The sequence below is a fragment of the Amblyomma americanum genome, chromosome 4 (assembly GCF_052857255.1).
Source record: "Amblyomma americanum isolate KBUSLIRL-KWMA chromosome 4, ASM5285725v1, whole genome shotgun sequence".
Taxonomy (NCBI): Eukaryota; Metazoa; Arthropoda; class Arachnida; order Ixodida; family Ixodidae; genus Amblyomma; species Amblyomma americanum.
Genome location: NC_135500.1, coordinates 41,440,449 through 41,584,627, shown reverse-complemented (window position 1 = coordinate 41,584,627; position 144,179 = coordinate 41,440,449). Strand labels below are relative to the sequence as shown.

General features: G+C 46.3%; 2 protein-coding genes, 1 long non-coding RNA gene and 1 pseudogene across 4 annotated transcripts; 2 read left to right on the top strand and 2 right to left on the bottom strand.

Annotated features, from left to right (window-relative positions):
- The first annotated feature begins 49,759 nt into the window (after positions 1-49,759).
- LOC144130090 (uncharacterized) lies at positions 49,760-64,447 on the top strand. 2 transcript variants are annotated; one of them, XR_013313959.1, is made up of 5 exons: positions 49,760-50,038; positions 54,276-54,365; positions 55,992-56,153; positions 56,293-56,593; positions 64,286-64,447. It is a non-coding gene; the product is annotated as an uncharacterized LOC144130090 (long non-coding RNA). The 2 variants fall into 2 exon arrangements; XR_013313958.1 differs by having other exon boundaries at positions 55,992-56,593.
- LOC144127644 (uncharacterized) lies at positions 56,943-57,541 on the top strand (annotated as a pseudogene).
- A 3,673-nt stretch (positions 64,448-68,120) lies between the features above and the next one.
- Positions 68,121-125,112, bottom strand: LOC144130089 (uncharacterized). Its single transcript, XM_077664112.1, has 6 exons — positions 124,935-125,112; positions 122,463-122,756; positions 121,522-121,622; positions 108,244-108,463; positions 96,712-96,951; positions 68,121-68,302 (listed from the first exon to the last, which is right to left on the bottom strand). The coding sequence occupies exons 1-6, from the start codon at positions 125,038-125,040 to the stop codon at positions 68,193-68,195; spliced, it is 1,071 nt and encodes a 356-aa protein (XP_077520238.1). The 5' UTR covers positions 125,041-125,112; the 3' UTR covers positions 68,121-68,192.
- Positions 125,113-130,282: 5,170 nt separating this feature from the next.
- On the bottom strand, positions 130,283-137,186 carry LOC144129470 (uncharacterized). The gene is made up of 5 exons (XM_077663645.1): positions 137,144-137,186; positions 136,282-136,440; positions 135,767-136,093; positions 133,830-134,131; positions 130,283-130,330 (listed from the first exon to the last, which is right to left on the bottom strand). Exons 1-5 carry the CDS (start codon positions 137,184-137,186, stop codon positions 130,283-130,285), a joined length of 879 nt encoding a protein of 292 aa, XP_077519771.1.
- Positions 137,187-144,179: the final 6,993 nt, after the last annotated feature.

The following is a 144,179-nucleotide window of genomic DNA, read 5'->3' as shown; positions in this document are numbered from 1 at the left end:
CTCTGAATAGGCTCTCAATAAAGCTGCGCTTTGCTGTATATGTGAAACTATGCCGCTTCACAAACATCCTTGAGTAAGAATGTTTTTTTTTTTAATGCGTTTTGTCGAGCGTTTCCTATCTGTGGCAAAAATTTGAATTGCCGCGTCTTCACGCCTTTCTCTCTCTTTTCCTACCATTTTGCAGAGTGAAATGTCGGGGCTCCTTCGCCGGCTCCACCCACTCTGCCTCTCCGCCGGATGCCGACACGTGTGGAAACTCGCCAGGAGGATGGAGCTTTCTAACGAGAGTTCCTTGTGGACCTCTGAGGAGTGCGGCCTCTCCTCCCGCGTAGTATTCGCGCCTCCTGACGTTACCGTCGCGCTCAAGCCCTCGTTGCGCCCGACCCATCATTCTTCCTGTACTGCGGACAAGCTCGAGGACCCCCGCGTGCGTCGCGCACCAACCGGCACCCTTCCGCCTATACTAGGGCTTCCCACCGTCCGTCGGCCGCTTAGGCGGCAGCGTTCCTACTTCGAGTAGGCCTCTCTACCCGTTGGCCTCTTCGGCAGCCGTATAGTCTACGCTCACCGGGACAGCCTCTCAGCGCAGTCGTTGTCAGCTGCAGCGTCGACGGCCCATTTTTCCTGCAAACCCGAGAGCGGCCTTCCTGCTGCCCTCCGTCAACCCCACGCACAATGGTGTGCGTGGGGCCTTCGCGCGGCTTTCCGTGGTGGTTTCCAGTAACCTCGTAATGCTGCTCCCCTGCTGCAGCTTCCAGCGGTCCTCCCAGGCTCGTATCCTGCGCTCTTGCTGCCGACCGCCGGAACTGGTGGCGCCAGCTGCCTGACACCTCTGCTGTGCTGGCAGCACCCTACGCGCCGTCGGAGACGGCGGTTTTCAGCGTCCGCCGCCGCGCTGCTACTCCGTAGCACTTTTCTGCGGTCTTCACCTGCTGCCACGTTGGCCAGCAAATGTGGAGGCCGCCTGCTGACAGCCCCAGCTGCCATGCTCTCCTTGCTGCGCCTCTGTCTAGCCTTGGGGATGGTCGGAGGCCATGATGACTGCCTCCAGCCAGCGCCACCACCAGCGCGCTGCCATTCATCTCCCCTCCCTGGTGCCGATGCTGCTGCTGTTGCGAAAGTGCTGCCTGGGGATTGCGAACAACCAGCTGCCCCATGATTCCCGGAATACGAGAAGCTCAGCGACGACGGCGACAGAATCCCTCCTCCATCCCCATACACTTCCCCAATACCTTGTCCCTGCACGCCAAGAGTGATCCCGCGAATTAGGCAACATACGCCACGTCCAGTATCCCCTCCCTAGAATATCCCTAAGTACCGAACACACCACTTCCTAACCCGCCAGTGCGGCCGCGGACAGCGAACCAGCTATACCCGTCCCAGCTGCTGAGGTACGTATTTGCACGATATGACAACGTGTGCCAGGCTTCGCGCGTACGCCCGACAGCGTAGGTTGCCGTGAGGTGCGGCAGCGCAAATTTTTAAAAGTGCATTGTGAATTATCCACTCGCTTTTGAGGTATCATACGTGGCAGGAAAGCACGGTTGCCTGTCGTTTACTTAGTGAAAACATAATATAGCAAACTACAAACATCCTTTTCTAGAGTCCTTTAACGCTACACCTAGTGTTTCCTTTCCGTAGACAACAGGGCATATTTATGGTCGAAGCTCTTGCCTGCTCTTCTTCAGAGAACTATTCTTCGTCTTAACCGTATTAGGCATGCACTGTTAAATCATTTAGCCCAGCTTGCGATTATTACTCAAGAAAAAGGCAATTTGAGGTTGGCCTCAATTTATAGTTCATAGCGTTGTAGTGATTAAGGGGAAATTTTCACTGAAGAGAGAGTTCTTATAAGCTGGAGGAGGACAGCAAAGAGAATTCAAAAAATCGTCGCCATCAGCGTTCTGAAATACGCTCAGTTTCCAAATTAAATTGCCCTCCACATCGACACGCAAATTTTTCCTTTATTCTCGGGAGGCATAGCGCTCGAACCTTCTCCCACTTCGTGGAGGAACGCTCCGGCTCTTTGGCGTTCTGTCCATGCTTGTGGGTAAATTAAAATTTGGTTGCTGGAGAACGGAAATGGCGCAGTGTCTGTCTCACATCTCGGCGCACACCTGAACCTCACCGTATGGAAAGGGATAAAAGAGGGAATAATTTTACGACTTACCGTTCAGCTCTGCCTGTCTGACTCATTGATCATGATTTGCAATTCATCTCCTCAGTGACACAGCAAGGCGATGTCATCAGCGAATCAGCCGCCGCTGTGGCTGAGTGGTTACGGCGCTCGGCTGCTGGCCCGAAAGACGCGAGTTCGATCCCGACCGCGGCGGTCGAATTTCGATGGAGGCAAAATTCTAGAGGCCTGTGTACTGTGCGATGTCAGTGCACGTTAAAGAACCCCAGGTGGTAGAAATTTCCGGAGCCCTTCACTAAGGCGTCTCTCATAGCCTGAGTCTCTTTGGGACGTTAAACCCCCCTTAACCAAACCAATCATCAGCGAATCGCATATTATTTTCGTACTCTCCATTAACTCTTATCTCTAACTGTTTCCAATTCAAGCCTCGAAATACCTCATGTAAACAGGCGGTGAACAGCATTGGCGAGATCGTGTCTCCCTGCCTGACACCCTTCCTTAATGGAATTTTGTTGCTTCCTCTATGGAAAACTATGGTAGCTATGCGGTTGCTAAAGACATCTTGTATTTTCACATCACGCTCTTCTACACACTGATTTCGCAATGCCTGCTTGACTGCCAGGGTTTCCACTGAGTCAAACGCTTTCTCGTAAACAATAAAGTCTATATATAGGGATATATATGGGTGTTGCATGATTGATTGTGTCAATATTATCTATTGTGGAATATCATTTGCGAAAGAATTCCTGATCACTTGGTTGATCAGTCTAAAATTGCCCTGACGCTATTAGCGATTACCTAAGTAAATACATTGTAGGAAACGGACAGTAAGCTGATTGGTCTGTTATTTTTCTAGTCCTTGGCGTCTCCTTTCTTATGGATTAAGATAATGCTTGCGTTCTTCCAAGCTTCTGGCACGGTCGACGTCATAAGGCATTGCGTAGGGAGGTTGGCTAACTTTTCTAGCAGAATTTGCCCTCCGACCTTCAACAGATCTGCTGTTACTTGATCCTCACCAGCTGCTTTTTCTTTTTGCATTGCTTCTAACGCTTTCTTCACATCATCTTTTGTTGCTAATGGGATGACGCATTACTGTTCGCTGCAGAGTTTGTGAGGGAACGAACGCGGGTTAATGACATCCTAGTCAAGATCAAGAGGAAGAAATGGGCTTGGGCAGGGCATATAATCTGAAGGGAAGATAACCGCTGATCATTAAAGGTGACGGAGTAGATCCCAACAGAAGGCAAGCGTAGCAGGGGCGGAAGAAAGTTGGGTGGGCGGTTGAGATTAAGCAGTTTGCGGGCATACATCGGGTGCAGCTGGTAAAGGACAGGGTTAATTAGAGGAACATGGGAGAGGTCTTTGAAATGAAGTGAGCGCCGTCAGGTTGATTATGGTGATGACTGGATGCCTCGGTGGCGAAAAAGCCCTGCTGACTCCGGTTGAAGCCAAAGGATGGCAGGTTGCCCGGAACCCGTTCAAATGGTTGTACCTGCCCGCCATGGCAGGTGGGTAAGTGGAAACAAGGTTTCCCGGCAGCTGCAATCAAGTGTCAGGCAAGCTAAATCAATGTGGAAAGAATGAAATGATGCCACACAATTTGGCTGCTAAAAGGAAACATGTTACACGGTAGCTATAGCTCAGTGGGGCACAGTGTGCCAACGATGGCGCGATTTTGCTAGCTTACTTTCGTCCCATTAATCTTAACGCAGCAAATCATTTATTGTTCGTTTTTTCTTGTGTTCCCTGTTGGTTAACCCACAAGCACAGCTGGGAGTTAAAAGTCGGCCCATCTCCCGGAACGTTAGGCTTGCTTCCCTGCATGCCAGCTTATACTAAGTAATTTTTGTTAGTGTCGTGTTAGGAAAGTCATTTCTTTAACCGAACCGATTAGGAATAGCGTATCTTTGCTTCCGAATTGAGTTCTCATCGAGTATTTATGCTAATAATAAATACTTGGTCGAATATTTGCAGAAAACGAGCAGTTGTGCGGATCACTGTGGTGCCAGAGGCTGTGCTTTGGCACGGTGCTATGAATAATGGAGTTAATGATGTTACTGTTAAAATAGGCGCCACCAATCTCCACCGAGGGGTATAAACACGATGCCGTTATATTTACTTGTGACCGTTAAGCCATACCATAAGGAAAATTACCTTCTGCTTTTGACGACGAGAGAGGACATCAACCCGCTAATTGAATTTCCTTTAATAGTCAATTTAACGCTGGATACTCCGAGCAAACCTGCCTCAAAACACATCAATAGCTTTTTTTTTTTTCAGATGAACCCGTCTTTAGAATGGCATTCCATCTGATGTCGCCACCATCATCAGCCTTAATGGCTTCAAAACTGCCTTCGACGACCACCAGTGGTCATAAACACCCATGACACTCTTGTGTCAGCCCACCAGTGAGGTAATGTCCTTTGTGACCGTTTTCGGAAAACAAAACTAGAGCCACTCCTTAGTTCCTGAAGCAAGCTATTGCCGCCTGTGAGCCGTGGCCTCCTAAATCGGGCAAAAGAAAAGTTTCTGAACTGGCCTGAGCATTGCCGCGTAGTCCAGTGTTAGGGGTCGTGAATAAACTTGAGGAAATTATTCGAAAAGTGAAGAACATATTCTAATCATTTCGAATAATTTTGAACATTCAGTAACTGATTGCTTCTCAAAATCAAAAGAAGGATATTCGATTCTTTGGGAGAATTTCTTGAATATTCGCCTATGCCTTACATTCACGCTTCGCTCAGATGCCTCGCCTCTGCAGACAGACGGCAGCGAATGCTAAAAGGAAAACTGTTACTTTCTCTTTTCTTTTTCGGGATCTGATTTTGGATTACGGCAGAGTTCATGCGTGCAAAATCAAAATGAGTAATTAAAATGCATGGAAAACAGCGGCAATTACAGCGAACACGTATTTGAAATGTTTTCTCACAACGAGCATCTCTCGATTGCAAAGAAGCAGGCTGCGTACAATACTTCTTTGACTGGGCGACCATTCGGCAGGTGCAACCAGCAGGATAACCGGTTCCGCGAAATCCACAGCTGCGAAATTCGATAATAGTTATTACGCAGTCCAATTTCTTAAAAATAATTATCCACCAGCAATGCCTCAGTTTTCGACTTAGGAGCGTTCAAGTGTTTACATTGGTGCGCTCAGCAAACGTGAAGACCAAATCCAAGCATCCGTGGATGTCTGGAAACATATCTTGGATGGATGGATGGATGGATGGATGGATGGATGGATGGATGGATGGATGGATGGATGGATGGATGGATGGATGGATGGATGGATGGATGGATGGATGGATGGATGGATGGATGGATGGACGGACGGACGGACGGACGGACGGACGGATGGATGGTAGGACGGACGGACGGACGGACGGACGGACGGACGGATGGATGGATGGATGGATGGATCGGTGGATCGATGGAGGGATGGATGGATGTATCGTCCCCTTTGAAACGGGGTGACGGCTGTTGCGCCATGCTCAATTATTTTTGTTTAACCTTGTTGTAAGTTGTTATTAAAACTCGCCTTTTTTCCTAACCTTATGTTTTCCAACCTTAACATTTCTAACCTTATGTCACCTCGCTGCTTATGAGCCAATAATCTTCCAATCGCTTTTTGCTTAATTTACACCACAGATTTATTTACATGACCATCGTTGTATCTATTTATTTTATTTTATTTATTTACAGAATACTGCAGGCCCTTCTGGGCCCTAGCAGGAGGGGCAATACAGTGCAACATGAATATACAAAAAAAAAACACTGAAGGAAAATTTGAAACACAAAGCAAAATAAGTTTGATGGCGTCAATCTTCTATTTTTTCAATGGAATCTATGTCACATAGTGCTGTTAAAGGTAAAGTATTCCATTCAGTTACGGTGCGAGGGAAGAAGGAGTATTTAAATAGGTTAGTCCTGGCGGTGAATGGAGTTAGTGAATCAGAGTGGCGATGTCTTGTTGGTCGTGGAGCGGAAAATGGCTTGACGTAGGGATCCGGGCACATTGACAACTTGTTATGTTTGAGAAGGAAAAGAAATTTTATTCTGAGAATTTTACGTCGTACCTGCAATGTTTGAATTCGGTGTGCTCGCATTATGGCAGTAGGTGAATCTGTTGAACGGTATTTTGAAAAGATGAATCGAATGGCCTTGCGCTGGATCATTTCAAGCGCTTGAATGTTAGTTTTAGTAAATGGGTCCCAGACAATGCAAGCGTATTCTAACTTGGGTCTGATTAATGATGAATAGGCTAAAAATTTCAAGTCTGCAGGAGCATGCTTCAATTTGTGCTTGAGGACACAAAGCTTACGAAAACCTGATGCACATACGTTACCTATATGTTTGTTCCAGCTTAGATTATTAGTTATCGTCACGCCAAGATATTTATATTCAGTTACCTCCGAAAGTGGAAATGATGGAAGAGCGTAAGGGTATAAAAGGCTGTTTTTTTTTGGTTAATCTCATAAATACGGTTTTCTGAGCGTTAAGTTTCATGTCCCACTGGTTGCACCAATCCAGAATATTCTTTAGGTTTAAATTGAGTAATAGTTGGTTTTCACGACAAGTAATTACATTAAACAAAACACAGTCATCTGCAAATAGCCGGATTTGAACGGGATGAGTAACTACTTTTACAATGTCATTCACATATATTAAAAATAACAGGGGACCGAGGACACTTCCTTGGGGAACACCAGAAGAGACAGGCAGGCTGTTTGAATAATGGACGTCAATACTAACAAACTGCTGTCGGTTGGATAAGTAAGCTGAAACCCAGTTAACTATAAAGTTAGGAAGACCAACTTGTTTAAGCTTGTCAATTAATTTAGAATGGGAGACGAGGTCAAATGCTTTACTAAAATCCATAAAAATAATATCAGCCTGGCTGGATTTATCAAGAATTAAAAGACTAGCGCATATAACAGAGACACAGACAAAGAAGTAGACAGGACGAGCGCTAAACATCAACTGAGTTGTTTACTGAACATAAAGGAACATATAAGCAATTCGGTGGTGCGTGCGCACACTGGGTTAACAATACATAGACAATCTAATCAAGGTGTGGCAAACTGTTCTTTAGGTACATTTTTTCTTTTTTGGTCAAGGTAAGTGAACTAGTGCTTACACAGTTATCACCTTCTCTGTCAATGTGATAGGCCTCACAAATCTCGCGACCTAACTTTGTGCCTCCCCTACCAAGCACACACGTGGCACCAAACGCCGGCACGCACCCGCACCGCTTACAATGATTGGCCAAATGACCGCCCCCCGCCAATGAATCTACCAGCGTGCTGTGCTCTCGTAGCCGCTCGTTCAGGCACCGTCCAGACTGCCCCACGTAGCATCTACCGCAGGAGAGGGGTATGCGGTATACGATGCCAGTAGTGCAAGGCACAAACTTGCAAACGTGTTTTGTGGTGCAGACCGGTTTCCTTTCTTCATTGACCGCTTTGCACATGCGCACCAGCTTTTCGGGGGCAGTGAACATCACGTCCACACCGCACCTCTCTCCAACTTTCTTCAGCCGGTGCGATAACTGGTGCACGTACGGAATAGCGGTACGCCTCAGCCTCCTGCAGCTAGTTTCCGCTGCCACGCCAGGGCGGCCACCTGCCCTGATTTCTTTCAGGAGGCACTGCGCTACAGCCGTCACGGTATCCATAGGAAAACCGGCGTTCTGCAACCGGGGCACTTGCGTCTGCAAACTGATTTCAATTTTATGCTGGCAAGACTTCTCGAGAGCACCACGCAGGCAATTTTTTGCAATGCCCCGTTTTACCAATTTCGAATGAGCCGAATTGTACGCTAAAATTTCCTTTTTTGTGCGTGGCTGGTACGACCAGCAGATGTGCCCCGTGCCAAAGAACAAACAAATCTCGAGGAATTGGAGACACCCGTTGATCGGAACTTCATGCGTGAATCTCAACTTGACAGAACATTCACCGAAAATATCTAAAACACTTTTTACAACCTGTGGTTTGTCACTCTCGTTCTCAACATTCACAAACACAATAAAATCATCCACATATCTAAAACACCTCACTACACCTTTTTCCCTTTTCATGCGCGCTGCAACGCGTTTGTCAAATTGACCTAAAAAAATTTCGCTAAGTATTGGAGCTATGCATGAGCCTATGCAAATACCGTCTTTTTGCACCAACAACTTGTCGTTAAAACAAATAAAGGTGGATGAGAGGTAACACTTAACTAACGCTACAAAGTCATTTACAGAAACCCCGCTGCTATTTTGGAACTTAACAGCCCCCCAGCTTTCAATTCGCTCTTTTACTGCGTCTAGTAACTCTATTTGGGGAATGGAATAAAAGAGCTCCTCAATATCTACTGAAAAGGCGAAATTAGCTCCTGAAGCACCACCTTGCTCACCCAAAAATTCAATTACATCCTTAGAGTTGCTCACACGAAAAGGGTCTTCTACATCTAGCTGGCTAAGGTGCTTTTGAAGGTATTTTGATACCAGTCCTTGCCAGGCTTCATTCTCGGATACAATCGCTCTGAGTGGCATGCCTTCTTTGTGGGTTTTGGCGGAAAAGAATACGTTCAGACCCAGCGTCTTCGCTGTTTTTACAGACTGATACAGTCCTGTCAAATTGAGCCGTTCACACATTTTTAATGCCTCTGCTTTTACTTTTCTGCCAGATATTTTCAGGGGAATAAAATTCTTGTCAATAGCTTGCTTAGCCTTTTCAAGATACATCGTTTTGGGCAACACGACGAATCCACCCTCTTTATCAGCGGTCAGCAAAGAAAGGTTATTATTCTTGAGGTAATGGATTGTATTGCTCACCGCTAGCGTTACCCCACGCGAACACGGCTTTCTACTCGACAAGCAGTCAACACCTTCGGAAATACATCTAGCCTTGTCTTCCACGTCTGCACATTGCCCTACTTTCCTAACCATGGTAATGAGTCCGAGAGGTGTTTCGTTAACCTCATTGCAAAATTTAGGCCCGCAGCTCAAAACCTTTTGAACTTTATCTGGGAGACCACATTCTGCTAAACACAACACTTTTTTCTTAGGGACATCTTTCCACTACTTATGCGGCTTCACCATTTGGGAGATTTTTTAGCCCTGCCGCTACCACTACCAAATTGCGCTCTCCAACATTCTTAGAAATTTCGCCTTTTGTCTCTTTCAGTACGGCGTCCATTGTCCCGCCCGGGAACGCCCCAAGTGCTACCCGCTTATCACCCTTTAAACGCTTCATTATAGTTCTTTTGAACCCCCTCAAGTTTGAGTCAACAGCAATAAGCACCAGGGTATTCTCTCCCTCCCTCCAAACTTGAGGAATTTGCTGCCTCTTATCAGGGACTATGACCTCATTCCTTGCTGTGTTAGTTTGTTCCCCTTCTCTGCATCGCCTCCAGACTTCCTAGCTACCACGAGGGCGTAGCTGTTCCTGTCTGAACCTGCCTGACTTACTTTCCTATTGCTGTCCATGTCAGTGAAGGCCTCACACACGTGGCTGGCGCTAGAATATCTGGCAATGCGGCTTCGCATGGCGGTGTCAGCCATTTTTGCGCCCAACAACTGACTAAGCTGGTCTTAAAGTTTGCGCTTCTCCGCCCTCTCTACCTGTAGCTCTGTTTCTAGTGCATCCACAGGTAACGCTAGGTTGGTGTTCGCTTGGTCAGCCCTGTCCAGGAGTGCGCTTAATACGCAGCATTTGCATATAAAATCCACGCCTTCTGCCTGCTCTACAGACTCGAACCACATTTCCTTCAAATTTAACGACGCCTCACACTCCATGCATTTAGCCTTAGGTTGCTTGACCATCTTGGCAGCACTCGATTATTGCTGCAACAAAATGCAAGAATGTCTACAGGCAAAAAAAAACACTTGCAAACACGGGCTCAAATAAAATTCTTCCTAACGCAAAGCCGATCACCAAGAAAAGGAATAACTACCTGTCTAAACTAGTTAACTCACAAATGAGTGCAGCAAATCTCTAGCTACCGGCCAGAAAATACCTGGCCGTTAGATCACTGACCTGCTCTCTAGCGAGAACTTTATCTAAGTAAATCTAAAAACTAGCTTAACTAAAAACTGGCCTAAATCTAAACTCTTGAAATATTAAAGGAAAGAACATATCTGTTTGACCTAGTCACGGCGCTCTCTCAGTCGTCAGTCAGTCCAGTCCTGGTCACCAGCCGCAATGGATGGATGGATGGATGGATGGATGGATGGATGGATGGATGGATGGATGGATGGATGGATGGATGGATGGATGGATGGATGGATGGATGGATGGATGGATGGATGGATGGATGGATGGATGGATGGATGGATGGATGGATGGATGGATGGATGGATGGATGGATGGATGGATGGATGGATGGATGGATGGATAAGGTTAAAGCCTTTAAATCGGGCGGTGGCTTAATCCACCTGGCCATGACTTGTGAAACTTTGCTCTTGTCTTGATTTTAGCCATGAATCAGATAACCTTCGCTTGGTTACTTCTAGCCGTTTAAAATCTACTTTTCCTTCACTGCTCTTAAACCCCAACACTTTGAATAAATCAGTCAAGCTGCATTCTACTGCAGAGTGAAGTCCTTTACAGAAAAATATCAAGTGTTCAGCCGTTTCCTCCTCCTCTCCGCACGCAATGCACAAAGTGTCTATCTCGTGGTACCTGACTCTATATGTCTGATTCCGCAATACTCCCGTCCTGGGCTCAAACAACAAATACCTTCGCCTACAATTTTCTTAGATATTTTCATTGGCAATTTCCTGCATAAATTTCAGTATGTTCCCAGTGCTGATTTCGTCAGCATCCCTGTTTTCCTCAGAGCTCTCTCTGTTTCTTTAGCCTTTTTCTTAACCGATCATTGCCTATTGGACCCCTACTGCCGTCCAGATATTTCCTTGTCAGTTTTCTAGTACGCTTTCTCTATTTGGTGTCAAAATTTCTTATGTACAGGTATCTGAAAACTTTAAATCTAAGACCCAAGCAGCGCCATCCACCTCATCTGTTTTGTATTTATATGCAATTTACAGCCACCTTCGCTATATCCGATATATTTCCTTATTACATCAGTTAATACATTTACAAACGTATGCATGACAAAACAATGAATTGTTTGACACTATCCGGAACCCCCTGCTACAAACGGTTCGGCCTTAATAGCCGTCTGAAGGTCGTCAGAATGCACGGTTACATTGTGTACCATACAAGGTAAACAATGCCCGCCTTGGTGTACAATGGCACTCTGCAGACCGCAACAAAGAATCTCTCTAGGATTTAAAATAAAAACCCGTATAAGTTTTAAAAATCACGCTGTTTAACAAAAATATTATGAAGCTGCCAATATCGTCGGATGTATGCATGAAAACTGCTTTGAGAGTGCTTAGTTCCTTTTTTGAAGTCTACGGGAAGTAAGCTCAGATATGTTCCTCTGGGTGCCTTTTGATTATTATATTTTATTTCATTGAAAGCAAGAATGTCGATTGGACATGCCAGTTTCACCAGTTGTGGACAGTGCCTTTATTCCTATTGAGAACATGAGCTGCGAAGGAGAAGTGATCGATGGGAGACGGTTTGCTCAAACTGTGTGCATCGGCTTCGCAACGTTTCTTCCCGGCCGGTTCGTTCAAGGACATCAGCCTCGCTACAATTTTTTAATAAAAAAAAAACTGGTTACACACATCGCCGTACAAATCCTTATTTTTTGAAGTTCTGTTTTCCGACGTCCACCATTATAAGCACGCCGTAAACCCTGCTTTCATACCTCAAAAAAAATTTGATAATATCTGGTGGGTTCCCTCCTTACCTCGTCTAATTAAGAGTAGAGGACATGATTTTTATCTCAATACAATGTGAAAAAACAACAATTTGCAACCCGCTTCATTTGATTATTCGTCTTGGAATCAAACTCCACAGCAGAGAGAGTAGTATCTTGATGCCGGTTGAGACCAGCAGGTGGTGAGAGATAATTCGGCACTGTGTAGTAGAGTATGTGTGATCCCACGTACAAGATTATCTTTCAAAAGTACACCAAAGAAACTGCGAACACGTTAGCACATAGTAAATTCTTTTCCGACTTAGAATTTTTAATATGGTTTTTCTGAACTCTGATGCATACACCTGCAATGTGTCATTATGTTGATGCTGCAGTTTAGTCTTGAACGTACATTTAATTTATTTAACTATATTTAATCTTACACTTTACATTCGTTGGCTATTATCCAGGAGCGGGTAACATGCCATGTTTAGTTATGGTAAAAGGCGGTTTTTGTTGCTTTTTTTACTTCTATTTATGCTTATTCTTCATGTGATTCAGTCGGATTAATCATTCAGACTAGTGGCTTGGGCGTCCACCTCGGTGGCGGAAGGTGGTTGGTTAGAAACCCACCGCCGGCTACCCACAGGTAAAAATGGTTACAAGCGTCGCCCGGCTCGGCGCCCGACTTTCTCAGGGGTGTATGATTGGAAGAGGCTCCGCAAAGCCCGCAAACCCCGCTACAACATTTTCGCGGAGCTGCTTAAGGCTGCCATTACCGCTCAGCATCAAAGACTACTCGGATATAAAACCGGGGGGAGAGGGGTATTTTAAAGATATTGCGCTACCAGTCCAAGCAGGAGCATGTGCGCTCAAGAGACATACAGCGACAAATCAGCGACAAGATTAAAACACCTCCGCAGCCCAGAGAAATGCACCCTGCCTTTCACGAAGTGAGACGTAGAGAGGGCAGAGGCATTACAAGATGGTATACAGGTCGACAGGACGTCCTATAAACGGACGCTGCAGTATACGAGAGCAAAGCGGCACACGCGGCGATGGCGGTTAGGGAAGAAAGGAACCCCGGTGGCATGCTGCACAGTCCCTGGCGTCGAGACGGTAGAAGCTGAGGAAGTTGCCATAGCCTTGGCCGTCAGCCAAGGAGGTGTCAAGGTGGTCATCAGCGACTCAAAAAAACGCAGGAAGACGTTGTACGATCTCCTGTCGCCTCAGTTCTCTTTATTTACCCAATTTTCTCTAATTTACCTAGTTTTATTTGAATATTCGAGGACGTCAGCATCTTCAAGGTGGTACTGTCTTTATGGGAAGAGTACGGCTGCTCCGGCACCGGCAAGCCTAAAGGGACCACGCCACTCAAAGGAGGCTGGCTCGGAAGAGGCGGCCATGGCTTCCCAGGCTGTGGAGCGACCAGAACATGGACACGACCACACGTCCAGCGAGACTTCATCGCTTAGTGGGGATGAGTCAACGATCGTGGATGGTGACGAGTCAGTGGCCGATATGGCTGACGTTGCCAACGAGGGCTTCAAGTTGGTGAGTCATCGCAAGCAACGAACTGTAGGGATCCCGGTAGTGGTTGATCCCACAGAAAAGGGGGTTGATTAAAGAGAGAAGAATCCCATCTTACTTTTCGCGGCCATTAAATCACTGCTGGTATCAGCTCCGATTCGAAGTCGGTTCACCATGCACGGGGCTCTTCAGCTGGATGTCTCAATGGAAGAGCAGGTTGACAAGCTCCTGCAGAGCTCTAAGATTTTTGGCATCACAGTTAACGTGCGGTTGCCCCATTCTTACATGAAGAACACCTGTGTTATTAAGGATGTACCAAAGTGGTACTCAGAACGCGACCTACTTGATCATCTGAAATCACAAGGTGTACTGCACGTGAAACGACTTGTGCGTCGTGTGCAGTCTCCAGGAAAAGAATGGGCTGCGAAACCCACCAACTCTATCGTGTTGAGAATCGCTCCCAACTCAGAGCGCCCCGAAAAAATTGATCTGGGATTCGCAAAACACGCAGTTGCAGATTTCACGGAAGCTCCTCCACGTCCTCCACTGAAGGTACTCCACGTTTAGATGCCAACTGTTTGGGCACGTGGCCAAAGTTTGCACAAAGGATCAATGCTGCGAGCGGTGCGGAGGCGACCACGACTTTAAAACCTGCAAGGCAGATTTGGCTTGCGCCAATTGCGGTGGTGATCATCCAGCGAGTTTCGGAGGCTGCCTCTTCCGTGTGAGCGCTCTGTACTGTCGGATATCCTTTATTGCTGGTCCAAAAACCCCACCGACTGAGACGCCTGTCCCAGGATTAGACGAGTTCCCAGTGTTGGAGTCTGATGTTGTTGCGTTGCCCAACAATGTCCCTAAGAGACCTGAGCCCAGCAAAACGCCAAAGACCAGTACGCGCGAGTCGGCTGTTCGATCTCCAGCAAAAAGTGTCCATGTTCCTGAGCGGCCGGATCACAGCTAGACTCCACAGCAAGGGGGACCCTCATATGCACAAGTGACAAAAAAAAACCTGCTACTGCGGCCAAGAGTGTGTCCCCGTCGGCATCTTTTGTCGATGTCGTAACTGAGTGCGTTGCGCAAAATAAGGACCTGAAAAATCAAGGTATGTCTCACCTTCTTCCTGTTTTGTTTGGGGCCCTGCGTTCACATGCTGCAGCGATGGCGCCTGGTAACCTGAAGAACTTCCTACAGCTGGTGCTTTCTTTTGAGTCCCTAATTGCAACCTTGGCAGCAAACTTCCTCGCGATCTAAAATGGATGGTGTTAAACCTCGTGGATCTCATATGCACCGAAAAGGGCCGTTTATATTGCAGTGGAACTGCGCTGGGATTTTAAGTCGGTTAGCTGAACTAAAACTATTCTTGAAAGAGACTTGTGTTCCAGTATTGGCCCTGTCAGAAGCTGGCCTGCCAAGCGGGAGACGTTTGACTGGATATGTCAACGATAAAAACTGCAGCATAAAGTCATTTCCTGCAGGAAGTGCTGCGCTTTACATAAGAAGGGGAATTCCACATGTTTCTCTAAGCGTTGCCGATGTTTGCACGGATGACATTGAGTTAGCGGCTGTCAGTGTACAGCTCGGCTCTCGAACCCTTTCTATTGCATCCGTGTACGTGTCTCCGCGGAAGAAGGTAGCATTGGATTTGTTTCTACAGCAGCTCTGCGACCGCTGCCCAGCTCCTAGAATCATCTGCGGTGATTTCAACGCCCACCATGCCATCTGGGGTGACAGGAACACGAATTCTTGTGGACGCAAACTCGTAGAGGTTATTGACAGTTTGGACCTGTGTGTTGCCAATGACGGAAGCCCCCTTTCTTCCGGCCTCCAGCCTCAACGACAGCTATAGACCTGACACTGCATTCATCTGACGTCCGCGTGAGTTGGTCAACAGCGCCTGACCGCATGGGAAGTGATCACTATCCGATTTTTTATTTCCTGCCGACTTTCTTATGCACGGTCCTAAAATTAGCAATGTGATCAACTGGGACAGGTACAGAGAGCACCTAGAAGGTGCTTCTGGTGATGTTGTTGACAAAATGATTTCTAGTAAGCCAGCAGCAACTACGGCGGTCAAGTTACTTGATCATTATCCGGCCCCGGATTTAAAACTCAGGAACCTTTGCGCAGCGAAAAGAAGGGCGGAACGCAAACTCGTGCGGAAGAACGACAGGCAACTGAAGATGACCTTCAATAGGCTGAATTCTGCTATTAGATGGCACACGAACAAGCTGTACAGATCGCAATGGGCCTCATTCTGCGCTAGTTTGACTGTGTTCTCACCGATGACGAGAATATGGCGAGTTATTGGCAGCCTTGCTGGAGAATCTCGGCCTTCGAAGCCTTTTGAAGCTCTTGCAATCCGCAAGGAAAAACCTATCGCGTGCTTGGCAGAGGAATTTGCAGACGCACTCGTACGCGCTGATTCTGGAGCAGATATATATACACCACCTGCTTCCTCCAGGTCTACCTTGGACGTCCCGTTCACGCTTCGTGAGCTCCAGACTGCGCTCAGTGGCCTGTGGCGCCGGTGTGCACCAGGTCCCGACGGCATCACCAATCAAATAATGAATAATCTGCCCTTGCAACTCAGAAAGGATCTCCTCAACTTCATCAATCGAGTTTGGGAGACTGGCGATGTTCCTCTGTCATGGAAGGTGGCACATGTAGTTCCAGTACTGAAGCCTGGCAAAGACATGACAGACCATACCTCGTATCGCCCTGTGTGATTGACCTCCTGTGTAGCTAAGTTGATGGAGAAGCTGGTAAATGAACGCTTATCGTGGTGGTTTGAGGACAGCAAGGCACTGCCAACATATATGACAGGATTCCGCTGAGGCCTTAGTGCCCAAGATAGCATCTTAGACTTGGTCAGTCACATTGAACACCAGAGAGCTTACAGCCTTTCCACCTTAGCCATTTTTCTTGACGTTGCGAAAGCTTACGACAGCGTGCTTCAGAGCTCAATTCTAAACAGTTTGCAAGACATGGGCATACAGGGCCGTATGTTAAGATTCATTTACAAGTTTATAAGTTATCGCCCGGTTTGTGTACGGTTAGGGAGTACGTTAAGCACCGAAAGGGTTCTATCACGAGGTGTGCCTCAAGGAAGTGTTCTTTCCCCCACGCTCTTTAACGTCGTAATGGCTCGCCTTCCCGATTCGTTGAAAAAGAGTTGCAGGCAAGTGCGTATGTCACTTTATGCTGACGACATCTGTATTTGGATTACTTGCTACCAACACAAGCGATTAGCCCTGATAGCTCGACAGGCTCTACTTTCGGCACAAGCTTACCTTCAAGGTGTGGGGTTGTTTCTGCCAGTGGAAAAATCCGGGTTTGTTGTGTTTCCAGGTGTATGAAGACGTGAAGCGCGGTTGATGATAGATCTCGGTCACTCTTGCAGTCAATTTAAGCACACGCGTTTCTTGGGCGTCATTATTGACTCCCTTCTACAGTGGAGAAAAGCTGTAGACGCGATTGTTTCATCTATATCTTCTCGTCTCAATTTATCCGTAGAATTGCACGTGAGCAATGGGGAAACCAGCCTTCTTCAATGGTCAAACTTCATGAAGCGCTGGTGGTCAGTCGCAAAATGTATCAATTACCTTCAATTTCCCCCTCGGCATCACCACTTGAACGTCTCGAAGTTGTCCACAGAAAGGGCCTAAGAAGAGCCATTGGAATTCCCCAGGCGGCTGCGAATAAGGCAGTACTTCTTGAGTCCCTATCGAAAACTCTTAGCCTTATCGCTTCTCAGAGGCTACTAATGCATCTTGACCGCCTAGGAGAGACGGTAGCTGGGCGATCCCTTCTCCAGCGGCTCTGCAAGAAATATGAGTCGAAGGCTTACTCGGCACTCAATACTCTTAGTTCTTCAGGCATTAATGTCCGGAGGCAAAGGAAACAGTTGAAACCCCCCTGGTCTTTTCCGACCCTCGACTATAAGGTCACAATTCCCCACGTGAGTGCAAAGCGCAGCTCTCCTTTGGCAGCAACGCGTTCGCTTGTACTTGAACACTTGGAAATAGAGTATGCCTGCCATCTTCAAATTTTCACGGATGGTTCTGTGGACAAGGTCAAACAAGCTAGCGCAGCTGCTTTTTACATTCCTTCTTTGGACTGTAAGTGGTCCGTACGCTTTACTGCTGTCGTATCCTCCACAACGGCTGAAAGTATTGCTATTGAGGCGGTTTACGGAAGTTAGGGTCTTGTCCGCCTCAACGTGTTGTCATCCTAACTGATTCAAAATCTGCCATTGAGAGGTTAGAGCGCGGATTCCCCACTGACGCCCTGTCTATAAGCTCTCTGCGCTTGGTGCAGAATCTGCACAGCCGAGGCTTTACTATACATCTCCAATGAGTGCCCTCTCCCATATGAGTAAACGGTAAGGATGTGGCAGACAATCTCGCCTATAAAGCTCTCTCAAGGATTCCAAAAAAAAGTAGCTCAAGATGGAAAAATTCTCTGCAGAAAAACGGTGCTCGATCACTTCGGTACCCTGTGGAGTGCGTCCCACAAGCCATGTGTGACCAAGGGACTGAGAAGATCTCAGGCGACTCTTCTACATCGAATTCGCACGGCCTCTGCTCGCACTCCTGCATGGATGCATAAGACCAGCAAGCATCGTCTCCGCTCTGCTCTTTATCTGGTGTGCGGGGATATCGAACATTATATTATGTACTGCCCAGAGTACCACGTGGAAAGGCGTGTGATGTTCAACATGAACTAGTGGGCGAGTAGGTTAGACATAGTTCTTGTAAACCAGCGCAACGGCTCGAAGCCAAACAGAAACCGTATTTAACCACTGCATGGTGCCCCTGAATAAATCTATTCTGTTGTTTGTTCAGCGCTTTGTTCTGTCCCTCTGTTTGGCTTTGAGCCGTTGCGCTGGTTTACAAGAACTATGTGATGTTCGCTTCCTTCAAGAAGACAGGAACCCGTCACAGCATAGTTCAGGACATTGTCTACCCGAGTGGAAACCAGACATGCAGAAGCGAGGCAGCACGCCTTCTTTTAACATTTCTGCAGGACACGGATCTTGTTTCTAAATGGTTACAGCAGGAACGGACTATGGCCTACTGTGATGGAATGTGTGCGTACATGGTGTCTTCCGGAGTGGACTACGTTATACTGTGAGTGAATGTGTGTATGGATTGTGGCACTACAATGGCCGATGTTCTACTGTGACTGAATATGTGCATAGATGGTGGCTTGTGGAGTGGACTGTGATGTGGACTGTGTGGATAGAATATGTGCATAGATGGTGACTACGGGAGAGAATGTGCTATTATAAGAGACTGCGCATAGCGGTGTAGATGCGAGAGGCTTCAGGACATTGTTAATATAGAAGGGACGCTACGGTGGAGCAGTTGTAGGCAGATAAAGCAAGGCTAACCCCACCTGTAGCATTCAACACCTCAACTCAACTCAACTCAAAAAACGCAGTAACAAATTATGCATCGGGGACGGTATGTTTAACAGGTACTGAGGACAGAGAGAACTAGTTCTGCTCGTTTGGGCACAAGCTCACCAATGACTTAGAGGAAACGAGGAGGCTCATTCGGTCTCCCGAGGTCTCACTTACCGGCCGACCCCTGGAACCTCTTAAGTCACCGAAACTATAAACAGGAGAGAGGATGTGCACGTATACCAGGAAATCACACTATACTAGAGACTAATTCGGCAACTTTGTCCTCCAGTGGACAGAACGCTCAATAAGGAAGAGAAGGTTATGCGGAGAAAATCACAGACGGCAGTTCCCAACCCAGTACTCTACAGCTAGTGGCATCCTGAAGTCTCCAGGTCCAAATGCAAACTTTGCGCCGTGGAAGCAACTTTGATCCACACTGTGTGGACATGTCCGACTAAGTACGATACCTCGCGCACTCTAGAATCCAGGGATGCTTTGCTCTGCAGCCCGGACCCTCACGTCCAGCAGGACATCATCGGTCAAGCCCTCTCAGCTGCTGTGTCCCAAGCGATTGCAGCCGACTGTTAGCGACGACGGGGAGATGGACTTCTCTCCTAGCGTTCATTGACTGGTGTTTCAATAAAGTTGTTTCGCTCTTTTCAGTATGATGACATATCTCGTATATGTTAAAGCAAGTTGATATGTGCTGCTCTGCTTCCTGGCTTTAAGAGGGAGTTGAGTCGAAGCGGCTAATCAAACTGCACCCTACGCCGTTTTTTGCTTTTTCCCCCAGCACATGTTGTTGTCGATTGTCTGTAAATGTGTGGCGAAAAAAACTGAGTTAAATTGAAATCTCACATTAAAATATTCGCCGTTGCAGTGAACATGACCAGCTTTCGACTCTAAACAGTTAGCTCTGTAGGGAAAATTTCTTAACAATAAAAAACTCTCCGTTTTTGTCAGTTAACACGAATTTAATCTTGCTTTGGCTTTTATTGCTGATGTCGAGCGCGTTTGCCCTCATTTTTCCTAGGCACAAATTTTCCCTTAGTTTGCGACGCGCTTGCTTTCTGCGGCCAATATATCGCGGCAAAGCGATTCCTTGCAGCGGCAAGTGGAATGACGACTGTCAGTAAAGAGAGCACGGAACACGGGAAAACACTGGCGATGCGGTCAAAGGATCGGGTGCGTGAAGGTTGCACCGATCCCACTGCTAGCAACCAAATGAAACAGCAAGAAGAACCAGAAGGAAATGTTGCATGGAACTCCATTGTTCAGGCGCGCCTCCCCGCGGGTGGCATTACTTTGCAAGCGCTCCTTATCTCTGTGCCCCGCTAACTCTTTGCAGCTGCCATTAATTCTCAACTGTTGCAAGGGGTTCTTTAGACGATTAATAATTTCGGAAGAGTAGATGCACTGATTTTTTTTCTGCTTGTTGTGTTTAATTTCTTAAGTGGCAAGTTTCTGCATTAATCAAGGTCCTGATTAGTTGCTCTGCCTCTAAATTGTGTTTTAGAAAAGGCCCTCTGCAGCTTATTTCCTGCTTTATTTGAGATAATGCGTTATAGTTTTCAAGTGTGCAAAAAGCCGAACTGCAGCGCATTTTTCTGTGAACTTAAGTTTACTCTGGGTTATGGGTGTTCATTGGATGATTTGAAAAAAAAAATTGCTGAGTTGAAATGTCGCGCTTCCTTACATTTTAGGCGCTGCGATGTTTTGTTCATTGAAGCCTTGCACTGAGAAGCATGTTATCTGCCGAAAATGCATGTTCAAAACATTGCCGATAGCTCTAAACGTTAATAGCAGAGAAGGTGATTATGTCGTTCATTTTTTTCTCTACATACCGCCTATGCCACTTTCAGTAGCTTTTTCTCTTATGATCCAAAAGAGTTAGGTACGCAACGAGTTTTCAAGAGGTAGTTTACTTGATTTCCTGGAATTGTAAGCTTGTAAAGACCTATGAGTTAAGGAAATTTGCAAATGCAAGTTAAATTCGCGAAGCTAGGCTTGCATTTGTGAGGAACATTGCCTTCATTTGTAAAACCTCTTAATGCGGCATTTATTGGGAGTTGAGGCAATGTGATGTCCAGTTTGAATCGCTGTAAGATACACCGCCTAGGCAACCAATTCCGAGTGTGTTCTTAAGTGATTAACTGCATACTATGAAGAGGCGATGAACTCGCATAAAAAAAGCCACCGCCTTGGCAGAGACAACTAAATTGCACTTGGGAACGACAATTAAATGTCTTAGGGAAATAAATTAAGAATGCCGAAGAAAGCACAGTATTATATTTGCTCGATGAATTTTGTACCCATCTCCCGGTCTTCCTAAGCTATCGTAGTCTTCGCAACGAATGCTGCTTCATTGGTACGTGTACCATCTGTTTGTCCATTAAACAATTTTCCAGTAACGTATATTTTGGACTGGACGCTTTGGGGTAGCAACATAAACTCAATTGTAGAACTACGGTACAGGCGTCTCTCAAAAACAATACACTGCGCAGTTTAGCGAACCTGTGAACAAGTATAGTTTCGGAACATAAAAAGAATTAACTGAATCTCGAATACACTTTTTTGAAGTAATGTTCTTCCGTTTGGGTACTTTAAGGTCCGATTTAGACCTTAAATATTTAAACCAAGAATCATTAATACACGCTAAATACAGGCCTTTTCTCAAATATAAATAAATGAAGCAGATATGCTGTGTTTAGCCCACTCTGAGTTCTAGAGTGCGGCGAATCTCTCAGGAGGTGTGACTTCGAATCACACCGCTGCTACCCGTTTAAATGGGTGGCTTTGGGAGCATTCCAAGGAGGAAAGCAGATCAAAAGAGCTCATATTTACATCATGTACAAGAGGATCGAGATTGGAGGCATAGCCGCGTCGACAAGAAGGTCTACTCAAGATAGTTCCTAAAAGCCTACATCACGAGAGCGCATGAATCCACCAATCTCTGCGTCAGGCGAAGGCCTTTTCAAGCGATGGCTCTCCCTAGTGTCCCTAGGTCGAAGTTGGCATGCGGATTACGGGCGATGAGGACGGCGTGTTCGTGAAGCGCCATCGGCCCATTATCCATACACAGAGATGGTCTGAACAGTGGTCCGGTGACCACTGCTCTGGTGACCACTGACCACTGGGAACACCAGAGTGGCCGGGGAAAATCGTGCCGCGCCTAGGGAACGACTCAGCTCGCCAATATTACGCAATAGCAGTAAGCGCCCCTTTCTGAAGAAAAGCTGGCGTCGGCGTTGCAGTCGCATTTATTACTGAACCACCAGGATTGGTCGTAAATGTGGCTGTTACAAGAGACTTCCGAAGATGGCGCCTGCCGTACCACCGAAGCGTCGGATATTCAGTGATCGGAGGAACTGCGAGCAGCGCGCCAAGCGCACGACCCATCGGCCGCCCTCTTCCTCCTTACCCTCATATAAACACGCAGCAGATGATGGCTCACGTTACTGTGTCGGCTCTTAATCTTAGGATACTCAGCAGATCCAGAGCTGTGTCTCCTGACACTGGGGTTGGGTGTCAGACACGCTACGGCTAGGCCACGCAAGCGCTCGTGCGGCGTAGCTGAACCGAGGCTTTATATGTATACCGTGTAGTCTTTTGCATAATGACTGTGATTGTAATTCTGAAAGAGGTCACAGTGTCTGTGTCGGCGGCGGCAAGAGGAACAGCTTTCGCGTCATACCCTTAGACGGACATTAAGTGTCCCCCCCCCCCCCCTATCTTTAGTCATCCTGAGGGCTGTGGCGTTTCGCTCTCGTACTCTCTGTTGTCCATTTTTATTTATCCGCCGACTCTGTGCTAGCTGTCACCGACAATTTATTGCATTGCATTTTTAGAGGCCATCTGTGCGAAGATTTCGGCGGGAACTTCATCATAGCGAGCGACATAGCAACCAGGGGTTAGCCGTATTTCACGCAGAGTGAATCCATCGTTTTTGTGCGTGTATACCCTATTACTTCCTATCCGGCGAGGACAAAAGCTCATCACGTCCTGGGAAGGAATATGCGTGCGGTATAATATCTAGCAAGTGAAGAAAAAAGAAGCTGACTCTGAGGTTGCGATCGAATATCGAGCGTTAACACACGTAACATAGGTAGCCGGTTCGAATCCCCGCCACGAATTAGACTGTAACTTAAGCAGTAAGTTTCACCATCATCGTCATCAGCATGACTACGCCCACTGCAGGGCGAAGGCTTCTTCCATGCCTCTCCAATTAACCCCGTCCTTTGGCAGCTGCAGCCACCGTAGCCCCGCAAACTTAATTTCATCCACCCACCTAACTCTCTGCTATCTCCTGCTACATAGGTCGCCGGTTCGAATCTCTGCTGCGAGCTAGGCCCTAACTTATCTAATAAGTTTAAGCTGCACGAAACGCAGAATCATATGGCGCAATCCGGAAAATGTTTCGGCAAACGGTTGGCCTACAAATTTTAAACGAATGTCGGGACTAATTGGGCCGGCTTTATATATATATATATATATATATATATATATATATATATATATATATATATATATATATATATATATATATATATATATATATATATATATATATATATATATATCGGATTGACATGGTTTAGCTTCGAGTTCTGGTACTCGGGCATCAGACTACCGCCTGCTGTTATTTTATTCCAATATGTAACCACCTAGGTTACCATGGCAACCACTGGGTTACGATTGGCGTTATAACGCATAGCGCTGAGACCCGAAAAACGAGAAGTAAGGATTAACGCTCTAAAACTGTTTGCCCGCGTCGGAATCTGCCTGCCGGCTTCGGCTAGTTTGGTTTATGGTTCATGGGGGCTTAACGTCCCAAAGCGACTGAGGCTATGAGAGACGCCGTAGTGAAGGGCGCCGGAAATTTCGACCACCTGAGGTTCTTTAACGTGCACTGACATAGCACAGCACACGGGCCTCTACATTTTCGCCTCCATCGAAATTCGACTGCCGCGGCCGGGATCGAACCCGCCTCTTTCTGGCCAGCAGCCGAGCGCCATAACCACTCCGCCATCACGGCGGCGGCATCGGCTTGTGTCCGCCACGTAACCCAGAAAAATGTTCCAAAGCAAGTTTATCGACCAATTACCGTGCGGTGAATTGTGTTCCGTGTATTTCTCACCAGAGTAACTTCGCTGAGTGAAATGTTTGCGGCTTTAGAGTCCCCTCAGGATATTTTTCAACCAAGCGAACATCTCGCAGGAAAACGAACATTGCTGCCTTTTTTATTGTTTGCCGCGAGAACGATCCATGAGACCAAAGGCCTGCTTTATTGCGCACGACAAGATGAAGAAAGCGGCCGATGTTAAATCTGAGGCACGCTAGCCATCGCTAAACTAATCGCTGGCAAGTTCCTATTGCGCTGGAGCCACAACGAAGGCACCGACCACCCCTGTGGCGTGGGTCGCGGGGAAAGGAAGAAAGGTTCAGGCCTTGTCTATCTAGATGGCACTGCTTCGGCACCACGCCGCTGGTGCGTCACTTGCAAATAACAGTTGCTGATTCGCGTTCTCGCCATGCCATCGTGCATACACAGATGACGCTGTCAAGCGTTCGAGTAGTTCGAGTAGGCGTTCGAGTACGAGGCGCTCGAGGAGTAACATGGTTCCTTTTTATTATACAAAAATACAAAGCATCGTCATCTACACAATCATATTTCTTGCAGCCTAATGTTTTTTTTCTACATAAGCAATTTTAATAAACATCAACTTTAAAAACAGTTATTTCAGATAGAAAAAAAAGGAAACATTTTTACATTCCCAGCCTTCACCTTAGGCGAGATGTAATCACCAAGTGGTTAGGCGTATGACATCGAAAAAACGTTTTAGTGTGAAATGGAGATAGCTTTTTCGAACGTTGTTAATGTACTGGACTGTAAGAGAGATGCTGGTAAATCATTTCATTCTACTGTGGTCCTCGGAAAGTAAGAATTAGCTTACATATTAATGCGTGGGTTCGGGGTTTGGTAGGATTATTCATTGCTTACCCTCAAGTGTGTGAGATGTTTTGGGACCAAGTAATGGGAACTATTGATATTGAAGAGATTTTTTGAGAGCTGGAATAAAAATTTTAGTCGGGTCATTCGGCGACGTTCGGATAGAGGTAGCAAATTGAGAAGCCGCAGCATCTCTGTTAAGAAGTCAGTACGCGTATATTTGGACAATATAAATTAAGCTGCTCTTCTTTGCACCATTTCGATTTTTTTATTAAACAACTTTCGACAGGATCCCATATAATGCAGGCATAATCAAATGTTGGTCGCACATAAGTTATATAGGCAACTAATTTGGCAGATTGTGGGGTCAGTTTTAATCTTCGGCGCAAAAACCAAAGTTTGTTTTCAGCTGCTGAACAGATTTTTAGTACATGATTTTCCAGCTTCGATCTCTAAAAATTAGAACTGCCGAGTATTTAATTGTTTCTACTGTGGTAAGTACAGTAGATCCGAGCATATAACTATACTCAAGGGCATGCTTGGTCCTGTTCGTGACGCACAAAACTACTGTTTTCTCTTCATTGATTTTCATTTTCCAGCCTTGGCACCATTTTTCGACAGCTACGTGAGCATCATTAAGTGCTTTTTGATTATCTGTAATATTCATACCGCAGTAGACCAGGCAGTCGTCAGTGAAAAGTCTCACTGGAACATCTTTATCAATATCGGAAGCATTGTCGTTAATGTTGATACGTGCCACTCTTGAAGAAGCAGAAGCGGCTGCATTCGTAGACAAAAAAGATGGTTCCCTCTCGCTCGCACGCTTGGACCACTTAGGAGCCGCCGCAGTTTTACGTGTCTTCTCCGGAGGTTCTCTTTCCAATTGCTCGTAACAATAGAGACTAGAAATAAAACGGTGCCCAAGACGGACCGTTGAGGTACGCTCGAGGTTGCGCTTAATAATTCTGATTTACTACCATTGATTTCGACAAATTGAGATCTTCCGCTTAGATAAGCTGATATCCAGTGCACAATTTTTTGAATAATACCCATTAATAGGAATTTGTTAATGAAATAACTCTGTTGGACTATGTCTAAAGCCTTCGAAAGGTCAAGGCATATTGCATCGATTTGTTTCTGGTCGATCAGAGTCTTCGCGAAGTCATTAACGGTCTCTACTAGTTGTGTTACGGTTGCCGAAAACCATGCTGATTCCGAAAAGAAGCTTTTGTTGATTCAAGATGTGTGCGCATTGCCTTTGAGATTATCTGCTACAGAAGTTTGCAACAAACGCAATTTAAAGAGATTGGACTGTAATTTTCAACTGTCTGCCGGTTTCCATTTGTGTACAGGGACCACTTTAGCGGTAAGCCAGTCATTTGGGACCTGTTTCTTTTCGAGTGAGGTTTTGAATATAATGATCAGATGATGGGTTACCCATTCCGCATACCTGCGTAAAGAGGCGTTTGGTATGCTGTCCGGTCCGACTGACTTTTTTTCGTTCATATTTAGCACAATAGATTATTTAGCACAAGAGATTAAGTTAATTCAATATCAGGCATTGTTGATTCTTGTATTTGTGACGATACATACGATGACACAGTGCTCGTTGCTGGGGCGGTAAACACAGACTGAAAAAAATTATTATGAGCGGTCGCAACCACAGATGAATCGGTAATCAACTGATCGCCAATAATAATGCTATAAGAGTTGTTATTCCTCTGTTACAAGTGACGCCTAAATATATATGCGAAGCAGATTTCATGTAATTCGTTAAAGGCTCATCATAATAGTTTGTTTTGGGTTCTCCCAGCATTTGTCTTAAAAGGCTTCATAAATAAGAGATTAAACTACAATTTCTTGGCACTTTCCTTCTTTGTCGATTAATGCTTTGTTTTAAATGAATAATAGCATGCGAAATCCACGGATTATGTTTTGTTTCTTTTTTTCGTTTTGTTGGAATGTATGATCTAAAACAACGGAAGACTATGTCCTTTATTCTTAACCACATGACATTGACGTCACCTTCTTTTTTAAAACTGTCGAAGGAAAAGGATAGGTGGTCGATTATACTGCTATCATCCTCAGTGTCAAACACAGATGCATGAATGACTTTCTCTTTTAACCTTTGAGATCCAGGCTGTGTTGTTATTTGTACAAAATCGAGTTTGTGATCAGACACTCTCCTATACATTTACTTCATAGTTGTCGATCGGCCCGTCTAGGAACACAAAGCCCAACTATGATTTCACAGTGCCTGCTACAGGTGTATTCTCAGTCAGCACCTCTATTAAGTTGTTATTATATGCAATATACAGGAGCAATTCACTGCTTTCTGTTTCTCTCGAGTTATTTGTCAAAGTATTCCACTCAATGCCTGCTAATTTAAAATGGCCGGAAATGATCAGGTTATGTTTTCTCGGCTTCACGTGTTCTAGGTATCACTACAAATTTGATACCTAGATATTGGGAAATTGATATTGGGAAATACTGGACCACGAGCACTATATAAACCATTTAGATATGGGGCCGGCTACCTATTACATAACACCCCTTAGCAGCGCAGGCCCCTAAGGACTTAGCAGGTCGAGGGCGCACATGTTCGGGTCCATGGTGCTTGAAAATAAAAAGAAAGCCTTGGGTTGCATACTTCTTGGAAGGGGCGCGCCTCAACACTTGTGAGCTTTGCAGCATTCGTTGTCGCGTCCTCACCCCTCAAGGAGCCGTATATTTATGCCAGGTTTTCTTCCCGTTTTCGAGAGGATTCGACACATACATTCCTGCCAAGTTTTTATGATTGCTTCGTAAAACTTCGAGGCAAAAAATTCACGAGTCACCTAATAGAAAAAAAATTCAGTGCCGCTCAGTCAAGTACCCAAGATATACCGTACAATTCAATAACAAAATTTCTCAGTTTGACCAATACCGTGCGAAATGAAACCTGCAAGCGATTAAGTTAAACAAAGTTAACAAAGTTAAACAGAGTTAAACTCAGTGTGACCTCGGTTTAACGCAATGAATAGCAAGGCAATGCATTTCACCCTCGGCATACTTCGAGTTTCCTGGCGTGACTTGCATTTCTCATGAATTTTATTCGCACGCCGCAGGAGGCACTAAACTCGTCCAGTCAGGGAGAATCAGTGGCGAGGAAACAAACGTGCGCGTTCAGCGCGATTCAGGCAGGGCTGCCTGTGCGGGATGCAGTTAGCGACGGAAAAAGATGTAGAAAAAGGAGAGAAGCTGACACCCGTGCTTTTGTCGCGCAGGACTGCCGTAAAGCACCGCGACCATAACGCGCTTAAATGCCCTCCAGGTGCACCCCTGACTAGTTTACGACGGTGGACCGCGACAGAGTGTCAGTATATGTGGTTCGTCTCAGCCAACCGCACGCGTTTTCTAGCGGTGGTTCTGCTTTTTTGTAGCGTGAACTACACTGGCCGAGGTTGAGCAGTTTCACGTGGCTCCTGGAGAGCCGTGCTGCGCATGCGCGAGGAGCAGCGACGTCACACGGCGCACAGCTGGCGCGCCGGAGCCGCCGCCGCCGCGCGCGCCTTGCCGGTCTGCGAATTTCAGAGGAGTGACTTCACAGCCGCGGCAGACGTACTGGCGCCGGCGCGTGCCCAGCTGTGCGTCTCCGTGGCGCAGTAGCTAATTCTGACGCTGCGCCGGAGCTACTTGATAGCGCCTCGCATTTTGTGCGCATGGGCAAAGGTATCACTGGGGGTATACATATAGGTGGGGTTTGCCAGTGTGGTATAGCCATGGAGAAGGAGAGCTAAATTGCTGCTCAGCGGCAATTGGTTCTCAACGGCTCAGGGTAGCCCACGCTACCTATATCCTGCCATAGCCGATCTAAGCCCACGCTAATTTTTTGTTTGCTGTGCTCTGCCGTGGTTACCTCATGATATTTATGCTCCTGAGCGCTCAACGAAAATGGTACTAGCGGAGCTGGCAAAACACGCAGTCTACATGATTGTTCGTTGTTCGTACAGGTGCGGACAAAAGTAAACCGAGAATGCTGCTAGCTCCTAATAATTTTCACACTCTGCATCATTCAAATTGCTAGCTATGGTATATGCATGCTGATAGTGGTGCTAGCGGGCTGTCGTTAGGACAAACAATGTTTTTTGTTATGTTTGAAACAGAAAGTGTGTTTGCACCTAAAATAGAATATCGTGCTTCATTTTCTATGTGCGCACCTGTTAGTGGTCCTGCATCGACTGACTGTAAAGAGCAAAATATGAAATGCCCTCTTTGCGGTCTAAGCGAACCAGCTCTTTTCATTACCTGGAAGCAAAGCCGAGGTAAAAAAAAAAGCAAGGAGAACCGTAACTAGTGTTCCACAATGACCCATCCTGTCCATGACCAGGCAGTGTGCAGAGAAAACTGGTCTTTATTATTCACTCGCCGATTAAAAACTAAAGAAAAAGTTACGGGAGAAGTGGAAAGGAGTAGTAGCTGGTCGTTTTCTCTACAATGCTCGTGTTCGGCTTCAGCGACTGTTTAAGTGATCACAAAGGAATTCCTCTTGAAAGGTATATTATTGCACATACTCTCAAGCAAGAAATAATTGCACTGGAGGCCAGCGAACAATGTCTCCTGCAACACAAATTTTAATGAAATTTAGTTCTATTTTCTGCAGCAGTATTTTTCTTTTATGCAGCTAAAAAAGTGTGGAACGAATATCACAGACACCATAGACGGAACCACTAAACAGGGGCTCTGAATCGTGGGCTCATCACGAATAAAAAAGACAAAATGAGGCACGCTAATTTCTGGCTGTATACAAATTAAGAAGTAAATAGTGCGGTATTGAGAACGTCGGCATGAGTTGAATAAAAAATAATAGTGGACACTAAGTATCACGCAGTAATTTTGGCTGCTTTATGCAACTCTTGCGCTCCATAACTGTAGCAGTTACCTATCCGATGTTAAAAGAAAGTATAGTACAAAGCCGGGAAACAATCAAGCTATATTTTTATTAGTGCTGTTGTGAAAAAATAGTGCCTCTCTCAGTTCCTTAATGTCCACAGACCTGGAAAAATAAGACACGACAGAAAACGCCCTATATCTTTACACATGTCATGTGCAGAGTTCCAGACAGCGCGGTCACAGTACTGACGATGTAGCAGCGAAGGACCTAATTCTGACTGGTGTCGGCAGCTGAAGGCCTTGTCACGTTTCTAGTCTGTGCCTTTTTACCGTCAGTGCCACTTAAGTTATCTAGGGGCTACTGAGGAGGCTTCAGAATAAAACAAACTTAATACATCTATTGTGTAGAACTTGCAGGTAAAGCAGGCGAAGTATTTTTCGGCAAGCATTAAAAATGGCAACGTAATTGCCGACTAAATCCAAGGCGGCGTTAAAGCTTGTCCGCAACGTACGGCATCAGGTAGGAGGAGAATAATGATGTCAATAAGCAATTGGTTAATTGGTGGCTGTAAAGCAGGGCGACGCGTACCGTTAGAAGTGAAGAATTAAAAATTGTTTTCAAGAAATTGGCGAATTCATAGACCAGTTAATGGCGCCGATAACACCATCATAGAAATGTAAAGGAAAAAAAGCCAAGCATGGTGACTACGATCACCGCACCGTTTCAAAAGGGACAGTCCTATCTTCCATTCATCTCTCCCTATGCTGCCTGTGTATTTACAGCTAGGAAAGGCTTTCTGTGAAGGAACAAAAAACTAATGCCATCGAAGGCAGTGCCTGCGTAGCGATGTCTGGCAGCTTGAGCTGACGCACGGCTAGTTGTTGGCGAACGCAAGGGGCATTTGAAAGCAGCCCGACCGTGACGTGATCATCGAACCTCTGTCATCATCGAGCTGTGAGGAAAAGCCTGCCTTTTATTCGTTGTGTGAAAATTTTAAATGCTCTCGCGAAAAAAATTCTTTGCATGCTTAGCCCACTAGCGTATAGGTTTTTGAATCATTGAATAAAAGAATTTCCAAAGGTAATGCAGCTGCTCTTTAAGTCAAAAAAGCACTGATAATGAACGATACAACAGCAATTTTTCGGATTTTGAAACCGCTAATTTCAAATACCTCGTGCTCCAGTATGGTGAGGAACAGATAATTCTATTTGTTTAACATTTATCCAAGCATTATGTCCAGTTTGCTTCCTTTTAAAGCAGCGGGGAGGATAGAGAGGAATAAAGGCAGCTCTACACTTTCTATCCATGAGACCTTACCGTGGACATTTACTTGTGGGGCATTAGGAAAAATTTGTCCACAGATTCGGATATTCGTTAGTACCCAAAGCCGAAAAAAATCCCTATAGTGTCACCGAAAGCCGGCAGAACGGGCAGAATGGCACACCAGGACTAACAGAGCAGACACACTCAGGCAACCAACGCACGAGCCGTGGAAGACAAGGAAGACGAGCCGGTGCTTTCGCACCGCGCGGCGCCACCAGTAAATGGCTGACAGTGTGGCATTGTCCCTCGTCTTGGAAAGAGCATCGCCCCGATGCCGTGGAAACGCAGGGAGCTGGAATAGAGTCTGTGGCGCCGGACTTCACCGAATAAGTCCTAGCGGGCGTGGTAGAGCTTCATCCTGGCAACGTGTACAAATTCGGGTGCCGCGTGCCGCCTGGAGCAGCGAACAGGCTCTTGTGGGATCACTTCGTAGTTAATGTCACTAAGCTTGCGCAGTACCTCGTAGGGGACCGAAGTTGCGGTGCGGAAGCTGCTCGGAGCGACCCCACGGACGGATTGGAGTCAAAACACAAACTTTATCGCCAGAGTGGTAAAGCACCGCCCGGTGATGAAGGTTGTAGCTATGAGCATTGCTTTCTTGCTGCGTACGGGTTCGCATTGTAGCTAGCTGGCGGGCGGCGTCTGCGTGCCAAACGAAGTGTTCAGCGCCAGCGACGAAGGGACGTGCAACATCTGGCACACCAAACGAAACGGCGTGAAGCGCGTCGTCACTTGAAGAGCAGCGTGATAGGCAAACGTGACGTAAGGCAAGATCTGGTCCCAGTTTTTATGATCGGTGTCAACGTACATGGAAAGCCTGTCGGCAATCGCCTTATTTTTCAGTACATTTGTATGAGGATGCTGGGGAGTGGTTCGACGGTGACTGGTGCCGCTGAGGCGCATAACTTCCAGAGAAAGGGCTGATGTAAAAGCCGTGCCTCTATCATTTAAAACGACCGCAGTGGCACCGTGACGGAGGAAAATACTAAAGATGAAAAAGGTAGCGATTTCGGCAGCGGTGCCGCAGGAAAGGGCTTTCGTCTCACAATACCGGGTGAGGTAGTCGTTAGCAACTATAATGTACCTGTTGCACAATGATGATGTCTGAAATGGTCCCAGCAAGTCCATGCCGACCTAGTGGAAATGAACTCAAGGCGGATCAATGGGCTTCAGTAGGCCGGCCAGCTTCACAGGTGGTGTCTTCAGATGTTGGCACTCGCGGCAAGAATTAACATAGTGCTGGAGAACTGTAGCAAGCCGGGGCCAATAATACTTCTGCGGCATCCGCACCAACGTGCGAGATAAGCCGAGGTGGTCGGAAGAAAGCTCGTCGTGGCATGCGTGCAGAACTTCGTCTCGATGCACCGTTGGAACCACGAGCAGGTACGGAGTGTCCGTGGGGCTGTAGTTTTTCTTGTAGAGGATGCCGCCCCGCAAGCAGAACGATGATAGCCCGCGCGTGAAGAAGCAGGGCGGTGACGAGGTGCGGCCTTCGAGGTACTCTATGAGGGGTCGTATGTCGGCGTCATCTCGCTGTTGTTGAGCAAGGACGTGTAGCGGCGTTGATATGGCTGAAGGAGCTGACCGGACGTGATGGGAGGTGCGTACATGGCGGCAAGAGGCTGCCGGAAGCCGGGTGCGAACTGCGACCGTGCAGCGGCAAGGCCAAGTGCAGGGACAGGACGGGCCGGAGCGCAGAGCCGGTGGGAGTGGCGTTGCGTGCGTCGGAGCTGTCGTCCGGTGTCACCAGATGTGGTAGGGTGAACCACATTTATTTGATCCCCATAGCCGCGGCCGGTGAGTCGGCGGAGCGGGCTGTTGACGTTGCTGGCCAGCAAGGTTGGGGTGAAACGTTCTCCACTGCGCGAGCCAGGTCGCGCTCTAAGCTTCGTCTTCATCAGCGCCGCAAGCGATACCAGCGCCGCTACAGACGGACGTGGTTAAAGCGCCAAGAAAAGCGGGATCGCCTTCCGTGTCAGCATTGGTGTACGGGAGAGGATCACGGGACAAGCAGTCTGCGTAGCTGTGTTTGTTGCCAGACTTGTACACGATGGTAACATTGAATTCTTGCAACAGGAGGCTCCAACGCGCTAGCCTCCTCGACGGGCGTTTAAGATCTGCGAGCCAACAGAGCGAGTGGTAATCGCTCACGACTCGAAATGGGCGACCATACAAGTATGGGCGAAATTTCGTTACCGCCCAAACGAAAGCAAGGCACTCATTTCCTTTGGTAGAATAACTAGCTTCAGATGGCGGCATGCAGTGTGCGGCTTGCATAAGCAATCACGCGCTCAACACCATCTGGCCGCTGAGTGAGTACGGCACCCAGACTGACGTTGCTGGCATCGGTGTGTACTTTCGTGTCCGCCTCCTCGTCAAGTGGCCGAGAATGGGCGTAGTTTGGAGGCAGCTTCTCAGGTCGTCGATGGCCTCCTGCTGTTACTGCGCCCAGATGAAAGGTTGCTTATCTTTTGTCAAGCGAGCTAGATGCTTGGCTAGGCGGGAAACGTCTCACTCAATACGTCTGTAATAGTCGCAGAGACCCCCAAAAGGGCGCATAACACGCTTATCACTTGGGGTGCGAAACGCAGCGACGGCAGGCGTCTTTGTCGGGGTCAGGGTTAACACCTTCAGCACTCACGACATGGCCCAGAAAATTCAGCCGTTGGAACACAAAGTGGCATTTTTCTGGTTTGAGCGAGAGGCCGGCCAATTGTATGGCCTCGAGTAATGCACTAAAACGCTTGAGATTCTCGTCGTAGGTGGCAGAAAAAATGGCAACGTCGTCAAGGTAGGCCAAGGGAGGACTGCCACTTGAGTCCAACGAGGGCAGTGTGCATCATTTTTTGAAAGGTGGCAGGAGCGGAACACAAGCCTAAGGGGAGCACCTTGAACTCATACAACCCGTCGGGAGTAACGAACGCCGTCTTCTCGCGGTCCCGGTGACATGCCTGTCTGGCGCACTGTCGTAGGCTATGGTGCACGGAGCAGAGAGTGTCACCATGAGTTTGCGAAGATCGATGATAGCACCATTTTCGCAAAGAAAATCGAGGACGAGGATCAGTTCCTTGGAGCACTGAATCAGCACAGTGAAGCAAGCAGTGAATACGATACCGCGAATCTATCCTACCGGTGCAGACGACGGGCGGCATCACCACATTACCGCCAGCGGTCAGAATTTGTGTTCCGTGCCAGGGTGTCAGCACTTTTCTCAAGAGGGTAGCAAGACAATGAATCATGACAGAAAAATCTGGGCTGGTATCTGCCGGCACGGCAGTCACATGGTGGTTGTCAGCGAGGACTGGTATTTGAGCGGAAACAAGCTCGATTTCTGGAACGCGCGTCATGGAAGGTTCCGGGGTGGAGAGCCGAGGTGTTCTTTGAAATGGGGCGTCAAGCAGAGGCTGTTCTGGACGTCGGAACGTGGTCGGAGCTGGAGTTAGATGATTGGGTTTAAGGGTCAGGTCGGCGAGCGAAGGATCTCGTTCCAATTTAGGAGCGATGGTGGCCAGAGGTCGCCGTCTTCAGTTTTCCCGGCATGGACTAGAGGACTGCCAGATGGACGGCTGGCTACATGGGGAAGAGAACCGACGGGGCGACGACGACCAGGACGGGCGCTGTGGCGAATGCTTAGGGGGACGCTGACCGTCAGGTACTGCTCGATGTCACGGGGTCGTACACCATGCCGTAACCGAGGTGCGTCTGGTGCAAACACTCCCAGGCCCATCCGACGATACGGGCGGTGGCGCAGTATGTGGCCAGCTCCACCGCAGTGGAAACACAACGGCAAGTTGTTCGATGTGCGGCACGCGTGTACTTTGTTGAGGGGTGGTCGTGCGTTAGAGAGAACAGGCGAAGTCGAAAAGCGTTGATGCGGTGCAGGAGGAGCAGGACAGTAAAACGTCGGTGGTGCTGGCGCAGTGGTGCGTAACGCAGTGGTGCGTAACGTTCACAGTACGCCATGACATAGGGCTCAGGTGGCGGCTGGGGACAGGCCATTGACTTCACCGCTTGACGGACATCGTAACGAATGACATCCGATATTGCTGCGACACCGGGGTGTTCCTCAATAGGGCGAAGCTTCTCTAGCACTTCGACAAGCTCACAGAGGGCCTTTCTCTCGGTGCCGAGCAACGGAATTTTGGCATCCATAGCAGTTATATTCGCCGGACGGCCTTAATGCGTGAACCTCTGCTACAAGGCGTGCTGCAGGCTTGTCGCCTGCCGATCAAAATCAACCACTGTTCTCCAGGAGGGTCGCGCACAAGTCTTACGAAAAGCTGCTCTTTGACTCCTTGCAGAAGGTGACGTACGTTCTTCGCTTCAGACATGGAAGGATCAGCGCGGTTGAAAAGCTGCGTCATGTCTTCTACGAATATGGCAACGCTCTCATTTGGCCACTGCGCTCGGAACTGTAGGACTTCAGCTCGCTCATTCCGTTCGTTGCTGCCGCAGGTGTCGAGCAACTGTCGCCGGAAATCTCCCCAGGTGGGGATGGCGGACTCGTGGATTTCAAACCAGGCCTTGGCGGCGTCTTCTAGGGCATTGCGTAGCTTGCGGTCCTCGTCTCATAGATTCAACGCAGTGGCCCGGTCGTTAACCATTTCTCAACGTCCTCGAACTTGTCGCCATGAAACGACGCGGGAGTGCGAGGCGCATGGAGAAGCAGTGGTGGGGAACTGATGGCATTTTGGATGGTCTGGTTTGCCGCAGTGGACGTCACTGCGCGGGGCGGTGCGTTCAGGGTCGAAACTAGGGATCCAAACCTCGTAAGAGGCGGTTTGCCTTGTGGACAGGTGTCACAAAATTCGGCGCGTGTTCGAAAAAAATCGGCGCTGCGCCTAAGTAATCGCGCCCGCGCGCGGTAAAGTAAAACAAAAAAACAGCGGGGAAGCACCACCAGAGCGTACGGTGCTTTTCACTCAGCTCGCCGGCGGGGCGCCAAAGTAAACATAGACACGCGCGGCGTCGATTCTTCTCGAATGTTGGAGAAGTTTTGTCTTGTCGACGGAAAGGGGGTTACATTCCGCACGCCAAAGGGATACCCTCCCCCCTTCGCTCCGGCGCCGATGACTCAGCGTGCCGCGAATGGCCTAGTTTGTTCTAGAAGGTGGTTTCCGCGCTCGACCGATGGGGTCCCGCGCCCGGCGCAAGGAGGAGTTTGTGCGGTTGAAGCTGCGTGTATGTGCGCGCCTGCCCTGGCGCGAAGAACAAACAGACGCGGACCGCGCCTGTAAATGAGGGGCTGCAACCGCTGTCCGCGAGCCCGAACGGCCGTTTAAGCTTGCGAGAAGCGCGCCCGTTTGACTCCCGGGAGAACACCACTCGCCCAGCCTGGACCAGCGTGACAACGTGCGCCAGTCTGCGGATCGGCCCCGTCGTGCTCCTCAAGTCGTCGGACTGCCGCAGTGCCCGGTGAACAATTTGTGTTTTGTTTATTTGTCTCTCCCTGCGTTAGTGCACTTTAGGTGCAAAAATTTTGTTGAATTGTTTTCTCTCTCGAGTGTTTCCTTGCACGTGTAGCATGGTATTGGTGAATCACTTTGTATATGCTCGTACGAGTGATAGTGAAATCCTTTGTATCGTCTCTTAGCTGTATAAACTTTGTTTTGTTTTGTGAACCTTTGGCTCCGACCCCATTATCTGGCTTGCGACCGGCGAAAGCTGGGCACTGTTGCATTTGGGTTGCAAGCCCCAAGGGTAGCGTTGGCCTGGCGGCCTGGGGCAAAGCTGGAAACATCCGAAGGTCCCGGCAAAGGATGAGTCGACTGGCAACAGAACAACTTGTTTATTCTGGCATCGCAAAAGAGCAGCCGGTCAGGGCGACCACGTTACTCGAAGGAAGGAATCGAAGTCTCCCTCGGCGTCCGGGGCAGCGGCGTTTTATACGCTCGGAGTCGAGGGCAAGAGGGAACGGCTTGGGAAGAGTCATCCGATACGGCGACGCTTGAACATGTCCAGACGTGACGGGCGCGTCCGCCAGGCCGGCGCCGGTCAGACCTCCTCGCCTCCCAGTTGGGGAGCTCCTCTCCCCGGCTGCCGCGCTTTGACAAGCGTGGGCAAAACATGCACACACACACACACACACGCACGCACGACGACACGTGGCACTGAAACCTGCCTGGACGCGCTTGGCGGGAGGCGTTGAGGCAGCGATGAACGAAGCCGCGGCGTCCGTTGCATCCGCGCCGGCTATACCGCGCGTCGAAGGCGAGACGTAACAGACCGCCCCGCCGGGAGAAGGAGATCCCGATGGTCAGGGGACTGCATCCGCTGTCCAGAGGGATGTCGCTCGATGATGCACGTAATCGAAACCGATCGTCCCTCGACGTTGCTTGAGCGCAGCGCACAGAGAAGGCCTCGTTCTCGGGTTCAGGATCACATAGGACACTGCAAAGTCACTTCGGGAGAGTTGCCATTTTTGTGCTCGTTCCCAGCAAGCGTTAGAACTACGCCGAAACGCAACCGCTCAGTCAGCAAGCACGAGACAACCCTCACTAAGCTCTGCCAGGCTCTTTCCCCTTTTATACTACTGCCTAGTTCCATACAGTAGTCAAGCAGCACTCAGAACGCGTCCACAAATTGGAAAATTGCACAAGAAAGCACATAATCACTTTGAAACACTAAACAAAAGCAATATGTTAAAAATCCTGCCTCAGGAAGAAAACACCAGTAACCAACAACTTTGAGGCGGATTCCTACGTTAGGGGCTTCGACTTAAGCCATCGGCGTTACCGTTGAGACTCCCCTTTTTGTAACGCACCTCAAAGGAATATTGTTGCAAAGCGAGGCTCCAGCGCAGGAGGCGGCCATTTTTGGGAGATATGGTCTGCAGCCATTGGAGAGGGCAGTGATCCGTCTCAATGATAAACCTCGAGCCGGCTAGGTAGCATGACAATTTCTGAACGGCCCACACGAGACACGCACACTCTTTCTCGGAGGCGCTGTACGCCTGCTCACGACAGGTCAGCTTACGACTAGCATACAGGACGGGGTGTTCCACTTCTCCATTGTCCCTTTGGCACAGTACAACGCCCATGCCTCGCTCACTAGCATCGCACTGAACAACGAACCCTTTTGTATAGTCTGGCGATCGTAGCACAGGCTGGCTTGTTAGGGCGCTCTTTAGGGCGCTAAAAGCTCTTTCCTTTGTCTCGCTCCAGACGACTGTTTGGGGCTCTGTTTTTCTTAGAGCATCCGTCAGGGGAGCCGCGATATCGGAGTACCTGGGGATGTACCTCTGATAGTAGCCGGCGACACCTAAGAACGACCGAATATCGGTCTTCGTGCGCGGTTGCGGGAAGTCTCGCACCGCGGCCACCTTTATTTCAGAGGGGCGGCGACGACCCTGTCCAATCACGTGACCGAGGTAGACAACCTCGGCCTGTGCTAATTGGCACTTGGGAGCCTTGACTGTCAAGCCCGCTTCGCGCAGGCGGGTTAGCACTGCCCGCAAGTGTGCCATATGCTCAGACCAGGATGCGGAGAATATCGCTACGTCGTCTAAATACGGTAAAGCGAATTCTTCCTGTCCCCGCAACACTTTGTCCATGAGGCTTGAAAAGCAGTATGGCGCGTTCTTCAAACCAAAACTCAAAACTTTAGGACGGAATGTTCCCATTGGTGAAATGAACGCCGCATACCTACTAGCCTCTTCTGTAAGTGGAACCTGCCAATAACACCTGACAAGATCTAGGGTGGAAATAAACTGAGCGCTACTAACTTTCTCAAGGCGCTCCTCGATGTTAGGGATCGGATAAATTTGATCCTTAGTAATGGAATTAAGCCTGCGGTAGTCGACGCAAGGACGAGGTTCCTTGCCCGGTACCTCAACTAAAATCAAAGGGGAGGTATAATCACTCTCACCCGCCTCAATAACACCGAGCTGTAGCATTTTCTTTACCTCAGCCTCCATAATATCGCGCTGGCGGGGTGACACCCGGTACGCCTTGGATCGTACTGGCTCTGGGGAGGTAAGTTCTATATCATGCGTAAGGACAGAAGTCCTACCAGGCCTCTCAGAGAACTGACCTTGAAACTCTTGTAAGAGTTGGTGTAGTTCGGTTTTCTGCTCAGGCGACAGCGGTGCTTTAATGATTAAGTCACTAATGACCTGATCAGTGTCTTCCCTGTTCGTCACTGAGCCTAGTCCCGGAAGCTCGACCGGAAGCTCTTCTAACTTTCCCTTGTCGGGCATTTCCTCTCCAGTACCTGGTGCCTTCAATGCTACAGGCTCAATTTTATCCAGTTCTGACGTGCTCGGAATATCAGCTTGCTGCGCCTCCGACCCTTTCTCATTGTTCGACAACGTCGGCCCCGCAACTACCGCCTTTGCAGCGAGCTCCCGAACTCTCGGTCTGGTTAAGGCCTGAACGCTAGCCTCACCAAACAAAAGACCCTTCTCGCGCAGGAGGTGATCGGACCTGTTCGAAAATAGGTACGGGTACTGGGGGGCAGCCTAGATGACACTACGGCCTCCGTCTCAAGTGCTCCGAAAGGTCCTTCAATAAGCACTTTTGCTACGGGCAGACACACGCTATGAGCTTCCACGGCTTGCTTAATCCATGCGCACTCGCCCGTGAACATATCGGGTTCTACGTAAGATGGGTGAACTACATCCATTGTAGCTGCGGAATCACGAAGCACTCGGCACTCTTTCCCGTTCACGAGGAAGTCTCGCATGTAAGGCTCGAGAAGCTTCATGTTCTCGTCAGTGCTACATAATGACAAACACACGACTTCTCTTTTTGTTTCTGGACACTGCGCCGAAAAGTGACCCGGCTTCTGGCACGTATAACACACGCGCGCTTGCCTCCTCTCGAACCGCTTTCTGCGTTCGGCTTCGGCTGCCGCCGTCTCCTTACGTTCGGTCGGACTGCTTTCACTCGCATCCGCACTACGCGTGTCCCCCCTTGCTCTCATGGGTGTGAACTTCGGCCTCTCAGACTTGGAGCCAAATTCACCCTTTTGACCGTCCTTAGCTCCGCGAGCCCGACGCGTCACAAACTCCTCGGCTAGCTCGGCGGCTTTAGCCACTGTACTAACGTCCGGCCTATCCAAGACCCAGTACCGCACGTTCTCAGGTAACCGACTATAAAACTGTTCCAGCCCGAAACACTGCAGAATTTTCTCGTGGTCACCAAACGCTTTCTCTTCTTTGAGCCACTCCTGCATGTTTGACATAAGCCTGTAGGCAAACTCTGTATATGACTCATTTCTTCCTTTTTCATTTTCCCGAAACTTCCGACGGAACGCCTCCGCTGACAGCCTGTACTTTTTTAGCAGACTCGATTTCACTTTGTCGAAATCCTCTGCCTCCTCTCTCTTCAAGCGAGCGACTACGTCGGCCGCCTCGCCGGGTAACAAAGTGAGCAAGCGCTGTGGCCACGTTTCCCGAGAGAACCCCTGCTTCTCGCACGTTCGCTCAAAGTTAACCAGGAACAAACCAATGTCCTCTCCAAGCTTAAACGGCCGCATCAGGTCAGTCATTTTGAACGATACTCGTTCTCCTGCACCGTGTGCCTGACTTCCATTACGAGCGCGTTCCATCTCTACCTCGAGACGCTTCATTTCCAAAGCGCGCTCTTCTTTCTCTTTTTGCTCTTTACGTCCGCGCTCCTCTTTCTCTTTTTGTTCTTTACGTTCGCGCTCCTCTTTCTCTTTTTGTTCTTTACGTTCGCGCTCGTCTTTTTCTTTTTGTTCCCTCTCCTCAATGGTCTCAAGGCATTCCGACAGCTCGTCATCCTCAGCCTCCAACTCAAGAATCGCCCTTAGCAGTTCTGGTTTTCTGAGTTTGAGACATCAAGACCCAACTCTCTTGCAAGCTCCAGCAATTTCGGTTTGCGCAACGACTTCAAATCCATGGCTGCTCCGAATGCTGCTTTCTCTACTGCCTACTATTGTCTTGCCGCAAACTAACCCGGCAGCAACGACAACACAATTACCAGCTCTGTTTCTGACACTAACAAAAGCCTGGCAAAACTCAGAAGAAGAAAGTCCCGCACTCACCAAACCTCGCAGCCACGAATTCAGCGCAGTCGTTCCGCTGTAGGCAACCAGTCATCACACAGGGCTCGTTGCACTGCTCCCGGATGGTCGTTGTGCTGCTCAGCATACAGTTGACCGCATATTTTCGCTGCTGGCCTCCGTTGTCGGGATCTCACCGCTGGCAACCAGTTGTTGCATTTGGGTTGCAAGCCCCAAGGGTAGCGTTGGCCTGGCGGCCTGGGGCAAAGCTGGAAACATCCGAAGGTCCCGGCAAAGGATGAGTCGACTGGCAACAGAACAACTTGTTTATTCTGGCATCGCAAAAGAGCAGCCGGTCAGGGCGACCACGTTACTCGAAGGAAGGAATCGAAGTCTCCCTCGGCGTAGTAGTAAGTAGTAAGTGGATGAAAGGGGAAGAGGAAAGGAAAATGCACGGGCCTGTGACTGGTGTTAAAACACCACAACCACTGCCGGCGTGCAGATAGAGAGAAGGATAGGTAGAGTTTCAGAAGAAGAAGGAAGAACGCGCGCGCAGGGGCGCGCGCGCCTCCCCGGGGCAGCGGCGTTTTATCAACACCCTCGAGGGCAAGAGGGAACGGCTTGGGAAGAGTCATCCGATACGGCGACGCTTGAACATGTCCAGACGTGACGGGCGCGTCCGCCAGGCCGGCGCCGGTCAGACCTCCTCGCCTCCCAGTTGGGGAGCTCCTCTCCCCGGCTGCCGCGCTTTGACAAGCGTGGGCAAAACATGCACACACACACACACGCACGCACGACGACACGTGGCACTGAAACCTGCCTGGACGCGCTTGGCGGGAGGCGTTGCGGCAGCGATGAACGAAGCCGCGGCGTCCGTTGCATCCGCGCCGGCTATACCGCGCGTCGAAGGCGAGACGTAACAGCACCAAACGACCAACCCCCGTGTCACTTGGTAGCTGGTCTCCGGCTGAGTTTGCCATGCAGAGTCGAGGGCACCTCCTCTGTGACCTAGGCTGCTACTCCCACACGCTCTAAGGGTGTCTGGGAGCGCACGTAAAAGTGCGCGAAGTGGTGACAACAGGTGTCATGTCCACGGGGTGTAGCAATGCGTTGGAGGCTCCCGGGAGCTCTTCGTACATCGAGAAATTACCGAGAACCTGCACTAAAATGCCACGGAAAGCTGTCAGAAAGGGCAGAAGGGCACACTGGGAATAACAGAGCAGCTACACTCAGCCATCCAACGCACGAGCCGGGGAAGACAAAGACCAGCGGGTGCTGTCGCACCACACTGCGGCGCCCGTAAACTGCTAACAGTGTGGCAATACATGGTTTGCATGTGACGTCACGTCCGGCGGCGCGTGCTGCGGCGGACATGTTGGTGCAGTCTGTGCGGAGTCGGTGGAGTGCGTATCGCACGCGTTTCCTCGCTAGTGGTAACACGTGCAATTTTGTTGCCTTTTGTGTGGCATGCCGCCGCTTCTCAGTAAGCAGCCTTTAGACGCTACCTACCGCTCAGATCTTACGGGGTCGGAGCGCGTTCGGTATGCGGAAAAAGTGCGTCTCTGCGATAATATCGACCCGTTCATGCTGCGGCCGGGAACGGACACAAGCGATGTCGACATATTTCCAGAGATTTGTTACGGTGACATCGTCAATTACCTTGTTTTTTCTGCAAGCTTTCTGACCCTTGAAGAAATGAAGGCGTTTAAGTCCACCGAGGCGCATAATTATTTCACTAGCGGCTGGTTGAAGGGACTGTCGGCAAAACAGCTGCAAGGGGACAAGGTGCTTCTACTTGGAGAGGTAAGCCGCAGGGCATTGATCTTTGTAAGGATGAGAGTAAAGAAATAACGGTTATTAAATCCACAAGTGACTGAGTGTAAGCAATCACTCAGTAAAGTTTTAGAAAGAACTGTTTACAAACTGTCAGACTAGTGATTCATTTCTTCGTATGTACTGAACCTGGACGACTTCAGATTAAATCACGAGTTATTCTATTTTTATGGGCATATGAAAGGAACCGTTGCTGGTTTATCTTAGTTTGGAAACCCAACAAGTTATTGCGCAAAAAAGAAACGGTCATGCGTGGAGAGATTGTTATCGCTCGCTACAGATTTGTCGACCAACAATTTAGGTCTCGCCTGTCGCGTCGCGCACTATGGCCCGCATTAAGTGATCAAGCTCATCGCTGTTGCCGTTTTCGACGGTCCGGTAGCGCGACAAGATCGACAGTGACGTGTGCCTTCGCAGAGATGTGCCCAATGTTAATTTGGATTCGTAGCCTCCATTGTTCCCGACTCCTCAGCCTGACACTCCGCTTGAGCCGCGCGTGTCCGGGTCCGTCGTCTTGCCGCGCGAGCGTGGCGACCGGGATCACCATGTTTTGCGCTGTAGCCGAGCAAAAGCGTAGGGGCCCAGTCCGGGTCCGTCTCCTCCCACAGTTTTGATGGTCTGCCTACAAAATGCAAGAAAAATTTGTTTAAAATGAGATTTTCCGCTATGCTTGTACGTCATGCACCTAAATAAACACTGTGCATATGCAACGGACTTACCTTTTACGAAGTGGGTGCCGCAAACACGTATGCCCGTCCTTTCGGTGTTGAGATCGGCACGTTTTATACGAGCCAGCCACACCTCCCGTCGCTTCGCGCATAAAGGTTTCGTACGGTCACCTTGATGCTCGATGACCTTTGGAAGACGAAAAAAGTTTGTGTTTGTTGATTTCGCCCAACAAGTGCGGTTGGAGCATCCAACAACAGCGCAGATAACCATTGCAACGCCGTCGAAGTACACCGTACGCGCGAATTGCATCAAGTGCACCACGGCCGCTGCGACTGCACCAACATGGCGGAAAAGTATCCCAGGGTTCCCAGCTACGACGTCAGTGCAAGCCATGTATAGTAATCAAAATGTGGGAGTTGCACAGCCAAGTTTCAGCTCCATGCCAAAAGTGATTCGTTTTGCTCATCTCTCCTGCCTGAAGCTCAAAATGGTTAGAAAAACAAGGGGACCCAACGCTATCTTGAAAAAGAAGATTACGTCCGTGTGCACTAATTTCCCGTCCGTGTCCTTATTCGAGGGTTTTAAGGCTTCGGAGAACGGGCAAAGCTGAGAAAACGAAATAAGTAGCTCGACGTTCGTTTTACGTAATGTCTTCCTACTATTCCCCTCAATTGCCCATCTTAGTGCGTGCCGGCGCACCTGTTAAAAATGTGGTACCATGAACTTTACAGTTTTCAGAATACTGCATCAAGGAGAAATTTGGGTCATACCGTTTGCGTGTCATCTGGCCAGAATGCAATGCTCCGTTGGTTTCAGCTTCATTGCGGTAGAATAATTGACCTGGCCCTTGATCTTAAATAAACAGCCCTGTGAGGAGCAAGTATTCTTCAATCTGATCTGCAATGATGTCTTGTGCATACTGAAGGAAATACGCAAAACACGCTGTTTGAGCTTGAGCTTAACAGAGCTAGTTCGTGTTCAAGAGAAAACCAGTGCCACTATGACGCAAGACGGAAGTATAATTAAGGCAGGCTTTTGTGTCATTTGCAGAAAATGGCTGGGTGCCATACTTAACGGCCAGGCCAGTTAATTACGGAATACATTTAGCACGGAAAATAGCGAGAGTTCTCAGGCTCGTCAATAAGGGCGACCTGAGTTAAGTATGGCCTTGAAAAATTTCTTCCGTTCTGACAGACCTCGGGATACATTACATTTATTGTAAGTATAGAGCGCTCTTTGATCATCGATTCCTTGCAGGGGAAGTAATTGCGTGCGAAGGATTCAGTGAGACCGTGCACGATTTATTTGTTATTTGCTATTCCGGTGAAGAAAGCCGTCGCATGCCGGGGACAACGTTTGATCTCGCTCAAGGCGTCCTTGTTAGCGAAGGGCTTACCAGCGACACGTGCCCACCTTGTAAGTGCCACATGAAGAATTCAATGCAGTTCTGCAGTTCTGCGGCATTACGAGAAATGGGATACGCGCGGCGAGGAAATCGAAACTGGCTCTGAAGTATTCGGGTGTTATTGCGGCGGCTGATTGGTGCCAGGCAGGTTGTGCAAAGAACAAGAAAACATTGAGAAGAATTGCAACAGAATAAAAAAAAAGCGGTAATGAAGAAAACTTATCGTCAGAAATTTTTCACCTCTGCGAACCAGATTGTAGTAACTCACAGTTGTAAGTCCTCGCTGCGCGCATTCTTTGTTGTTTCTCCTTTGTCCGTGACCCGCTGCAGCCGTTCACCACCAACAATGTTTTCACTTTGCAATAATCAGCGTGATTCGACTCACAGGAACAGATCATTTACTTGACCGTCTTTGATGTCGTTCAGCCAATTGATGTTGTGCAGTGGACTAAAATGAAATATGTCAGATTGTTTTATCCCGGCCGAAAATCACAGACTTCTGCACGAACCAGCCACCGCGTTCTTGCTCCGCGTCGCGCGGATAAATGAGATTTTTCTGCATTTTGTTTAATTGGCAGCAGAGAGGACTATCCATAAGATCAGTGGCCTGCTTTCTTTCCCGTGTTATGAAACGAGGTGTTGATATTAATTATAACATCTGAGAAACGATAACCATCCGCGAAAGTAATCGTTTGTAAGTACTGCTCACGCTCGAGCCAGAAATGAGGCACCGCATGCCATGGCGAGGAGCAGATGCCTAGGCCTTGTCTATATCTTTGATTGAAAACTAAACATCTTGACAGATTTGCCTGTCTGGTTGGGTTTGAAGACTTATAATACTGCAATCTCCAACCAAAAAATTTGAACTTTAACCCAACGTTTCGAAGCCCACTCGGCTCCTTCATCAGGGGTGACTGAGGGCAGTAGCTAGCGTCTCATAAGTATGCAGGGGAGGGGGGTGAAAAGAACGACAGCTGTGTCGCGAAAGACGCGGGGGAGGGGGGTTTAGGCTGTTAGTCACGCTGGCGCACTGCACGGAGGGGCTGAATGAGGACTTTTTTTTTTTTCGTTGAGTTGAAGAGCGAAGTTCCTGGGCATATACTGGGGGCAGGTTTCCTTTTGTGCGGTTGATATTGTTCGTTGTGGTTTGGATACGCCAGGATTCCAGAAGGAGCCTCTTGTGGTAATTTGTTTCGGTTCCGAGGATGCGGGTTTCTTCAAAGTTGATTCTATGGTCGGAGTCCTCGGAATGTTCGCCTACTGGATTTCGCTCTCTTGCGAATTTGCGGACGTCGTTTTTATGTTGCCGAATTCTTTCTTTGAAATTTTTGGTTTCGCCGATGTAGCTTGCGTCGCAGTCGGCGCATGGAATTTGGTAGACAATGCCTTGGGCTCTTTCTCTCGGCGGCCGGTCTTTGGGAACAGGTAGGCAAAGCGCAACAGTGTTTGTGGGCTTGTGCGCAACCTGGAGACCCGATTTTTTTCAGGATTCGGGCGATGGTTTCGCTGACACCTCCGACATAAGGTAAAGTGACGTATTTTGTTGGTGGCGTTGGTCTTTGTGCGTTGATTTCTTGACGAATGTTGTGTTTTTTACGTCGAACGATTTTTTGAATAAAGTCTTTTGGGTAGCCGTTCATGATAACTTATTTCTTTGAATATCGTGCGTTGTTCTTTTTTTCTGTCCACTTCTGTGCTGCAGTGTGTCTCAACTCTTCTGAAAAGCGTCTTCACCACTGATTCTGTATGGATGGTAGGGTGGTTCGAAGAGAAGTGGACATACCGGCCTGAGTGGGTTGGTTTGCGGTATACGGAGAATTGAAGGGTATTGTCGTTTAGGGACACGAGGACGTCCAAAAACGGCAGGGAGTTTTTTTGCTCCACCTCTAGCGTGAACTGAATGTCAGGTTCTACGGAGTTTAAATGACGAAGGAAATTTTGAGTCTCAGATCTTTTGATGACGGCGAAGCAGTCGTCGACATACCTGAGGAAAATCTTTGGTTTCGGCTGGAATGAGTTGAGGGCTCGTTGTTCGATGTGTTCCATGAATAAATTGGCCATGACGACAGAGATGATACTCCCATTGGTGTTCCTTTCACTTGTCGGTAAAATTCCCCGTTTGTCGAGAAGTATGTGTTTGATAGGCACAGCTCCAGGAGGCGGCACACATCATTTACACTCAGCGGGGTTCGTGCGCTGAGTCCGTCATTCTAGTCACTTCATCGAACTGGTGTCCCAAGCCACCCTTGAGGCCGACGAATGCCTTGTCTCCTTCGACGTGGTGTCCCTTTTCACAAACATCCCCATGAAGCTTGCGGTAGCCGCTACCCGTGACGCCCTGCAAGGCGACGACGCACTCTCCCAACTTCGGCAGGCGCAACCAGCTTCCAGGCGCCCTCTGCAATAAACTGGGCGATAACTAGTTTCACAGACACAAAAAAAATCGGGAACCTTTTTTTAGGAACGATGAGCCAAAGCGTGAAGTAGTACAATTTTAAATCATTTATTTTAATGCACTTAAAAATCCTGAGCACTTTTATATATCTATTTTTATTTCGCAGCTAAATAGTTATGTCCGAAAATGACAATATTTAGCCCTTTCCCTGACGCTGCTATCTTTATTGGCCGGAGTACACTGTGAACATCGTAGGTTAATGGTGTAAAGCTCGAGCTCTTAATAGCGCAGATTTGTAGTTTTCCCGTGGTGGAACGTTAAAAGCCAGTTCCGACTGTCGCATTGCGGCGTCAGCATATTCCGGAAGTATACCTTGGACATCGTTTCATCGAATCACGTATATATCATAGAATTCAGACATCGAACCGAACTTCATTTACTGAAACGATGGCGACTACACCAAATAAATGTATTTGCTACTTTTGTCACGAAACGCAGAACGGTGGCAGATAGCCTAAGCCATGTCAGATTATTCAAGCTTACGGCCGGCTAATATGCGGAATAAACTGAAAAACTAACTGAAGTTAGACTCGAGCTAGTTAGAAAGCACTGAGAATCTAGCAAGCTTCCACGCAGTTCCCTTCCCCACGTGATCAGTGCATATAAGCGTTGCGTTATTTGCTTTAGAACCTCGTGCCCCCTATGGCACCGCAATTGAACTGCAGTTGTTCTAATTGCGATTTACCAGTGTTTCTCGTTTTCTGGTCCATGTTCCTTTTATTTATGTATGTTCTGTACATATGTGTTTCGAGGGAGGGAGGGGGTATGCATGCGTTTTGCAATAAGAATAAAATTGGAATTGACATCTGAGCTAGTTGGTTTTTCATTTTCAAAAATTATAAAGCGCACTTAGGACAACAGACAAGAGAGACCAAACCACACAAGCGCTTGTGTGGTTTGATCTCTCTTGTCTGTTGTCCTAAGTGCGCTTTATAATTTTTGAAAAAGAATAAAATTGTCGCTGAAATTTTCGTTCACTGTAATTCCTCATACGACATCGAGCCGGCGCTTTCCTAGAAGTAGTACCAAGCCACCAGCGTCGCTCAATTCTTCAAAAACGACATAAGCAGCGCACTGTTGCACAGGGGAAAAGTTTGAAGGAAAGAAAGGAAGGGGCCGGAAGAACAGTGATTAATAAATAGTGGAGGAAAGCCCATCGCAGCGGCGAAGCGCTGGGACCGAAATGGTCCGCTTTAGGCACCGAAATGAAGAGAATGATGGAGACTGCGATTCTGAGAAGAAAACGGATATACAAAGTGAGCGCTAGAAGCGCTAGGAACCAGTTATGGACAGCCCTCCTGTTCATGATTATTTTGTTGTGCTATTCAAAAAAAAAAAATCTTTTGGGTTATTTTCCTGATACATGCCATTTTCACATTTGGCTACATTTCACTCTTTTTGGCGTTTAGTGCACGGACCCATTTTACAGCCCTGTTTGAGGCCGCGTGCGCCTCAGGCTGAAAATTCTGTCGGGACTATGCCACCGCCGTGTCGCAAAAACGCGAAGTGTATATTTATTTTATGTAGTGTACTATTTACCTCCCCCCATATCTTTCTTCTGTCCCCTCACCTCTTTTATTTCATTTCTCCCACCTGCCTGCTATCCTTTCTTTCCGCTGCCCCAGCTCAGGTGGCGCCGCACGTGATGGCAGATGCCGGGGCTAGCAAAAATATTTTACCTTCCTTTTATGTTATTTTACATAAACCACTACTACTACTACTATTCTTGCCCTGTGGGTGTTGCGCAGCGTAAGTGCAACCTTTTGTTTCAGGGCAACCTCGGTACGAGTATTTGGGTTTGAACGGGGCATGCAAGCAAGCTTTTTTTTTTAACACGCACACTGATCCTTAACACCCCACCCCCAAAGAAAAAAAAACAAGACCAAAGCAGCATGAGTCTCTTCGGAACACGTAAGCGTGGTTTAGCCAGCCACGTGGTTTCAGTGAAGCTGCGTTTACCTGAAAAATACAAGTCAGCCGAAACATCTGAACAAAACAAGTTGTGCATCGTTAATACGACTCCCGTTAATCAGAACGACTCGAATTAGGGACAATTTAACAAAGCTCGCCGTCGCGGCAAAAAAAAATGTAATGACATCTGACGCGAAGGCAGCCACGGGCCCGTGTTCAGCTGCTGGCGGAATTTCCTAAATCACACACACACAAAAAAAGAGGCAAATTTGGCGCCGTTCCTTTCTGACCCTGTGCAAAGCCTTCGGGGAGGGAGCCCTGACGAGCCGACGTGGCCTTGAAAACAACCCTCCAAGCCGGCTGGTTCCGCGTTTCCTTCTCTCTTTTTTCTTTCGCCGCGTAGGCGCGGACAGCTGCGGGCTCTGCTAAAAAAAATAGCGAAGAAAATAAAACATTTTCTTTTTCTTCACGTGACCGAAGAAGCTGGATTTTGGCGGCATTGGAAGTCGAAGCCGAAGCCGAAGGCTATTTTTGCCGCCGGCATGGCCGCGGTGCGTTAGGACGTTGGCCACAATTTTCCTTCATGTCTGGCACAATTCGGCGTTTGCACGGACGTTTGTCCGCTGCCTGTAGCTGCTCCTAGTCTTATCATGTCTTATTCTACTCTTCCCTCTGTGGCGAAAGTGTTCAGTTCAGGATGCCTGCTGCGAAGATGGATTTGGGTTGCTACGATTTGGCGTATGCGACTTTGTGAGGCCACCAGCGAGGGCGGATCGAGCACGCGAGAAGAGTGGGGAGTTGCTCCCATCTTGACTTTGCATCGATGCATGTAAGTCATCAAGCAGTGCATGCACAAGCGTAGAAAGTTGGGCTTGTTGACTTGAGTTCGTCTTGAAAACAGCGTAAAGATGGACAACACGAGCGCCTCCGTCTCTCTAGTCCCGTTCAGCAAGGCGGAAATGTGGGCGAGTTCTTAAGTATTCATCATTTTTGCTCACAACGCAACCAGAACGGGACACAAGACTAAAGACAAACACAAACACGCGTTGACTATCAACTGTTTTTTTATTGAACGAAATATATACGTATATAGCGTATATATACAGGCAATGAAAGAGTTATCCCGACAAAAGTTATCTGGAAGGCACTTGGGAGGTCAGATAATTCAATTCCCTCTCGAATAATGTATATATACGCCTTTCGTTCTTTAATAAAAAAACCTGTTGATAGTCAGGGCTTGTTTGTGTTTGTCTTTGGTCTCGTGTCCCATTCTTGTTGCACTGTGGGCAAAAATGATGAATAATTCTCGTCCCGTCTTTTCCGCAGTTATCAAGACGAAGCTGGGTGACTCAACGCGAGATCTAACTGCCTAAATATAACAAATTTGAAGTTTTCTTGATTCAGTAGGCCGACAGTGAATTTCGTTTTGTGAAAGTGCTAATATTTCAGAAGAAAACAATTATAAACGACGCCATAGGAGAGGCAACATTTTCAAGCACACCTCATTTTCTCAAATTTGCCATGACGTAAGCATCTAGATGTGAAAGCCATGATACATATATTTCTCGTACTAAATGTATAGGTGAGAAGGAATATATCAGGGTTAACTTTCCCTGGCCGATTCTGTGATGTCCTCCAGAGTGCGGTCCACAATGAAGTGGGCCTTTGAAAAATTATTCATTTATAAAAATATTCAATGTTATCAAATTATTTCCGCAATTTTGAGGAAGTTCTTTGTTGGGAAAAAAAATCGAAAATGACACGTCTCAAGACAAGACTATTTTCAAGAATTTGTTTCTCCGCAAATATTAAGCACGTTTCCTTCAAATTTGTACAATTGATAAGCAATGAGGTGCTAAAAAGGTGTATCGACTTTCATTGCAATATAATATAGGGAAGTCTAAGAAATATTGCCCTAAATTTGGCATTTTTGAACATAGTGTTCTTCAATAATGTGAGTACAAAAAACCGCATCTCTAATTCTTAAAACTCTGCAAACAAGTCTCTAGAAGGAGGTGACAAAAAATTATGAAGGGACATGGTGCAATATTTTGTTTCCAACAATGTTATCCAAGCTCAAACTTGTAGTTTTTTTAGCATCAGCAGCAGCGCCTAAATAAGGGGACAGAAGCTGCAAACACGCCCTCCGCAGCTCTAAATTTTCCGCAGATCCCAGCACTGAGAACTTTTCTATCAATAGAGAGCATACCTTATTATTTTTGTGTACACGCACTGATCTGTGACGTAAGCAGATTTCGGTAGTGCCGTTATTGCAGTGTGCAGGTAACAACTGGGAGTGCGGCCCATAGGAATGCATCAAAAGAAAAGTTTTGTATGTAATTCTATTAGTGCACAGTGCACGTATGAAGCTGTGTGTGTCCCCAGGCCCTCAATTTGTCGTTTGACTCCAGGCATAATGGGGCTAATTTTCTTTTCTACTTCGCGTTTGATTTAAAAAAAAAATTTGGTTTCTTTTTTTAGCAGCTGTTAATTTATTTTGATTGGTTATGCTGGTATATCCTGGATTGGTAATAGCTATGCTGCAGTAGGCATTTCTTCAAATTGTGTACAATTTTCTTTAAGCTCTTGCTTATCACAGAGCCTCCAAAATTCCTATGGTATAAACCTTTGGTACAGAATGTGGATTTGTAAAGCACCTCTTGCAAGCACATATGGTTTTTTTTTTTTTAAATTGACTTTTAAATGATGCTGTATACTTGCACGTTCATTTCTAATAAGTAGTTGACTTTTTTTAATGAAAGACAACCTTATAGGTGCACTCTGCAGTCAGAAAATAACATTAAGAACTTTTGTTTACCTGCACTCTGCGATAGCGGTGCTACTGAATTCTGTGTATGTTAAAGATCGTTGTCAGTCCACAAAAAGTATTAGGTATGCTCTCTATTGATGGAAAAAGTCCCAGTCTTGGAATATGGGGAAAATATAGAGCAGCGCAGAGCGTTTGCTGCTTCCCCGCCATCATATAGGCGCTCTGCGTGATGTTCAAAAAACTACAACTTTGAGCTTGGATAAAATTGTTGGAAACAAAAGAGTGCAACACGTTCTTTCGTGCAATTTTTTTGCTTCCTTCTAGAGGCTTGTTTTATGAGTTTTAAGAAAAATTAGAGATGGGGTGTTTTTTTCCTTCGATTTTTGAAAATCAGTACTGTATTCAAAAATACCGGATTTAGGGCAGCACTTCTTGCACTTCCCAGTATTATGCAACAATAAAAGTCGGTATACTTTTTTAGAACATCAATAATTATTAATTGTGCAATTTTGAAAGATATGTGTTGTATATTGGTGGAGAAAAAAATGAAAATAACCTCGTGTCATTTTCGAAATTTTTCCAGTAAGCGACAACTTCCTCAATATAGCGGGAATAAGCCTGACATATTTCTTCTCACGTGTACATTTAGCACGAATAATCTATACATCATGGCTTTCATATCTAGATAATGACGGCATGGAAATTAGCAAAATTGAACTGTGCTTTAAAATGCTGCCTCTACCATGATATTGTTTATAATTTTTTCTCCTAAAATGTTAGCATTTTCAAAAACGAAATTCACTGTTGGCCAACTGAATAATGTGCGCATAATAAGTGAAATAATTGCGAAAATTAAAAACAGAAATATTTAGACAGTTTGATCTCTCTCATGAAATCACCCAGCGGTCAAAAGCGATATGATATGAGCCTAAAGCCATAAATACATGACCCTTTCAGCGCAGTGGTTAGGCATCAACTTTACTCGCTGCCGTAACCTGGAACCGAGAAAGCCTGAGTACTGCCTCATGTTTATTTGGTGTCATGTACGCTTGCAATCAGCCAGGTTTTTTGTGAAGTATCTGAAGATAAAATTTGTTCTTTGTTTTGTACGGTTAGTTTTTCTAGCGGATACAGTTTTCTTTTATTTGAACCTTATGGTTTATGCTTCATGAGGCTTGACGTTCCAAAGCGACTCAGGCTATGAGGGACACCGTAGTGAAAGGCTCAGGAAATTTCGACCGCCTCGGGTTTTTAACGTGCACTGACCCCACACGCACGCACCCCTCATCATTCTGTTCAGATATATTTTTAGAAGTCTGTAAAGCTAAATTGGGAACACTCTGCATATTAAAATTTATGCCTGATGATGCAGGCAGTTTGCCTTTCCAAATGTGCGGCATCAGGTAAATTTAGCACCTTCTGCTGCCAAACCAGTTCTAGCATCACTCCTCCCCCCGCGGCAATTATTTTTTGTGCGTGATGCCTCAGCTAGTAGTAAAAACATTCATTAGAGTAAAAGCACCTAAGTAATCGTCGAGGGTAAATCCGATTGCTTTTGCGTAATTTTTGAATCAGATGTCGGATTGTACCCTAATTTTCCACATGCAGTTCAATTTAAATGCAGTGCTCTACACATGGTACGCAAAGGAAATCATGGAAATAAAGAAAGGGCTGAAGTCTGGTTTATTAAAATTGCACTAAGCAGTGTTTAACACTGTCAAAATTTAACCTGTGCCATTTCACGAATTTCGGTGCTAGCTGGCTTACGCTTTCCGTAAAAAATGCAAGCGCCCTGTGGGATAAAATGCTGCAACCCCAGCTGAAACTTGCTCGCAGTGTTCTTGGAATCCAGGCTGTATCTTCTACTCTCTTTTAGTGTGACCCTGGATAAGAAGTACACGGTTGGAACGCAACTCCAACAGGCGAAAACAATCATTAAAGACTATTGCCTATCCGTGCTCTGTGATGCCTAGTGGGCTGAGCCGCCGCGCTGCAGTATGAAAGCAGCTGCACTTCTGGTGGCTTTCCAGAGCGTAACGGGCTGCCGAAAAGGCAGACGGGCCTTCCTGGTCAAGCCATTGTAATATATTCTAGTTCACTCTAATGATGTCATTGTAGCTGCTACCAGGCTGGCTGGGAAATAAAATGCTGTGGTTTCCTAGACAATACTTCTGTTCAGTAAATTTATATGAGCAGACCTTTTTAAATTAAATTTTGTTACATATTTATGGTGATAAAAAGATGGTATGCATTTTTCAGAGGATGACCTACATCATCGTGTTCATATTTAATGCAGGATGCCAGCAGATGGTTTTGCTGCTCGCCCTACAAGCAGTGCCGCTGTAACCACTGGTCCAGAAACTGCCCTTTCTTGCGCTTTTAAAAGGTGCGAAAGTTAAGATTTTTTCAGTGAGTACATCATTTAGAACTTTCTTACAGATTTCTGAACATATAAGATGTCGTTAACACATTCAACACTTTGCTTTTGAAATGAGCAATGTTCAGATGTTTGTATGCGAAGACTTGTGCTTGCAGATTTATTGCAGCAGATGCCTCTGTAAAATGCTCATTGGACTACACAACCCAGCAGTCCTGCTTGCCTTTGGTCAGAGTTACTGAAAAACTATTGTTACAGTTGTCGCTATGTCAGCAGAATAAGCATTAGAGCATGGTGTTGCGTTGCCAGCTTGTAGCAGCTGACGGAAAGTTCGCAGTAGCAGTACCAGTTACTTATTGCCTGTAATTTTTGCGGTACTGTAATGTACTTCCCTAATACTGTGTTCCCATGGAGGATATGAACTGATAGCAGTGTGAACGAATATTCTGCACATAGAGCCTAAAACTGTTTGTGTTCTGTCATTCAGAGTTTATGAATATTGGACTCTGCAGCTTTTTATGCCTTTGCGATTGTGAAAATGTTCACTTAAGCATTATAGAGACACTTACAATGGATTGAAGTTTATGTGTAAAAAGTCTGTGTAATTCTAAACACAATGAGACCACTCTGACCAAAAGTGAAGCTTTAGTAAGCTACCCATGACCGAACAACAAAATACTAGTGTTACCATGGCCAGCCGGTTTAGCAACTGCGCGTGTCTACGGTTAGTTTTTGGCAAGGATAGCAGAGGCTTTTCTGCACCGCCATTCACTTGAGAATGGTGGCAACCAGTCTTTGGCTGTGTACGTCAAGAGTTTTGATCGAGTATTTGGATGACGATTTTGAATCACGTATTAGCAATATTAAAATTCAATTGCCTCATTCCTAAATTGGTTCTGGCTGCCATACAAACATTAATGTGCCAAGAAAGAGCCAGAGAGAGCACCAAGAACACTAATTAGATATATATTAGCATGACTGGGCAGAAGTGACATTTATAAATCTGTCACTCCACTCAAATTGTCCCACATATCGCGCTCGACATCTCCAATTTGTTGAAGAAAATTCATTAAAGCTGGTCCCAGCGTGCGTTATCTAAGCTAAAATTATTTTGCCACAAAAAGTGTGTGGGGTGATGCCAGTTCGAACATTTCTGAAAGGAATGAAACCAGAAGCTGCTCAATAATGATCAAAAATCCAAATTTTTAGAACACAATGCACAAATTTGTTAATGACATCTGCACATATCCTGGTTTTCGATATGATTCAGATCGTGCATTTTTGGATGTATAAGTAGTTTTAAGTTTAAATAAAATCAATAAGTTTACTATTTTGACATTTAAAAAAAATAAGAACTTCCTTTCAGAATTGCCTTCTTGCCTACCTAGATTCCTATTACCAATAAAAAATGTTTCACTTGTTGAAACTGAATGCGTCGAACGGAATTAAAATACTAAATTTGCAGAAAACTGTGTTTCAGAACACAGTAAGCACTCGCTTTATTTCACCCTGAAGTGGTCCAAGTCAAAATACAAACGGTGGCGGGTTTAGTAGAACAATTTATTGGCTTTCGTTGGCAGCAGCGGCAGCAACCAGCGCACACGTCTCCTGAATTACTGCTCCACGTATTTGCAGGCTACCCGACGCCTGTCATCTGTACGCGACAAGGTGCCGAGCCCGTCCACTGAGCACGGTGCCCGACATCTGTACGGGGCGAGCTGCCGAGCCAGAGGTGCACGACGAATAACATCGATCTCGGACAGCGTTCGAGAATCCTGCATAACGCCGAGCCTCACGGTGAAAAGCACGAACAATCGTCAGCGGTATCACCGACACCGTCCGACGAATTTTCAATAAGGGGCGTTTCCTTGGCATTGGCAGCAGCGGCAGCAACCAGCGCACACGTCTCCTGAATTACTGCTCCACGTATTTGCAGGCTACCCGACACCTGTCATCTGTACGCGACAAGGTGCCGAGCCCGTCCACTGAGCACGGTGCCCGACATCTGTACGGGGCGAGCCGCCGAGCCAGAGGTGCACGACGAATAACATCGATCTCGGACAGCGTTCGAGAATCCTGCATAACGCCGAGCCTCACGGTGAAAAGCACGAACAATCGTCAGCGGTATCACCGACACCGTCCGACGAATTTTCAGCAAGGGGCGTTTCCTTGGCATTGGCAGCAGCGGCAGCAACCAGCGCACACGTCTCCTGAATTACTGCTCCACGTATTTGCAGGTTGGTCGTTTTTTCGATAGTTCTTCTTGTTCCTGCCGCTGCTGCCAAGGCTACCGTTGAGTGTCACGCAATTATCATGTTACGCTGTTGCGCATGTCGACAACCTGTTGATGACAGCTGTCAATCACTGTGCTGCTCAGAGTGTGAATTTACGTACCATGTCGGATCATGTTCAGGCGTTTCGGAAGAAACGTTCATTTCGAAACGAGCAAAGGCTTGGAAGGCCTGGAGGTGCGAAACATGTAAGGGCAGCCGTAAAGCTGAGGATGCACTGCACGGGCAGCAGTCCGATAGAGAACTAATCACTAGGCTGTTTTCAATGGAAAGTAAAATTGACTCCCTTCTGGCCATGTCCAGCAAGCTTGAGTCGCTTGAGTCATCCGTCAGCCGGCTCTCAGATAAATTTGATGAGTTTCAAACACGTCTTCTAGCCCAAGAAAAGTCGACAAAGGATGTCACAAAGCGTGTAGAGCGGCTTGAGAAAGCTGAATGGGCCTGTGAAATTGCACAGCTCAATAAGGACGTTAACAGTCTAGAATGGCGCAGTCGTCGACTGAACATCGAAATCCATGGTCTACCAGAGACGGAAAACGAGGACTTACTAAAGAAAGTGAATGAAATAGGCACAAAACTGGAACTTGATGAGGTGTGCTCGAGTGACATAACAGCCCTGCACAGGCTTCCCGCGAAGCCGGGCAAAACACGGGGCGTAATTATTCGCTTCGCAAAGCAGGAGGTTCGTGATGCCTGGCTAGCAAAAAGGCAGGCGCTACGTGATGACAACACCGGAAAGTACACGTGTGAAAATATGACTCGGTACACTCGCACTCTTCTGACAGTTGCCAAAGAATGGGCTAAGGAATCCGGCTACGCGTTCGTTTGGCACGTGAATGGAAATGTGCTTGTACGGAAACAAGCCGGTGCACGAGCAGTTGTCATCCGCGATAAGGATGACCTCGCCAATCTGAGGTGATAGCGCAGGCAATTGTATTTTCAAGCAAACGTGATGTCATTCATGTCCAATTTTGCTCACCATAGTGAGCAATTCAAGGATAAGCAGAAGTTTTCTTTATTTCATTTAAACGCCCAAAGTTTGCGAAATAAATTTGATGAGGTTACTTTGTATTTATCAGATTTAAACCACGAGTTTGACTTTATTTGCTTTAGTGAGACGTGGTTCACATCTGACGACTGTTTTCTCTTGCTGGGATTTGATTGTGTGTCAGCGTGCCGTTCATCAAAGCGCGGAGGAGGTGTTGCTCTGTATGTGCGTTGCCAACTACCGTATCAAATTCTAGCAAACTATAACATTGTGAATGAAAATTTTGAGTGCGTCATTATTCACTGTTATAATATACTACTTGCTCTTGTGTACCGACCGCCATCTGGGTGTTTAAAGCAATTCATGCAGTTTGCAGAAGAAATATTTGAACGTAGCCTCGAGCTCAACCTCGAATGTGTCTTTGTTGGGGATTTCAATATAAATGCTTCTCCAAATAATATTACTTTTTTGCATTTCCAAGAGCTCTTTGAGTCGTATGGTTTTTCAAATGTGATTAATGATCCTACTCGCGTCACGTCAAATTCTGAAACAATACTTGACCTGTGCATTACAAGCTTATGCCCCGATGAAGTTAAATCAGGTACAATTATATGCGATCTTACTGATCATTTACCCATTTACTGTCTGATACCTTCGAAGCAAAAACGCTCTTTTCTGGAGAAAGAAATATTGATTAGAGATTACTCGAAAAGAAACATGTCAAAGTTTAAAGAACTCATTATGCAACAGGACTGGGATAGCGTTACAAAGGAAAAGGATTTTAAAAACGCTTATAAGGCATTCTTGATGTTTTTTATTTCTGCGTACAATGAATCCTTCGGTTTTAAAACTCTTAAGAGACACAAGAGAGCAAGAAAGCCCTGGATCTCGCACGACCTGTATAACAGAATAAAAAACCGCAACATCCTTTTTCAAAAGTTTTTAGACACACGAAGTGAAGGCGATCTCCGCGCATTTAAGAAAGCGAGAAATAAATTGAATGCTGATATAAGAAAGCAAAGAGATCATACTATGTGAACAAGTTTTCCAATATTGCAGGAAATCCGCGTTTGGTATGGCAAGCGGTCAGAGACATCACGTGTAAATCGAACTCCCCAAAGCGGGTTTCTTATCACAGCGAATCTATGAGGGAAGAAGAGGTTGCAAACCTGTTCAACGAACATTTTATTAACGTGGGTGCTTCCGCAAATGACTGCGCTGCGATACCATGCGAGGAATTCGTCAAAGCACATTGTGAAAATACTGTATTTTTGTCCCCAACTGATGAATATGAAATACTGGACGTCATTTTGGGTTTAAAGAACCATTGCGCCTCTGGAGCTGACGATATTAAACCCGGTCCACTAAAAGCCGTGGCAGAAATAGTTAATAGTCCACTCACACATATTCTGAACCTTATTCTTTCCACCGCAGTGTTCCCAGACGCAATGAAGTTAGCTCGTGTGGCTGTTATACACAAGGGCGGTTCCACTAACGATATGAACAATTACAGACCAATCTCGGTGCTCCCTATCTTTGCGAAGGTAGCGGAAAATATTATACATAAAAGACTAGTAAGCTTTCTGAGTGTAAATAACATAATAGCAAGTGAACAATTCGGCTTTAGAAAAAATAAGTCCTCCGAAATGGCCCTTCTTGAAGTGAAAGAACATATGCTCGAAAACATTGAGAGGAAAATATTTACCCTCGGAATATTTCTGGATTTTAGAAAGGCCTTCGACTGTGTCCAACACGACGTGCTTTTAAGGAAGTTGCCATTGTATGGATTTCGCGGCAACGCATGGTCTTTAATAAAAAGCTACTTAACATCTAGAGCCCAGTTCACATGTATAAATGGCGCAAAATCCGACAGCAGACTTGTAAAACAGGGCGTACCTCAAGGGTCATTACTTGGTCCGACACTATTTTTACTATATATAAACGACATTGTAAACATAATAAATAACACTAAGTTAACTTTATATGCAGATGACACGAATGTGTTTTTCTCGGGCGCTGACGTTGTGGACGTGTTTCATCAGGCCAACGAATGGTTAACTGGACTGAACTTATGGCTTCTTTCGAACAGACTCCAATTAAACACAAGTAAAACTAAATACATACTGTTTAGACCGAGGGGAACCCATCCACCCACGAACTTGCACTTAAAATTTTATAACGTTACTATCGAACAATCGACTACAGTTAGATTTTTGGGGGTAATATTCCAGGAGAACCTTTCATGGACGCCTCACGTTGACGTACTGCGTAGGGACCTTGGGCGAGCCGTGGGAATTTTAAACAAGATAAGATACCATGTTCCGTCTGCTGTAAAAAAGCAAATCTACTATGCGCTTTTACATTCACGCTTCTGTTACTGTTTCCTAGTATGGGCTACAACAACTAATACAAATTTGGATTGTCTTTTCTCTTTGCAAAAGCGAGCAGTGAGAGCAATAGGCAATTTAGATCTTTCGGAGGACACTGCACCTCATTTTAAAGGTAATAAAATAATGCCCATTCACAAACTCCATAAACACAAACTGGCCCTGGAAATTTCGCGTCTTCACCAAACAGATATAACATTTCAAACTAAATATCATGCCCAACCTGGTCCTTATTATCTACGACAAAACTTAATACCAAGGTCCCGTTCGCGTACAACATACGGTGATCAAAAACTAAGTTATTTGATTCCGGATTTCCTCAATGCGCATCCTGAATTAGCTGAGATACTGTTTACTGCCACCAAGGTGCAACGACTGAGAAGAACACTTAGAGACATTTTCTTAAATGAAAACTAAATACCATGCTGTGCTGATAATTTCGTTCGCCTTCACTCCGGATCTTTACCTTCACTGTGATGACTGTTTTTCATAACACCACGCTACTGATCCAACTTATTGTTTCTTATGTACCTGTATTTTTGTGTTTTTCATGCCCTTTCATATCATGCAGTATTGATGTTTGTTTTGCTTTGTAATTATTGTGCTTATGTTATGTTGTTTCCGCCGCAGCCATGGAGGGCGCGGCCCCGTCAGGCATGTTCTATTGCCTTTTGTCGCGTCCCCCAAGGCATTTCTGTAACGGAATGTCTTCAATAAAGAAAGAAAGAAAGAAAGATAAAGTTTTAATTGGGGTGGTTTTTGTTCAAAGCGAGAAAAAAATGTAAAGTCGAGCTCTCGTGCTGCAACTTGCGTCATCTCTTAACGCTTCATAGAGTAACACAGCACCTGCCATGACACATTTAAGGCCACATAACCACGTCAGTTCACCCTCACTCACTGTAGTGCATGTTTAGGGCTGGAGCGAAGGCAGGTACCGCATGACATTTGGCGGGCGGTATGCGATAAGCGTGCTTGTTTTCGCTTCTGAAGTTCAAACCAACCCGCTATGGTATAGGGCAGCAGGGAGCAGAAAAACTATGGCTTTCAGTGTGCTGTCTCGCTCGAGCCACAAGGAAGGAACGACCACCTGGCACAGCTATCGTAACAGCAGTCATTTTAATGCCCGAATAAGATCACAGCAAACATGTGCCTCGGAGCGCACGAGACGATACGAAGTCCTCACCACGGCTTCTGGTAGCGCGAGACACGCTGGCGCTGGCACGGTCCGATCGAGTGGAGCTGCCTTGCTCTCGAGTGGTCAAACATACTGTGACCGCGGCACTGGCATGCAGTCGCCTCCTCCTTGAATTCTACATACTCTTTTTCTTGCATAGCAGGCAATGCTGCCAATGCTAGCACGCCTTTTTGCAAATGTCAAATCCGTGCCCAAAATGTAGTTCACCATACAAGCACAGTGACCACATGCATATTTCGTGCTGCAAATCTCAATTACCATGAGTGACTGCCTCCTGCCCTTCGTTTTACTTCTTGCCACATTTTTGTCCAGCGGCTCATCGAGACTTCAAGAAGTAAAAATTACATGTGGTGATACGATATGCATCTCATAAGGCGAATCGCATATATACCATCCGCGCCTAAAAAGTAGTCCTCACTCAGGAAAAATTATAGCCAGAGGTACTGAACCCTAAGCGCCTCACTGCTTTGAGCGTTGTTTTTAGTGATACCAGTTCATTTTATACCGCTTTGTTTTCGTTCAAACACTGAGCGAGGCTTTGAGAACAGATGATATGTGGTGGAGTAAAATGTATTTCCGGACACACTACATCGGCAGCGTTGCCTGTTATGTCTGTCATGTCTCTGACAACAGTGGCTTAGTGCGGCATGAACACAGTAAATAACAATCTCATTGGTGCACGTGCCACCTCGGCAGTGCATGGAAAACCTTTTCCCACGATTATCTGTTCGTCTACACAATGTTCTGAGTGCCGTGCTGTTTGATGAAGAGGCGCAAAGAGACGACGCAGCTCGTGGCGGACGAGCTCTACCTAAAAAAATTTATACTCGCTTTAAACAAAAATCACCTCGATTCAAACTTCAGAAATGAAACGTAGTAAACTGTTGTAATAGTTGCCATCACTAGTATTATTTTTACTTGGACGACCTCATATTGAAATGAACAAGTTTTTATGGTACCAAACACACTTTTCTGCAAATTCAGCATTTTGTTTCACTTCCACTCATTCAGATGCATGAGATGTAACATTTTTTAGTGGTAATAGACATGTAGGGAAGCAAGATGGCTATTTCTTAATTTCCAAAGAGGAGTGCATATTTTTTTAAACGTCAAAGTAGTGGAAATTTTACATTTTATTTGAATTAAAAAAATAACTATATTTCCAAAATATAAGATCTGAATCATATCAAAAGCAAGAATATTTGTAAATGTCATTAAAACATTTGTGGTGTATCTTCTAAAAATATAATTTTGATCGATCATTGAGTGGTGCCGGTTTCACACGTTTTCGAATTGTGCAACCTGTGCTCACCTCATGATTAAATTTTTTGGCATGTCGCTTAGATTGCACGCATTGCAAAAATTTTACATGAAATTTTTTGAACAAATCGGATATGGTTGAGATTAACTTTAGGATGTTTGGCTTGGAATCATTCGTCATTGACAGAGCCGAGGGATGATGCTTTGGGTGAACTGTGACTTCTTTCACACTTAGCTTTCCTAATTGTGACCAATGTTCCCACAGTGCTCCTTTCTCTTGACGTTGTTATTTGCGTTTGTATTTTATTTCTGCTCAGTCATAATAGCAGTTATAAATCTTTTCCCAAAAACCCTGCATTTCTGGTCACCCAGAACATTGGCACTGTTACTCTTAAGTCATCACTATAAAGAGACACATAGTACCTTAACTGTGACTCGGTGCGACTGACTGCAAGTGCCAGAAAGTATAATAAATATTACAAAGTTAAAAACAAATAAAAATGTGAGAGCAGTAGCTTTTTATAGCCTGCACCCATTAAGTGCACCCACCCTATCACATTTTCTAAAGCTCCCCCGGCTGCATATAGCTTAGGCCCACGTGCTTTGTACTAGCATTGGACAGATGGTAAGTGCAGGCATTATCAACCGAAAGTCATAACTCTCGTAGAGGTGGAGTTTCAAGTGTGGGCCCACCGAGCAAGAAAGTGCGGTACAAGAAATTCATCATAATGATGATTTTTTGTGTGATGTACAAATCGTAGGTAACACAATACTGCAACATCAAACTACACTAGCTACGTTGTGGCACTAAGACGGCATAAAACCCCTTGGCAGCCACTTCACTGCTGATGGGGGCTCAGACATATGCAGATGTTCTTCAGTGTGGCAAGCGCACCAAAAGAAGGCCACTGATTGCTATTTGATGCTGATTTATCATGTAATCTGGCTCGTCACTACGTCCTTTTTTTTGCAGCCTCTAGATGGTTATAACCCGAGAATAAGGCGGCAATTCCCGTTAAAGACTGTCCTCCAACCAATGGCATCGATCGATTCTCACCACGTTCTGGTTAATATGCTTAGACCTGCCAGTGTGACATCGCCATTGGGCGGGAGATGAAGCGGGATAAACCAGGGCTTAATCAGACTAACCGTGACATTAGAAGAAGCAGTCAGTGCCAGTGGTTCAGGGACCTTTTTTGGCGGCATCTGCTTTTTTTTTCTTGATTTGTTTCTTAATGCAGCGTGCTATGATGGCACTCATGTCATTTTTGCGTCTTCATGCCACACATGCTCACGCACCATATTATTTGCAATGCAGGAAGCCCCCAGTAAGCTGTCATCTAAAATGATTAAATTAAATTTATGTAGCTATTGCAAGGAGGTTATGGTATACAGAGGCATCGGAAAATGCTCTTCTCGGGGCAGTGCCATTGCTACATTATATAGCCCTATGTAAGTTTTTGGTGCACACATCTAGTAGCCTCAGAGCATGAAATGGTTTTCACCTACTTATAGCGGTCGATGCCATTTTGTTATGGAACCTTAATTTGGCACAATGTTGTGGCACATGAACCTATCTGCCTTACTTTTTCAGGATACAATGAATTGTGAGAACTAATTTTTTTTTGGGTCGGTTTATTTTTCTTGCTTTCATGCAAACACTTGAGCACAGATTGTTTCATGAATTTTATAACTAAAAAACATCAGTTCATTTAAGTTACTGTATTATAAAATCTCTCGTACTTCTATGCCTCTTTATGTGTTGTCTAAGTGTATTAAGTGCGTGTGTATTTTTATCTGCTGCCCAGGTCTCTCCTGCTGTCTGGCCCTCCAGGATAAGAAATAGGTGGACTTGTGAGCAGTTTGGCTGTAACCTTCCACAGTCTCTGACTTTGCGACTTCCTTCTGTATTCCAATGCTTTTCTCTAACCTTGTACCATAAACATGTAATAAACGAACCTTGAACCTTATTTAAAATAAAGGCCATTTGGGGTATGCTTTCTTTTCAGTTGTGAAAAATCTTGTTCTGTTATTACACTGTGTCTAAACCAAAACACGCAACTACTACACATTACACATGCCTGCTTCTTGTGTACACATTGCACCACTACTCTGCATGATTAGAACGCGAGCCATTGCATTCTGGAAAGAAATATTAACCCATAGCAGCATAGCTTTATGCTGCTGTGGAAGTTATGCTGTCTGGAATAAAACACACTCCTCAAAAAATGTATCAATACTCCTAGACAGCCTAACGATTGCACTGGTTTTGATGGCATAAAGTTACGCTGCTGTGGGAGTAAGAGTTAACCCCTTTGGACTAAAATACAGTCTTCCTGAAACGATGTAACTATAAACTTCGGCAGCATAAACTTACACTGCTTTTAAGGTGTAACTTTACACTAGAGAGAGTGTAACGTTCATACTGTTTTTCGTTGACTAAAACATTGTCTTTCCGAAAATGTGTAAATATAGTCTTAGGCACCATAAACTTGCACTGCCTTTCAGGGTGTAACTTTACATTAGGGAGAGTGTAACGTTTGCACTGTTTGTCGCGGACTAAAACATAGTCTTTCTGAAAAGGTGTAACTATAGTTTTGGCAGCATAAACTTGCGCTGCCTTTCAAGGTATAACTTTACACTAGAGAGAGTGTAATGATTACACTATTTGTCGTGGACTAATACTTTAGTCTGGAGCAAATAGTGCAATATTACCCCCCAAAAGATGTCAGCTCAGCGACAAGTTGTTTACCCCCAAAAGAATTAACATCACACTCTTCTTTAGAGTGCACCCATATAAATTAAATTCGAGAGTTCAATTCTTTTCTCCCACCCTTTTTTACATGGAATAACTTTCTGAAATACATTAAACAGTCATCTTTATTAGGCAGCAACCATGTTTGCAGTCTTATTGTTTCCCTAATTTTCAGCAGTGAGTAATCATAGAACACTTCATTGAGTCTAATATCGAGGCGTTGCTAATATATGACAACTTCTTTAATGGAAACCTGCATGGATTTCGGAAAAACCACTCATACTAAACACATTTAGCTTTCTTTTGGCATGGAAATTATTCCAATCTCACCTTAGTATCTCAACGAATGCACTGTTAATAGATTTAGAGAAAGCTTAACCCAACCACTTAGAGCCGAAAAACACGCCGATGGAGCAGTGGCAAGTGGCGCTGGCCAGCGGCACCCTGGAAGACCAGGAGGCACTAGTCGCCATCGCCAAATCGTCAGCGGAAGCAACTAGAGTATTGGACTGGGGACTCTGCGCAAAATTCGCTCCGGTCTCTTTTTTTACAAATAAATGGTTATCCTCCCTCTCGCCGTCTATTGAAACATCATCCGCTGGTTTTGAACTCGATTAGAAGCCTTTTAACTTATCGCTTGCGCCTTGTTTCCATTAATGGTTCACATCATCAAGCTCTCATGTTTTCTCAGAAATTCCCCCATGGAAAGTTTTTCATCCGTTGCTCTGTCTTCCACAGTAACATGTAGCGTGCACTTTTTCGCTGATGACTGGGTTCTCTATCTTTGTAATTCAATGCCTACGATGCTTCTGTCCCCTAAAATGACATAGACAGTATACAGCAATGATGTACTACGTGCGTAATATCTCTAATTACTACAAATACTGTGCTAATTTCTTTTCACAACCGCAAAAAATTATTCTCCCCCTATTTATGAACCTAACGATAGTATAATTATTTTCAGTAACTATTTGAAGTATTTTGGTATCAACCTTACTAGCAGTTCATAATGGCGTTACCACGTTAGCCACAGAATAAATAGATCTAATCGAAAATTGGTTACCTCCATCGAATTGGTTACCTCCTGCCCATGGCACCATCGTCCTTAAAATTGTTGACTTAAAAAACGGCTGTTCGACCTAAACGTGAGTACACCGGTGCAGTCTTTGACCCGCACCAGTCTAACTTTATTTGAAGTATCCAATCGGTTTAGAAACTTGCCACTCATTTCATTCTTATGACACTTTAGAGTGTCATAAGAATGTACTAGAGTGTCAGAGCTACTGACACTCTAGTACTAGAGTTTCATAGGTACTTATGACACTCTAGTACAATCGCCAAAAAGTTTCGACACCACCTTCCTCGCCTCATTTCTCGTCGCCGAATTCTAAGTCTGTGCCTTTATCACAGGTGTTCTTCATTGTACCCGTCACAGTCATTGTACCCGTCACGATATGTCGAACACTTCGCGCAGGCCATCCCAACATCCTCTTCCCGCGTGGTGCAGATGTCTTATTTTGTGCACACAGCGCGCGAATAGAATAACCTTCCCAGTAGCCTAGCGCTAACCTCTGATTCTTCTCATTTCAATACTGTAATTGAGAAAGCCGTTCAATCTTCATAATTACCACACAACAGTCATAGTTAAGCGCTCTTCATGAGCCTACGCTTCATGTATTGTCCCGCTTGGGGGCACCTGAGGTTTAGATAAGAAATAAATAAATTAGTAGAACTCTTTCCTCTCCTGCTTGCATCAAATTATTTTATCCTTTAGACAATGCGATGCTCATGTATTTTTCCCTATGTGTGCACTGACAGGAGGTCCCCGTTCTACTTTTTGCTCTAGCGCCTCCTTCTGCGTTATATATTTCTCTATTACAACCAAACTGTTGTCTATTACAACGCAACCTTTTGAGCAGACCTCTCATTTGCCCCTCTTTGTTTTATTGGTCTGTATAGCCCTTCCTTCGTGTGCAGAAAAAGTTGGCGTGTAGTATTTTGAAATAAGCAAACAAATAGGAACGCGATTTACAGTATCACGGGGCGCAGCTGTAGTTAGCAGCTCAGTGTATAGATTGAGGTTTATAAGGAAATGTGTAGCAACAGACTACTTCCGGCGTCATAATGCATCCCAAAAAGGCGCGTCAAGTTTCAAAGAGTGCAGTCATGCCGTGCTCGCTCAGGGGTTGAGGCGCTCGGATACTTATCTGGGATACCTGGGTTTGAACCTGGCCGCGGCGGCCGTGTTTTGATGGAAGCGAAACGCAAAACGCGCCGGTGTGCTGTGCAATGTCAGTGCACGTCAATGATCCCCAGAGGGACGAAATTATTCACTAGCCCACCTCTATGGCACATCTTTCTATTCTTGCCTCAATCCCTCCTTTATCCCTTCCTTTACGGCACAGTTCAAGCGTCCACCGAGACGTGAGACAGATAATGCGCCATTCCATTTCCTCAAAAACTAATTTTCAGTTGAGTAACTGATGTAGAATGCGGTAGAATCGCTTGATCATTGCGTAGGAGCTCACTGGACGCCTCAGAGAGCTACAGCGGCGAGAAAACTGTGCAAAGAGCAATTTGGTGGCTATGGTCAGTGTGGAATTAAATTTCATTATCATCTGTAACCCTACCCGAAAGAAATTCGGACCACATTCATACAGATGAAAACTAAAGCAGTAGCTCTGGTGTGAGGATCCCTTAATTCATTCAACACGCAGAAAATGCAATGATAAAACGTTACTATGTTTATGCTCACCTTGGTGTAAAATTCACTTGGTCTCTTTGTGTTTGTGGTTTGCACATACGCTCTGAGATAACAAAGTGGTTGGAAACCACAGTTTTCACATACATGTCAGTAGCGAGTTTTATTTGTTTAATTTGCCATCAACTTGAAGCACGAAGCACTACATCGAAGCGAACAAGACACGTCGCCACAGATAAGTTTTGCCGCCGCTGCAAAACTATATGTACTCCAGGGTGGCTTGCACAGGTAAGCTGTAATATCTTGTTCCCAAGAAATCTTTGCCCGCCGAGACGTAGAACTCGCATTTCTCAGCTACGGTAGGCAAACCTGCAAAATAAGCACACAGCTTAGAACAGAAAAATCGGTGAGCCCGCTTTTCAGTCCTCAAAATGATTGTTTAGGCCCACTTTCTGCTGAAGAAAATTACAAACATGGTGAAAGAGCAGGGACATGATTCATACGTACCCTACCCTTGTATAATCAAAGTAGATGTCGCATTTCTCGGCACACAGTTCATAAACGGAGGAGTTATTTGTGATATGAATAATGACCAAGGTCTCACGAAGACAAGCCAGTAAATTGTGACGCGTCGATCTTGCTTTAGAAAAGGACATATATTTGGTAACGTCAAGTTTTAATTGCTGGTGAATTAATTGATACATCATCTTGTGTCGCGCGAGTTTACTTCGTAATTGGAGTGTTTGTATCCCCTCAGGTTTCATTATTTCTGTTGGTGAGTCAGTTGTCTGGTATTTGTTAAATATAAATCTCAGAGCTTTTCTTTGAACTGCTTCGAGTTTGGCAATATTTTGATTAGTATGAGGGAACCAAACGACGTTACCATATTCTAAGACAGATCATACCAAAGAGTTTTACGCTAATAGTTTAGTTTGGGCAGGGGCTAGTCGCAGACTTCGTCTAATAAAAAAGCATCGTTTTAGAGCTGTTGATGTAATCATGTCCACGTGGGCGTTCCAGCGGAGGACATCAGTTATCGTAGACCGAGATAGTTATGTTCCGTGACTGTAGTGAGTGGTATGTTATTTATGCTGTATGGAAAATTTGATTTATGCTTCTACCTTGTTATTTTCATACAAGCTGATTTAGTAGAATAAGGGTCATCTGCCAGTCGGTGCACCATTTTGTTATAGATTTAAGCGCATTGTTAAGAGTTTGATGGTCATCAACTGTGTTGATTTCATTATAAATGATGCAATGATCTGCAAAAAGCCTTATGTTGGCATTAGCATTAGCGGCTAAATCATTGATGTAGATTAAAAAGAGGATGGGGGCCAAGACACTGCCCTCTGGAACACCGGATACAACTTGGACTATGTGGAAAGTTTGTTGGTTAATTTCTACAAACTGTGTTTGATCTGATAAATAATTTCTAATCCAGTTAAATATAGGCGCTTGACCTGGTGTCGTCTCAAGCTTATTAATTAGTTTGTTATGCGTAAAGCGATCAAATGCCTTCGAAAAATCAAGTGTTGTTAGGTCGGTTTGTTTTCGGCTATCTATGCTTTGCGATAAATTATGTATTAGTTCTATTAATTGAGTTACCGTGGAAAGCCCTTGGCGGAAGCCATGCTGAAATGGTGATAATATGCGTTCATCTTCGAGAAAAATTGTTATGTGCTAAAGGATTATACGCTCAAGTATTTTAGGCACTGAACAGGTGATGGAATTTGGTCTGTAGTTAGTGACATCAGTCTTGCTTCCTGACCTGTGAATAAGGATGATTTTTGCTTTTTTCCATTCCTGTAGGAGTGTGCAAGTTATTAATTATTTGTTAAAAAATAAGCATAGATACTTAGCCATCCATTCGGCATATCTTTTAAGAAAAAGATTTGGGATCATATCTGGTCCTGGGCCCTTTTTTGTATCGAGATTTAATAATAGATTTAAAACGCCGCACTCAGTAAAAGTTAGTGGTTCAATGTGTTTCGTTCCCGAATGGCTGATGGGAGGAAGAGTACCGTTGTCGTTAGTGAAAACTGAAGAAAAATAATCTTTCAAAGATCCGGCAAACTCAAGGCTTTCTTCTTCCGAGAGTGGATTATCAGTATTTTTCTTATGATTTTAGTAGCTCCAAAATTTTGTTGGGGACGTCCTTATAAAATTGTTTAGCGTATGAATAAAGTAGTGTGATTTAGCGGCCTTTAGTCGACCTTTCACGTACAGTATTGCTAAGGTGAGGTTTTTCCTTGTTTTAGTGCAAGAGTTTAATTTGAGAGCTTTTTTCAAACGATTTACTTTGCGTTTATTTAGCATGTATAAAAAATATAGGCCGAAAAATATCGTCACGTGTGATCCAAGGGTTGCATGTCTTTACTTTCTGCTTCTACAAGGCACGAATTTCAGAATGCAATGCAATAAAATGTTTTTAAAGGATTCCCATAAAGTGTCAATGTCAGTTGTGCGACATGCAAGATTATAAAAGGAGTCAAACTCGAAGTACAGGTGATCTAGAATGCTTGAATCGTCAGCCCTAATAAAGTCAAGAACATTAGTTTGCGATCGCGGGGATGACAGCGTGCCGGCAATGGGGACACTGCCAAAGACTAATTTGTGATCTGAGATTCCATCAATAATGTCTACTTTAGTTCTGCCGAGAGCAAAATGGTGGCTAAGAAATATCAGATCAAGAGTATTAGTCGACAGTCCTGTTACACGTGTCGGATGGTTTACTATATGAGTGACATTAAACTGAAGCATGATATCTAGTAAGGCATTTGAGGAAGCGGAACTATGCTGCATTATGTACCAGTTACGTGCATTACGTGCCAGTTGATAACTGGAAGATTCAAATCCCCTAGAAATATCAGTCTTGTTCCTAAAAGAAAACGTTGCATATAGCTGTGCAAAGCTAACATATACTCATGATCGCAAGAGGGGCTTCGATAAACGCAGCCTGCCACGAATGTATGTGGACTTAGTACTAGACTGGAAAAGACTGCTTCAACACCTTCAACATCAGGAAGTGGTGTAAATTGTATTTTTTTATTGATGAAAATCGCCCCTCCACCACCACGGCTCCGTCTATCCTTTCGAATAATTGCGTAATTTGGGTGTGGAATTTCTGTGTCCAGCACATCGAGGGTTTCTGTCACAGCCAGAAAATCTAGTTCCATGCCGATAAGTATGCTTTCTAAGGAGTCAAGTTTATTCATGATGCTAGGAGCATTTGTGTTTGCAAATGTTATTTCGGTTTCTGTTGGGGACGGGTTGGGCGTATTCTCATGCCTTCGTTTTGGCTGTTTTTTGAGGCGACAGAACTATATATATATATATATATATATATATATATATATATATATATATATATATATATATATATATATATATATATATATATATATATATATATGTTCTGCAGGTCGCGGATGCCGTGCCATCCGTCTCTCAGCGCAGGCAGTGGCTGGCCCGCTTACCAACGCCGCCGTCCTGCCCCGCCCGGCTCCTCATCCCTCGTGCAATTTCTCCGACGCCGCTGTAGCTCCACCCCCTTTGGCACCGCTACCTGTTCGGTCGTATCGGGCTTCCGCACCACCATCGTTTCCGCACATGGCACCGAAAGCCCTTCTCTACGATCGCAAATGGCGCACTCACGACAACAGGCGCATTTATTTTGCCTGCGGCATTGCCCGGACATGTCGCTCGCTACTGCTGCAATCAGCCCTATCCGCCTACTGAGGTCATGGCGCCATCTGCATACGGATCTTACACGGAGCACTACCGCGTGCAGCCTAGCCCGCCACTTCTCTCTGCAAGACGGTCTTCTTTATCTCCAGAATTGCATTCCAGATGGTCGAAGAGGGCTCCTTGTCATACATCACCACATACCCGTTGAAGTCTGCGCATGTTTTCATGCCGAACCCCAATACTCTCATGCTGGTCCGTTAAAAACACAAAGGCGACTCCGCCACCGGTACTATTGGCGCGGCATGTACAGCTTTCTACGGAAGTACATTCGCTCATGCCTTGACTGCCAATGCCGCAAGTCACCACCGCAGCGCCTTTCCCGAACACTGCAGCCTTTATCTTGCCCTGTCCGTCCGTTTGATCGTGTGGGCATTAACCTTTATGGGCCTCTGCAGTAACACTTCTGTTGGGCCTAGTTGGTGCATGGTGATACAGATGAATGATGTGCGCAAACTGTTCGACGAACCACATATAGCCTTTTTACTTCTGGTCACCGCTGCATTGTCGACGCCGTCGACCATCTTATGCGCTATGTCGAGACGTCAGCTCTTTTGCCGGCTACAGCCAGAGAAGTCGAGTTCTTCATTCATCGCCACCTCGTTCTTCGTCACGGTGCTCCCCGCGAGCTTCTTAGCGACCGCGGCCGCGTGCTCTTGAAAGATGTTTTCCAGGCGGTCCTACAAGAATGCCGCGTAGTTTACAGAACAAGCACGGCATGACATCTTCAGACGAACGGGCTGACCTAAATGTGTAATCGGACGCTCGGTGACATGCTTACGATGTAGTCACTCCCGACCACAATAACTGGGACCTCATACTCCCATTTGTCACGTACGCCTATAATACCACAGTCAAGTCTACTAGTGAGTTTTCGCCACTCTTCCTCCTTTACAGACGCGAACCTACCTGCCTGCTTGAAACCATTCTCCCCTACCATCTTGATGCCTCTGACTGCATGCCTGCTTCTTAAATCGCTCAGTATGCCGAAGAATTCCGCTAACTATCCCTATCCCTCACGTGCCGCGATCACTATCGACAGAAAGAACGCCGTGATTCTGATAAACCTTTTATCCGCCTTCATGCTGGCTCCCTTGCATCGCTCTGGGTTCCTTCTGGCCCTCCTGGCTTGTCGTTCAAGTTCCTCGCCAAATATAACGGGTCTGACCGTGTTGTCTCTCAGAGTTCCCACGTGAACTAAGTTATGGAACAGTTGAAACCCTCCTCTGAACACCGCCGCCGTGATTGTGAAACCGTTAACACTAGACGCCTGAACTCTTACCACGAACCCGTGATGTGCACCACGCCTTAAATCGCCAGCATGGCTCCTCTTTCGCCGGGGCAGTTGTAATGACGAAGTGCCCGCGCGGCAGCGGGACTGCTCTCGCCAATCGCGTGCTTCGGGTTGGTGGTGCTGCAACCGCTGACTGTGAACGCCGTTCTGCGCTTTGTCCATTGTTCCTTGCTGTGCTTTGTGCCCGTAAAATCAATGCAAGTTACTTTATTTCGAATAATTATTCAAGTAGAACGAGAAATAAAAATTGTTCTATAAGTTTAGATAAATTCTAACAACATCCACGCGATTTCAGTCCTGAAGAACGTTAAGGTTTTTTTCAAAGTCTTGGTCCAATTTAGCTGGGACAACCTCTATATTTGAATGAAGAAGATCCAGCACCGAGGCCAAAAAAGACGAAGCGCTTGAGACGCCCGTCGGATGCTCGTGCTGGAGTGCTGCCGCTTGTGTGCCCGCCTCTCGCCTACCTGGTTCTTAGAATACATGCGCTAGGATATTCGTCACTGGCTATTTCAACGTACCAATAAATCACCCTATATTTGGTGTTGGTTGCCGCGTCCGCCTTTACACCATCACCGCGGAGCTTAAAAGCCGCACCATCCCGTTGTCAACGACCGACACCAGCCAACAGCCTGCCTCTCCTTCGCAGCCATTAACCTGCTTCGGTACCGTCCGGCGGTAGGATACCGCTGTTTTTAGTGGCCACAGAAACCAGGATGTTGAATATTGGCTGAAATCATACGAACGGGTGAGCCGCCATAACAAGCGGGGCGAACGCGTCAAGCTCACCAATGTTATATTCTACCTGAGCGATGTCGCGAACCCGTGGTTCCGAAACCACGAGGCGGACATTTCCGCCTGGGCCGTTCTAAAGAGCACACTTGCGGAAGTTTTCGGCCGCACCCCCGTTAGGAAACTGCGCGCTGAGCAAAGCCTACGCGTCCGTGCTCTGCACACTGGCGAGACTTTCATTAGCTACATTGAAGATGTAGTTGACATCTGCAAGCGTGCTGATCCTGCTATGTCTCAGGCTGACAAGAACAAACACACCATGAGAGTTATCGACGATGACGCTTTTCAAATGTTGTTAGCGAAGAGACCCACAACCGTTGCCTCATTGTATAACATGTGCCAAAGTTACTACAAGTTGCTCAAGAAATGTCTTTGCGCTCGTCGCCCTCCGCCGCCTCTCGACTGCATCTCCGGCCTGGCCATCAACCAAGACTTCCTCGCTATCATCAGACTTCATGCGGGACGAGGTCGCCCGGCATCTCTCGCTACTATCTCGCAAACAGTCGTCACCAACCGTCCTCAGTTCTGAGATACGGCACGCCATTACGAGGAGGTCACCGATGCACTTCCTAGTATTCGGCAACCGGCTGCTTTGGCTCCCCAGGTCAGTATTCTCCCGATCCATCCCACCCCTGTTGTCGCCCACTTCAGCTAAGGTCCTCCAGTTACTGTGCCGTCTGCCCTCGCACCCGTGCCTCTCACGTATGCTGAAGCTTTCACAAGATCACCGCGGCCGCAGGCCTATGCATACTTTCCTACAGCGGTGCCTGCGCCTGTTGCTTCCCGACACCACTCCCCGCCCGCTACGTACTACCCTTGGCGCACAGCTGACAACAGACGGATTTGCTACGCCTGCGGTCTTCGAGGCCACGTCACGCTCCCCTGTCTTTCTACTCTGCATGCTCCTGTGCACCCTCTGCACATGGACCCTCTGCATATGGACCGAACCTTTTGCCCATCTTCCGGACCACGACCTTAAGGGGCCTCTCCTGATCGCGAGCCCGGTCGCCAGCCCTACGTTTCCCACCGCTCGCCTTCCCCTCGCCGCCGCTCCTTGTCCCCCATGAGGCGTCGCAACGTCCCCACAGATTCGGAAAACTAGCAGCCGCAGTTCTTGGGGCACGAACTGCGCACTCCTCGCCCTGCTTAAGTCCTCGCCTTTCTCCGCCGAATCTTCTTGATGCGTTTGTAGACGGTGTCAAGACACTTGCGCTTGTGGACACTGGGGCCACCGTTTCTGTAATTCATGAAAACTTCTGCCGCTCGCTTCACAAAGTCTCCACCCCATCTCCTGGACTCTCACTCCGTACAGCCAGCGCCGAGCCCATTCATCCTTCTGCCGCTTGCACAGCACGCGTCGTCATCGCCGATGTTTTATATGTTGTGGAATTTTTAGTCCTCCCTGCAAGCTCCCTAGACGTCATCCTTGGATGGGATTTTCTATCCCTCCACAGTACCGTCATTGACTGCATCCGTGCGCACGTAGTCTCTTTCTGCTCTGCGACGCGCCCTTCGGCAAGCCTCCGGTTAGCCGTGATGCTAACCTTGTTGTCACCGAGGACACTGACATTCTCGCTGACAGTGCCGTGCTCGTCCCTAGTTGCGCCGCCTCTGTTTCTGACGCCACCGTCCTCTTCACACATTCACCCGTCTTTGCCTCTCGCCGACACATCTCTCTTCCCTTCGCCATCATCGACATTCACCACGGTGCAGCCGCAATCCTCGTCTCTAACACCTTATTCTCTGCGTTCTCCCTGCTCCGTAGCAAGTGTCCCGGCCATTTTAGAACCACTGCCTTGACCTCCTTTTTGGACACTGATATGACCTCTCACAGTGCCGACGTCGCTGCCCTCACCCCACGTGGCGCTACTCCAGGTCATCCGCGGTCTTCGGAAATTTTCTACTGCTCCACTGACCACGCAATTCGACTCGGCTCATCGCGCGGCTCATCGGCTTTTTGCCATGCTCAACCAGTTTCGCTCTTCGTTGGACTACCAGTCCACTTCTTTTGGCCGTGTGACCACTATCGAGCACAACATCGACACCGGTACCCATGCTGCTTTCCACCAGCGCCCCTATCGTGTGTCGCCTCCCGAGCGCCGCGTCATAACTGAGCAAGTTGACGACATGCTACAACGCGGCATTGTTCAACAATCCACCAGTCCTTGCTCATCCACAGTCGTCCTCGGGAAAAAGAAGGATAGCTCGATATCATTTTGCGTGGACTATAGCAGGCTTAAAAAATTGCGCACAAACGCGTCGACCCGCTACCTGTATTGATGACGCCGATGACTGCTTCTAAGCAGCCGAGTTCTTACCTACCTTGCTGGGCCACCGTTCCGGCTATTGACAAGTCCCGATGGCTGAGTCCAAGCGTCCTAAAACGGCGTTCGTTACCCCTGACGGTCTCTATGAATTAACCGTGATGCCATTCGGCCTCAGTAACGCTCCCGCCAATATTGAACGAATGATAGAAAACATATTGCGCGGTCTCAAGTGGAATGTTTGTCTCTGCTATTTAGATAATGCGATGTTTTCGCCTCATTTTTCGACGCATCTCAAGCGCTTGACTTAATGTCAAGAAATGTCACTTCGGATCCTGGCACCTTGTTATACTCGGCCACCGCGTCTCCGAAGACTGCGTCCTGCCAGACCTTAGCAAGCTCCGTGCTGTGACAGACTTCCCTAAAACGACTTCTACAAAACAGGTGCGCAGATTTGTGGGCCTCTGGTCCTATATTTGGAACTTTGTCCCCAATTTCGTCTGTATCGTCGCACCCCTTACGAAACTCCTGAATTGTTCCGCCGACCTGTCTACGTGGGACTCGGCCCGCGATGATGATGCTGCTGCTGCACTCCGTCATCTTCTAACTTCACCACCTATCCTTCGCTACTACGACCCCAGTATCCCGACAGAGGTGCACACCGACGTGAGCGGAATTGGCCTCGGTGTTGTCCTTGCCCATCACAAGCCCGAATTTGCTGAATACATTGTTGAGTATGCCAGCCGTGCTGTCACTAAAACCGAGTCGAACTACACAGTGACATAAAAAGAGTGTCTCGCCGTAGTGTGGGGTCTAATATAATTCCGCCCATACTTATATGGCCAACAGTTCACCGTCGTTGCTCATCACCACGCCTTGTGCTGGTTGGCCTCACTCAAAGATCCCTCAGGGCGCCTTGGCCGCTGTGCCCTCCGTCTTCAGGAATTAAATATTACCGTAGATTACCGCTCGGGCCAAAAGTACTACGCCGCCGACGCCTTGTCACGCTCGCCACTGCCCTCTCCTGCGCCCTCTTCACCGATATCTAATTCTCTACTCGCAGCGCTCTCTAGCATGGACATGCCCTTGCAACAATGCCAGGATCCGTCGATTTCATCTTTGCCCGACGTGATTCGTGCACACTCTACGACCTCCTTTCCTCGTGCACACTCTATGGTCTCCTTCCCTCGGGCCCTTCGTCGCCCAGCTTCCCATTTTGCATCCCCAACGATCTTCTTTACCGCCGCTACTATCATCCGGACAGCCGAAAGTGGCTTCTCGTGATCCCTCGACATGCTCGGTCTGAGATGTGCGCACGCCACCATGCCGCCCTCAGGGCGCTGACGTTAGCTCTCTTAAAAACCTACGTGTGACTACGCCAGAGGTACTATTGCCGGTGATGTACCGCTTCGTTCACCAGGGAAGTCGACACACCGCCCCCCGACTGCCCCGTTACAGCCATTACCATGCCCGGCTCGTCCTTTCGATTGTGTGGGAATGGACCTATAGGGGCCGCTTCCCTTCACGTCCGCCGGGAACCGATGGATTGTAGTCACCATGGACCACCTCCCTCGGTATGCTGAGTCCGCTGCCCTACCTGCGGCTACTTTCTCACGACGTCGCCTTCTTCCCTCTTCATCACTTCGTCCTGCGTCACGGAGCTTCTCGAGAATTTTTCAGTGAACGCAGCCGTATTTTCTTGCCGGAAGTTGTTCCCGGGCTTCTCGATGCGTGCCACATACCCCACCACACCACTACTGCTTAACACCCCCAAGCCAACGGCCTCGCCAAACGATTCATCCGGACTCTTGGGAACATGATCGCCGTGTACTTTCGATCGGACAGCTCCATTTGGGACCAGGTTCTTCCGTTCGTAACCTAATGTATATAACACCGCATCTCAAGCAACCATCAGATTTTCCCCATTCATTCTTTTATTCGAGTGAGAGCTTTCGTGTCTGCTGCATACAATATTTCCCTACAACCTGACAGCTGGGAATACACTTCCCTTTCTGACATTACCAGACATGCTAAGAGGTGCCCCAAGTTAGCTTGCTCTAATATCGCAGAACGTCAAGGCCTCCGAAAACATGAGTCTGTTGAAGATACGCCGGCTGTTTTCTTCTCCACTGGCTCATCGGTATGGCTCTCTGTTCAGGCTGCGTACAAATTTTCGGCCAAGCATATCGGCCGTTCCCGCATCTTAGAGAGTACATCACCAGTGAACTACATAATAGAACGGTGACACCTTCTTTGGACCATCGCCGCCGTGACTGGAACGTTGTTCACACCAGCTGCTTCAAGCCCTATTACAGCCCCCTCGTCGTCTCTTCGCCTTGAGACGCCGGGATGGCTCCCTCTTTTCTGCCTGGGCAGTTGGAATGAAGATCATGATACAGCAAAAATACTAACGACGACGCAACGCTTTCGCCGCCTCTAGGATGATCGTGCTAAACAGGTGCCGCATTCGTCTCGCTTTCAACGTACCAACAAACCGCGCGCACACACACACACACACACACACACACACACACACACACACACACACACACACACACACACACACACACACACACACACACACACACACACACACACACACACACACACACACACACACACACACACACACACACACACACACACACACACACACACACACACACACACACACACACACACACACACACACACACACACACACACACACACACACACACACACACACACACACACACACACACACACACACACACACACACACACACACACACATATATATATAGCTATATATATATATATATATATATATATATATATATATATATATATATATATATATATATATATATATATATATATATATATATATAGCTGTGCGAGAGCCCTCTTAAGCTAACTATGGCATCAAGACTGCCAGAACAGAGACTCTCGTTAAGCTATTAGCAGATAAGTTAAATGAAATGGGGGTCCCGTTTGACAAACCTATGAAGGGAGCGAACAGTCACCGAAACCAAGGTGCATAGGGGAATGTTTTTTTTGTGTTGTGCTTATCAGTGGTATATTACAGTACTTAGATTAATAAATCGCTTAAAGAAAATTACTTATAAAGCAGCAGAAAAACAACCATGCCGCCGGTGGGATCCGAACCCACGACTTCCGAATATCGCGCCAGGTGCTCTTACCAACTGAGCTACGGCGACGGCTGTCCAATCTGCTGATCTCATGGGTATATATATATATATATATATATATATATATATATATATAGCAAAAGTGATTTCTTGGCAGCTGATTGATCAACATAATATAATATCACCAGAAATTGAAAAACATAACAGGACCTAATTCACAACGTTTCGGATGGAGGACCAACCTCCAGCCCGGTCCTCCATCTAAAACTTAATGAATTAAATCCTGTTATGTTATCATTTTGTGGTGATTATATATATATATATATATATATATATATATATATATATATATATATATATATACCTATCAAGGGAGGTAACAGTCACCGAAACCAAGGTGCATAGGGGAATGTTTTTTTGTGTTTTGCTTATCAGTGGGATATTATAGTACTTATAATAATAAATCGCTTAAAGAAAATTAATTATAAAGCAGCAGAAAAAACAACCATGCCGACGGTGGGATCCGAACCCAGAACCTCAGAGTATCGCGTCCGGTGCTCTTACCAACTGAGCTACGGCGACGGCTGTAAAATCTGCTGCTCTCGTGGGTATTTATGTTCATTGGGTGTAAGCGAACCTTGAGAGTGTTCACCAGCGCCAAACTCGACCATAGCGGCGGACGTAGCACGTCCTGTAATACCGCGAGTGTGACGTGGAACATCATCTAACAGCGAGGGCGGAAGCTGTGCGAGAGCCCTCTTAAGCTAACTATGGCATCAAGACTGCCAGAACAGAGACTCTCGTTAAGCTATTAGCAGATAAGTTAAATGAAATGGGGGTCCCGTTTGACAAACCTATGAAGGGAGCGAACAGTCACCGAAACCAAGGTGCATAGGGGAATGTTTTTTTTGTGTTGTGCTTATCAGTGGGATATTATAGTACTTAAATTAATAAATCGCTTAAATAAAATTAATTATAAAGCAGCAGAAAAAAACACCATGCCGCCGGTGAGATCCGAACCCACGACCTCCGAATATCGCGTCCGGTGCTCTTAAAAACTGAGCCACGGCAACGGCTGTCCAATCTGCTGCTCTCGTGGGTATTTATGTTCATTGGGTGTAAGCGAACCATCACAGTGTTCACCAGCGCCACCGGACGCGGTATTCGGAGGTCGTGGGTTCGGATCCCACCGGCGGCATGGTTGTTTTTTCTGCTGCTGTATAATTATTTTCTTTAAGCGATTTATAAATCTAAGTACTATAATATCCCACTGATAAGCACAACACAAAAAAAAAAGCATTCCTCTATGAACCTTGGTTTCGGTGACTGTTAGCTCCCTTCATAGGTTTGTCAAACGGGACCCTCATTTCATTTAACTTATCTGCTAACAGCTTAACGGGGGTCTCGGTTCTGGCAGTCTTGACGCCATAGTTAGCTTAAGAGGGCTCTCGCACAGTTTCCGCCCTCGCCGTTAGATGACGTTCCACGTCACACTCGCGGTATTACAGGACGTGCTACGTCCGCCGCTATGGTCGAGGGTGGGGCTAGTGAACACTCTCAAGGTTCGCTTACACCCAATGAACATAAATACCCAGGAGAGCAGCAGATTGGACAGCCGTTGCCGTAGCTCAGGTGGTAAGAGCACCGGACGCGATATTCGGAGGTCGTGGGTTCGTATCGCACCGGCGGCATGGTTGTTTTTTCTGCTGCTTTATAATTAATTTTCCTTAAGCGATTTATTAGTCTCAGTACTATAATATCCCACTGATAAGCACAACACAAAAAACTTTCCCCTATGCACCCTGGTTTCGGTGACTGTTAGCTTCCTTCATAGGTTTGTCAAACGGGACCCTCATTTCATTTAACTTATCTGCTAATAGCTTAACGAGGGTCTCGGTTCTGGCAGTCTTGATGCCATAGGTAGCTTAAGAGGGCTCTCGCACAGTTTCAGCCCTCGCCGTTAAATGACGTTCCACGTCACACTCGCGGTATTACAGGACGTGCTACGTCCGCCGGTATGGTCGAGGGTGGCGCTGGTGAACACTCTCAAGGTTCGCTTACACCCAATGAACATAAATACCCATGAGAGCAGCAGATTGGACAGCCTTTGCCGTAGCTGAGTTGGTAAGAGCACCGGACGCGATATTCGGAGGTCGTGGGTTCGGATCTGGTATGTTTGGGTATCGGGACCGAGGTCTTCACCGCATGACGATGAACTCTGCAGACGACGGAGTGAAGCCTTCAGGAGGGTTGGTAAACTTGAAGGTTTATGTACATATTTACAACAGAAGCAGGGAGACCAAAAGTCAGAGATGAAGTGCCTTGAAACCAGCCAAATCGCGGCTTAAATACAGTGGATATTCCCTAGGCACCTAGCTAGGGAAACCGGTGGCTAATCAAGCGTCCAATGGGCAGACACACTCTTCATTGTCTCTTCCCTAACCCCGTGACCGCTCCGCCCTCACAAACATGTGCACAGGCGATAAGGAATCCTGGCACCTTGAGGTCCTGGAATGCTGTTTCCGACGGGTTGACCAGGTGCATAAGGTCGTTGGCGTTGCAGGCGGTGATCCCCTCCGTGGGAAAGAGGCGTCCTGATGGCCCCGTGATTTCCAGAGGGGAAGATGAATCAGCCGTGTCCGCCCCCGCTTTGTCTGGCCGCGCAGGTGCAAGCGAGCGAGGAGAGTCCGGCGCCTTTGTTCGGGTCTTTCTGCCGGTCCACATGAGGGCGCAGTTCGGGAGAAATGCCGCATTCCATACTACGGACGCAGGGATGAGAGGCCTTTCGTCACAGCTCACCGTCGCCAGGAGCCGTTCCTAATCCTCTCCTCAGGACGACAGCACCTTTGGTCAAACATAGTTCGATGGCGCCTGCCGGGCTTGTCTGTTCCCGCTGTCGGGGCCTCCGATCACGACAATCCGTCCGCCGCCAAGAAGACGCCACGAAGTGGTTGCAGCTGGTCGGTGCACCACGAATGGGCGTCAGAGTCCCATTCGGCCTCGTAGTTGTCAGCCCACTTGACCTGCACAGCGGGCAAGGGTCCTCAACGGAGCATTAGCGATCAGTTCTGAGCTCAGCCCCTACCTCCGGCTAGGCAGTACGCGGCCAGCCTCAGAACATTGCCAGGTCTGTAATACAGAGCAATATGGCTGCAAATTTTGGATGACTTAACCCTCGCCAACAGCTCATGCCCGGAAGTCTGCTGAACCAAAACTAGTTCCTCTTTTTGTTTTTCCCTTTTCGCAAAAGACATGCGTCTGAAATTTGGTAAGAAACTTTTTTTTTCAGCAATGAGGTAGGTACGGAGAAGCAAGAAAAAAAAACAAAAACCAAAAATGATACGGTAGCTTTTCTCGAGCATTAGGGCATTTCACGCCAGATTATGCAGGAAAGCTACGACTGAGACCGTCGGCCTTCCCGTTTTCCCGCCCTTTTCGGTAGCGTATCTCAAAGTTGTGCTCTTGAAGCGCTATCCTCCAGCGCAAAAGTCTTCCATTCTTTGGCGACATATTTCTAAGCCAGTTTAAGGGGCAGTGATCAATTTCTATGGTGAATCTCGAACCTGCCAGGTAGCACCTCAGTCTCTGGGTGGCCCAGACGGACCAAACAAGCACATTCTTTCTCAGCGCGCTGTAAGCCTGCTCCCTTGCGGTCAATTTTCGGCTCACAAACAAAACCGGATGCTCTGCTCCAAGATCGTCGTGCTGGCTTAACACTGCTCCCATGCCCCTGTCGCTAGCATCGCACTGAAGGATGAAGGCGCGGTCATACGCGGGGGCTCTTAGCACAGGTTGCCGCATTAATGCCGCCTTTAAGGCCCTAAACGAGCTCTCCTTAGCATCGTCCCAAATCACCCGAACTGGCTCTGCCTTTCTTAGACTGTCCGTCAGCGGACTAGCGATTTCCGAGTAGCTGGGGATAGTTCTGACAATATCCGGTTGGACCTAGGAATGCTCGTATATCGGTCTTAGTCACAGGTCGGCGGTACTCCTGAATGGCTTGCACCTTTGCGTCCAGCGGCCTTCGGGCGCCCCCTCCGATAGCATGCCCTAAGAATTCTACCTCAGCTTTTCCAATCTGGCACTTCTCAGCCCTGATCGTGAGGCCGGAGTTCTGCACCCGGGTCAATACTTCCTGCAAATGACGCAAATGTTCCTACCAGCTGTGCGAGAAAACCGCTATGTCGTCGAGGTAAGGAAGCGCAAAGTCTTCCGTCCCCCTGAAAACACGATCCATTAAGCGGGGAAAAAAAGGGGGCGTTTTTTAGCCCAAAGCTCATCACGAGCGGTCGGAAGGTACCCATGGGTGAGATAAACGCCGCGTAACGGCTCGCTCTTTCTGTCAGGGGCACTTGCCAGTATCCCCGCGTTAAGTCAAGGGTTGACACATAGGTAGCCCGGCAAACCGTCTCGACTCTTTCCTCCAAATTAGAAATTGGGTACAGCTGGTCGCGTGTTATAGCATTTAGCCGGCGGTAATCAATGCAAGGTCTCGGGTCCTTGCCAGGCACCTGCACCAGCATGAGGGGAGAGGTATATTCACTGTCTGACGGAACTATAATCCCCATCTCTAGCATCCGTTCTATTTCAGAAGCTAAGATTACCTTCTGCCGCGGAGAGACTCGGTAGGGCCTAGAGCGAATCGCTTCGTCCGATGTCAGCTCAATGTCGTGTTCTATGAGATCCGTTCTCCCTGGCTGGTCCGAAAAAACAGCCTGGAACTCGCCCAGCAGTCGCTGGAGGTCCCCCCGTTTCTCTGCACTCACGCTCTCCTCCGCCCGAATCCTCTCGAGCAGGTTTCTGAAGGGTTGTGATTCGGTCTCACCCCCTGGAAACACAAATTCTGTTTCCACTTCTTCTGGTACATTTATTGCAAGGTGGACAAGGGCTTTGCGTTCCCTGTAAGGTTTCATGAGATTCGACAAAAGCATTTGTTGGGCGAGTTGGTGTTTACGATGATCCATAACTACAGCGCAAACGACAGGACAGAGATGAAGAAGGGACACCACACAGCGCTGACTCGCAACTAAAGATTTATTGGATGCCAGCAGGTATAAATACCTCCCTGGCGGCCAGAAAGAATGCAGTCCACACTTACATGCGTGACTGACATACTGGTGTGCCAGTCATGTGCCTCCAAGCAAATCACATGCGCGAGAATACAATATAATCAGTGAGCAAGCACTTGTCAATATTCGCAATCAAGGTATCGTCTTTCTTTTTCTGACAACGCGATAGATGAAGCACTGATGCATTCTTCCGGGAGCCTACCTATTAAGTGAGCTTCAATGATCTCCCTTGCTAACGAGTCACGGTTCTTTTCTAACACTGCACTTTCATGATAGTTTGGCGCGCAAACGTAGGTATCATCGTCATCTTCATTGCCTTTGCAGTGCCTGCAATGTTTCGCCACGTGGCCAGAGATAGCGACACAGGAGACATTATACTCATGCTCTTTGAGTCTTTCGTTTAAACATCGGCCGGTTTGGCCGATGTATCGCTTACCACAAGACAGTGGCAGCGAATATACCACCCCTTCCTGGCAAGGCACAAACTGTTTTGCGTGCTTTATCGGGCACTTGCGTGATTCTTTATTCTCTGAATTTACTTTCTTAATCAGGCTGGACAGTCGTTTGGGCGCCGAAAAGACGACATCAACGCCTGCATGTTTTCCGATTCTTTTTAGATTGTGCGACACTTTGTGAAGATACGGCAGCACAACAATCTTCCTTTTCTTCGTCTCTTTCGTACATTCGCTATTTCCTTTTGATTTTAACTTTTCCTCTCGTTTCCTTTCTCCGGCCTGCCATCCTAACCACATAGTTAACGTCGGATAGCTTTTCAACTACTTCGGCAGGCCCTTCCTACTGAACAACGAGTTTGTTTGCCCGTGAAGTAGCTAAAATCAACACTTTGTCACCTACAGCCAACGTACGCTGGCGCGCGTTTCGGTCATAGTACCGCTTTGCTATTTGCTGAGCGGACTTTATGTTATTCGCTACCATCTCCTGACACGAGTGAAGCCGATCAAGCAAGCTCAGCACATACTCCACCACGGTAGGATCGTCGCCGGTTCCCTCCCAGGCCTCTCAACATCCGAAGGGGGGATCTCAGCGATCGCCCGTACACCAGCTCCGCCGGACTGAAGCCCGTGGCCTCATGCGGCACCGAGCGGAGCGCGAACATCGTTGCTGGCAGGCAAGCTTCCCAGTCCTTATGATGCTCATAGCACATAGCTCTTAGCACGCGCTTCAAAACCAAATGCCACGCTTCGACGCTTTTACTCTGAGGGTGCCTGACCGAGCTATGAACTATGCGTATTCCACATTTTTCCAGGAAGGTAGTAGTCAGTGCGCTCGTGAAGACGCTTCCCTGATCGCTTTGTAACTCAGCCGGAAAGCCAACGCGGGAAAATGTCGACAACAACCCGTCAACAATGCCCACCGAGTTCACCTCCTTGAGCGGAACTGCCTCGGGGAACTTGGTCGCCGGACAGATCATAGTATGTAGCGGTAGCCCTACTGAGTCACTAGTAGAGGACCGACTACGTCCACCACCAAACGACGGAAGGGTTCGCTAATCACGGGCAATAGCTTCATCGCAGCCTTCCTCAAATCCCCTGGCTTTCCGACACGCTGGCAGGTGCCGCAGGACTTTACAAACTGCTCGACATCCCTGAAGCAGCCAGGCCAATAAAACTCCTGTAGAAGCCTAGCTTTAGTTTTCTTCACTCCAAGGTGGCAAGACCAACCCCCACCATGGCACAATTTAAAGATGTCTGCGCGGTATTTCTGCGGCACCACGAGCTGATCAAACTGGACCCCCTTTGAGTCCTTGTAATAACGATACAACACTCCGGAACGGTTACAGATCGTAATGCTTTTCGTTGCTACACTATCTTCGCTTGTCCGGCTGGATAAATCGCGAAGTGTAACGTCCGCCGTCTGCTCGGCTGCAATCATGTCTCTATCGACTTTGGCCAGATCCAAAAAGGGTTCCAAGCGTGGCTGCACGACATTTGACCCGACCCCCACTGAGTCGCCCTGCGGCTCAGAGACTGGTTCCTTGCACTCGGCGTCGCATCTGTTCCTGCCGCGAGCCTCTCCGCTCGTCTCAGAAGCATCGCCTCCTGGGTTTGCCCCTGCCTGACCCGTCGTGGGAGAGCCTTCGTTCTTCCTACGATTTACTTCAGCTGCAATCCCGCGAGCCTTCGCACGAGTTAGTGCCTGGACGGTTCGATCGCCGAAACTACGACCCTCTTCCTGGAGCATCTGCTCCGACCGATTTGATAAGAGGTACGGAAAATTTTCCGGCAGATTCCGCGATACCGCTGCCTCTGTTTCCAGAACGCCAAACGGGCCCTCTATTCTAACTCGTGCGATCGGCAAGCATGCGCTATTCTCTTCGGCCACCTGCCTAATCCATGCACATTCCCCAGTGAAATCAGCTGCGTTCACGTACGTGGGGTGGATTACGTCCATGGTGGCCGCGGAGTCCCTCAGAACCCGGCACGGTTTTCCATTAACCTGCATGTCTTCCAGGTATGGCTCTAGCAGGCGCATGTTCTCATCGCCCGCCTCCACCAAGGAGAGAATGATTTCCTGCTTCCTGCAAGCGCGGGCGAAGTGACCGGGTTTGTGACAACGGAAGCACACTGGTTTCTTTCTGGCTTCAAAAGCCTTATCCCTCTCTTTTTCGGTCGCCCCCTTTGTGGGGTTGCTTGATTCTGCTTTATGGCCCTCGTTCCGCTCCCAGTTGCGGCTTGCTGCCCCTCCTGTCTGGATCGGTGAAAAATTTTTTTCTACTTTGGGGCTTACGGGGGCACGCGCACCCTCTGCTACGCGCTTGGCATGGAACTCTTCGGCCAGCTCTGCTGCACTTTCTATGGTTTCATTTCCCGGCCTGTCCTGCACCCACACACGCATTTCTTCCCTCAAAGAGCCAAAAAAACTGCTCCAGGCAGATAACCTCTATTACTTTATCGTGAGTTCCGTAAGCCTTTTCTCCCTTTAGCCATTCCTTCAGGTCTGCCTTAAGGTTATACGCAAAATCCGGAAATGACTGGTTAGGCTGTTTTCTGGCTTCCCTGAAGCGGCGCCGAAAGGCCTCTGCGGACAGGCGATACTTTTTTAGGAGTGCTGCCTTTACTTTAGTATAGTCTGCCGCCTCTTCTTTTGCCAGACGAGCGAGTACTTGGGCCGCCTCACATGGAAGAATGGTCAGAAGTTTCTGCGGCCAAGACTCGGTCGGGAACTCGCAACTTTCACATGCCCGCTCAAAGTTCACGAGAAAGAGCCCTATGTCCTCTCCAAGTTTGTACGGTTGCAAGAGGTCCTTTATTCTTATTTTTGATGCTGCCTGGCTTGCCACTGTGTTCGGCACCTCTAGCCTAGTGCGTTCTGCCTGTGCAGCCTGAGCTATCTGTAGATCAAGCCGTTTTTTCTCGATCTCTCTTTCATGCTCTTCGCGCTTCCTCTCTTGCTCTTCGCGCTTCCTTTCGTGCTCCCTTTCCTGCTCTTCGCGCTTCCTTTCGTGCTCCCTTTCCTGCTCTTCGCGCTTTCGTGCTCTTCGCGCTTCCTTTTTACTTCATCCTCTCGCTTCTTTTGTTCACTTTCCTTCTCCAACTCCTCCTTAATTAGCTCCCAACATTCTGCTATCTCCTCCTCGTCCGCACCGAAATCCTCATTTGCCCTAATCAATTCAGGTTTTTTACGGATCGACCCACAATCAATGCCCAATTCCCCGCATACGAGAACTAGGTCTGGTTTGCGCAGCTTCTTCCAGTCCATGACTATTTAAGCAACGGCAAGTCTATACTCACGTGGTCAGAGGAGCCCCGGCTACCTCTTATACCAACCTTCGATTACCTAGGCTAACAATTTTCCAAAGTTGTAAAACCTGGCAATGCTCCAAGAGAAAGATCGCGCACTTACCATACCAGAGTCAGGACCAGGCGCAGACCATCCCACCGCTGCCAACCAGTTGGTATGCTTGGGTATCGGGACCGAGGTCTTCACCGCATGACGATGAACTCTGCAGACGACGGAGGGAAGACTTCAGGAGGGTTGGTAAACTTGAAGGTTTATTTACATATTTACAACAGAAGCAGGGAGACCAAAAGTCAGAGATGAAGTGGCGTGAAAACAGCCAAATCGCGGCTTAAATACAGTGGATATTCCCTAGGCACCTAGCTAGGGAAACCGGTGGCTGATCAAGCGTCCAATGGGCAGACACACTCTTCATAGTCTCTTCCCTAACCCCGTGACCGCTCCGCCCTCACAAACACGTGCACAGGCGATAAGGAATCCTGGCGCCTTGAGGTCCTGGAATGCTGTTTCCGACGGGTTGACCAGGTGCATAAGGTCGTTGGCTTTGCAGGCGGGGATCCGCTCCGTGGGAAAGAGGCGTCCTAAAGGCCCCGTGAATTCCAGAGTGTAAGATGAATCAGCCGTGTCCGCCCTCGCTTTGTATGGCCGTGCAGGTGCAAGCGAGCGAGGAGGGTCCGGCGCCTTTGTTCAGGTCTTTCTGCCGGTCCACGTGAGGGCGCAGTTCGGGAGAAATGCCGCATTCCATACTCCGGACGAAGGGATGAGAGGCCTTTCGTCACAGCTCACCGTCGCCAGGAGCCGTTCCTAATCCTCTTCTCAGGACGACAGCACCTTTGGTCAAGCATAGTTCGATGGCGTCTGCCGGGCTTGTCTGTTCCCGCTGTCGGGGCCTCCGATCACAACAGATCCCACCGGCGGCATGGTTGTTTTTTCTGCTGCTTTATAATTATTTTTTAAGCGATTTATTAGTATAAGTACTATAATATCCCACTGATAAGCACAACACAAAAAAACATTCCCCTATGCACCTTGGTTTCGGTGACTGTTAGCTCCCTTCATAGGTTTGTCAAACGGGACCCTCATTTCATTTCACTTATCTGCTGATAGCTTAACGAGGGTCTCGGTTCTGGCAGTCTTGATGCCATAGGTAGCTTAAGAGGGCTCTCGCACAGTTTCCGCCTTCGCCGTTAGATGACGTTTCACGTCACAGTCGCGGTATTACAGGCCGTGCTACGTCCGCCGCTATGGTCGAGGGTGGCGCTGGTGAACACTCTCAAGGTTCGCTTGCACGCAATGAGCATAAATACCCACGAGAGCAGCAGATTGGACAGCTGTCGCCGTAGCTCAGTTGGTAAGAGCACCGGACGCGATATTCGGAGGTCGTGGGTTCGGATTCCACCGGCGGCGTGGTTGTTTCTTCTGCTGCTTTACAATTAATTTTGTTTAAGCGATTTATTAATCTAAGTACTATAATATCCCACTGATAAGCACAACACACCAAAAAAAAAAACATTCCCCTACGCACCTTGGTTTCGGTGACGGTTAGCTCCCTTCACAGGTTTGTCAAACGGGACCCTCATTTCATTTAACTTATCTGCTAATAGCTTAACGAGGGTCTCGGTTCTGGCAGTCTTGATGCCATATGTAGCTTAAGAGGGCTCTAGCACAGTTTCCGCCCTCGCCGTCAGGTGACATTCCACGTCACACTCGAGGTATTACAGGACGTGTTACGTCCGTCGCTATGGTCGAGGGTGGCGCTGGTGAACACTCTCAAGGTTCGCTTACACCATATGAACATAAATACGCACTAGAGCAGCAGATTGGACAGCCGTCGACGTAGCTCAGTTGGTAAGAGCACCGGACGCGATATTCGGAGGTCGTGGGTTCGGATCCCACCGGCGGCAGGGTTGTTTTTTCTGCTGCTATAATTAATTTTCTTTAAGCGATTTATTAATCTAAGTACTATAATATCCTACTGATAAGCACAACACAAAAATAAACATTCCCCTATGCACCTTGGTTTCGGTGACTGTTAGCTCCCTTCATAGGTTTGTCAAACGGGACCCCCATTTCACTGAACTTATGTGCTAATAGCTTAACGAAGGTCTCGGTTCTGGCAGTATTGAAGTCATAGGTACCGTAAGAGGGCTCTCGCACAGTTTCCGCCCTCGCCGTTAGATGACGTTTCACGTCACACTCGCGGTATTACAGGACGTGCTACGTCCGCCGCTATGATCGAGGGTGGCGCTGGTGAACACTCTCAAGGTTCGCTTACACCCAATGAACATAAATACCCACGAGAGCAGCAGATTGGACAGCCGTCGCCGTAGCTCAGTTGGTAAGAGCACCGGACGCGATATTCGGAGGTCGTGGGTTCGGATCCCACCGGCGGCATGGTTATTTTTCTGCTGCTTTATAATTATTTTCTTTAAGCGATGTATTATTCTAAGTACTCTAATATCCCACTGATAAGCACAAAACAAAAAAAAACATTCACTATGCACCTTGGTTTCGGTGACTGTTAGCTCCGTTCATAGGTTTGTCAAACGGGACCCCCATTTCATTTAACTTATCTGCTAATATATATATATATATATATATATATATATATATATATATATATATATATATATATATATATATATATATATATATATATATATATATATATATATATATATACATCGAAGTGTACGGTTCATTTAAGGAAACATTTTTATTTTACTTGACGTTTCGATTGGAGAACCATATCTCTTTCAAGAGTGACCGTACAGTGCACGGGCGCGTGTTCTTATAGCATGGGACTTGACACACAGAAGGCTTAAAAGGAAAGAAATAAAGAAAAGTAAAGAAAAGAAAAAGGAGGATGGGGCGGCCGGGAGAACGGAACACAACAGACACCGGTGGCATATTAGGGAAGCAAAGGTGCGCGTCGCGTACCAGTGAACTCACTGCACACACACACACACACACACACACACACACACACACACACACACACACACACACACACACACACACACACACACACACACACACACACACACACACACACACACACACACACACACACGCACACGCACACGCACACGCACACGCACACGCACACACACACACACACACACACACGAGGCGAAGAGGGAGGCCGGGCTGGGTGCGCACGCGGCTACTGCGACAAGAAAAAGAAAAAAAGAAAAAAGAAGTAGAGAAGCAAAAGCGGAGAAAAAGCGAACAGCAAAGAAGAAGCGCGGTGGGGCTTAACAAAAGAAGGGATACGTCCGCCAATTGTGGGTTTCGGTATGCCTCTGGCCGCGTATGTGCAGCCTCGTGCGACTCCTAAAGATGGCCTGGACGAGGCGGAACAGGTGGAGACCGCCCAGAGTGGCTCCACATGGTGACACGCGAGCCGCTAAGACCAGGTGAGCTTCCCATAGGAGGACCAGATGGAAAGGCTTGTTGACAGGAATGCAAAAAAGCAAGAGATATAGCACAGAGAAATTTCAAAAAATAAAAAAATATAATGACAAAAAAAGAAGAAAGAGAAGGGGACATGTGGCCCTCGCGGGACCAAAGAATGAGTTGAACGGCAGATGGAAACCAGCCGAAACTGACATGCAACAGGGGTATGACCTCAGACGACTCAGTCAGTGGTAGTACTTCGTCTATTAGGGTTGAAATTTTCTTTGGTTTCTGCCATCAAAAGAGACGATAGGGTGCCATGGTTTTCGTTGATGCACTGTGTAAAATTTGAAAATAAAGTATGATTCGCGTTGTTCGCGCTCCCGAGTGTTTTTAAAGCTACTCTGCAATATCGTTACCTTAAGTTTATCAAACTCGTGGCCTTTTTCACGGAGGTGTCTCCGATGTCACCTTCCCTCATGGCGCTTTCCTAGCTACCCTGGACGTGGTGTCACTTTACACTAACATCCCCCATGACGACGGAATACAGGCCATGGTCGGAGCCTATAAAGAACACAGAATGCTAGACTGTCCCAGTCCAAGTGCCATCGAGACGCTTGAAAATTTGGTCCTTAAACTTAACACTTTCGAATTCAATAACTCATATTATGATCAAACGAGTGGTACGGCTATGGGCACAAAAATGGCACCAAATTACGCCAACATATTTATGAACAAAATTGAATCTGAATTCCTTTCCTCATATCCAACCAAACCGGCTTTTTACAAACGTTTTCTTGATGACATATTCATAATTTGGGCAGAAACAGAGGAAAAACTAATTCAGTTTATCACCTCATTCAGCAACATACATCCAAATATCTCTTTCACACTCACGTACTCAACTAATAGCATTAACTTCTTTGATGCGCTTGTTCGTGTTGACAGGGGTGCATTAATCAATAGCGTTTATAAAAAATCCACAGACAGACAACAGTATCTTCATTTCAACAGTTGCCACCCACGCCATTGCAAAAACTTCAATTCCGTACTCACAGGCTGTCCGATTCAAACGCATTTGCTCTCGATCAGAAGATTTTCAAAAAAATGCTAAACACATGGGCGAAATTCTAAAGAAACAGCGCTACCCGTCTTCAATAATCAACGATGCCATTAAAAGGGCGGAAGTTACTGACCGTGATCACATCCCTGCGGAATCCCCGCCAACACCGCATCTCTCTAATCTAGTACTGACATTCACAGAAAACCTACCGAATATTAACAAAATCCTTCAAAAACACTTCAATATCATAGAACAAAGTGAGCGGCTCTAAAAAATTTTTTCATTGGTCCCCCAGGTAACATACAGAAGGTCAAAAAATTTACAAAACCACCTTGTGCACTCAACGGTTAATAAACTGAGGCCGGTGGGTTGCACACCTTGCGGAAAGAGCAGATGCCAAGTTTGCAAACACATGCAAACCACAGCACTGACTTAAAGTACCCATTCAGATTTCAAACATGTTATCCGAGAAGACTTAAACTGTGATTCCAGTAATGTTGTTTACATGCTCGAGTGTGGCGAATGTCAGATGCAATACATTGGTCAAACCGACAATTCCTTCCGATTAAGATTTAATAACCACCGCTCACATACTTAATCTCTCCCTGGCCTCCCACTCTCGAGACACCTCCGTGAAAAAGGCCACGAGTTTGATAAACTTAAGGTAATGATATTGCAGAGTAGCTTTAAAAACACTCGGGAGCGCGAACAACGCGAATCATACTTTATTTTCAAATTTTACACAGTGCATCAACGAAAACCATGGCACCCTATCGTCTCTTTTGATGGCAGAAACCAAAGAAAATTTCAACCCTAATAGACGAAGTACTACCACTGACTGAGTCGTCTGAGGTCATACCCCTGTTGCATGTCAGTTTCGGCTTGTTTCCATCTGCCGTTCAACTCATTCTTTGGTCCCGCGAGGGCCATATGTCCCCTTCTCTTTCTTCTTTTTTGTCATTATATTTTTATTTTTTGATCTTTCTCTCTCCAACATCTCTTGTTTTTTTGCATTCCTGTCAACAAGCCTTTCCATCTGGTCCTCCTATGGGAAGCTCACCTGGTCTTAGCGGCTCGCGTGTCACCATGTGGAGCAACTTTGGGCGGTCTCAACCGGTTCCGCCTCGTCCGGGCCATCTTTCAGAGTCGCACGAGGCCGCACATACGCGGCCAGAGGCATACCGAAACGCACAATTGGCGGACGCACCCCTTCTTTTGTTAAGCCCCACCACGTTTCTTTTTTGCTGTTCGCTTTTTCTCTGCTTTTGCTTATCTCTCTCTCTCTTTTTCTTTTTTTCTTTTTTCTTGTCGCAGTAGCCGCGTGCGCACCCAAAGGTGGCTTTGGCGCACCCAGCCCGGCCTCCCTCTTTCGCCTCGTGTGTGCGTGAGTGTGTGTGTGTGCAGTGAGTTCACGGGTACGCGGCGCGCCACCTTTGCTTCCCTAATATGCCATCGGTGTCTGTTGTGTTCCGTTCTCCCGGCCGCCCGCTCCCCCTTTTTCTTTTGTTTACTTTTCTTTATTTTTTTTCTTTTTAAGCCTTCTGGGTGTCAAGTCCCATGCTATAAGAACACGCGCCCGTGCACTGTACGGTCACTCTTGAAAGAGATATGGTTCTCCAATCGAAACGTCGAGTAAAATAAAAATGTTTCCTTAAATGAAGCGTACACTTCGATGTATATTATTTTAAGCAGTCAAGTACCTCATGTTTTCGCAACTATATATATATATATATATATATATATATATATATATATATATATATATATATATATATATATATATATATATATATATATATATATATATATATATATATATATATATATATATATATATATATAGAGAGAGAGAGAGAGAGAGAGAGAGGGATAGATATATTTAATTATATACATACAATTAACCTGGTTTTTTTTCTCACTCACACTGCCCTCTTCCTGTTTCTTAAGGGTACTCCTATCATTTTTCATTCCATAGCTGGCTGTGTTGCCCTTATCTTAGGATTAACCCTTTTCGTTAGCCTCTACGTTTCAGCCCCATAAGTGAACACTGGTGAGATACAGCTTTTGTATACCTTTCTTTTGAGGAATATTGGTATACTGCCATTACTAATCTGAGGAAATGTGCCAAACGCGCTCCAGCCCATTCTTTTTCTTCTACTTATTTCTCTCCCACGAACCTAATCTGCGGTAATTACGTCCCTTAGGAAGACGTATTCTCTTGCCAATTCCACTACCTCCCTACCAATTGTAAACTACCGTTACCTTCCCAGATTGGTGAATATTACTTTTGTTTCCCTGTATAGAAATTTTTAGACGCACCGTTCTCCTCTGCCTCTCTGACTTACTGACCAAGCTTTGCAGTTGATCTCCTGAGTGACTTAGCAATGCAATGCATTCAGCAATTCATAGAATGCTACGGTACTCTCCGTTAACTCTTATCCCCGACTGTTCTTCATCCAGGATTATGAATACCGGCTGTAAACAGGCGGTGAGTAGCACTGGCAAGATCGTGTCTCCCTACCTAACACCCTTCTTTATTGCAATTTTGTTGCTGATTTTATGGAGCACTATGGTAGCGGTGGAATTGTTAATGTTATCTTCATGTTAATTTTTTTGAAGAAAGTGTGAGGGATCACTAAATTGGTTTACTCCCGGTTGTATTGATGCATGGGTATTTGCGAATACTCAGATTGGACAGGAACGGAGGAGAAATATGATGCCGAGCGAACGCAATTTGTAGCGTCATCAATGCGTGGCGGAGGGTATATTTCCTCCTTTGTGGCCGTATTCAAGCGAGAATATTTGATGTAAAATCGACAATGAATGTATTTCTCAACAGTATCACGGCCGCGGCCTTGGGATTGCGCTTAGTTCTGGAAGAAAAGCACTGCTGCCTGATATGTAAACATCGGCGTCGTCTGTAGGGCGAGCCGGATACTTTCCTTATAATCTTTCATCTGCCCCCCTCCTTTGTGATGGCTCTTAAAGTCATCCAGAGGGCTGTTTTTCTTCCTTGCACCCATACTGCAGAAATAGTCCGCCCACCTCTTATGTGGCAGCAGGTGTCCATGGCGGCATGCCAGCGCTGTCAGTTGGTTGATCGTGAACTTTCTTTTAATGTGGTCAGGGTGCCGATAGTTTCTACGTGCCCATATTTGCAGAATTTGGAGATCGACAGTTGGCTTATTTTCATCTACTGTTGCGTTAATGGTGAGATCCTTGAGAAGCGCTTCTAAAGTTTGCACAAGTACATAGAATGTAATGTTTTGGGAGCGGGTATCGTGCCGAACACTTTCCCAATCCGTTAAAGTGACTTTTTTTTTATTTTCTTCGTTTGTGGTGCACTTACTACTATTGGTTTGAGCGTGTGGTCAGTGTAAATTCCGCTTGACGAAGTCCGGGTCCGGCTTCAATTTTGCCACCGAAGTTGTTTTATCGTTCGCGAAATCAATATAATATTGACATTTTAAATTGAATGAATACACAATTAAATTATTTACTTAGATGGAAGGTTCCTAAATGAGACACTGTAACGAAACTTTAAATTCAAAATACGATACCCACAAAATCCCTTTCCATTAGCGCTCGCAATGTCTAAGTTAGTCTAGTGCCATCACAGGGTTAATAAAATGCCTGTGCATGCCGTATCCAGGATTCCGCACTCACTTCACCGAGAAACTTGCATTTCTAATTCCTACGAAGCCTGGAAGATGTTTCCTGCGGTGACGCGATGAACGCTGTCTAGGATTCATACATGTGATGTGCGAGTCGAGTCGTACTGCTGCCAGCAATCGCACTGAATGAGACTAATGACATACTTCAATCGCCGAAACCAGAGTAAGTTATCCTGCTTCGCAAAACTGAAGTTCAAGTTTGAATGTTGGATTTGGATTCGTCTTTATTTCTGTTTAGACTGTTCCGGATATCTTGCTGCTTAGGGGATTCGCGGGGCTACTCCGGATAATTCATTGGAATGCGCCATAAGTTCCCGTGCGCAAGGAGATATTTACATTTAACTAAGTCTACCAGTCGTAGCGGAATACAGTTCTCACTTCGCAGCGTAATCTTGCACTTTCATTATCTGTCGAAGGCACAATCAAGAAGAAGTCACTGTTTAATTGCGAGGAGATTTTTCATAATATGCGTGGTGGAAAGGGGCTTAAGCTTCGTCCGTCATTTCACATTAGATTGCACCTTACAACATTCAGAACACAGTTTTGTCTCAATCAACTCCATAAAATTCATAATGCAGAATCTCACCTTCTATAAGCGCCTCCGTGCTGTATAAGCCATAGGGTTCTGTGCGAAACCAGGCTGAATGTCCGGGCGTTGACACCGCCCTGGGGAACCAATTGTTATATGTAACTGATTTGTTGCTGTCACATTTCCACGTGACATCGACTCCGTCGTATCCACTCGGGCCTGGGGGGTTCCATCGAAGAACAGCACCAGTTTGTCTTGAGGTAAACTCTACTCCTGACAAAGAGGGTGGATCTAAAACTGAAAATTACAATAGGTTAAAACATATGAGGTCGTGCTGCAAAAACAGCGACGTAAATTTCAGCACCGTGCTGCCTGCAAGCGCTGTAATAAGGTTTGTTCACATTCCGCGATAACAGAACCCAGTCTCGGAAATACGCTACCTTAAAATAATATTTTTTCACGCTGTTTATGCTTAATTATTTGCAGAAAAAAATTTTTTCAATGTATTTTATCACGCTGTAATGCACGCTAGAGAGCAACTGGTAGTGGAAATTACCAACACAAACACTTTTGATTTAAAGTACAAGTGTATTCATGTTTACCTGACAAATCCTTAGCGTGTAAATGTGCTGTGACTGTGCCGTCCCACTTAGGCAAATGGAGCGCACTGCGACAGTGCACATTCTGTACGAAATGCGTTTCATTGAATATCAATGCATGCGGCGGGGGGCCTTCATCGGCGGCTTACCATCAACTGCCGAATAAAGAATGAGTATACGAAGTCTTCTGAAAAATATCATGAATCGCAATAATAAGTAGAGCAGATTTATTTGAATTGGTTCAGAGAACTTATGGATAGCATTTTAAATGTTTTTATGACGTAGCTGACGTATATCAAAAGCTAGATTTTGCAAACATCAAATCTTTTTCCTTAGGGTGTGCCACATGGAACAGTCTTCATCCGTCCATAGCACCTTTCCAAGACAAATAATACCAGCTTTAAATATTTTTTATTCAAAACACAATCACTAACTGGATGGAACAAGTATTAAAGTAGTACAGCCATCATTTAAATTATATTATTTTCATTTGTAGGCTTCGGTCTCTGAAGCCTGCTGGACCTTGAAAACCGAGCCAGGGGCAGGGAACTTGCATATACACCATTGTACAGCCAATACAGGACTCAGCCAATTCCTTCCATAGCGACCGGAGGAGAGCAAGCTAGGGCGTCGTATCATCGTCATGACAACGGTATGGAGCAGAAAAAGCTGCATCTGCCCGCAGGCACCGCTGTCAAAACAAGTGCAACTTCGTATCCCGGTCAATCACAATTCGCCAACGGCAAAAGCCTTATAACGCTATGTGCTTGTGCAGGAATCATTCAGTTTTAAGCATCAGGTCACCTCTAGTCGCCAGGTGCGCTTAAATGCTTGAAACTGAAAGGAGGCGGAAATTCCTGCCCCTGATCGAGCCTCGAATCGAACCCAAAACCGCAGCGCAAAATGAGGCGCTAGCACCACCGATACGCATGTAGCGCAGCCGTTCTAATTTGTCCGTAATGTTTTTTTTAATTTTTACTGCGCACTGCTACATCGCTCTCCCAAGCCTTGGAAATGGCAGTAAAACCATTGATTGATGGCCCAGAAATGTAGGATGTGGCGGCAGTATACTATCCTGAATTCGAGAGCAGATGCGGTCTCTAAAAACAAAATCAGTGTCGCGCTGAATTCCAATGAACCCGTTACATAGCACTTCAGACAGCCTAGTCGGAGCACAGTAAAAGCCATACCTCTGCCGAACAGAGCAGAAGGGCTATACGCTTTAGTATTAACAATATTTCTTAGAACGAGCAGTTCGAAGCCAGAGTTGCCAAAGTTGAGTCGGAAAAAGAGTGTTGCCATATGCCTGAAATTTAGGAGTCTCTCCTTGAGTGCTATAGAAAAGAAAGCTGACACCTTACGCTTAAGAGTTGGAAAAATCAGAACGAGAATACCGAGACATATAAATTAATTTTAAACTTTTTTCATTGTGCAGTTCTGCCAAAATGAATAAACAGTCCAAGATTCCCGCATATATGAGAAAAAAGAAGTTAGTTTGATATTTATATTTCATCCTTGCATTAGGGAGCAAGAAATCACCCCATGTGAAGTAAAGTAACATTGGACGAAGAAGATGCTTGTAGTTTAGCATTTTTGTAAACCCCATACATCTCCAAATACCAAAAGTTAAGACCATTAACAAAAGAGAAAACTACAATATCTTCAACAAGTGTTGCCCGTTGTCTATTCTGCCAGTGTTGCTTAAAGAGTTAGAAAAAACTTATTCTGCTTGCTCTTGTGTCGTTCATATATAATTCACAATCATAGTCGGGCGCTAACTATGGGTTCCAGAAATTTTGATTTATGTAATTTTGCTCCTCTTTATCAAAAGGACTCTATATTTCCTAACATAAAATAGAAACGTAAGTACTAGGTCTGTTGAAGACTTCACCAAGATCTTGACTACCTAAACAACAGCATACTTCTGGAAAATTTAGAGCAATAGGCAATTCCTGGAAGTTCTTTGGTAATAGATTATTTCTAGCTCCATTTTGAATTTATTGATACCAATTTTCACTCTTCACAAGTAACACGAATACTTCCTTGCGTCCATCGCGGGAAAATTCTAGGCCCCATATTACATATTTATAGGTAAATAATACAGTTAGTGTTCACAAGCGAGCCAAGTTTGAAATTTACGCTGATGATAACGGCATATTTGGTTCATCTGGTAACTGCATTGAATACTTTAGGAATGCCAACTCGGCAGTCAGTACGATAGCTGCTTGGGCGCAGCAAACAGGCTTAGTAATTAGTGTTTCTCAAGCGAAAGCAATTTTATTCTGCTCCAAGATTCGACACTTTGCACCCAATTGAACGCTTATAGTTTAAATAATACGCAGATTGAAATTGTAAGTATTACCAAGACGTCAGGTATGATCTATATGAGAGCATGTCTTGATTGTACGAAAAATACATTCAAAACAGGCTTGCTACAATCATTTGCAATTTGCATAGATATAGGCACTTCGTCTTGAGGAACGTCTTGTTACTGCAGAATAATTCGCTATTTCTCTCTCATTTTCCATGCTGCAGTGTGGCCCAGTCCTCTGGAATAAAACTGCCTCAAATAATATGGTCGCTTCCCAACGAGACTAGCAGGCAGGCGTACGGATTAACCCAAGAATGAGGTCGGTTTTAATCACCGTACCAGGTCTAGCCCAAGTGATGCTCACGTGCCAACGGCCGCTTCGTTGTCGTTCTCATTAAACGCGGTGGCCACGCGATGCTTGGCTTGTGGAATTATCCCCCCCCCCCCCCCCCCCCCCCCCCTCCGGCGAATGAAAATCTTTGTCTCATTGAGGAGTGACCTACATTTCAATGAAGTAGGAAAAACGGAGAAAAACAGCTGTGAGCAATACTATTCATATCTTAATAGATGGGAAGCGAAGAATTATAGGATAATAAGTTCATTATAAATTAAAGTCCGCACTTGCAAAGAGATGGAAAGAGTGCAAATCTCTTCTGAATAGCTCTCAGTCAAGCGAAAAGTAGGGCTTTAAATAACCACATCCACGCTTTGAGGCTGCTCACGCTGATGGCCGACAGTCACAGTGGGGACAAACTTCGTAGTTGACGCTGCCGATGCGGCGCTGGATTTCGCAGGTTCAGAAATATATATGGAGGAGCTCTTCGCACAACTCTGTGTGGCGAACGGGGGTGCTCACCCATGACTTGTCGACCGGATAGTAGTGCACTCACCTGTGCCTGATGTTATGGTGTCCGGAATCGGCAAATTGCTGCTACTTAATGCGCAAGAAGGCACACTGACGTGCTTGGTCTGCTTGTTCGACAGAATTACCTGCGTCTAGTGAGACCACTCCGGAGGAAGAATGATTATAGCCAAGGAGCTAGGCACCGGGGCAGCGTAACTTGCCCATCTTCAAGATGTTCGATGAGAAGCCGCAGTTCGGCTGTGCCGAGCTATCTCGAAATGATGTCGGACGTGTTGACTGCTCCGAGGAAGCTGTCGTCGTCTGTAATGTCCTGTGGATGAGGTTCGACCGGAGCGCACGAAAGGCTACCAGCGTCAGAGTGCTTAGGTGTCGGTGTGCCGGTGTGCCAGCGTCGGTGTGCCGAACTGAAAAGTAATGATGACAGCGAGTTCCCCCAGCCGCAATGCTCAACTTGCTGAACGGCCGCAAGGGATCTTTAAAATTTTAGCCCACGAGGCGAGTTATGACCCGTGACGACAAAAAAAGTCTGCAATACAGGTATGACCGGAACTTAGGGGGGGGCCCATGCTACCGCCAAATATTCTTTTTCGGTTGAAGAGTAGTTTGATTCAGCGCGCCGAAGTGCACGGCTTACGTAGACGATTACTTTGTCAACACTGTTTGGCCGCTAAACTAGAACTGCGCCAAGGTGGGGTTTCCTCGCATCCATCCGTATTTCCTTATTTGTGTCGTACTCGAAAAGTACCAGCCGGCGTGATTGGAGCCGGCGTCGTAACTCATCGAAAGCAGTGTGCTGTTCGCTGCTACAGCAAAATGGGGCGCCAACCCGGGTTAGTACTGTCGGTGGGCTGGCGAGCAGCGCGAAGTTCTTATGAAGCGACTGTATTAGGAGCAGAGGCCGAGAAACCGTCTGACTGCTTTTTTATGAGCGGGGACTCTAAAGGCCTCAACGGCAGCAAGTCTCTCAGGGTCAGGAGGAATTTATTCAGCAGTCAAGACATGGCTGAGAAATTTCAGCCGTGTTCGAGGACAGTTCTGAGACGGTGCGGGTGTTGCGCGAGCGTTGTCGAAAAAAGAATTACGTCACAAAAATAAACAAGGCCTTCATGCCTCTTCACACCTGTGAGCACAGTGTCCACTATTCTGTGGAAGGTGGCAGGAGCGCAGCAGAGACCGAAGCGAGGACTTCATTGAGCCCGTCCGCTGTGACAAATGCGGTTCTCTCGCGGTCCCTCTCATCAACTTCTATTTGTCAGTAACGACTCCTGGTGTCGACCGAAGAGAAGTGCTTGGCTCGCAGAAGTTGGCCAAGGGAGTCGTTAAAACGCGGCAGTGGATAGACGTCTTTCTTTGTCACACTGTTTAGGTAACTGTAGTCGTCGCAGAAGTGCAGTGTTGCGTCTTTCTTAGTTATAAGTACGTGAGGAGACGACCACGAACAGCTTAACAATTAGAGAGACGCCATTCGCGAGCATTTCTTTGACTTACTTTTCGGCAGCGTCTCACGCGAATACACACACGTTAGGGTTGCTGACGAATAGGTTGAGCACATTTCTGCGTGATGATCCTGCGTTTAACGATCGACATTTGCGGCAATTTACGTGACGTTGTGAAACACGCACCGAAGCAAACTGATGCAAGAGGGGCTACAGTTTCTTCTTTTGAGAGGGCAAAATACCTTTACGGGGTCGACATCAATGACCGTATCCGGTTCAGCTGCTGGCGTGGTTTCTTCGTAAGCAAAACATTCGGCCACTTCCTGAACATGGTCGGCATAAGCAATGGCATAACCACGGAACAGATGGTGACGGTCATTGCAAAAATTGCTGACAAGCAATTCGGTCCGATGGTCATTGAGGAAGCGAAGACCTTGTGTCACAGAAATCCCGAGAGTGAGGAAGAGGGAGCCATCGATCAGGCTGGCCAACCCGAAGTCCCTTATGTGGCTCTTCGGAGGCAACTCCAGCAATGATTCTGGCGCGTGGTGGCAGTGTGACGTTATTATAGGTGTTCACAGTTCGGATCGGGAACCATTTTGCTAAGGCTCTTCTGGGCCTATTTGGACGGAACACGCCACCAAGCGATTCGGGAAGTCTTTAGTGGTACGGTGCACTCGAAGAAAGTGAATGAAAAAATTATTAATCTGAGCATATTACACAAAAATATCCGACTCATTACACACTCGCATTATCATTGTAATGTCCCCTTCATACGAGGGAAGAAACTTTTCACAATAAGCGTCAAAAAAAGATGTGCAATTATCATCTTTGCCTTGAGCTAGAAAAGAAAAAGTACAACTGAAATTGTTTGATAATGATAGCGGCATTTTCTGTGAAAGAGCCAACACGTTCCTCAACACTCAACCACGAGTTTTAAAAAGTGATTTCCTTGCGGACTAATTATGCACTCCAGGTATCTCAAGTTCGAACTTCTGGTCTCGTTCACTCCTACCTAAACAACATCAATGCTATCATACGTCTTGAGCAAAATGCATTGAAATGTATGTTCCTCAAAAGCACTTTTTCTTTATTGCGAACACTTCGTGCAATCATTTATAGACACTGTTTTTGATCATCTCAACTTTCTGAAATGCTTCGTTAAATACGCGGCATATACCAGTCTTGCGTAGCATGTAGCGTATCGCACTTCATCGTTAATTTATTATTGCATATTATATTTTATATCCTTGATTGATTTTTGCTGTATATTTTACATAAATAATTTAATTTCGCTTTGGAAACTGTTTTTTTTTATTTGCATGTAGGCTTCTTCGTTCAGTTTATCAACCATTAGTTGCTATAAATTTCTTCTTTTCTGTATAATTGTTTACTGTACAAACTCTATATTTTGTCCTAATAATACTAGAAGTAATATTATCATCATTGCTAACTTATTTAGATTTATGACTGCTATGTACGAGACGACGACAAATAATTTCTAACCGACGTCGTTCTAAACCTCACCTTGCTTACTGGCCCGTTCTGAATGTTATCAAATACATCACAACCTGAGCCATGTGCCCATCCTTTGTACAGCGGACATTGAACACTTAAAATTTTCATCAATTGTTTGTTCATGCGCTTCAAGGCAGTGTGCGGCTTCCATGATGCCATCGAGCTGCAGGATCCCTCGTCTCAACCTTTATTAATGCCGTTCTTGTTGCACGCCGTCGAAACTTTGTGCGTCATGCGGGGAGTTGAATCCTTAGAGTATTAGATCCTTTCCTGCCAGCGGTTTGAGCGACAGAGAATTAAGTATGTTGATTTTGAAATTCCGCTAGCTGAATTAGGGATGCTATTTAATATTCCAGTCCTCAACTAATTCGGTGCAACCTACAAAGGGCATGCATTTAAGCTCGCCTGTGAGCTTCTTCACACGTTGGTTTTTGAGACAGGGAGGTTTTTCTGTAACACTTCCTTTCCTCTGCTTCTCCCAGAAAATTTATTTAATATTATTACTTTTTAAATTATATATTTTACCCCTAACTTATTTGATTCCTCAATTTTATCCATATCGCCTAAAATCATCTACAAATTCGTTGTTCGCTTTCCCAGAATTCTCAATTTTTTTTAACCGTTTCAGAGAAGTCAGGATTAATCTTGCTCCTGCTTAGACTTGCGCCAAACTCTGGCCAACCCCTAACTCTGGCCAACCCCAGAATTCTCAATTTTTTTTTTTGAACCGTTTCAGAGAAGTCAGGATAAATCTTGCTCCTGCTTAGACTTGCGCCAAACTCTGGCCAACCCCTAAGAGCGACAACAGAGAATTCCAAGAGAGCCCCGAGAGAAGGACGAATGAGAGAGCAAGGCCGAAGAAAACGATCAACCGAGGTTATTAGTTGGCGCGTTGTTTGGGCTAAGCTGACGTTACAGTTACGATCTCAGAGATCAAGGCCACAAAGCGCAGACGTAGAACCCCGGGCGGCCCGTTCCTGCGGACGAGACTGCGTGAGCGGCGTGAAAGATCGCTCTTGACAGATGAGGATTCGACGAAGGCACATGGACACGATGCATGAACCTCGGTGAGGTTGGAGTAGGCCTTTCGGACTGCCTCCGCGTAAGTGAATATGCGGAACCTTGAGCGAGAGACTTATGTCTACATTCTGAGAGTCGAGATTCAGCGATTTGCGAGAGGCCTGCAATTGTGTGCAACAGGATGTTTATGTGTTTTATGTTAACTATAAGTGTCTTACATCCTCCTGTGTTTTTAGACATAAATTTTCTTGCTTATGTTAACACCTGTAGTTCTACTCTCACCTCAGTCAGTGAGGACCAGCTCATCAGCTTGAGGACTACGATATGTCTCGCGTTAGCAACGTGTGTTGCACCTATTTCAAATTTTTACCTCGCCTCCCTCGTCTTTTCCGGAAATAAATAAAATATTAAAAATATCCCGAATTTCCGCGTGTTTCGCTTGGACAGAGGATCGCTGCGCTTGTTCTTATTTCTTCCTCTTCTGTTCTGTCCCTTTCGTTATGGTCTGCCTTTATTCCCCATTTAGGTTATGAGAGCAAATATTTTTCTTTGAGGCTTTATTTTTCTACCAACTTTTGTGTTTTCCAGTACTACACGTTATTTTCAAGAGTCAGGCTTCTCAGAGAAACCGGCGTCGTGTCGTCGGTTATAAGCGTGAAATCCTTTAAAATTCATCACAGAAGCAATGTAGATAGCAGGTTGGCCACTGGCACCAATTTCTGAGCAAACTGCCCACTGTGACAGGCTTTATATAAATTAATGGTTTTTCATGAGAAGTTGTTAGGGAAGGGCAAGCTGGGTCTCACAACCCCACCATTGGGTGCACCTGCGGGAGCTGAGCTTTGGGTCCATGGTTCGAATCTCGGTTTATTCTATTCAAGCTAAAACTAGGCTAGACAGCCTCATCAGTAAACAGCCAAAAAGTACTTCTAGGCGTGGGTCGCGGTCGATCTCCTTGGTGTGGCAATAGGGCGTCACCTTCAAGATGTAACTCTCAATTAAAGAACGACTCTCACTCACCAGTGGCCGTTAAGCAATTCACCAAGCAGCGGTAAGGTCTACCATGAAATGTAAAGGTATATGAATTGCGGGTTCCCGAGAGTCCACAATGAGATAAATATCCTGGCAACATTCAACGTAGCTCCGCATTTAAGCAACTTCAGCTCAGCTGCGATCTTTTAGGAGATATCTGTGGTGATCGTTGTACAGCTCATCGAGAGTAGATCAAGTCCCTAGGCATCAATATCAAAAAGGCTTTTCATGCATTCCACATCGGAGCTTACAACGCAGGAAAATAACTATTGTAGGAATGTGAACCTGTGAGGACTTAGTTCAAAGGATTATAATTTGCGAATAAGCGTTTTCTTCAGAATAAAGGTGACTAACCCCCTTCTATGCATCTTCCTAACCTCATCCGCTCATCGATTCTCTTCCTTAGCCTACTTCTCTTACCTTGTATTGGCACCCACTTGAGTATGCATAATCACTGTGCTTACCTGCCCTGACATTCCGCTCCCGTTCAGCTACATTTCTGTTTATTCATTTATGCTTGAAAATAATTTCGGTCGTTTTTACGATTCACCGCCCAGCTGTGTTTAAGTCCTTTTCCAGGCCGTGGCTAACTCTCTTGCCCGATTTTGTCTGCAACGTGCTCGTTGTTCTTCGGTGCGTCGCTTTAAGTACGGAACATTACTCAAGAGATACCTCTTATGCGTGCGCCGCTGTTATAGCGCCGCCACTATTATCAACCTTCATTGTGAACAAGGCGAGAATATTGAGGCAATTTGCAATTTTATTCGCGTTTTGGTTGGGATGGTATTATTTTTGCACCCTTTACGCGCCTGTACCTGGCTTCGGTTATTCAGTATCGGGAGTTGTCAAATGTCCTCAAGAGTTTATCTCGAGCATTACAAGCAGCAAAAAATGGTAGCTGGTATGCACCAGACCGAGATTGTTTGTAGAGGCAGCAATTCATGATCTTTATGGCTGTAGCAGAGAATCCTTACAAATCTACGCGGCGCTTCCCGCTCACGGTCACTGCAGCAAGCAAAAAGTGGCGAAAGTTGCAACATGAAGCTTGAAATTTGTGGTTTTCTTTTTCACTGGACTTAAAATAAAGAAGTTTCAGTAAGCTATGGCCCGATAGCCTTATCGTCCTCATAACCATCCGACAGTTCACACGTGACAATTACATCACGTATTTCCAAATGTACTTACGTCGCTCACTTCAATGAATAAATGCATTTCATCACACGAATGTCGGCCTGCCTGCGGTGTATTCGGTGTATTTAAACTGTCTGAACAGAAGGAAATGACCGCTTTCGCAGTTTCCGTGCTTCTGGCACCCGTATCTTTGGAGATCGAGATTCCACGATCCGCGTTGTTGGTAATTACGCAAACTGAAACAAAACGTGCAAACCAGAAACTTTTCCTGGATATGAGGTTGTAGCACGGCTGACAAACAGCGGCACCTCTCATCGCCTACGAAAGAGCGGTCACGCGAACACCGACAACTAGTTTTCTTCTGTCTTGCCTCTATGGCCCCTCGTATCACCACGCGGACCACCGCTTTCGTTCTGAGGGTATGACTCTTCTTTCATATTTATCGAAATTCACATGTCCAACTTTAGTGTTATCTCAGCGGAAAACGCGAAAAGTGCAAAAAACAGGCTCGGGTACACTTTACGAATTAAACCGATTAAAAAAATAAACTGCAGGCTACCCTTAAGCTCCTCTTTAACGGTGTAACGGTTACGCTAAAGAGTTAGTGTCCATATATGCGACATTGGTCATTCTCTACTTTGCATCCATAGACCTCTTGGACTCCTAAAACCCTTACTGCTGCTATAGTGCGGCCTTTAAGCGATACGCCACTGTCCCGACAGGCTTATGTTTAAAACACAGCCAATGATGGGGCTTCTGAGACTCAATTTGCTCTCCCCAGCTGCTACCTGCTACGGTAGGCAGCTTGCTCTTAATCCGGTGGGCAGCACGCCACTTGCCATGGCGGGGCAGGTTGCGAAGACGGCACAAGTTCACGCTACATGCAACCTTATTTTCGCTCAGGGCGCCGGTTACGACGATGACACCGGATTTTCTGCAGAACGAAGGCCTTAATGCTATCGCGTTAAAAACTCTGCTGTTGTAGACAGTGTAGGTGAAAGGTTCAGTTAACGTTGTCGTGTCCTAACCAACGCACACCAGCATGCCAAGAATCTTTATATGTGCACCTGGGTATGCCTTCTATGTTGGATGAACGGCGTATGTGCTGTAATACTATCCAAGAAGATGATTGAACGTTCACCCTCTCGCCATCCGGAAGTTTGCCGATAGGGGCGGTAAACGTCATGTATGGCTCGGCGTAGACGCTGCTGAGAATTTTCATTCTATCGCCACATAGTCGAGATAGACTCGGGAGCGGCAAAAAAAAACAACAACCGTGAATGCTATTTCAGATAAAATTTTCAAGTATCTACCATTGTTTCCTTAACCGAAGACGAAGTTTTAGGCATCACGCTTGACGATTTATACATGAGGAATAATGATGCATTAGATTGCAGGAATATTATGTACTATCCATAAAGTAATTTCATTTGTAGAGAATGTTTTCATGTAACATGGCATCTTCGCTTTAAGCGCATAAACAGTTATGTTTCTCTTTCATTTTAAGATTTTTATAGTGTTACCTCATGCATAACACGTCATACTTTACGACATGACAGTGCCTTTCCGTTGCAAAAAAATACTTCGGAATGAGCGCAGTTCAGTCGCTCTCTTTCCTCTCACTTTATACCTTTGTGCACTGCTAACCACGCAGTCAACAAATGCAGTTTGACGTACCTATTGCGTGCGGGTGCACCTCGACGTAGTTTTCTCTTCCGCATCCGTAGCTATTGCAGCCTCGAACTCTAACCTCTAATCTCTTTTCCTCTTCGTGCTGGCTGGGGGTCAGTTTTAGGTAACCACTTGTGAAGGTCCCATTCCCGTCGTTCTCTATGATGACTTCACAATCCTCCAGTTCGGTGCAGGTTATCCACTGGCCATACTCGCTCATTCTGTACTGCGGCCAAAGATGGAAAGGAAGCCATTACTGCTTACACCAAAAATAGAGGCATGCAGCACATGGCTCAGTGCACTGAGGAAGGGAACAGCGAGGTCGCCAAGAGAGTATTTCGCATTTCTATACTCGTAGGACGATATTTTCCGTGTGCCGATTTTATACAGCAGCTATCTAATCACCGGCCAGTGATGTGATGCGATAATATGGGTACATCAATTTCGAAAAACATCAATATAGTACTCGGAAAACTTGCACTGATTATGCGGAAACAGCAAATTATTCAAATAAAGTTTACTTCTACTTAGCTTACTCAGTAGCCTCGCACCCAAGAATGAATGGAAGTGTCGCAATCCTCTCAAAGTGAGGAGAGAGAATACAGAATTAAAAAAATTCTTAATACCAAACCTGGCCATGATTGCATGCAATCCTCATCCTTCATTCACTCTCATTACTAAATAAACTTTGGGTAAAGCGTAGGCCCGTGTACTGTGCAATGTCAGTGCGCGTTAAAGAGCCCCGGTGGTAGGAATTTCCGAAACCCTTTACTACTCAGTGCCTCATAGCCTCAGTCGCTTTGAGACGATAAACCCCATAAACGAAACCACATTCGAACCCCGGAGCGGGCACTTTAATTAGAAGCTACGTCTTTCAGTATGAAAGCACTAGTTCACGAGTTATGACCTGTTCACCGAGTTTGTGGGAAGCTTGACCTTGAAGGTAAAGTAGGCAAAACCTAGGATAGCAACAGCCCATGCATAAATAAAATAAATTTTGCCACGACGGGATTTCGAACCCGCGGCGAAGCGAACAGATGGGCCTCTCTGGCCAATGCATAAGTGCACTATGCTAACGCCGCAGCTGCTCACGCCTTGTGTTAACGTTACTGTTTTTTTTTATTCGAAAAGTTTGTCATGAGGCATAGGTTGAAAAAGGGGAAGGAAAGCGGGAGATATAAAGTTAAAAGAAAGAGTGAAGATCCATTTTGCTGAGGTAGTATCAGTGGCTGCCGATGAAATGATTGTTCATATTGCACTTCACATAGTCACGTTCGTGGTTCGAGCGTAGGCCCACCTCCCAGAGGAGCCGTTTTCTAATAATAGTCGTCGCCGGGCACGTCCGCAACAAGTGCCGCACATCACAAATGTCCGGTGAAGCTCCACAGTGAGGGCATCGGTCAGTTGCTGGCAGATCTTTTACACGCCACAGATGACGGACAGATGGTGTCAGAGCTGCCCCAGCCCGAATCCGGCGCACGGATACCTCCTCCTGCCGAGTAAGACTACGGGGGAGAGGGCGCGAACACGAAGGAATTAGACCGCGTGTTCGCTGGCTCAGAACTTCGGAGTCGGAAAACACGCGACAGGAACGAATGTAGGGGCGGAGGGGAAGGTAGTGGGCCATCTGATGTGTGAAAGAGAGTCATGGCATCCGTTTGAATGTTACGTGGATGTTGAGCATGGCCGCGAACCCAGTGTACGCGCACAGGACATGCGTACTTTGAGCAGAGCACATGAATTGATTGTTTAATCTGGAATGCGCGCCTAACAGTCTTAAGCTGTTTAGGGGCGGCGAACGAGTAAGTGTAAATATGAACTGTATTTAATGTGGGAACGAGCGGAAGCGAAGCAATGACATTACAAATGGCTCGAAGTTCCAATGCCAGGGGAGTGCACGTATCCGCGGTATACTTCGTGCGATAGTTGAGATGCGGATGGGAGGGACTGTGCATAGCAGCTACTCCACTCCCTGCAGTATGTGATGCATCCGTGTACGATATGCACCCTTCAGGCAGATATGCGACTGATACCGACGATGAAACAGTAGGCCGAATGTCTGTGAGCTGGCAGTATGACCAGAGTCAGTTTCTTAAAACGATTAAGTTGGAGAGATGTTTTCGAGCTCTGTTTGCCACCCATTGGCCGACGAGTTCACTGAATGTATCAAGTTGGGCGAACTTCTGTAGCACAGGTATGGGCGTTAAACAAGGCAGATACATTATGGCGCGCATAGCCTCGCGATTGATAGCTTCAAGCGAGTCCCACTGTCTGCGGGTGAGACGTTGAAATTGTGCCTGATATATAACCCGTGGCTGAAAGATAGAGCGCACAAGCTGGCGGTCCCTATGAGCGTGCTCGCCACCAGAGCGTTTAGCAATGCAACGAATCAGTCCTAGATTAGCGTGAGCCGATTTACGGGTGGCTGTCAGCCACGGGGTGCCCATCCCAGATGTATGAAGGAGAAGGCCAAGAATACAAAGTTTCTACCTGACGAATCAGAGAATTATGTACCGTAAAATTTAAAGGGGGAGCTTTCTGTAAGCCGGCTTTATTTACAATGCGAATGAAACCTGATTTAGCAGGGAAGAGTTAGACACAGAAGTGGGAGGCGAGAAGTCAATATATCCAGTGCATGCTGGAGGACCGACTGATGGATAGACACATCTGGATGACAGCACCACAAGGTTATATCATCGGCATACGCAAGCACATGGATCGAAGGGATGGTCTCTAGAGCTCAAACAAGAGGAATAAAAGTCACGTTAAAAATGTAGGAATGAGAACGGAGCCCTGGGGCACTCCTCTATTGGAAGTGAAGTTCCCAATAATCTTTCCGTGGACACGCACAATGAAGGTTCGATTTGCTAAAAAGGCTTGAATGGAGAGCAGAAACTGATGAGGCAGACCGAGAGTTTGAAGGGAGGCAAGAATGGCAGAGTGAAGCATGCTATCAACGCCTTTGTTATGTCTGTAGCGATCACGGTTCGAACAAGGCGACTCTGAGGAGATCGTTGAAGCACGTCAGTAGTCAAAGTAGCAACACCGTCTTCCGTTTTAATTTGTGGGCGGAATCCGATTTGGGAGTCTCGGTAGCAATCATCGGATTTCAGCCACGACGATAAGTGTGCGGCGAGTATGTTTTCATAATGCTTGCAGATGGTAGGCGTGAGGGAAATTGGACGAAGTGTCAAGAGAGGTACTGGAGGCTGACCTAACTTGGGCATTGTACCACAATTGAGTGCTTCCACTCTCCCGGCATGACGCCAGAATTTCACACTTCGTTTAAAGTATCAAGTAGGGTTCGCAAAGCCGTCCTTTCCAAGTAACGGAATAAGGTGTTAGGTATGTCGTCGTGGCCAGGTGTAGTGGTAGTTTTTAGGCGTTAAATGAGAGCCAGCAGCTCTGCCATGGTTAGGCCAAGTAATCCCATTGGATGGCTCTGTAACCGATAAGTCAGGAGGAGACGTAGAGGTGCATTAATGGCAGTAATGGTGTGGAAAGCTGACGGGCCGCTTGTTGTGCAAGTGTATCCTCATCCACATTCAAAGCGAGGTGAATGCTCTCTGTGTAACCTGTTACCTGAGAAGGGTGGTGGTGGTGAAAAGCCTTTATAGAATGAAAGAGGTGAGGCTCTTTAAAGAACCCCGCAATAGGTGGAGTCCTTATTCCGGGACCCCATTGCTCGAAGCCGCCAGCTTAGCCCTCTTGACCAAAGCCTTTTGGGCCTGAAGGTCCGAACAGCCAAGCAGGGCTGCCTTCCATTCCTCTCTGGTAGGGTTGGGGTGGAGGAGAGAGCTGAGTTTCGCTCGCAAGCCCCAAAAATGTGGTAGTTGTCAGCCACTTCCCCACAGTGTTTGCACCTGCCAGTGAACGCGGGATCGAAGTGTTTTAGTACTGCCGGGCGCAGCATTGTGTTCGTGAATAATCGGAGTAGAACGCGTTCGTTTGCTTTCCCCAACCCCTTGCAGGGGCCGGGTAGAGGCGATGCCTATCTTTATAATAGGATGTGATAGCTTTGAAGGAGAGTAAGCAGCTACCTTCAGGTTCCAGGTGCTCAGGAGCCAATGGGAACGCCCGGTGAATGAGTGCTCGGGCCGCCGCGTCTGAAGCTTCGTTTCCTGCTAGGCCCTGATGGCCCGGAGTCCGATCCAGGCAGCGGGGAGTAGGATCGGCATCCAGGCTGCAGCTCGTTAGTATTCGTTCAGCTAGTGGAGTTATCGAGGCAGCCTCATAATTGCGACCTGCCGAACGCGAGTCTGTTATCATGTGTTTGGAATTTGAATCAGAAGAAGCTAGGGCGATGGCAACCTCTTCAGCTTGTGCTGTGCCTGGGGCTCGAAAGGAGAGCCCATCCACTTGTATTTCTTTATGTATGACCGCGGCCGTGTACCACCCCCCATGCGTCGGCCCAGCTACATCTACGTAAAAGACACCATGTTTGTTGCCATCGTGGTGCGCTAAAGCTTTCGCCCTAGCCTGACGATGACCACTATGATCATCCTTGTCCATCTTAAAGGGGAGGGGTCGAACTCTGCCGACGCGTCTCCAGACTTCGGGCACTGGGACACGCTGCTGAATGTGAAAATCATGTTGGATGTGAAGGCGGGCTAGCATACTCACAACCTGAGAATGGCGGTCCATGGCGTGAAACACACTCCAAAGATGTCGATTGCCCCGCGTAGAGCACAGGCGGGCACACCATGCAGCCCAGCGTTGCGTGCCTAGCCACTTTGCATAGCGCCGCGCACGTGCGGTAGCGCGGTGAAGAGTGGGAAGTGCCGCTTGGTTATCGGGGGGACGAGTAGCGTAAAGATCCACCTGGCGACGAAGAGCCCACAGATTCAGGAGGTGTATGTCCGGGTTTGGGTCGTCTTCATTTACAGTTGTGGTAATAGTCTGAGTCGCGAGAACAGCCGACAGAGTAGACAGTGCTGAGGACGGGTTGAATGTAGATAAACGATTGTCTGCGCATACAGAGTTCCATGATGTTATGCGTACGCTGTGGCGTATTTGCCGTAGACGCGTAGGAGTGAGGGAGACAAAAGTAGGGCTGTGAACACTATCCCAAGTATCTGAATCAAGAGCCCAACGAGGGTTACCGGGGCCTAACCACCAAGTCAAATCAGAAGAATACGGGCCACCTCGTGGGCGGGTAGAGGCATTCGGGTGGTTTAAAACATGAAAGGAATGATATGAAAAAGTGCTTTGGATGTGTGCGCTCCTTGAGTAATCCGATGGGTAACCCCACGAAGTGTGCGCGCGTTGAAGTCTCCCCCAACTAGTTTAGGAATACCCGAATTGGTAGAACGCAGAAAACGAACTCATCCAAGATTGGGAGATGCTGAGTCAAGACGGCTATAAAAAGAAGCTAGAATAAGGGTTGTGCGTGCAGGTTTAACAAGAAGGGCGACAACCCCTCGACAAGTGTTGCACCACCGTGAAACGTCGAGTGGCATATGCGGGACTGTGCTGTGAATATAAATTGCAGAGTTACCTGGGTTGAGGGAGGATGTGATGCAACGGTGATCAGGCATAGAGGGTGAGTGGTATGCGCGAAATCCTGAAAGGCGTGGAAGTGAATTATACTCTCGGAGTAGAAACGCCCATGCCTTCAGCTTTCCGTCGCGAAGGCGGATGTGCACTTATGAGGCCTTATTAGCGAAGTCTCGACAGTTCCATTGCCCCACCATAGAATATGCGCTATCCATGACGAGGCCGAACAGCTTCTTCGATGAGGGATGTCACCTGCTTCATAAGCGCTAATATCTTATACACTGCCGGGGTAGTCACGGCTAGCCGGTGGTTGGCACCTAATTGTGGAGCACCGCTTACTAGAGGTGATTACTATTAGACTGAAGTTAAGCTTTAATGGAGATTAAGTTGATTTAATCTGTTCGCGCCGCAGATGGATGCAGTTCAAAACGCCTATGTTCAATGCACAGCGCGATACTGTTTTGCATTTTAACACTATTCCCCATAATTTGAAAGGTTATTGTCGTTAGCGTTTCAAAAGATGGGGCCTCGTGTTAAAATGCAAAATAGTCTCGCGCTGTGCATTGCACATAGACGTCTTGATCTACATCCATCTGCAGCGTGTACAGATCAGGTCAACTTAACCTCGATTGAAGCTTAACAATTAATGCTTAATGTTTATCGCCGTCAGACGTGTCGAAAACCCACCAAAGCACAATCAGAAGCCAACCAGGCTGAACACATGCTTCCGCACATATACTGTGTATAGCTGCGTTAAAATTATACCACTCTTTTCTAGCCAACTCTAACAAGTGGAGAAAGCGAAAATGACCTACTCCTCTGGTGCACTGCTTCAGGCTTCTTTCTTTTTATTATTCTCCTCACTCTTTTCATAATTTTATCTGCTGTATAGAGATTGCCGCGTTTTTCTATTTTGCCTTCCACTGTATTTTTTCCCCGTTCATAATTATTTAGATCAAGAACACTTATCACACTAACTTCTTCAAGGTATCGTTTCCTGTTTGAAACATGAATCCTCTGTCGCCAGCTTTCATGTTTTTCTTCCCCGCGTATACGTAACTGCAGGTTCACGGCGACAGTTCTGGGGCCTACCTGTCAAGTAGTCGAACCGAAAGATTTTTTGTTCGGTTGGGATTCACGCTCTTGGCGTTCAGTTCCGGATTCGGCCCCGGAGCGACATTTTTTTCTTGGAACCCTTTCAAAAAGTAACAAATAAATTTGTGACTAAGAATGAACTTTTTAATTAAATCTGTGGATGCTAGTTCTATTTCTCTTTGACGCCTGTATGCACACTAAAAAAGACAAGAAAATTATTTTTACACGAGATGTTTTGAATTCGCCCACTTGGGTGCACTGTAAGCAGCAAAATGTACATCCTTGGTCAAAAGTCTTAAGGCCACAGCGTTCAACTGCAGCGAAATGAATGTTCCTAGAAAGCTCCGTGTAGCGGATCATTCAAAACACAAGTGAAGCAGGAAGCTTCTCTACCGCAAGCAGAAACCTCCTGCTAAAATTTCAAGCTCATTCGGCCTTCATTAGTGCCGTAATATCTATTTTGTGTGGCTGAAACGAAAAACCTTTGGTCTTAAGACTTTTGAGCAAGACTACATATATTAACAGCTAGGGCAGCACATTCACGTAAAGTTTATTTTGAATCTCAATTCTATTCATGTATTTCAAAGATTAGCAGCATTTTCTTTATTTTTTTTTTCAGTTTAGTACATGGAATAGCGGCTTTCGAAAATAGTTTTTCAAGAATAAACCATTTGTCACGGTACTAAAAACAGCACGATCATTGTCAGAGATGTTCCTTTTCTTCAAAAAGCTACGAAGAGATATTTTTCTTAGCGCAAGGCCAGGTGTGGGCAATGTGGAGTAGTTTTGAGGGCCTTAATCTCGGTTGGTTTTGTGTGTGCATCGCCAGAAATAGGGTTAACCAGAAAAAATGCCAATTAAGGGTATCAAAACAATCTGGAATATACCTACAATCTGTCGATAACCTAGCTTTCATGATTTCAAAAGAAAACTTGCGAAACCTAGGAGGAATAAAAGCAAAACCGCTATTTATAATAAGAGAATCATTACACATTGCACCACTCAAGCGCTGCCATGCGGCGACAAAGGAAAGCTAATAGAGCTCAGCAACTTCAAGGTTGAAAGTAAGAACTACGAAGTTTCTGTGTAAGGTGTGCAGCCTTTATTTGTGGCCCTGTAGCTGCGTTTGAATGGACGCTATGAAATTACTCTCTCATTAGTAATTTACACAATCTTGGAGATTTGACCGTAGCCATTTTCATATCTGTAGGGGTATCAAACTGGTGTCGTACACCATCGATTCGGCGTTGATGCCGAATTTGCGCCGTACATTTCCGCCAACTTTGGTGTCCGAGAATCTGTACAACTGCATAGTGATCTGTGTTTCTGTGAGGTCATCTACTGTGTTCGCAATTCCTAGGGCAAGGAATTCGTCGGTGAAGGTGTTTCTGGGTAGACCGAGGGTTGTCTTGTACGCCTGGCTGATTAGGCAGTCAGGATAAGCCTTCTCATTTTTTTTATGTATAGGTATGATAGGCTACGTATATGTGAGTCTGTTGAGGACAGATTCCTGATTGAGGCGGCATAAAATTGCGCTCCTTCATACCTCGCCTTTTGTTACGATCATTTGATGAGTCGGGTGGTTTGGTTTACTGTGATTGTCAATTTGCTGACAACGTGAGAACATCCCTTCTAGCAGCAACAAAATAAAAGATGGTAGCGCGTATGCAAACTGAGAAAACTTCGTGTATGCAGTGGGACGTTAGACCACTCGGCCACGAAGCCATGTATCCGTTTGTGTGGCTGCATTGACTTAGGGCCATGCAGCGTGAAACAACTAACGTGTTGAGAAAGTGTCAATTTTGAAACATTTCTCTCTTTGTTTCGGTGAAAAGGGTATTTAGTAACGGAAAGCCCATCCGTCTTCTATTTTAACCCGCAGTAAAAAAAGTGTTTCGGCTTGCGCCTTTCTCGACTTCCTCATTTTTGTGACCCCAAGGGCCTATTTTGAGCGTTTTCATAGGCACTCTCTCCTTAAAGTTAGAATGGTTTTAGAGCAGACATCAGGCAAAGCACCTAGAGGCCGTTGCGTTTGATGCGTACGGGAGATCACCTGAAATATAAATCCCACGTAAAACTACTCTGTTATCTGTGCAGTTATTATATCAAAATGCGCTGTTTCTCCTTGTAAAGCAGCATTGGCTGCAAGTCTTTTCGTCACTCGCTAGCACCTTTGTCAAATGCATGACGAAGTTGTTCAAATTCTTAGATAGCTTTCAAGTCGAACGAATATAGCACTTCAAACAGGCGATGTTAGAGACAACTTAGGCTTAGCCGTAGCCGCAGCCGCAGCCGAGCCCGGGACGGTTCATGGACACCGCCACCCAAGGGGCAGCAGCAGCAGGCAGAGAAACAGCAACAGAAGAAAAGCGGCGGCACGAAGGTGAGCTGGGGAGCCGGCCCTCCCATTACAATTCACCCAGATACTCCGCACTCAAACCCAAATGACCACACAAACAATGATAAACAAATTATAAACGAGTTAAGAAAGGAAAATCAACCGCTGAGGAAACAGCTAAATGACATAATCAAGGAACTACAAGAGATCAGGCGACAGGGTCTAACACCGGCAACACCATACTCAGCACCCATAAGGGTGGCCACACCGCCGCCTAAGTCCCCTAGCCCCGAGCCACAGGCACCGGAAGGGATTAGCGAAATCAAGAACATGCTACTAAATCTGCAGTCACAATTTCAGAACATACAGAAGGAAATGCAAACCACAGAACAAAAAGTAGCCCTACAAGAACAGGGATTCCGCAATTACATAAAGAACCAGAACGTACAAAAGATCCATGACTCTAGAGATAGACTAAACAACGAGCGCCGCTTCGGCGGGAACGCAGAAACCCCAGGAATAGCTAACGCTAATATTCACAATAATACCAACGCCCCAATATGGCCGGAGGCAACAAATTAGAAATTTGGCAATGGAACTGCAGGGGCTACAGGCTTATAAACAGGGGCTCCTGCAACAATTCATCAATCACAAAGGTACGATGCCAGACCTAATACTATTACAAGAAACCTTCACCACTCCGACACTTAGGGGCTACACGTGTTTGGAGAGAGGCAAGGTCGCAACCCTCATAAGCAACAAGATAGTCACCATAGCACACGACGAGATTAAGGACACAAACATCGAACACACAATAACGGAGATCATTTCGAGGAAGAAGAGGAAAGCGAAAAGCACTTTCGTAATTAACGTATATAGTTCACCAAAACAGAGGAACGGAGAGTTTATAAAGCTCTTCGCCGAAGCTAAAAAACTAGCGGGACAAAACACGCTAGTCGTTGCAGGAGACTTCAATGCCAAGAGTCCACAGTGGGGTTACGCGAAAGACGACAAAAAGGGTAGAGAGATTAGCACTGCGGCAGAAAACGTAGGATGCGAGCTCCTAACCGATGAAGCTCAACCAACCAGAATAGGAAACAGCGTCAGTGTAGACACCTGCCCTGACCTAACCTTCGTAAAGAATGCCAGAAACGTGGAATGGGAAAATACGCTCGAGAATCTTGGGAGCGGTCACTACATTCTACGCCTGCAACTGGAGGCAGAACACACGAAAAGGAAGATCGGCACAGCCAAGCTAACGGACTGGGACGCTTTTCGAGATCACTGCAGAGGGATGAGCGGCGACATAATCTCCCCGGAGGAATGGAGCCACCAGCTAAAGCAGATCCAAGAGATGTACACCCGAGAAGTGGACAGGACCGAGGAAGCACCGGAGGTAGATAGGCGGCTGCTTAGGCTCTGGGAAGCAAGGCGCGGTCTCACCAAACGATGGAAAAAACAGAAACTAAATAAGAAACTCAAGAGGAAGATTGCGGAGATCAGTAAGAAGGCGGAAGAGTACGCTACGCAACTGGCTAGACAGGGGTGGCAACAATTCACAGACTCGCTGAAGGGCACCCTCAGTACAGCCAGAACGTGGCAAATACTCAGAAGCCTGATGGATCCCAGCAAGAGCAAACGGGAAAGCAGCAATTCTATCCAAAGATTAATACACCAGTATCAAGGAACGGACGAGCAGATGCTCGAAGAGGTTCGCAAGAAATGCTACGGAACGGGAGAACCGGAGGGATACCACGGTGAATACCGAGGCGAAGAAAACCCGAACATGGATCGACCCATCTCTAGGGAAGAGGTCATTGAGGCAATTAGATCAGCCACCAAGAACACAGCAGCGGGAGCAGATCGAGTACGGAACTCCCTCATTAGAAACCTCAGCGACGAAGCGATAGACCAGCTAGTCCGCTACTTAAACAAATTATGGCAAGAAGGGAGAGTCCCGGCGGCATGGAACCACGCCGTCGTAGTGATGATCCCCAAACCCGGCAAGAAAATCCAAATCGATAATCTGAGGCCGATCTCTCTCACATCGTGCCTGGGCAAACTCTACGAGAAGATAGTCACCAAACGCATCCAACAACACCTGGAGAGCGAAAAGTACTACCCAAACTCAATGTTCGGGTTCAGAGCCAACCTCTCAACGCAAGATGTCCTGCTACAGCTCGACAAGGAGGTCTTAGAAACTATGCCAAGAAAGGGCGAAAACGTGGTCATGGCGCTCGATTTCAAAGGAGCCTTCGACAACGTAAGCCACGAGGCCATCATGGAAGGTCTCATCAACGCGAACTGCGGGAAGAGAACACATGATTACGTGAAGGACTTCCTTTCAAACAGAACGGCAACAGTAGGCCTAGGAGACCTAAGGAGCGATATCTTTGCAACGCCTAGCAGAGGTACGCCCCAAGGCTCCGTAATCTCGCCCGTATTATTCAACGTGGCGATGATTGGCCTAGCAAGAAAACTCGAGCAAATCCAGGGAGTCCCACACGCGATGTACGCGGACGACATCACGGTCTGGGCTACCGGAGGGACCTTAGAAGAAAAGCAAGCCGCACTGCAAGAAACGGCGAGATGCGTAGAAGACTACCTGACAGCTAGAGGCCTCAACTGTTCTACCGAAAAGTCTGAACTCCTGAGAGTGGGCCGACACCAGACTAAGGCGAAACTGGAAGTCACTCTCGAAGGACAACTCATACCGGAATGAAAAATGATCCGCATCCTCGGCATGTGGCTGCAGGGTAGTAGGAAATGTGACCACACGATATCCCTACTCAAGAAATCAACAGAAAGTGTCAGCAGAATGATAAGCAGAGTCTCTCAAAGAAGACATGGGATGAAAGAAGAAGACATCCTAAGATTGGTCAACAGCCTCATAGTAAGCAGAGTTACGTACTCGCTTCCCTTCCACGTAAGGACCAAAACGTCTAATGAAGAAATCGAAACCATTCTAAGGAAAGCATACAAGACAGCATTACACCTGTCAAGAAACACACCCAACGAAAAGCTCATGCAGCTTGGCGTCGACAACACCTTCCTAGAAATGGTGGAAGCGCAACGAAAATCGCAAATTAAAAGACTAGGAGGGACCTACACTGGAAGAGCACTGCTCGACAGAATAGGCTGTGAATACATCGACACAAAGCGGTACGAAGACATGCCTACCGAAATAAGGAAAACATTTTATGTCAGACCCATTCCAAAGAACATGGACCCCAGGCTCCACGAAGGCAGAAGGAAGGCCAGGGCAGAACACATTGAAAGAACACTAGCGGGGAAGGATAACACCTTTTACACGGACGCAAGCGCTATGGAAGTAGCGAGCGGCAGAAGCAAATACATAGGTACGGCAGTGGTAGTAAACAAAGATGGGGAACTAACCTCCGGGGCATCCACGGAAATCTGGAGTATAACGGACGCCGAGGAGTTAGCCGTAGCGCTGGCGGCAGCAAAAGGATATAGGGAGAACAAATCATTGAATATTCTCACGGACTCAAAAGAGACCTGTCGAAATTATACGAAGGGCAGAATTAGCAAAGCTGCTCTTAAGGTGCTCAGAGAGTGCAACCTCTCAGAGAGCATAACAGTCCAACATAATTTAATCTGGATACCTGCGCACGAGGGCATAAGGGGCAATGAGGCGGCGGATGGTCTAGCTCGAGCTTTTTGTTTCCGAGTCGGACAGCAGCAGGAGAGCCGTGGTCTGAGCGCCATGATCCCCGGGGACAGCTATTCAGAACTACTGCAACATCACAGAGGGGTGAGATAAATATCCGCCCCCGCATAAAGCACTAACAAAGGAGGAGGCAACAGATTGGCGTTGATTACAAACAGGTTCCTTCCCCAACCTCTTTATATACAACAAGATGTTCCCAACGCAATATAGGGGCACATGCCCGTGGTGCGGGGCCACACCCACACTATTTCACATAACATGGGAATGCGAACGAAACAACGCATTCCGAGAACACAAACCCCCGAGTGCGGAGCACTGGGAGAGCCGGCTCGTCAGCTGCGAGCTCGCCGTCCAAAAGAGGATGGTAGAGCGCGCAAGGGATGCAGCCAAACTCAGTGGAGCCCTGGACTGAGGGACCACCCTTTGCTGCAGAAGCCTTCCCTGCAGCGCAGCGTGAAGACAGCGACACGCGAAGCAAGCAAGAAGACTTCTGATCGCCTAAATACTTATGATTCAATAAAAGTTTTCCTATCCTATCCTATCCTATTCCGAAAAATATTTTATTCTTTCGGGAGTAGCACATCGCATTTCATTTCATGTGACACTAGGTTCAGTGACAACCTACCCTGGACACTTGTAATTCATTGATTGTTCTCAAACATACCTCGAAGTAATCGACGTTGCTGTTAACGCAAGTCCATGACAGCAAGGAGCTCCCAGAGCCGTCTTCAACGTTTCCTTCAGACTTCACGCTGACATCTGGCACTGCATTCGTTACAGCGATTGATGTATTAATACTGCAGGGGCAATGAGAGCAGACCTTGTTAAAAAATAGTGGTCACGGCGCATTCACTCCCCCCCTTTGTAATACAGGAATACCATGCGATTGTGCCTACGAGGCGAGGAAGCAGAAATGAAAGCGCCATTCAAGTGACGTCCAGAGGTTTGCTTCCTGATGCCCACCACCACTAGGTGGTATTTAATGCACGGGTAATTTATTCACACGTGACAGTCTAGTAGCTGAATTAAAGAAAGAATTAAGGAGGATGGGTAGGAAGAGAATTGTGAAGAGGTGATAACTGACGGTCTCTTGGTGGAGAATTGGATTCAAATGAGACGGTGGGAGCGTGGTCCTATTGGCACAGCAGACAATTAGTTGGATTCAATACTACAGGTCTTTGTCCGGGCGGGCATGGTTTTAGGCTGAAGGTGATGATGACAGAAGCTACTGCTCGCTATTACCATTCGAATCAAAATTGAAGGCGTGTTCATTCCCGGTTAGAATCCGCTGTATAGGCTTCAATAAAAGGGCGAAAAATTTATTTTGCGATTGCTCTTGAGAGATAGCAGTAAAAGTTCCGCCACGTCAGCGAGCAGTTTGCGATTCACTTTCATGTCGACAGCTGTGACAGCATCCGTTTCGTTCTATGCTCGCATCCTTAAATTAGAAGATATTGAGCACGCTGCTCTGCAGTTACATATTCAATGATTAAACGCCTACTGAGTATTGAGCCGCCTTTGCGCACTGTCGAGTGCGTTTCGGATTCGTTATCACGGAAAAAACTTGCGGAACGGCATGTGTGAAGCACATGAAATTCTACTCACCGTCGCTCCACGTAGTAACAGACTCCATTGCCTCGGGTCCTCGCTGAATCCTTCCCACTAAATCCTTGTAATTTGCTGCCACGCGTATATAGACAGTCGTTTTAGGCGTAAGGCCGTCGACAGTCAGAGTGGTTTCATTAGTGTAAGCCAAGAAACAAGAGCGGACTTCGTTCGGACAGTACCGCACGCTAAAGCCGCTGATGTGACGAACATAGGGCTGAGGGAACAGCCAAGCAACTTCGAATGATCTTGCACCTGTGGCTTCGACTACGGAAAATGTCGGAGATGGCAAAGCTGCGAAGAACAGAGGGCGAGTTTGTAAAACGCAATTGCAACACAACTTGAGGGGTCTGTAAAAAAACGCTTAAGTACTTTTTTGATTTGAACCGTCTCATTCAATCAATGAAATCAGAGCTTATGATCAACGTGCTTCTATGTGCATATCGAACTTCCACAGGAGAAACCCTTTTCTCATTGAACAGTAGAACACTTGTATATACCGGCCTGCACTGCTGCACATAGCGCTTTGAGGTCAATGGACGCTCATTATTCAGAACACTTTAGCTGCTACAAAGCGTAGATTACATTAAATGCGACCCACGTGAGCACTGCATGTTTCAGAAATGTAATCCCTGATCTCAGCTTTAAGACGGTGTTTAATCGGGCATCACTCATATTCAATTAGCTTTCTTACCGGCAGCTCATTGCGAACATTTCTGCGGTTACAAAAATAAAATATCTCCTTTCTCCTCGCAAAGCGAATACAGAAGCGAACTTGGTGCCGGCACATTTCCTCGACCAATTTCAGCAGGTGCAAGAGTTTATAGGTTTTAAAATAACCATAAACTGCGTCGAGCATCTGAGTTTCACATGCAAAAAGCAATGTTACACGCATATGCCACGTCGCAATGCTGAGCTGGAGGCTAAGTTTCACTACCTGGCTATCCTTAAGCGAGCGAAAAACGTATTCAAACCCATTAAAGAAAATGCGGAACATGCTGCCAGCCCATGAACCGAGGAGCACGCAGCCCTCCTCCTACTGAATTTAGAATTAATCTTCAACATGCGTCGTACCCGGGAAAACGTAAACGCTATTTTGCGCACGATTGTCGCCCTTCTCATGTTTTGACTATCAGGAATTATCAAGTGGCGCATTCATACCATACCAGAGTTTATTGCTGTTAGGCTTGAGTGGAGGCACAGGTATTAAAAACGCATAAAACGTTCATACCCCTCGCCTCTCTGCGCATCCTCAGCGCACAGAAACTGCTCCATGCACTAATCTACAGTATTGTCAAATCGCATCAAAAGGCCCTTATTAAAACAGATATGCTTTTCAATTCCAAACGTACATCGTTACCAGCCACCACAGCACACACGTTGCACAGTAACGCCACTCAACAGCTGCCATTCCTATCCTACCCTGATCTTTTCAATTGGAAGGAAATGCTAAACACGTTGACATCAACTAGTTACGAGGCCCCGTTAGCAAGCAATATTTCAAATAAATCTGTTTCGTCGCTTGCGCATCTCACTTCAAGAGCTGAATTAACGTGTGTGGCTATGGCGATGTTAAATCTGGCTCATCATGTTTTCTGTCATTTTCACCCATTTTTGTGTATTTAGGGAGAATATGGGCACGCAAAATCAGGAGCTATAGGATCTTCGGAGAACGTGCCACGTGCTAGATCAAGGAAAGGAGCATTCGTTTTAGGGTAGCTTTGTTAGAGAGGTTAACATGTCACATTTTCTTGAAGGCTGCTAGGAGGATGACAAAAAAGTAGACGAAATTGAGCTGTGTGCTTAGACGAGGCAAGATAGTCTGTATACAGGGGGGAAAACGCATCACAGTAAACAGCCCTCCGACCAAGCAGATGCGCATCAGCTGGTAAACTGGAAGGTAGTCCGAAACATTTTGACATTCTGGGGCAGTGATTATTGAACTACTCATTGAGTCTGTGCTTGTTTCGTTCGTTTTTATGAAGCATGGGCGACTATATACGGCAGCCACGCAGCCAGAACAGGTAAGAAATGCCCGGTATTAGGAAAAGGGGAGAAAGTGCACCTGTCGATTGAGATCTGCTTTTGCTCAACAATGACGAATGTGCAAGAAGCTGATACTCGAAAAAAAACAGGAATGCTTGCCTTCGGGCAAATGGTTTCAATCTCCCAAGCTTACCTACACTCCTATTTCTGCGTTTTGTACGAAAGCAGTAGAGGACTACGTCATGTCGCTTGCTTTGCGAGAAGAAAGATTAGTCTATGTGAGAGAATAGTTCGATTGTTAATTACGAAGGTAAGAGTTGGCTTCTACATTTTTGTTTTAGAGGAACAAATCAGCGACTCATAACGCCAATTATGCTCTCACGCCTCAAACAGAGATGGGTGAAGGTTTTTTTGCCAGAATTTGCGGATCATTTGAAATCTTGGGTGGGGTTTTTAAATCTGTAAGGCTGAACTGTAGGCGCTTACCCCCTGACGGCGTGCTGAATGTCGTGTTCACGGCAGCGCTGCATTTCTCCGCCGAACAACCTTCTAGGCTCACCACATAATACGTCCATGGTATGAGCTTAGGCATGAGGATGCTGTGCTTTGAAGTGATATTGCCCTTTTGTTTAACCTGCCGAGAGGTTAGCAGATTCAGGTCTCCTGCGGTCTGGAACAAACGGAAAAGGGCTCAGCAATTGCGATTTGAAATTTTTCGCAAACCAGCTGGTGCTGATCACGCATCACCAGCCTGGCAGGCATACGTTTAATAATAACCGGCGTGTGCTTGCTGCTAGCTCCCGTTCAACAGGCACCCAGACATTTGTACAATATGCATTAGGGGCTTGATGCGCCAATGACTCACATCAACGGCCTCTGGGCTCTACGTAGCTTGTGCCTTACCCCACTCTGCTTGCGATTACGTTTGACATGCAACTAGCTCTTTAGGCTCCACTGGCTTGTATTTAGGATACGAAGACAGCCTGCAATATGTCACACAGGCAGGCTCCTTGTTTAAATAGAGAATATTACGCGCGAACTGTTCTTCGGTAGAAACTGTTGCCACCGAAGCGAATGAACCGCGCTCTAATAACACTCACAGAATACCGGATGAACCGATGATAACCGGGAAGAAGCGATTAGGAATAAACTGCTGAAAGCTGGGATCACTAAAACAGTACAAAACTGTTCACATCAACGAACCACACTCATTTTTAGATTCCTGTGCAACTTGATTGAGGAACATTTCATGTTGCGGCTTTCATTAAAGCTTACTATTCTATGGAGCTAACTTCAGTGCACCGCAGGGTATCTACGACAAATCTCTTATATTTCTTTTAACACTGCAAGTCCATGGATTGCCCAAACGAGCTATATCAACGTAAGTACGTGGTTCAGTTATGCACATATATCAACTATGTATTTAAAATTTTCATTCGTTAAGTATGCCAACAAGTTTGTCTTTTGATCACGAATATTGTGCGCACCAGACGGCAAGGAAAATGGCCTTTTTTAAAACTGATTTCTATATATTTTTCCGGGTATTAATCGTTGCATGAAGGTTTGTATGTCTTTTTTCTTTGGTTACAGGCGCGATAGCTGACGCAACACAAGACAGAAAGACGGGACGGAGCGCTCCGTCCAGTCTTTGCTGTTCACGCATGATTCGAAATCAAAGAATTTCTTCGCTTTGAACGAAAACATTCTAGCTCTTTCACTGCACACCCTGTAATTCTGGTTTCATGGCGTCAAACTAGGCGTGTGAATTTAATGACAGGTACTGCTACGTTTGAAGGAGAAATTCCTCCAATCCAGTTCATCTTTCCCAATTCTGTTACGCACAAATTTCAAGCATTTCAAACGCCAACGCGACCATAATTTGCAAGATCTGTGTTTTTCCCGCAGTAATAAAAAGGCGCGTAACTTGTTTAATTTGTTCCATTCACACGTTTCTTACGACGCTGCTAACTTCCTCATTTTTTGTCGCAGCAACCATGTAAACATGGCGAACGCTTGTTAGATAACTTTATAATTAGTACTAAACTGAGACTGTAAAAGGAGTACTTGCCAGTTGACCGTACATATTGATAATTGCTGCAGTCAGGAAAGTCGTTATAAAAAGGAAAGTATTTCTACGTGTTATGTTCAGGGGGCTTGCAGGTAGTAACGCAGCCAATTGATTGCGAGTTAGTTATCAGAGGTTTCATGCAATGTTTCTTTCATCGTTGAGCAGTCCTACACCATTTGCCTCAATCGCATTCAGTTTGTGAGTTCGGGACTTGTCAGCTAGTTGGAATTTTTAGGGCTAGGATGATGTCTTCGAAGGCGTGACCACATAGCGGTGCGTGAATATAAGGGTTTCCTTTTGATGTATGTTATTCTGTTCTTAACTTTTACATTATCTTGTTTGGGGGGCGTTTTGTCTCTGTGTCAGGTAAGCAGTGCAATGTCAAAATTTGACTGCTGGATCATTTCAAAACTCCACTTCCAAATACATTTTCTGCCACGCCGCAGTAGCTGAGTTGTCAATGTGCTCTATTGCTGAGCCCAAGGACGTAGGTTCGATTCCGGCGTCCTTGTGCAAGGCACCCATGTGCGGTGGATGTAAGTGCACATTAAAACCCAAGGTGTTCGAATATAATGCGGAGCCCTTTGCTGCCAGTAGACCATGTTTCTTCGGGACGTTAATAGAAAGAGACAAAACATTTATACACTCCTCATAGCGTTTTAGGAGTCTTCATGTGTAAAGTACCTAGTCCATGATTCGTGCGGCGGCTGCGGAATGACTGAGAAAGTCTAAAATAGGTTATTAACTTTGAATATCCAGTCTGAGCATCAGTGATGCGGCTGTGGCCTGTTCACAGTCTTAGTCTCCTTGCCCTAACGTAAGTGCGTACATACTTTCATGAGTGGGCGCACACACAAATATTGCAAGAAACACAACAATTATTCATAAGAAATGCGCGGATAATTTAACGTCTTGCTTTCTGCATGCAATATTTCTGGGGGAAGTTAGAGCCCCTGTGCCGGAGAAAAAATCCATAGTAAGTCGCCAACAACCACATACTGTACCGATAATCACTTGAGGTACTCACATCATCGGTGTAGACTGTCACCTGAAAAAGAAGATACGAACCAATAAAACTGTATGGCGTATTGATGGCAGCGGCCTTCGGATCTAGAGCGAACACGCTAAAGCTATTTTCGCACAGTGCGATAAACGGCGACTCATCGCGAGTGAGGATGACTGGGCAGAAACTAGGGTTTGCTGCCAGCTCGAAAGTCAGTAGAGCCGCCGCCTGAACTCGGTTCCTGACGCCTATATGCAGCCTGAATGGCAAACTTCGTTCCGGTTAATTTCAGTTATGTGCTGAGTACAAACAGGGAAGCACAAGCTGCCGCGTTTTTCCTCGTTCACTAAGCGCTTGCTCTGTACGCTCCTACTGCACGAGTCTCCACGAAATTCTCATGCATTGCTCAGCAGTCTGTAGACCCTAACAATCACTTAGACGCATTGCAGTAATGTTTTCTCTATCTACGTGTGCATGAACCATTCCCTGTCTTACAGATAGTAAGTTACACTGGCCGAGCATGAGGGCTAGCAATTAAAGCTTCCCCTCAGTTGGTGATTGAGCACGCTGATGACAAGGGCTATAGAAAGCAAATGAAGCTCACCACAGTAGCAGACAAATAAATCATAGAATTACGATTTATACAGAAAGGTTTCATAAAGCGAACATGTTAGGTTTTTCATCAAAAGGACACAGATTTTTAGGACATTTCTTCGCTGCGTTACGGGTAATTCATCTGCAATGCGGTTGTTCAAATCGGAGCTAAATCAACATGTCCGTAAGTGAGGAAAGGAAAGGACGCCTGTCTCAAATATCTTGATGGACACCCGAACCGAGTCGTAAGGGAAGGAAATTAAAATAAAAAATGGATTTAAGGAAAGAAAATGACGCCTGTCTCACAGTTCTCGTTGGGCACCCGTACCGCGCCGTTCAGGTGTCTAGCGAGATGCGGCATTTTTCGCTCACGGCCAAAGACGCAGTCGACACCGGCAGTTCTGCGACACCAGCTCCGTAACGCTGTCGCGTTAATAAAGTAACATCTTCAAATTTATATCATACCGAAACACCTTCACTTGCCTTGGGTACAAAACACCGGTCGTTAGTATAGCTTATAAAATACAATCAGTTATCATGAATGGCATTGTGTTCTGCGAAAAGCAGCGCCTTGTTGAGATGAGTCTCGTTTGGTTTTATTTAGTAGGTGAATGCATATTCTGTCTGCACAGGCTTTCAACTTAAAAGAAAGTCATCTTAACTATCACACTCGCAACCTTATGTGTTCAGAAGAGGGGCTATGTGCAGCATCGACATCAATTTCGCACACGTCTGGAAGCGCTGAGTGGTCTGTTTTGTTAGCCCATCAGACCGTTTTTATTGTGTTGTTGCCCCTTCAAGACCATTTTTAATGGTCGACTGTTCGACGGCATACAATGCCCTTCTTTTTAGCGTATTTTGGTTAGTACAGGCTTCAAACATACAAAAAGGTTGTGAAGTTCTTAAGTTTGTGTTTTGTGTAATATTGAACTCAAAACTTCCACACAATTTTCGTAAATAAAGTTAAACCTCCCGATTATTACTGTCGGCATTCAGATATTCTGAAAGTTACTTCGTATATCTTAAACTGCGCGCAGAAGTTTGAGCATATAATTATCATCGATCTCCATGCAGCTTCGTATCCCTGTCATCAGCGTGTAAACAGACGTGCAGCTCTAAGATATATGAAATGCTTAGATCATTCGTTTGACGACTACCCCACTGCATTTTTCAGGTTAGTACTTTACCGCTTTCAGGGCATGTTCCAGGGTACCTTTCGCCCTAAATACTTTGAAACGTCATAGGCAAGGTTTACCAGGTTTAGCCCGTCTCGTCTCGTAGAGTGCCTGAGATTGGCCATATATATAGAGAGAAAAATCAAGAACAAAACTTTCCAATGCATGGTTCTTTTGCCAACAGCGGAATAAAATTGAAAACAATATTCACTCAGGCATTCTTAAAAGAATTGGCCTGTATCCATCTGTAGTAATCATTTACGGTGCAAGGGGCTCTCTTCCGGCACCACAGCACGTATGAAGAGAAGCATTTTTATCTGACGTGCCAAGAATCGTTTTTTTTTTGAGCGATGTGGTGAGCCTAGCAGGGACTGTTGCTCGTTCTACATTTTTTCGCACAGCAGATTCGACATGCTTGAAGAAAAGTGGCACGAATTCCGCCAATTTGCTAGTATTTAAGAGGAATTCCAAATGGGCCTTGACATTTCTACCAGAATTCCAAAGCTGCAACCAGCTGTAAAACGGGATTGGAGTCCGATTTGCTTTGTGTGACCACGCCTCGCAACTTACCGAGCAGTGAGCGTGAACGAAGCGGAACGTATTGTTTCCATGAATAGGAGCGTAAATATTTGACAGAGATCTGCCTGCTGGGAGGCAATTTAGAAAGTAAAAACCTGACACTTTGGTAAGGCCGGCATTGAATAATCTTTGAGGAACAGCGCGCTGAACAGCCAGTTAAGGTGAACCCGAAAGTAGTCCCAGAAGGCACGGCGTCTTTGCAGTTGTTTCACCTAAAATTGGAAATACCACGCGTCAGGTCATGCGGTGGTCAGACGATGCACCGGTGAAGGTCACTCTGCCATCACAGCTGTTACAACATTCGGGGTCGTTTCGCTAAGACAGACTATTAACGGCGAAGCGGTTAAGAGACAGTGTTCGTCGCATATTTAACTTACTCTGAAGCCGTCCACAATCTCAGATGACCGCCAGGAGATCAAGGCCTGAGAAGGGCCGACACTGTAGGCCGACACTTCGTATGAATCTGCAAGATATGAAATTAATTTCGATTATTTGAATGAAAATAAGTGCCAAGCTCAGAAATTGGCATTCAATATTTCCAGCAAAATACCGTGCGCATTTAGTAAAGGAACTTTCGATGTGTGCGCCATACCTGTCATTCCCCGTTTCAAATCATTACTCACGTAAGCGAATACGTTTTGCCTTACAAATGATTTCGCATCTTCTTGCGATCAAAAGTAACCGAAATGTTTTGATTATTCTCCTGCTGTTTATCGCTATATTATTACAATTTCAGTAAACAGTGTGACTGAACGAATTGATGACGCCAGTCAGAGTTAACCACGGGCGCAGTGTGGCTGTCTGCTTCTCGCTGCCCTGCAAATCCCTAGAGAGTAGGAGAATTTTAGTCACGATGAGTTGATTTGATGGAATGTACCATATGCAGCTCTCTGTGAAATATTGAGCTTTTGACGAGAATAAAGCAAAAAACGTTACTCCCGTGAACTATAGGTGCGGGGGAAGCTGTTAGTTTTGCAAGTTTGATTATTGTGTAAGAAATGCCGATGCCTTTGTGAGATGACACAGTTGGGAAGAATTATAAAGTAAGTAGCTATCGCAAGTAAAACGTTGTGCTAGGCAGGTAGCCTAAATTATAACTTTTAACTTCGCGTTAAATGAAACGTGCGAAACATTTACTACTGCGTGAAGTATTTGTGCCCATCGCGCGAGCTCAAAGGAACTAGTCGGTCCTTTTTGTGTCCCTTAGGAACCGCCAATACAGAAGCTCTATACATTAGCAGAGGTGCCGTGGACTTCGGTGTTGCTTTCTACATTTAAAACGTGATTTTTCGCATGCAGAGCGCGCCCTAGCAGGGAAAATCCGGGAGGGTGTTATCATTCGCATTAGCAGCGCGCGCAGAAAAATTTAGCAACACCCGGGAATCTTTCACGCCCCCAGCAGATGCAAAGCCTTTAGTGTTTCGTTCCTGGCAGCCCCGGCTTGCGCTTCGCCACAGGTGCTGTTATAGTTGGCCGAGTTGTGTTCAATACTGAGAGCTGTTTGGTAGTGCCAATTTCGAAACACTCATTGGACCCAGGGCTTCAAATTCGTTTTCCCAAAACTATATAGGTTAGCGAGACTGCCACGCCACTTACGGCGCTTATGTGAATTGCTGGGAGCCCCAACACAGTAGTGCAATAAAAGCTAGTAGACACCATCGTTAGGCGACTGTCACGCCTACAGGCAGTGCGGCCGGCTGCTAAGTTCCGCAGTGTGGCCACAGGGATTAGCTTAGTTTTGAAACGATGTTTCAGCAGCTGGTATGATCAAATAGGTCAGGTATTTACCAACGCAAGCCGTCTCATCTTTGCGGGATGGCCTAATATTTCTTATCGCTCCTGGAGTGCTAACAAAAAAGCACTGAGAATACAACAACCTGCAGCTTTGCCGGAATAGCTGCATGATACGAATTAGAGCTAATCTTCCTGCTCTTCTGGGGTCTAAGTTTATCTCGAGGCCAATTTCGTCCACCTGTGGCACATGGAAATCGTCCACCTGTGGCACATGAAAATTCGCACAGTTTTAAATAATTTCTCAGCAAAATAGTTATTAAAACATATTGCACTTTTGTGCTGGGGGCTGTAACACTAGGGTATGTATTGCTTGAGTCATTATACTGTATTGTTCGCAAAATGGCGCCCCGTGTTTGCGCATTTACATATTTTAGCTTATGATCCATAGCGCAGCAACACAACAGGGGACAAACACAAGCGCTAACTTGTTAAGTTATTATTATAACTTGTTAAGTTCTCACCTTGTTAAGTTATATTTTAGCTCTTTTTTTTTCAATCGGCTGTATCGCATGGGGCGCCTTGATTTTACGTGGGAAGTGGGCAATAGCAGACTGCTCATTTACGGCCAGATTTTCTAAAACTCATGGGACGCGGCTGCATGCTTAAGTAGAAAAATTTTAAATCTGTGCGTAGCCATGCCGATTCAAACGTTGCTGACGGATGTTATAGAATATTCATTTCAAAGATTTTTAGTTATTGCAGTGTTGCTGAGAGCAGCTAGAGATTGCAAGCAAGTATTCGAGCACTTTCCTTGTAGGGCGGAGGGTATAGTTTGCAGAATTTCTGATATCGTGCGCGTGCAAACTATAGCTGCAGAGCTCCGTGCATATGAATCCTGGTATTGCAACTAGGAAAATTCAAACTACAAGCTCAGAAAAATAGTTATTTCAGGTCATTTATAAGGAATTTTGCTTTTTCCCACTGCTCTCTTCCAATGACAAGAACTCCTTCGGCCAGTTCAAACAGCCTCTTTCGTACAAGTAGCAGTAATATGCCCTCTCTAGTTGCCTATTCTTTGCGCTTTGTTTTGTCGAAAACCTGCAGTGCTCATTCCATCTGAACAAGCCCTTAGGGCTGGCGCCGTACCACAGCAGAAGGAGAATATTCAGGTCGGAGGCAATGTCTTAGGGTGTTCTGGCCTCAAATTTCGTGATCAAACCTTACCGTTCTGACTGAAATAAACGTGGGGTACTTGGAATGACTTATAAAAAACTGCACATCTCCAACCAAAAATTTTACTTTTAACCCAACGTTTCGAAGCCGACTCGGCTCCATCATGAGCGGTGACTGAGGGCAGTAGCTAGCGTATTTAAACTATGGAGGAAAGGAGGGGGTCGGCTTCGAAACGCTGGGTTAAAATTAAAATTTTTGGTTGCAGATGTGCAGTTTATTATGTCTTAAACCCAACCAGACAGGCAAATCTGTCAAAATGTTTAGTTTTGGAATGACTTGTAGTATGACTTGTTTCTAAGTAATTTTTAATAAGCTTTTGCTTATTTTGTTGCCGTCATGTGAAATATTTTGATAATACTTATAGTACAGCATTGAGGATACTGACAATAAAGTAAAATTTTACCCACTATTTGCACAGTTTTCTAAATACGGTGCGTGCGTCTGTATGCATACTGACAAACACTGCTGCAGAAGAGGTCCGGAAAATGCGCTGGCGGAAAATTAAAATATTAAATACGTGGATACGGAAACTGTCGCCACTGAAAAAATGCCCATTGCCGATTCTATGCCAGCAAATTCAAGGTTTGCATAACATATTTCTCTTGACGCCCTGTTTTACGAAATGTCACCTATGATGCCAATTTCTGTAAGGTGAAAACTTTGGCAAGTTTAATCGCATTGATTCTCAAGGTAGCGCCAAGGACGAGGACGAAAGGAAGAATTTCTGATTTGAGATAATCGGTGGTAATACCTTGAGCACTTCTGATTGTTATGCGTTATAAATTACTCGCACAAAAAAAAACGTGTGATGCTATAATAGCGTTTCATGTCACAGAATTCACGAGAAGTAAATTCTAAAAGCCCCAGAGTATCTAAAATAAATATATCCTCAAAATCTAGTAGTTTAATTTGTGGCCTCTGCGAAAATAATAGAACAAAGACGGCGACAAGACTGAGGTGTTAGCTTGGAACATGTACCAAAATAGGTGGCTCACCAAGAGGAACGCTGAACGACACATCTGTTTCCGACCGTCCGCTCCGACGCTACTGACGAACACCCGGTAGTCTCTGCCTCCTTGTAGCGGGAGCGTAAAGTTGACCGTGTTTTCTTCCATGGACCATTCCGAGGTGAGCGCCACCTCTAGCTCTCCTTGCGGACGGCGGCGCCCACTCGTTGCCTCCCAGCGCACGTGGAAGCCGAATGGGTCGCTGTTCCAAGCTGACGGACCGATGACGTTGAGCACCACGTTATACTGCTGCGATGAGAGCACGCTCACCAAGCTTGGAATATCCGGCACTGCAGCCAGAAGCCAAGAGAAATCGCCGATGAGACTTCGCCTTAAGGATCCACAACTAAATGTCTAAATTTTCTTGCAAGAGAAAATGTACTGCCTCTTCCGGCCATTTCGAAGGAGTGTTGCGGGCACAGTGAACGTGCGTGTGCAAAACTAGTGAAGAAACTTATGATCTTCATAGATGCCTATTATTGCTTCCTCTACCAGCGTTGAAGCTTAGAAATATTTGCAACTTTTACTTCTTGAAAGACAACAAACACCTTTATGGCTGTCCTATAGTCATTAATCATGAATCATTGATCATGAATGGCAGTTAACCAATATCCCAGAAGAGAAAAGTATACAACGGCTGTATCTTACCGGTACTCACCTACGGAGCAGAAACGGGGAGGCTAACGAAAAGGGTTCAGCTTAAGTCAAGGACAATACAACGAGCCATGGAAATAACAATGATAGGTGTAACTTTAAGACACCGGATGCGGGCCGAGTGGGTCATTAACACATGCGTGTCATTAACACATGCGTGTTAATGACATCCTAGTCGAAATCAAGAGGAAGAAATGGGCTTGGGCAGGGCATGTAATCCGAAGGCAAGATAACTGCTGGTCCTCAAGGGTAACGGAGTGAATTCCAAGAGAAGGCAAGCGTTGCAGGGGCCGCAAGAAATTGGGTGGGCGGATGAGATTAAGAATTTCGCAGGCGTACGATGGACGCAGCTGGCAAACGACAGGGTTACTTGTAGAGACATAGGAGAGGCATTTGCCCTGCAATGGCCGTATGCAGGTTGATGATGGGGATGATGATGATAGTCATTAAACACTTTCTTAGGAAACAACAAATCGCTGAATGCAAAATAAATCTAGGAGTGATACTGATTGTGCACCTGAAATGACAGCGAAGGCAGACTGGTAATTGCAAATTTTGCTCAGAATTGCAAAACATCGAGAGAGGCAGGTACCGTTTGGGTACCTAACCCCAGGTTTTAGTTCAGCGCCTGTGTGGTCGTTTCGTCATGTGCTTTCCCCGTTGTGCTTTGCGCTGTTTTCAAATATGAGCTTCACTTAAAGAGACGGGTTACATTTCTTTTTGTTCCCGAAACTTTTCTTCGAGCTAATGATGTTGAATTTGTCTACAAAATGTACCTCCTTTGCCAAAACAAACAGAACAGCAGGTTTTCGCTTCTGAACCGTATAACGGAGCCTTTACGCCCCCTAAAGACCGAAACGCGCCAAAAGAAGAGGAGAGTGGTTCACCTTAATATATATAGATTAAGAGCTTAATGGATGCCGTACGTACTTCACTACGCGGCTAGGAAAGAAACCACTGTATCCCGCCTACTTTTAGTAAAGACAGTGCATTACTTTGGATAAGCCAAGCTTCTGGAGTTGAGCCTTCTAACGCAGCGAATCTAAATGCTAGTATGAACATGACATAGTCACATTTTAATTGCGGATTAGTTGATTTGAAGCAGTTCCTAAGTAATATAATTCAAGGGTTTGTGCTAGCCCACAGAAGGCTTTCTGGCACAAAACGAGGCAATTTTTATGAGGTATAGAAGAACAGTGAAACGGTAAATTTCCCACTGAAGCTGTATCATGGTTCATAGTTCGGAAGCAGAGGGACCCTAGGTTGCTCACCAGAGTAGTTTGTCCGGAACAGCACCCAAGCAGCTTTTCCAAGCTTGTAGATTCGTTCAGCTTTCCCATACTCAGTGTAAAATGGCCTAACGAGTACCGTATAATTTGTCCAGGGCTTCATCCACTGCACTTGATATGAAAGGAGCCGTCCTGATATTGAGTTTTGAAATGAGTGTCCCGTTGACTTTCCGGTGACGAAGTAGCCAGCCAGTGCTAGAGAATCACCCGCCGCGTGCCTTGCGACCTCTGACCAGGAGAGATGTGCTGTTGTGACGGTAACGTTGCGCACCTCGAGCACAATGTTTTTCTCCAAGTATGGTTGTGGTGCTGCAAAAAAATATATCGGGTTATTTAGGCTATTTTATAGCGTGAATTTTTAACAGCTATAGAGTTGCAAGCCTGTTTACCATATTGCAAGCCAGGCACATACTTCGCAGCCGTATGTGCTTTAACTAGTGTGAGGTTTGAGTGGGTAGGTCATACTGAACCAAGCGCCGCTAGAACCGCATTCTCACCGCATAATTCTTTACTTTCATCATCAAGACTCAAATCCTTATCACTGCCAGTGGGTGTGCCGCAGTCGATGATTCCGTCGCATACCGATGTTGAGGAAATAGAAGGCTCATCAATATCTGCATTAGGGCAGGAGAAATCCCTCTCTTCGTAGGTCGTGCCTGCACAAACGAGAAGACAAGGGACGCATGTAGTATTCTTTGGCTTCTCACTCTGCCTGCAATGCGGACATCTAGTGTGGTAAAAACCTCTCCATCGTGTACCTGAATGTCAGCATGTATATTAGTGAAGGCACCACTTTTCATTAGCAGAGTAAACATGATAACGTTGAACGAAATCCTACTGAAGAGCACCATCGAAGTCCATTGCCTGTTAACTGCAGATTTCTATTGTGTGTATGCTCTCTGAGGAGGACGGACCACATCCAGCATTATTTACAATCCAAAATATTTGGAAATGGTTACTATGCTTTCATAATCAGCTATTCTATAAAACATCAGTAAACAAAATAAAGCTGAGCACAATGCTCAGGCAGCGGCTGCCACCAACATTCTCATGTCTCCAAAAGGAGCAGAAGAAAAGTTCCGCATGTTCCACGCATCGCGTCGCGCATGGAGGACGTGTCCGAGTATTTCCTCTGGCAAACGTTTCGCACACTATTAAGGCTGCGGCAGAGCACCGCCGCTAAACAACGCCCGAACAGACACTATCCGCCCTCGAAGCAGCGGCTAAGAGCGTTAAGCCGCAACAGGAAAGCGGACACTAGGCCGTACTCTTGACGTTTGAAAGCCGAGATATGCTTACGGTATTAAATTTCGCACAGCTTTTAGGGTGATAAGATAAAGGTGAATGGAGGCGTCGTACCCGATATAGTGGAGTGGCGAGCTTTCAGATGCCGAGTCGACATCGTGGAAACATTGAGAAAGTTAATTTCACTTCAGCCAAGCTTTCCGTGAATACAGAAAAACGGAAACGCATGCATTGACCTGAAAACGTGTGCTGTGCAACAAAAAGATGTTATCAACTAGCAGCTTTGGGTTGTGTATAGAGGACTTCTTCTTCATTAAAGTATATAGTCACTCGCGTGCACTTTCAATTTGTTATCAATAATATTATTGCCCTAAAACTGACAACAACCGCGAATAACAGAAGGAGCGAGTTACACCCATTAGTACGAATATAATGTTTCCATTAAGTGTTTGTTGGCTTTCCAGTTCTTCGGCTAAGTTCTTTTATTATAGCAGGCAGAGAAATAGTGAAGCACTTTGCTTCCTACGCGAGACAAGACCGTCGTATGCTGGAGAATTATTCATTCTGAAAGGTGATGTCCAATATGCTCGAGATAATTTTTGCTTTTTCCTATGCCTTTCTTCAGAAGTACAACATGACATTTAAATCCAGCACAGGGGACAGCACGAGCAGTGTGAGCCCTGTGTTCGCCGAGCGCACGTCCTGCAGTCATCGCCACCGAGTTGTTTTCTGTGCTTTCTTAGAGCTACAAGTTTTGATTTCTGTGCCAACATGCTCGTCTTCACGCATCTGCCTGCTTTCAAACATGCGTGACGAAATGCAGGTGTTCCGAAATATTGTGCAGAATAATTCTTAAATAAATGAGTATAAGTTAAGCTTTTCTTACGGTTGCCCTCATGAAAAGAAGTCGATTTTAATCCTGTTTTATTCAGCGCTCTAACAAAATGTACTAAAACACTCACTGGGATCGCGGCGGCTGTTCAATAATGGTTTATGGTTTTAGGTGGCTTAAGATCTCAAAGCAAGTAAGGCTGTGAGGGATGCCGAAGTATAGGGCTCCGGAAATCTCGACCACCTGGGATTCTTTAAAGTGCAATAACATCGCACAATACACGGATCTCCATAAATTCGCTCCCAACGAAATCACACCGCCGCGGCAGTAACCTAACCCGCGTCGTTCGGCTCAGTAGACGAGTATCATACCCACTGAATCACCGCTGCGGCTAAAAAAATAACGATTGTACAGTAAAGGTGACATTGTTCACTGGAGGCTTGCTTTCAGGCCGAACATGCGGGTATTTTGGCTGAGGAAAAGTGCTGAACGAATATATTCAAGAGTTTTTCAATTAAATGCTGTGGACAACGTTTTAAACAAGCCATAGTTGCTAGGCTCGGCGACGTGGCTACCTTATTTTCCTCGAGCAATCTTTGACAGAAAATAGAACGCTCTCGCTCGCGCCAGATGCATGAGTACACCTTGAGCGCTTGCAGATGATCTGAGGTGACTGCCACGATATAGCGTTCATTCAAAATGATCATCTGGCGCCGACAAAGTGCGGCGCCGTGTGAATGTGATAATCTACCAGACGGAAGACCAAGTGGCTTTGGCGATTCTGTTTTCATCAATTGCCACTGAGTGAGCATGGGAGCAGCCTACACAGCAGCATGGCTCACTATCATCTTTTGTTCGCCCCGCAGGCTATGCTGACGTTGACACTGTACTGCTACCAACTGTCATCTTGCGGGGAATTTACGCCCACAACCGTTCATGATACTGCCAGCATGTTCGGTCCCGGCAATCAAATCGACATTTCCTGCTACTACCGGCCTTCCTCAGTCGTGCTGCTTGTGGACAAGGCTGCATCACGCACAGTGACAGCATCACTGGCCATGGATATAAGCGACCCCCGGAACACATTCGCTTTCAGTGAGCATGGGAGCAGCGCAGACTGCAGCATGGCTCACAATCTTCTTTTGTTCGCCCCGCAGATTTGTAACCGTTCTAAACTTTATGCAAAAAAGTGCAGCAATAGTTGCCTGGTCCTGCTCCCATGCTCACAAACGTTTTGTGCACTGATGCGCGAATGTGCTGAAGTGTTATTGGTACTTCTTTCTGTTGATATAGAATGCAATCCTGGCCCCTATAATCTCCGCTCTCAAACCGAGAACCAATCCTACCAATTATCAGCTGTTACCGAGATGCTAAAAAAAACGGTAGTCAAACATCTATTCTTGCAAGAGGTGAGGTTCAAATACAGTCTGACGTTAAAGATATTAAAACTACCCAACTATATATTGAGGCTAAGCTTGAGAATATTTACACAAATATTGAGGCCCTGGAAGAAAAAGCCCACTCCATAAACAACTCCGAAGAAAGCCTTGCCACCGTTAGAAGCACAGTAGGCCATTTAGCGCTCCAGCAAGACGGCGTTCAGTCTCGTCTGGAGGATTTAGAAGACAGAGCCCGACAAAACAACCTGATTTTTCCCGGTATTCCGGACGAGACTGAATCGTAGAAAGACACAGATGATAAAACGCTCGCTGTGCATTCTTCCGCCCTTGGTCGTCAATTCAGGCCAGACCTTGCTGAACGTGCCCATCGCATCAGTAGTTTTTCGCCATCCAAGTGTCGTCCAGTAGTTGTCAAATTCCGGTCATTTAGAACTAAAAATGCAGTCCCGTTATCACGCGCAGACCTAAAGCCATAAAGAGTTTTTGTGTCCTAAGAATTTTCTCCTGCCACACTGCAGGTGAGAAAAAACCTTGTCGATTTCGGCAAATCCTTGCCGCAATCGCCTAATAATCACTTGAGATACAAGAAGCTGCTTGTGAACAAAGAAAGCTACGTCTACGACTGTACAACTGACTGCGTTAAGAAGCTGCCCCAGCAAAGCTCTGTCGGCAATATTTCAAATGAGTCGCAAATTGTGTCATCATAGGGCCACGCGAGGGGATATGACGCGCAATCTTCTAAATCAACTTTATCTGTTCTTCTTGCTAAAGTTCGAAGGATCCTTAACAAACGTGACTCCCTTAACTCTTTTACGCACACCCGTGACGCAGACATCATTGCACTAACTGAGACCTGGTTGCACCCCAATGTTCAAAGCAGTGAGGTATTTTACAGGTCATCGCATTTCACAGTTCATCGCTGTGATCGCACTACCAGTGTTGGTGGCGCCGTGTTGCTCGCGAAAGCTAAATTCATTCCTTCTTATCATATTCACATTAAAACTGACCACGAATCTACGTGGACATGCGCAGAACTTGGCCACAATAAATTAATTTTTGGTGTATGCTACCGCCCTCCTTCGTACTCGTCCACTTTTGTTTCCGAGCTTCATGACGCCCTTAACATAGTATCAACACGCCATCCTAGTGCACCAATATTTCTTTTAGGCGACTCCAACTTCCTCCGCATTTCATGGTCGTCTAAAGTGCCTGTCATAAGCCCATTTTTATCCTAGAGTCGCGATTTTTTAAATCTTTCTTCTACCTTTTCTTTAAGACAACTCGTTACTAAACATACCAGGTCACTCAACCATAGCGCGGACACTATGGACCTTATTCTAACCACATGCCTAGACCTTGTGTCTCCAATATCCCACTTGCCTGTTTTAAGTGACCACGTAGTGTTAGCATTTGAAATTACAGCCGCGAAAGTTAAATCAAGTAACACCACTAAAACCATTCGCGATTACAGTAGAGCTAACTTTGAACAAATTAGCAGTTACTTAGCCACTTTCCTATATTTATTCAAGACGCAATTTTCAGATCGAAGCATGAATACTAACTGCACTATTTTTAATCCAAAATCAACGAATTGATTTCAAAACACGTATCGAAACGTGTAATCACTTCGGATGCTAGCACACCCTGGTGTAACTCCTACTAGCGCCGATTATCTAACCTACAGAAGCGCTTTTATCGAGCGGCTAAACTGGCTCCTTCCGACGACCGTTGGGCAGTGTATAAAGAATGTAACAAAACTTACGTTCTGGCATTGAAACAAGCAACTTACTTCATGCAGACGACACTACCACGCATGCTCAGTGGTATCCCTAAAAAATTCTGGCGCGTTCTTAATCCTTCTTCCAAGATTTCAATAACACTAACTCTTTCTGGCGGAGCTTCTATCGCAAAGTCCGAAGTCCAACCATTTTGAGTAATATATTTTGCAAGAATTTTGTCTCTTGCGATGGGTCATTTTTACCGAATTCGCCCTTCTACAATTATTTGCCTATGAATTCAGTTATTATTAACAATTGTGGTATCGAAAACATAAGTGAGTCTTTGAAGGTGGCTGCAAGTCCAGGTGTAGACCTTACTCATACCAAGATTAAGAAGTGTACAAAGGTTTATTCTTCACTGTGTTTGTTATTAATTTTTCAACAGTGCATTGGTACAAGTGAATGTCCTGACGACCGGCGAGTTTGCAAGGTGGTGCCACTTCATAAATCCGATAGTACCGCTTCTTCATATAATGACCGCATAATATCACATACCAGTATCCCATGCAAAGTCTTAGAGCTAATACTTTACGCCAAAATTTTCCACTTTCTGGATTCAAATTCCTTTTTTTTCATACGAACAACACTGCTTCCGAAAAACGTTGTCTTGTGAAACGCAACTAATTGCCTTTATGTATAAGCTCCACCTAATCATTGACTGACGCTGCCTTGCCGATTGCATTTTTTTTAGATTTTGCCAAGGCAGTCGACAATGTTTTCTATAAACTGCTACTCTTAAAATTAGCGCAACTTAACCTTGATCCCAAAATTATTACGTGGCTAGAACACTTCCTTTGTCATCGTTCTCAGCTTGCATATTGTAACGATCATACTTCATCTTCTAGCGTGGTAAACTCTGGAGTGCCTCAAGGATCGCTTTTGGGTCCCCTTCTTTTTATAATCTACATTAATGGCTTACCCCAGCAAGTTACTTCTAACATGTATCTATTTGCCGATGACTGTGTTGTGCTCAGAGAAATTACTAGTGACCAGGATGTCAACACGTTACAAACTGATCTTAACGCTATTTTGTATTAGTGCAGTCACTGGCTCATGTCACTTGATATCAAGAAATGTAAAGTCTTGTGCGTGTCCCGTAGAGTCAAGTTCAGCTGCTTACCTTCTTAATAACAATATCCTTGAGTCAGAAACATCGTAGAGTCAAGTTCAGCTGCTTACATTCTTAATAACAATATCCTTGAGTCAGAAACATCTTACCGCTACCTTGGCGTACATATTACGTAAGACCTAACATGGTCCCTTCATATTATAAAATATAATATATAAATCCAATCGAATGCTCGGATATCTGAGGCGTAGTTTTTCTTCTGCCCCAGTATCACTAAATTTGTTCCTTTACAAAACATTAGTCCGCTATGAACTTGAGTATGCCTCCTCTGTATGTGTCCCGAGCTGTGCTAAGCTAACTCACTCGAACTTGTTCAGAATAATTCTACTCGAGGCATTCTTCATAACTACAATTGGACGGCCAGTATCTCTACATTGAAAAGAACCTTAAGTCTGCCGTCACTTGCCTGTCGCCGCTATAATTCTCGCCCTGGCCTTTTTCACAAAATATACTTCCATAACACCCACATGAGAAATGAGTTAATCTCTAATCCGTCCTATCAATCCACCCGTGTTAACCACTCTCACAAAGTTGGTATTATTTTTACCGTACTAGTACCTGTTCCCACAGTTTTATTCCCCGCACATCACAGGATTGGAACCGCCTTCCCGGATTTATAGCCGTCATTGAAGACCATCATCGTTTTAAAAATGCACTAGCTAACATTGTATAAATAAGAGCATAAAACATGTATTTTTGTTTTTTGTTGCGTTCCTTGCTTTTGTTTAATGTGTTATCTTTTTAATCCCTCCCCTCTGTAATGCCAAACGACGCTGAGGGTATTAATAAATGAAATGAAATGAAAGAGAGAGAGAGAGAAAGACGGAAAGGCAGGGAGGTTAACTAGGCAGCGCCCGGTATGCTACCCTACACGTGGGATGGGGAATGGAGGGAGAGATAGAAAAGGGAGAGAACATAGAGATATGTCTGGCAGGTGGCAGTTTCTCATGCGGCTTTGTCTGTGGCTTTTGCCGGACGGCGGATATGTCTCGTGCTTCCGAGATAAGCAACCAAGAAAAAGGCTATTGCCAACAAGAATGTATTTAAAGCATCGAGAACTTGCACAATGATTGGTCGGAAGAGGAAAGTGGCAAGAGGTATTTCAGAGCTGACACCCAGAAATTCGACAAGTCATATGCTGTCGTCCGAACCTATGGGACGCTGAAGGAGACAGTGATCTTGAATATGCACTGTTTTTGCCATAATAACTACGACAGAACGCAATGTCATGTTTGCGAAGCCAACCACGTTGCATGTCTCCTGTGCACGGCGCTTAGTCCTAGCCTCTGTATATACCGCCGCGTTAGTGAAATGCGCTCATTCCCATCGCTGCTGCTACTGTTGTTTACATGGTGCCAGAAGTAGGGCCGGCATCTAAATTCAGATTTGCAGCTAACTTTACCATGCGAGCAAAGTCTTCACAGTGATGAGCGACGAGCGTCCCTGAGGGATCGAGACCGAGATGCTTGGTCCTGCAGCACAAAGCCACGATGACCCATTTGACTCAGCTATCTTTAAGAAAGTCTCTCGGCGCTACGATCATCTTTTTATGCAAGTGAAACTTCTGAAAAATCGAGTTAGAACCTTTTGTTACAGCGACAAATCAGTAGGAACCACCCGAAGATGTTCTAAGTTGCTCCGTTTTTAATGGCTGACGACGAAGTAGAAAACGCGCTTTCCATTCTTTTCTATTTGAGAACCTGGACCAGAAATTTGAATCTGAAGGCTTTAATTCTGATGGTCGAAGAGCATTACAAACCGGCCACAAATCTCACGTTCAAAAGAGATTCGGTTTCTTAGCAGGAAAGAGCGGGATGGCCAGTCTTTTAACGATTGGTTCACAGAGCTGAGGAGTTTCTCGAAGCAATGCGAATCTTGAGATCTTACGGACAGGATTTTATACAACTGAATGATCATTGAGATTAAAAAAAAATGTCTTGATGTATAGATATATCTCGGAATATGCATCACACGCCAAAGCAGTATAAATTTGGCATGCTAGGTAATCGGG

Coding starts and splice junctions, on each gene's coding strand:
- LOC144130089 (XM_077664112.1), bottom strand. CDS start 125,040: ATGCCTAAGCTCATACCATGGACGTATTATGTGGTGAGCCTAGAAGGT. Junction 121,623..122,462: donor TGTTACTACGTGGAGCGACG/GTGAGTAGAATT, acceptor TAACGAATGCAG/TGCCAGATGTCAGCGTGAAG. Junction 96,952..108,243: donor GGTGCACCCGCACGCAATAG/GTACGTCAAACT, acceptor TGTAATTTTCAG/TTTTAGATCCACCCTCTTTG.
- LOC144129470 (XM_077663645.1), bottom strand. CDS start 137,186: ATGTCGACTCGGCATCTGAAAGCTCGCCACTCCACTATATCGG. Junction 136,094..136,281: donor TGAAAGTAAAGAATTATGCG/GTGAGAATGCGG, acceptor ATTTTTTTGCAG/CACCACAACCATACTTGGAG. Junction 130,331..133,829: donor GTCGTTCAGCGTTCCTCTTG/GTGAGCCACCTA, acceptor CATATCTTGCAG/ATTCATACGAAGTGTCGGCC.